This window comes from Lampris incognitus, chromosome 15 (assembly GCF_029633865.1).
Source record: "Lampris incognitus isolate fLamInc1 chromosome 15, fLamInc1.hap2, whole genome shotgun sequence".
Taxonomy (NCBI): Eukaryota; Metazoa; Chordata; class Actinopteri; order Lampriformes; family Lampridae; genus Lampris; species Lampris incognitus.
Window position 1 is genome coordinate 11060662 of NC_079225.1, and position 144179 is coordinate 11204840.

At 46.3% G+C, this 144179-nt stretch overlaps 5 protein-coding genes across 8 annotated transcripts; 1 reads left to right on the forward strand and 4 right to left on the reverse strand.

Annotated features, from left to right (window-relative positions):
* Positions 1-28449: 28449 nt before the first annotated feature.
* Positions 28450-87523, reverse strand: aven (apoptosis, caspase activation inhibitor). 3 transcript variants are annotated; one of them, XR_008811408.1, is made up of 7 exons: positions 87277-87523; positions 73632-73803; positions 34482-34552; positions 34036-34131; positions 30802-31081; positions 29375-29628; positions 28450-29219 (listed from the first exon to the last, which is right to left on the reverse strand). XR_008811408.1 is itself a non-coding variant. In XM_056294429.1 (6 exons), exons 1-6 carry the CDS (start codon positions 87472-87474, stop codon positions 29471-29473), a joined length of 972 nt encoding a protein of 323 aa, XP_056150404.1. In that variant the 5' UTR covers positions 87475-87523; the 3' UTR covers positions 28450-29470. The 3 variants fall into 3 exon arrangements, 2 of the variants coding, with proteins under 2 accessions (XP_056150404.1, XP_056150402.1); XM_056294429.1 differs by having other exon boundaries at positions 28450-29625; XM_056294427.1 differs by having other exon boundaries at positions 28450-29628.
* On the reverse strand, positions 82283-83646 carry LOC130125010 (uncharacterized). Its single transcript, XM_056294430.1, has 2 exons — positions 83164-83646; positions 82283-82997 (listed from the first exon to the last, which is right to left on the reverse strand). The coding sequence occupies exons 1-2, from the start codon at positions 83621-83623 to the stop codon at positions 82567-82569; spliced, it is 891 nt and encodes a 296-aa protein (XP_056150405.1). The 5' UTR covers positions 83624-83646; the 3' UTR covers positions 82283-82566.
* A 3295-nt stretch (positions 87524-90818) lies between the features above and the next one.
* chrm5b (cholinergic receptor, muscarinic 5b) lies at positions 90819-92336 on the forward strand. The gene has a single exon (XM_056294902.1). It carries the CDS (start codon positions 90948-90950, stop codon positions 92334-92336), a length of 1389 nt encoding a protein of 462 aa, XP_056150877.1. The 5' UTR covers positions 90819-90947.
* A 2767-nt stretch (positions 92337-95103) lies between these two features.
* emc7b (ER membrane protein complex subunit 7b) lies at positions 95104-109472 on the reverse strand. Its single transcript, XM_056294855.1, has 5 exons — positions 109106-109472; positions 99736-99855; positions 99467-99605; positions 98335-98415; positions 95104-95756 (listed from the first exon to the last, which is right to left on the reverse strand). The coding sequence occupies exons 1-5, from the start codon at positions 109336-109338 to the stop codon at positions 95607-95609; spliced, it is 723 nt and encodes a 240-aa protein (XP_056150830.1). The 5' UTR covers positions 109339-109472; the 3' UTR covers positions 95104-95606.
* A 512-nt stretch (positions 109473-109984) lies between these two features.
* Positions 109985-119354, reverse strand: katnbl1 (katanin p80 subunit B-like 1). Of its 2 annotated transcripts, XM_056294717.1 has the most exons (10): positions 119238-119354; positions 118395-118521; positions 118241-118278; positions 117759-118020; positions 117381-117496; positions 117223-117273; positions 113987-114076; positions 113794-113898; positions 110913-111006; positions 109985-110544 (listed from the first exon to the last, which is right to left on the reverse strand). In XM_056294717.1, the coding sequence occupies exons 2-10, from the start codon at positions 118401-118403 to the stop codon at positions 110512-110514; spliced, it is 798 nt and encodes a 265-aa protein (XP_056150692.1). In that variant the 5' UTR covers positions 118404-118521; positions 119238-119354; the 3' UTR covers positions 109985-110511. The 2 variants fall into 2 exon arrangements, with proteins under 2 accessions (XP_056150692.1, XP_056150693.1); XM_056294718.1 differs by lacking the exon at positions 119238-119354 and having other exon boundaries at positions 118395-119193.
* Positions 119355-144179: the final 24825 nt, after the last annotated feature.

The following is a 144179-nucleotide window of genomic DNA, read 5'->3' on the forward strand; positions in this document are numbered from 1 at the left end:
AACGCACTCACAGAGAGGAGGTGAGGTAACGGGGCAATGGAACACGAGGGAGTGTGTAATGGTACAAATGTAACAAAGGTTTCTCTGTGTTTGAAAGACACAGCCGAGAGAAAACAAATTTGACCAAAACAGTAACGTACCAATGCTGAGGTTTACGGTTCGAACCCCGGTGTTGCCTCTGTGTGTGCATGCTTTAGGAGAACAGGGAATTGGCCGAATTGGGCACACAAAGGGGAGAAATCAAGTAGAACAAAGAAAATCATTGAAGAAAATGTTGCTAGCTAGAAAAGCTTATTTCTATTTTTTCTCATTCCACAATGTGCCATGCATATTAGATTAGATGAGATGAAAATTTATTAACTGTACAATGTTAATGTGATGCAAAATTTAGAGTATTAAACTTAATGCAAATGACAGGTAGGAAACTCTTTATAATAACTATATAATTTGTAAATACTTAATACGTCATTTATATGAAGATATAAAACAAATGTGAAATATAAAAATCAAAAGTATGTCGTAATAAAATATGTAAAACAATTTTACCTGTCTTTGCTTTTTCTCAGTTACCTGGAAGAAGATCCTTTGTATATTGCATATGCTGACATGATGGCAAAGGTACTAAACTTTATTTTAATTGTTTAAAGTGTAACTAAACCCCAGACCATTTTAGTGTTTTTGCTGACCTCTACTGGTTAAAAACCATGGTTGCGTCCAAAATCACATACTGCTTACTACATATTTACTACATATTGTATGTGTTCTGTCTTCCAGCGTGCTTTAAGAGAAAAAAGTACAAGGGCTGTTCGGCCATACTACTTCATCATAGAGCACTTCCTTTCCGTCCTTTGCGAGTAAATTGATAACAGGCTGACTTCCAGTTATGGCGCGGCGTGAAGAGGTTGCGACTTTTCGGCTCTGCTGCTGGCATGTAATTGATCCTGCAATACTAACCAGAATGTTATTCAAAGACAAGCAACATGTATATGAGAGTACTGGGTATTAAAAATGTCGCGAAAAGGAGGCAAAAAAGACAAAAGGAAATCACGATACGAAAGCGAACATTTGGACGGTGAAGAAATAAACCACACAATATTTTGCAAACTATAAAAAAAATGATGACACTCTGCATACAAACTTCTACTGGTGTGGTGACCCACAGCTTTTTTTTTTAAAACTTAAAAATAAACTATGATGTTAACCACTACTTAGATTTAAACCGTTCGGTTTTGTGTAATGGCCTTATTTTTGGTCATTGTCGTGAAGTATTGCAGTGCATTGCGGGATATTCATGCCAGCATAGTGTCCAGTGTTAGCATACCCAAATATTTCTCTGCAGGTTGTATGACATCCTGGTATTTTTCGCATACTATATGATGTGTACTATGGTTTCGGACATACTAAAAATGGTTATATACTGTTTCGGAGTACTAAATAGTGTGCTAGCATGTGATTCCGGACCCAGCCCATGGAAAGGTTAAAAACACGTCAGGCTGGTCTTGGTACTCTGAGATGTTAGCATAGCAAGACTAACACAGCTGCAGCTAATGGTTGTGTCTGATTTAGGTGTGTCAGCTCACCCATCAGCACTGACAGACAGGCAGACAGAGCCAGCATTAATGACTGTTAATAGTATTGTCAGTGCTGGTACTTTGGCACACCTACATCCATGAGATTCATTATGCAGCTGTGTTTATCCTGCTATGCTTACATTACAGATTACCAAGACCAGCCTGCCATGTTTTTAACCATTAAATAATTCAAACTCTAGATGTTAGCAAAAAGAATTAAAATGGTCTAGGGGGGGTGCCCCGGTGGCTCCCCTGGTAGAGCGCGTACCGCACAAGTCAGAGTCCATACCACAGCGGCCTGGGTTCGAATCCGGCCCGGGTCCAGTGCTGCATGTCATCCCCCCTGCCTCTCCTGTCTCCCTCTACCATCACTATCCAATAAAGGTGGAAAATTCCTCACAAAAAAAAAAAGGTCTAGGGTTTGGTTACTCTTTAGAAATCTATTGAAAGATATCTACTTTTCTCTTAAACTAATGGAGGTGCAATATAAGTTCTGACCATAAGTCTTTATTTGTGTTGTCAGAGTTGTGCGGAGGACGAGGAGGAAGAAGAGGAGGAAGGAAAAGAGAAGACATTTGAGGTTTGCTCCTTTTCTTATGTGGCAACTGTGAATAATAGTGTGGTCAAAAATATCAATTTCAGTTTGTCAAGTCCTTTTGTTTGCTGTGTCATGATAAAGTCTATGTTGGAAGGTGTTTGTGAGAGGTGTCTATAAAAAAAACCAAAAAAAAACCAGTGATGGTTTTCTGTCCTATAAAGGATTCAGGATGACTGTTCTTGATGCTCAGAGCAGAGTCTAAGAAACTCCTCACCACGGATCTTTCTAGGAGGGGCAAGGGCATGTCGCTGTATTTGACGAAGGGGGGGGGGCATACAGTAGCTTGCAGGTCTATATAACAGTTGTGTAATAGCTACTGTCCTTGTGTTGTCTTGCTGCTCCTGACAGAGTGTACCTGCTGCTTAGTTGTCTTGGTGCTGATGAGGTGTCAGACCGGTGACTGATTGGGGAAAGAAATACTGTTGTCGTGCCAGTGACTGACAGAACCTGAGTTTTAGATAAATGGATCCGGTTACCATGTGGTTTATGTACATGGCTAGTCTGACCTTCCACTTTATGTGTGTTTAGGTCAATAAGTACAGCTGTATCAATGCCTGCATGTGTTCATATACAATTGTATATTCATGTTTGCACTGTTTGTGTGCGTGCTTACTTGTGCATGCGTTTGCCCCCTCAGGAAAAGGAGATGGAAAAGCAGAAGATTCTGTACCAGCAGGCCAGGTTGCATGCCCGTGGGGCAGCCGAGATGGTGCTGCAAATGATCAGCGCCAGTAAAGGTAATGAAAATGGTGCTGTTACCGTCCCGGCTGCAGTCTGCCAGAAACCGACACACATGCAAGGCTACACACTCACCCCATGATGTCCAACATTACCAATATTTACATGCGAGGCATTGAGTGGACACTTGTGAGTGAACAGTGACCTCGCCACTGCGGAACGGAAACATGTCTTTATTATGTTACTAGCTTCATTTACGAGACAGCGTGCCCCTCCTCTCTATAACTACAACATCTTGACCTGCAGCTTTTATCTCGCTCCTTTCCTTCCTGATCAGGTCGTCTCGGCCCGATGGTGACTTGTACCCTCAAACTGGGCATATCCATCCTGAACGGAGGCAATGTGCAAGTTCAGCAGGTCTGGTCTTTAGCTGCAAACTTAACCTAATCATACGATATAGGTCTACCCTTCATTTTTCCATCTTATTCGCTTTGAACGCAGTGTACACTTTATGTGATTTACAGAACCTCATGCACTCTTACTTTCTGTAGACTACTTTAACTGTTTTGAAAAGCAGATTTTGGGGCGTCCGGATAGCGTGGCGGTCTATTCCGTAGCCTACCAGAACGGGGATTGGTGGTTCGAATCCCCGTGTTACCTCCGGCTTGGTCGGGCGTCCCTACAGACACAATTGGCCGTGTCTGCGGGTGGGAAGCCGGATGTGGGTATGTGTCCTGGTCACCACACTAGCGCCTCCTCTGGTGGCTTGAGGCGCCTGTTGGGGGGAGGGGGGGTAGTGTGATCCTCCCATGCACTACGTCCCCCTGGTGGTGAAACTCCTCACTGTCAGGTGAAAAGAAGCAGCTGGCGACTCCACATGTATCGGAGGAGGCATGTGGTAGTCTGCAGCCCTCCCCGGGTCAGCAGAGGGGGTGGAGCAGAGACCAGGACGGCTCGGAAGAGTGGGGTAATTAGCCAGATACAATTGGGGAGAAAATGGGTGGGGGACAGATTTTGCATTCAGGCTCTTAACAGAGCATGCAATAATAACTATAACTATATCCTTAAAACAGTGTAAAAAATCTGCATACACTTCGTTGTCTGACATTGTAAAACAGCGGCCTCTTTTGACCGGAATGTGTATTAACACTTCGTTTTTTTTTTTTTTTTACTATATCACAGAAAATGCTTGATTACCTGAAAGAGAAACGAGACGGAGGCTTTTTCAAGAGTCTCTCAGGACTTATGCAGTCTTGCAGGTACAGTAGATTAACCACGCTGCTGTCAGAGAGGGAACCCAAGCCAAGTGGGGACCTCAAACATCGGAAAGGGCACCGAAGAGATTTGACTTTCAATTTCTGTGTGTTTACTGAATTCTCCCTCAGCGTCCTGGACTTGAATGCGTTCGAGAGGCAGAACAAAGCAGAGGGACTGGGGATGGTGACAGAGGAAGGATCAAGTAAGTGGAAACGCGACGAAACCGGCGCCTCTTTCGCCCTTTTGTTATTCTGTGCATTAGCCCGTCATCTTTTCTTGGCGCCTTCTGTTTGGGCTTACCTCCGCAATATGCTTGCAGGTATGTATCGGTGGGCAAACCCACTTACCGCAGCCTTAACTCGACCATCATTGTCTTATTGAAAGGACTCGTGAATGTTGGTGTCAAAAAAAATCTCACGAGGAACACAACCCTGATTGTAGTGCAAGCAGTAGTAGCCTTGCTGAGAAACACCTGAGATGTGTCCCGTAGCTTTATTTTGCAGCAAAAAACGTGTGATTGGTCTCGGTCAGCACAGACCGTGGAGCCACAGAGAACATGGTGTAGCATTACCAACAAGGCCCTCCGACACTCCTAACATGCCAAACACACACACACACACACACATACAGACACTACTTAAAGTCCAGTAGCACCTCCCATTTTAAACAATGTCCGTCAATTCATCTTTCCAGCCTCCGCTATACATTTCCACTGCGTTTTGTCTTTAACAATTCACTGTGACCTTCGTGTCTCTGTTGCTGTTTAAAGTGTCCCACCATGATTTAATCCACGTTTGGAACCATCACATGCTAGACCTAAGGGTTGTCCAATGATGTGCTCAACCTTCCCTCCCCAGATTAAAATTTTTTTTAACTGCATGATGTCTTTTTCTCACGTAGATGACGCCCTCATAGCTTTCTTCTTTCTCTTCTTTGTATTGTAATTCAATGTCCTCTCTTTTTTGCTTCTGTCTGTCTATGTCTACCGTTTTGTCTCCTTCCTGTCATTTATTAACCCATCGATGGCAGTCCACACTGAGCGGGGTAAATAGTGAATTTAGATTGTTCTCATATGGCTGTGCTACCACCCTGAATGTCCCTCCATATCTGTGGTCCATACCCTCTGCTTCATTTGATTTTTCCTTCCCTCCCCCCATGCCCAGATGCATTAACCAAGAGCGCTGGTCTGTAGGGACAACGTGATGCATGCAGACCTTTAGAGTGTACAGAAATAGTGGATCTGCACGATCCATTGCCTGTCTGTTGTGTGGTACCTGTTACCATTTCCCTCATGGTAGCATTAACTAATACAACTCCTATCAGTGATGCACCACGACATGGTTCTGAGGTGATTGACATCATCTCCCGAGTGTTTGACTGAAGGGTTGTGGATATGTCCACAACCTAAGCAAAGCTTTGTCTTGCTTTAGACTTGGGGCTTATTTCACAAAGCTGGTTTATATGCACGTCAAACTTTCACATGGGGTAATCTTGCTACCAGAATTTCTTACAGCTCATTTAAATGGAAACCTGGTTGACTGAAAGTGGGTTAAAGTAACCTCACCTGTCCTCTGCTCTTTTCTGAGGAGATAATCCTCACCATTTGCAAGGCCAACATTGTGCTACATGTGAAAGTTATCGGGCTATCCCCAGCTTGCTGAAATGTCCTGATAGTTCGCTCTTGTTAATGTTGAAGCATTTTTACAGTCAGAGCTTTGGATTCAGATTTTGACCTGCAATCTAAAGGATGGGCTTCAAAACTGTTGTGAACATGAAACTCCTATGCTATTTGCTCTGCCTGCCACAGACTGATGGCTTCTGGGGAGGGGGGGGTTCCGCATATTCTTAGATATCACATCGTGTTCTAATGATGGATTAAAATGCATTGTGTGGCGTTTTGAGCTATCTTCATGAACGTCTCGTTTTCATAGGTTCCAAGGTGCTGACAAATGATGAGTTTACAAAGGATCTCTTCCGGTTTTTACAACTTCTTTGTGAGGGGCACAACGGAGGTGAGAACATGTTCATGTCTGCTCTAAGGTTATTTATTTCAGTCATGAATATAAATATTGCCTTAATTTGGTATATAATGAGTTTTGCTTCGAACGCCTGCCCTTGTAACGATTTAACACTTGTCACACAACATTTTCCCTATGTGTGGAATTTTCCCCAAATTAGATTTCCAGAATTTCCTGAGAACCCAAACAGGAAACACAACTACAGTCAACATCATTATCAGCACCGTAGACTATCTTCTCCGCCTTCAGGTACGTGAAACAGCCATTACACACATTACCACCTCTGACATCATCATCATCATCATCATTATTGATGTTCATTGTAATTCATACAAGTACACTGGCCTTTAGGAATCTATCAGTGACTTCTACTGGTACTACTCTGGGAAAGACGTGATCGATGAGACTGGACGAGTCAATTTCTCCAAAGCTTTGGCTGTGGCCAAGCAGATCTTTAACTCACTGACTGAGTATATTCAGGTAAGACCTAAGACTGTACCCTCAAGCATCAACAATAAATCTACAGCAAGAAGATTGGATTAATACTGACAGTGAATCACAGAGTAATCTTTCCCATTATGTCAACTTCCTACTTGTCCCATAGGGCCCATGTATTGGGAACCAGCAGAGTCTAGCTCACAGCAGACTGTGGGATGCAGTTGTGGGTTTCCTGCATGTATTTGCCAACATGCAAATGAAACTGTCACAGGTAAATTACTGTTCGTACATTTTTTTGGGATTAAAACCTTTTATTCCAAATGAATTATGTTTCCTTGTCGAGTACGAAAATAGCTTGACATCTTGGTTGCAATTTAGCAGAATATTGATAGATGTCTTGTTAACTATTATACTACGCTAACATATCCCTACTTCATAGATGTATGTTTTAAGCGATCTACTGCAATTTTAATAAATGAAGTACAAATAGTATGAATAATTCATTGACTAAATTTGAGGTACTTCGTTAAATTGTGTTTAACTAAAACAAGCTTTAATATCTTAACGACTGTGATGGGGTTTTAAACCTGGGCAACATCTGGCCACCAGTGTTGAAATTAGAGTGAGTCAAGTCAAGTCAATTTTATTTGTGTAGCCCATTATCAGAAATTACAAATTTGCCTCAGTGGGCTTTACAGCAACACAATGTCCTGTCTGAGTGAGCACATTAGAAGAAAACAGTTCTTCCTTTCACGTGCAGATGTTTGAGCACGCAAAGCACATGTTTCATGATATACAGTGTATGCACCGTCCCTTGCATCTTTTGATATACTAATCACTCATTAGTTAAACCTGCAGTGCAGAAGGTTTGTCTTCCCCTTCTGGCAGCGAGAGTAATTACTTCTCTTCGTTCAGCCCTCTCCAAGGAGGAAAAGCTCCACTAAAGCTACATCCATGTTTGTCCTTGCCATCGATCGCTTTCTTTCTTTGTTCTTTTTTTTTTTTTACTTTAGTCCTTCCTCTGAACGCCAAGTTTGTTTTTACTCTGGAGCATCAGAAACTTTTCTTGGATGCGTCTTAGGTTTTTCCGCCATAGCTTCCCAAGCCCAGAAGCTTTCTGTCAGAAAGCCCTGAAGGCAAGCCAGTCAGAGGCAACTTCACACAGAAGTTCAGCTCTGGCAAAGCAGTCATTGCTGGTTGACATAAAACGCATCACCTCTGGTACGCCAGTGCAGGAATGTCGCCACAGACACCAGATTTAAAACTCGGGTATACTGGAAAATACAGTGAGATTTACCTGACAGTGATAGGCTTGATCATCATTAGCTGCGGTTACATGCACACTTCCCCCCCCCATTCTGATTGAAGATTTCGGGTCAATGGTTTACATGGGATGTGATCTAATATGGTCTGGTATTCACATGTGGCATCACATTTGATCAGAACAGCCGTGTGACATTGTTTTGTGGACTTGTTTGAATAGGTCGTTATTTCTTATTTTCCTACCGTCTAGGCATCCAACAATGTCCAGTTCTTTAACAGTCTTTCTGTTCACCTTCTGGAGCAGCTGGCAGTCTTCACAGGGCTTTGTATGTGGTTTTTATATTACGGATTGTGAGTCGTGACGGACCAGGACTGACACAGGCAAGAGAATTCCAGTCTTTTGAGAGATACGACTCGGTGAAAGTCTGTCTTGCAGCACTAGCTAGCTGCTTTGCCTAAAAAACAAGCCAGTGCTAGCTCGCAGCAGAGTCCGCCAGCGATACAAATGCAGGGATCGGCGATCATGAGCAAAGTCAGGAAAGCCCAGAGTGAGTGTTCGGTAGCCACAGTCGAGTGAAAGTACAACCCGCTCATGAATTAAACAATAATAGGGTGTATTTCCAGAACCTGGACAAAAAGCTCTGCGAGGAAGTAAACCCGCCAGTCACGGCCAAGGCTGAGGGTTGAGTCCACACGGGTCTCACCACATACAGTGGAACTGATCACACTTGAAGTCTCTGGCTAGGAGACAGAGACTTCAGTGTGATCAAGTCCATGCAACAATGGATGATCAGGTAAAATCCATAAAATCAATGAAAAGTTCTTAAAAGTTGAAAAGCAAGGAAGCAGTGCAAAAAGACAACTGATCAAACAAACTGTCAGCTGGCTTTCAGCTGACAGCTTGAAGTGACTCAGCAGGGCATGCGCAGAAAGAACGAAGCCAGAAAGTAATCGGGTTGCGCCGTTACCATGGTAGTTTTTTTTCTGATCGGTTTATGAAAAGGTTTAAACTGACCCTTTGCAACCGATTGAAATTTCAGTCGGTTTGGGTCTGTTTCTTCTGATTGAGGTGTTGGAGTATTTTATTCTATTTGGGCTTTTAAACCGGTTATAATCGGAATATTAGACTCCATGTAAACGTGGCGGATGTGAACTCGTTTGGCAAGGGTGCGAATGTCACGGACCACTCATTTATATTAGGGCCGTTGGAGTGAAATTAGGGAGTTGAACATAAATCGAATTGTAAAAAAAAAAAACTAATCGAATGCTGAAATTACTATTCGAATGTGTATTTTTTTAAAATTTATTGTCTATAAATTTGTTGGCTAACGTTGGTGAATCTCGCCCTCCTCGCTGCTCGTGTCTAGATGGTTACCCTAGATTTGCGAAACTCGCACACTCTCTCACACGTGTACTTGATTCAGCACCGTAGAGCTTCACAGGAGTTAGGTTCAAAGTCCCGCAAGAGTTTCGCAAATCTAGGGTTACATCCCTTCTCAGCTTGACCTACCCATATGTGAAAACCAAATGCTTTTGTCACGTCTGATGAACGATTAAGTCTTTTGAGTCTGAGTCTGAATCACAATCTCACATTCAATGTGCTAACGTTAGCTTCTAGCCTTACAATATCAGAATAGCAGAACGTGATGCACCCACGGAGATCACCACTCCTGACCATTTAAGAAGCGATCTGCAGAAAGTTTTTGGATTCCTGTAAACAAACGGAAAAATAACCAAGATTGGTAATGTTGGACTGCGCTCTGGTGGACAGAACATATAACAACCACATGCTGCATTGGCGATGCATAAACCTGGGTTTACAGTGTATAGGTGCATAGTAGATTATTAATAATAGGCTAAATTTGAGCATGACAAATTCGAATCTAATTCAAATATTAAAAATGATAAGGAATGAAATTCGAATGGGATTATAGAGGAAGATTGACAGCTGTAATTTATGTAAAAGTCCTGCACTCTACATTTAATATATCATGTTGTTTAATTCAGATGTTGATGACAAACTCACACTCGAGGCATATACTGTTCATGTATGACATTTTACATTGGAACATATGTAAGTCAGGTATAGAATATAAACTATATTTTGATAACGTTCACAATATTAAATATCCATCAGTTTCATGCGATGAGAAATTTATTAATTTAGTAGTTGAGGCTGCAACAGGACCCACTGATGTATTTTGGCAAAAATTTGTAATTGGTATAAATTTGCATCCTTACCAGGCAAATCCCATTAGCCTGGCTCTAAATGAGAGCTCTGATATCATTGCAGGACTCCAGTCAGATTGAGCTGCTGAAAGAGCTGATGGATTTGCAGAAGGACATGATTGTCATGATGCTGTCTTTGCTGGAGGGTAAGAGCCTGAAGATATCATTAAATAACGAATGACTAACTGAAGAGTTGGAATGGCTGTTACCAACTGACCTTCTTCTTTTTTTTAAATTAAAAAAACTGAATCTAAACTGAAATCCATATTTGTTGATTTAACTCCACAAATGGCAAACTTTGAAGACATGTGTGTGTCCCCTCCCAAGGTAATGTGGTAAATGGAACAATTGGAAAGCAGATGGTTGACACACTGGTGGAGTCCTCCAACAACGTTGAAATGATACTCAAGTTCTTTGACATGTTCCTCAAGCTTAAGGACCTGACAACCTCCGACAACTTCAGGGAGTATGACCCTGACTGCAAGGGTATCATCTCCAAGAAGGAGTTCCAGAAGTCGATGGAAAGTCAGAAACAGTACACTCAGTCAGAGATTGAATTCCTTCTTTCCTGCGTTGAGGCGGATGAGAATGACATGTTCAACTATGAGGAGTTTGTGGAGCGCTTCCACGAGCCAGCCAAAGACATTGGTTTTAATGTTGCTGTGCTACTAACCAACCTGTCAGAGCACATGCCCCATGACTCACGGCTGACCACCTTCTTGGACCTGGCGGAAAGTGTACTTAGCTACTTTGAACCGTATCTAGGTCGTATCGAAATTATGGGCAGTGCCAAGCGTATCGAGAGGGTGTACTTTGAAATTAGTGAGTCTAGCCGTGAACAGTGGGAGAAGCCACAAGTCAAGGAGTCTAAGCGGCAGTTCATCTTTGATGTGGTCAATGAAGGTGGTGAAAGTGAGAAAATGGAGATGTTTGTCAACTTTTGTGAGGACACCATCTTTGAGATGCAGCTGGCCTCCCAGATATCTGAGCCGGATGTGGTGGAACGACCTGAGGGAGAAGAAGAAGAGGAGGATGGACACAACATCCTGGAGGAGCTGGCTGGAGGTGAGGATGAAAGTGCCCTGGAATCTGCCTCAGCTTTCACCACTGCATGCCGCTCAGTCAAAAAGAAGATTTCCCACATCCGCCACAAGCTGTCCATCAGCAGCATTCGCAAGCAATTCAAGAAGATCAGGAAACTGAGCATCAAGGAGATGATCATGGGCTTCTTCTCTTTCTTCTGGATGCTCTTCATTGGCTTCTTCAAGGGAATCTATAGCCTGGTGTTTGGTTTCTTCCACCTCATTTGGTCCTCCATGTTCGGTGGTGGCCTTGTTGAGGGAGCCAAGAACATAAAAGTGACAGACATCTTGGGCAACATGCCTGACCCTACCCAATTTGGTATCCATGGTGATGCGATTGAGGGTGAAAAAATAGAGGCTGGTGAATTATCGGGCAGCTTAGATTTAGCCATGGCACCACCAGCTGACAAAGCAGAGGTCGACATGATGATGGAAATGCTGATTCCACCCCCCAAGAAGGAAGGAAAACATGGGCCAGAACCTGGCTTGGGTGAGGTCTCTGAAATGAGTGCAGAAACATCTGCTGCTGAGCAAAAGAAGGTACGCCAGCCACATTTCTTTATCAACGACTTTTGATTTTTATGTGATCCATGGTTAAATGCCTCTTTAGGTCACTCAGTTGAGTGATTCAACCTTCTTTGAATTCCATTAGACTCTTTCTTTATCTCCAAAATCAACTCATTGTCTCATTAACGCTATGCAGAAAGCTGCCGCTGCTAAAACTGCTGAGACTCCAGAGTCTGAACCGGAGAAAGCAGAGTAAGTCACATTGCATGAGAGGAAAACAATTTGCCATCACACAAAAAATGTGAAAAGTAAAACCAACTTCACTCATATAGCACAGAGAATAGGGAGAAGGAGGATAAGCCAAAGGCGGATGAGGTGCCTAAGGAGCCTGTGATAGAGGAGAAGCCCAAGTCCAGATCAGGTCATCCTAAGGAGCGGGCCCCTACCTTGATGTCCACTATCTTTGCTGTTTTGGAAGTCTATGTAACCAAGATGCTGGTAGGCACTGGCACTGTTTTAAGAAGCTCTCACATTTTATTCCTTAAAATGTACATTTGGTTTCAATTTTTAATTAAGTAAAAAAAAAAAATATTCTGGCCAATTTTGGCACTTGGATTGGTTGTGCGAGTACATCAGTTTCAACATGGGCTTTACCTACATTGTTTGGCACTAAAACATTTAAAGATAATTAAGAAGAACAATAGCCACATTTAGTGGATGGTTTGGTTATTAATCAAAATTCCTGCTTGCAGAACTACCTGGCACGTAACTTCTACAACCTCCGTTTCCTGGCTCTGTTTGTGTGTTTCGCCATCAACTTTATTCTACTGTTCTACAAGGTAACGAATCAAATTTAATTATGATTAGAAAAGCAGAAAAATGTAGGATTTTGTGAATGAAAGTGCTATGATGCGGTGCACGGTGGCACAGTGGTTAATGCGGTCGCCTCACAGCAAGAAGGTCTTGGGTTCGAGCCCCGGGGTAGTCCAACCTTGGTGGGTCATCCCAGGTCGTCTTCTGTGTGGAGTTTGCATGTTCTCCCTGTGTCTGTGTGGGTTTCCTCTGGGGGCTCCGGTTTCCTCCCACGGTCCAAAGACATGTAGGTCAGGTGACTTGGCCATACAAAATTGTCCCTAGGTATGAATGGGTGTGTGTCGGCCCTGTGATGGACTGGTGGCCTGTCCAGGGTGTCTCCCCGCCTGCCGCCCAATGACTGCTGGGATAGGCTCCAGCGACCCTGAGAGCAGGATAAGCGGTTAAGATAATGGATGGATGGAAGTGCTGTGATGGGTGCCCTCCATTCAAGTATCGGTTTCATCGACCAGTCAGGATTGACAAGAGTAGGTTGAATTGACACTTAAGACTCCAATCTTGACTTCTGGTTTGTTTCTGAGTGTTAGTTCTATCTGTTTATTTGTCTTCACCACATGAAAATGCATTGTTAGGGAAGAGTCCCTACATTATCCCTTTAGCGTTCCTCAAAATGGCTTGTTAGATTTCCTAATTGAAACCAGGGGGTACAGCTAGCGACATGCGTGCTAACAGCACTAACCAGCATCACAGACAAAGCGAGATTTAAAAAAAATGTAAAATTGTATTATGTTGTTTAGGTCACTGGTGAAGGTGAGGATGAAGAGGAGGATCCCTGGGGTAGCAGTGATGAGGAGGATGATGAAGATACATTTTTTGATATGGATGAGTTTGTCCTTCAGGAGAGCACTGGCTACATGGCTCCCACGCTACGCTTCCTGGCCATATTCCACACTGTCATTTCCTTCCTCTGTTTGGTGGGGTACTATTACCTGAAGGTGAGAGTTATTCCTCTCTCTCTCTCTCTCTCTCTCTCTCTCTCTCGCTCTCTAATCCATGTGTATGCAGATGCAATTTTTTTGTATTCTTAATCCGTTTTCATCTTTAAAATAATCTGCGGGTTTTCATTGAGCTTGTGGTGACGTGTCACAGACTAATGTTGGATTCATATAGTGATGTCTTGACTGCAAGTAGGTTTACGTTCAAACCAGTACCCTGATTACTAGGGATATTTTGACTAAATCATTTACAGTGGTGCATTTCAAGATGAGATTTCTTTAATACCTGGTATACTTACATGGATTCTTGGAATAATTGGTCTAACGTAATTAGCCTCTCCCGTGGACTGTGGAACGCATTTTGAATTGGTTGGGCCCATCAGCCCCCCCCCCACACACACAATAGATTATAGATAGAATAGATATAGAATTTAAAAAGAAACCTCAAACTGACCACCTCACCACTGCTCTTTAAATATTGCCAAAGAACTTTCTCGGCAGGACTTTGTCGTGCTGGATGAAGTCCCTGGATCCTCAAAATATCTACTGTTGCCAAAAAAAAATCCCTATGTGTGTGGGGGCACATCAAACTATTTAGTCTGTTTTGGGTCATCGCTGACCTCAGATATGTTTTTAAAGGATAGAGGGATGAGAAAGATCTCTAGCACTGGCAGTTGATGTAGGGATGTGTAGAACGGCTTTTTTAAAAAAATTTTTATATATATACTATATTAATCCCCATGGGGAAATTACACTCTGCATTAACCCATCCTAGCTGTGAAGCTAGGAGCAGTGGGCAGCCACAGTGCAGCACCCGGGGACCAACTCCAGTTTGTCTTGCCATGCCTCGGTCAGGGACACAGACAGGAGCATTAACCCTAACTTGCAAGGTTGGACAGCCTCAGGGTTCGAACCCAAGACCTTCTCGCAGTGAGGCGACAATGCTAACCACTGCGCCACCATACTGCCCAATACTGGCAATAGAGCTTTTGCCATGGGAAGATTCCTCAAAGGACTCATGCTTGACTCGAGTGACAGCAGTCCCCTTTCCAACTTTTCTTGGCATTGGCCTGAAAAAAATCTTATTTTTCGGCTTTTCATTGTTCAGTAAAAGCTAACTAGATAACCAAAGAATGAAGTGGTGGTTAACTGTATGAAGGGAGCAGTGTTTGTCTGTGAACGTCACATGACACAATTAGCCAATATATTTTTTAGATAACAGAATTTGTTGCTTTTTGATAGGCTGTGTGGGGACACACAGGGAAGCAGTTTATGATATATGTGGCTACCAATGGATTCAAATTTTTTTACATGGTTGATGGTCAAAAGTAGGTAGGGCCTGGTGCCCTAGCGGTTCCGCAGTTCATGGCCTGTCCGTTATTTCCCGCACCTGTTACTGCCCGATCATGGCAGTGAGAGTCCTCAAGTAAGCATTGATGGATCATTTTCTCCAACCCCAGACAAGATTTTGCCATCCTGGGTACCCTATGTGTAAAGATTCCTGAAATAAACTGTGAAACAGGCCATACATGGATGTGCTTTTACACACACTGTGACAACGTGTCAGAGTGCCCTTATATTCTCTAGTGCATTCTATATAAATGTCTCTTTAAACGCGCCTCCATTATTCATGCAGAGGTATCTGTCTTTTCTGCGCACTTATCTTCCATCCATTGTCGTGTCAACGTGCCAGGTTCCTCTGGTGGTGTTCAAGAGGGAAAAGGAGATTGCCAGGAAGTTGGAGTTCGACGGTCTGTACATCACAGAGCAGCCCTCTGATGATGATATTAAAGGACAGTGGGATAGACTTGTCATCAACACCCCGTGAGTGGCTGCATGTTCAGAGAACCGCCATAACACAATTAGCCAATATATATATATATATATATATATATATATATATATATATATATATATATATATATACTTTGAGTATATATACTTTGAGAATGACACGGAATGCAGATTTTTTTGGGGGGAAATCACTGAGTAAATTATCTTTATACATGCTCAATAATCCAGGTAAGAACATCAAAGAAGGTTGAATCAGTTCATCTGGACACAACGTTTACTGACATCTGTCAATAAATGTTGTATCCAAACGTTTTATCACTCATCTAAGTGACCACTTCAGTCTAGACTGAACTCTTTTAGACTGAAGAGGTCACTTAGATGAGTGATAAAATGTATCTGTCAGTAAACGTTGTATCCAGATGAACTGATTCAACCTTCTTTGAGTAAATGATAAGTCTCAAATGCTACACATGTATTTGGGTCAAACATGTTTCCTACAATTAATGACTCAAAGAATAATATTTTTTAAGGGCTTGTTGGGTTTCTGGGGTTTTTCTACTTATACCGAGTCAGACAAACATGAAGAAACCTGTTTTATGTCTGCACATGTGGTTGAACGGTGAGTTTGGCCTAGCTTAGCTCAGTTGCTTGGTGTGTACTGGGATCATTAACAGCTCCTTTCAAAAGAAGAAAAATACACCATCTCTGAAGCAGGTCGTGATTACATTTTACTTGTTAGCTGAGAATTATCTCTTTTTCTTAACTAGTGTTTTCACTAGTATTTGCAAATTCCTATAAATTAGTAGTAAAATAGTGACATAGTTTAGTGACACTAGTGACTGAATTACAACTTTTGGTCTTGTTGGACCAGTGTTTTTAGTTTGAAGGTTTATTTCCAAGCTAAGCTAGGCTAGGCTAAGATCACCATTCAGTGTGCCTTCAGACTGCAGGCACAGACATTAAGGTGTCCACAAGTTTATTTTACTCTGAGGACACAGTAAAAACTTCAGGCCCATCGAGATCCTTTATCCTTTTCTTGCAGGTCCTTCCCCAACAACTACTGGGACAAGTTTGTCAAGCGAAAGGTGGGTGTGGTGTCATGGCGGACATAGGGTAAACATCCACACAGTGCTGTAATGTTGACCTTTTTCATGCCTGGGTTTAGTATGTGTTATTAGTACAGAAATTGAGCTAATGTTGCTGTATAGTCTGTGGATAAGTGAGACTTGGTTTCTTCCTGGAAGGTATGATTTCACTGACCGAGTCTGTGCTGTCCCCCCTCTGTGTGTTAGGTGATCAACAAATATGGTGACCTATATGGGGCTGAAAGGATCGCTGAGCTGCTGGGACTGGATAAGAGTGCGCTGGACTTTGATCCCACAGCTGAAACTGTGGAAAAGGAGGGCTCACTGGTGTCCTGGTGAGAGACCAGCTCTCATTTCATACATAGTCTATCTAGGAGCCTGACTAGGGTCTGGAAGTTTGGACCTGGTCCAGGTATTTTGCTCAAAATCCGAACTTAGACTGTGGGCTGAACAGTTTTTGTGTTTCCGCACCGGGAAGGTCCTGCTGGGTAGGCAGTTTATTTCAAGAAGTTAAATGTAATACTCTCAAAATATTATCATCTTCATTTCACGATTTGTTAGCTTGAAATTGTTGATATTATTGGCTATATACACCTCTGACCCGGGAAATATAGACAAAGGACGACATGGCAAGCGGAAATAAACAACCTCATTTCTAGAGATTTCTAGAGATGGGGGCGGCACGGTGGCACAGTGGTTAGCACGGTTGCCTCACAGCAAGAAGGTCCTGGGTTCGAACCCCGGGGTTGTCCAACCTTGGGGGTCATCCCAGGTCATCCTCTGTGTGGAGTTTGCATGTTCTCCCCGTGTCTGTGTGGGTTTCCTCCCACAGTCTAAAGACATGTAGGTCAGGTGAATCAGCCATACTAAATTGTCCCTAGGTGTGAATGTGTGTGGGCCCTATGATGATCTGGCGGCCTGTCCAGGGTGTCTCCCCACCTGCTGCCCAGTGACTGCTGGGATAGGCTCCAGCATCCCTGCAACCCTAATTAGGATAATAGGCTTGGATAATGGATGGAACTGGGTGTTCAAGAAGAATACATTGCAGCAAATGACAGTGTGTTCAGTCAGTAACTCCAACGTGTTGTTTTCTTGTTGACAGGCTGAGCTCCATTGATACCAAGTACCACATCTGGAAAATGGGCGTGGTTTTGACTGACAATGTAAGAGAACGTTATGTGGAATATAAACAGTTCTGTCACTAATAGAGAACTGGAAGTGAACCTTCAGTGTTTAAAATTTTAATTATAAGATCCTAAATAAAGAAAACAGACAGGAGTTTCTTGACCTTCGGATCACTCTATCAGTATTTAATGTCTTAACTCTTTAATTATATTAAAGCCTTTTGAATGTATTGGGACAAGTCATTGATTTACATCTAGTATTTGAGTTCAAATTCATTTTGTGCACTTCATGCAAGATAATTTCCTTTGTCACAGAAATAATTTTGTAACATCATCAAAAAATTTATTAAAAGTAAATATTAAGTTCCAATCTCACAAAAAAAAATTAGCCTAAAGAATGATCAGCCCATTTGAGAGAGGTCAAATCTTGAATGCAGGACGACCTTAAACATGGTGCTGAGCCGTCTGTCTTTCCTCGCAGTCTTTCCTCTATCTGATCTGGTACACCAGCATGTCCATCTTCGGGCACTTCAACAACTTCTTCTTCGCTGCCCATCTGCTGGACATTGCCATGGGATTTAAGACCCTCCGCACCATCCTGTCCTCCGTCACTCACAACGGCAAACAGGCAAGTAGACCTCCATCAGGGGGAGACAAAGCCCGAGTTTAAAGGTTTGCGGGTAACCTGAAGTCACCACTAGGGAGAGGCTTGTATATTTAGTTTGTGGCAAAGTGCCTTAATCCCATTATCTGCCTTACCCTTTATGTGAAACGGGCGAAGGGGAAATGAGACGTGAGTCCCATAGTTCAAGGAGACAGAGTTATCTAGCTGTTTAAACTGAAATATGGGATTTAAAGAAAAATAAGAGAAAAATCTTCACTTTAAATTCTTCACTGAAATTTAAGATTAAAGCTATTTACCATACTCTGACTTTAAAACACCTTTACGTTTAGGACTGAACCACAGCTTTCTTAACTGGGTTGTGACTTAATAAGATGGATCTAGATGCTCGTGCTGAGGGAGGCTAATTTGCACATAATGAGACATAAAGAATGCCTTGCACGTTGAATGTGCAGTTCAGCTATATTGTGACAGCCTTTTCAGCTGACTGACTGTTCATTTGGACTTGATCATGATTAATTACATCCTCGCAGTTTTTATGGCCGTTTCGATAGTTTAAAATTTAAAAAAAAGCAGGTAACACTTTAGTTTAGGGGGTCGTAATTAGTAATAAGGTGGTAATTATCAGGTAATTTCTTAGAAATAAGGTTGAAATTTCCCAGTAATAAGGTGGTAGTTTTTACAGGTAATTTTACAGCTAACCCTAACCACAAGGTAATTTCAACCTTATTTCTAAGAAATTATGTGATAATTACCACCTTATTACTAGGTAATTTCTGACCCCCTAAAATAAAGTGTAACCAAAAAACAAATTTGCAAGCTGTGCCCAAGAATTACCCCTACACTTTGTCTTGATGCATGCTCAATAATCCAGGTAAGGAAGTCCCAGCAAGGTGAATCAGTTCATCTGGACACAATGTTTTAGTGGAAGAAATGTTTCGTCACTCATCTTAAGTGACCGCTTCAGTCTCAACTGATTGCAGGTATCCCCACCCTCATAAACAATACAGTGGCATATCGACCAGTTTCATGTACAAATTGCCGTGACCATTAACTAGTTATAATGGCCATGTGTACTATTCACAGAGGATTGAGAAATAGTTGCAATCACAGCATTATAAGGTGGTGACAGATGTACTCAAACAGATGCTGGCCAAGAGGATGGCACAACACAGAAGCGCTAACACATCAGGCCAGGACTCCACAGTCTACACCATCTACAGGCCAGTGGCCACTCTTTCAAGGATGAGGGTGTGCACATCCTTGATAGGGAGGAGCGATGGTTTGAACAGGAAGTCAAAGAGGGAACTGTGACGAGGGAACGACCATCCCTGAACCGAGGGGGGGGGGGCTAAGAGTACATCTGTCAATATCTTACAATGCTGTGATTGCAAACATTCCTGTGAATAGTACACATGGCCATTGTAACGCTAGTTAATAGTCATGGTAATTTGCATATAAAACCGATTGTTGGTTTCAGTCATTGTGTAACTGTATTGTTTATAAAGGTGGGATACCTGCAGTCAGTTCAGACTGAAGAGGTCACTTAGATGAGCGAGGAACCATATCTGTTAATAAACGTTGAACTGATTCAGCTTTCTGGGACTCCTACACTTTGCTCTATGTAGGTGTGAGTAGCTTATTCTCCACCTTTAGTGAATAGTTTCTTTTTATTTACTTGCCCTCAAGGCCATTGCTGTGACTACAGTGCTTCTCATCTTTCTCGATCCTGTAACCGTTCAAGTCCTTTCTCTCTCTACAGCTGGTGTTGACCGTGGGCTTACTGGCAGTAGTGGTTTATCTTTACACGGTGGTGGCCTTCAACTTCTTCAGGAAGTTCTACAACAAGAGCGAGGATGAAGACGAGCCCGATATGAAATGTGACGATATGATGACGGTAAGTCTGATCACTTCGTATATGTCTTAACAGAAAGTGAAGTTTGGCAATGGCGTCTATTCAGTTGTGAAAGAAAAAATATGAAAAATGAAGTCATAACAGTAACAAAGACATTGAACAAAATTGTGAAAGCCTTTGTTTTCATGTCTTATTGGAACATTTTAGCTCGTCTTCCTCAAGGTATACAGGGAGAATGTAACTATTGGGGTATGAGGTTCCTCTGACATCTTTTTCACTTTTACACCATCTTCCAGTCTCTAGCCTCTTTTAATGATAGATGACTCACCTTTTTACCTTTGAATCTCAGGCTGTTGCAAATTAAGTCCTCACTGCTACAAAAGAAATACAAAAACCACATTCATTGCATTACCACTCCCCCATATCCTTCTTATGGGACAACAAATCAAACCACTGCCATTCTGACATAGTTTACTCACCCTTGTGTTTATGTGAAATATGCTACCTTACGTAATTCAGACTGGTAGTGAGTCATTATGAGATGTTAAGCTCCTGCCCTCCTCTATCCTTCCAGTGCTATCTGTTCCACATGTACGTGGGTGTGAGAGCCGGAGGTGGTATCGGTGATGAGCTGGAGGACCCAGCCGGAGACCCCTACGAGCTCTACCGCATCCTCTTTGACATTACCTTCTTCTTCTTTGTCATCGTCATTCTGCTGGCCATCATTCAGGGTACATAATCCTTCTTTTATTGTGCACACGTTGCTTCCCAGTGGGCGAACAGCCTTCGTGGTGCACAACGTATGACCTTTGTCACACCGAGACAAGAGGATGGCTGTTTTATGTATCTTGTCTAATACGGCTAATTTCCTGATGCGACCACCTCAGGTTTGATCATCGACGCCTTCGGCGAGCTGAGAGACCAGCAGGAGCAGGTGAAAGAAGACATGGAGGTAAGACTAGTCATGACAGGATGCACTGCATGCCTGAAAGGGAATGTTCTGCTGTGTTTGGTCATACGCCTGCCTTGTGCCAGATCTGGAAATGGAAGTGGGGTGCAAAGCATGGTACCACTATGTAACTCTGGCATTGTGATCTCTTATTGTTTTGATCATGTGTTTTAAAATCAACGTCCCTTCCAAGAAGGCAATAGCATAAGCCATCTAAGGCCACTTTGATTGCTGTGAATTCTTTCTCTGTGTTAGAGTACCTGTTCTCCCAAGGTCAAGTCAAGTAATAGCCTTTGGTTCAGGTATACTAACCAGTCTTTCTTCTCCCTCATCTGCTTGCACGAGCACAACCCCAATCCCCTCATTGAGTGGCGATGAAGCTGGACTGCATAGAACAGCTGAGAAACACATCGCTCTCTTGAGGGCATCAAAGGATTGCTGAAATTAAACAAACCACTTGACAGGGTTAGTTAGTTTTCCGCTTTCCAAAACTGGGAGAGACAGGGGTAGCAAGGGTAGCAAACTGAGGTATAAATCTGCTATAAATCCGCGGTATACATCTGCTACCAGATCCGGGAAAGACTTCACCTGCTTTTGGATGAGTAAATTATTTGCATTGTGGATAGCTTCCACCTTGGCTGTAAGTGGCCAGATGTTCCCTTCCCCTAACTGAAAACCAAGATGGGATGCTTCACTCTTGGCTCACTCGCACGTCCGAGCACAAGTCTCATTTCTGCATTCTCACTACAACCCAGAACCTACCAGAGATGGTGAAGGTGACCTTCCCAGGAGTGGCTGGAGATCTCCACATTGTCTTGGCGGGCTGAGTTGGAAGTCCTCCTATATTCTTGAAGTGAGTTGTGAAGAAGAAACGGCTGTGACGTGGAACACACCTTGTGGTGTGTTGAAAACGGTGGAGTGCTTTGAGGCCTCTTTCAAGAAGATCTACCGGCAGCAGCCTTTGCAGTGGTCCAACGTTGTTAAATATTTCCCGGTGCCGGTGTGTTCCACAAGGTCATCTATCTAAGGCATGGGATATATGTCAACACAGGAGATGGCATTCAGCCCCCTGACATGCGGGGTCACAGGGAGCCATCTGTCCTGCTGTAATAACCATTGGTGCACTCACCAGTTTGGAAACACTGCAGCTCTGAAGGTCCTGTTGCTGTTGTATGATCATGTGTCCTTGGCTCAGAGCTTTTTTTTTTGGGTCAGTGGCTGCAGTCAGTTTCAGTTTGGTCATCCTCTTCCTCAGTGTGTCACAGTAGCATTTCTTTGGCCGGCGGGAGGGTTCTCACACTTCTTTCATGTTATCATTAGTTTCACATGGTAGATCCTTTCTGTTTTTAGTATTCGTGGTGCACTTGTTGATGTTAAAGTGCATCACTCTATCTGGGTGATGCACTGGCCCTAGTTTCCTCAGCATGTGGTATGGTCCCCATCATTTGGCCAGAAGCTTCATGGTGCTAGAGAAATGTATCCGGACAATTATCCTACTCTTCCGAGTCGTCCCAGTCGCTGCTCCACCCCCTCTGCTGATCCGGGGAGGGCTGCAGACTACCACATGCCTCCTCCCATACATGTGGAGTCGCCAGCCGCTTCTTTTCACCTGACAGTGAGTAGTTTCACCAGGGGGACGTAGCGTGTGGGAGGGTCACGCTTTTCCCCCAATTCCCCCTCCCCCCTGAACAGACACCCTGACCGACTAGAGGAGGCGCTAGTGCAGCGACCAGAACACATACCCACATCCGGCTTCCCAGCCGTAGACACGGCCAATTGTGTCTGTAGGGACGCCCGACCAAGCCCGAGGTAACATGGTGATTCGAACCGACGATCCCTTTCAAGGGATACTAATAATTATTAGTATCCCCTTGGGCGGTGGATGTAATGATGCATGTGCTGTTTTGGCATGTATGGTTATTTGGTGTTCATAGAATGTTATACAGAAATGTCTTCATCTCTGTATACTTTTGGCCAGTAAAACATTGCAAAAGCAACCTCAAATCTGTTTACTGTTGCCCCCAGTAACCTTCCCAAGGAATCATATGCATGGGGTAAAACTAAAGGCTGACAACTGCTTGGAACAACCAGCCATTTTCTGCCGCCCCTTCTACATACAGCATGGTATACTGGATCACGTTTCTCCGGTGGCGCAGTGGTTAGCACAGTCACCTCACAGCAAGCAGGTCCTGGGTTCAAGCCCTGGGGTAGTCCAGCCTTGGGGGTTGTCCCGGGTCGTCCTCTGTGTGGAGTTCCTCCCACAGTCCAAAGACATGTAGGTCAGGTGACTCAGCCGTACTAAATTGTCCCTAGTTGTGAACGTGTGTGTGTGTGTCGGCCCTGTGATGTCCTGGCAGCCTGTCCAGGGTGTCTCCCCGCCTGCCACCCAATGACTGCTGGGATAGGCTCCAGCATCCCCGCGACCCTGAGAGCAGGATTAAGCGGTTTGGATAATGGATGGATGGACATATTTCTCCCCACAACCTCCAACTACAGCTCACCACCCAGAGAGTAGACAGAGAAGGGTTCGACATTTGAAACTGACTGATGTCATTTGGTCTGATGTCATCTGGCACGTCACCCTTAAGAGAGCTTCAGGGATGGGTCCTACAATCTCTGTCTCCATGCGACGTCGTTGCTGGGGCTTCTTCAGGCCTGTGGAACCTCCCTCACACACATCATCCCGATCAGCGGGAGCTCCAGGCCAACCTTCACCTGAACAGTTGTTACCGTGTCACAAATGAGATGTAGCATTTAATCCCCCACCCCTTTTAAATCTAGCAATACTGGCTAATCCCTCCCCAGAACGCAGTAAACCCATATGTGCTGTAGCACCCCAACTGGTAACTAATGTGTCTCACAAGCTACACCATCTGTGATGTCAGAGGTGGAACATCCCTCTGTTGTTAGTACAAATAATAATTCCTGCCATCCTAAAACCAGGGCATAGCACTGAAAGCAGAAATACAAATTACAACTGTTTGAATTGCTGTATTTGAAAATGACTACCAAACTCTTCCCGTTTCAGACCAAATGCTTTATTTGTGGCATTGGAAATGACTACTTCGATCGAACGCCTCACGGGTTTGAGACCCATACCTTACAAGAGCACAACCTGGCTAACTACTTGTGAGTACCCAAATATGTACCAAACAAGCCAATACAAGACACAGAATAATTTCCCTGCAAAGCATTGTCCAACGTTTTGTCTGTTGTCTGTCCCGGTGCAGGTTCTTCCTGATGTACCTGATTAACAAGGATGAGACTGAGCACACTGGTCAGGTACAGTGACTTCCCCAACTCTTCATCCCGCACTGATGACACCTCATTTTAATGTGCTGCAGCCAGAAATGAAAATATAACTAAATGGATGTTTTCCAACTGTTCTAGAAGTTATTCATCATAATATCAAACATTTTAAAAAGGCGTTCAAACATCTTGAGAAAAAAATTACCCCTAAAAATTACTTCAGAGTATTCACCCCCTTTTGATTAACAAATTACATTGGGCAAGGCCCGTCCCGGTTGCTGCTCTGCCCCCTCTGCCAATCCGGGGAGGGCTGCAGACTACCACATGCCTCCTCCCATACCTGTGGAGTCACTAGCCGCTTCTTTTCACCTGACAGTGAGGAGTTTCACCAGGTGGACGTGGCGCGTGGGAGGCTCATGTTATTCCCCCACTCCCCCCCGAACAGGTGACCCGCTGACCAGAGGAGGCGCTAGTGCAGCAACCAGGACACATACCCACATCTGGCTTCCCTAGCCGCAGACACGGCCAATTGTGTCTGTAGGGATGACCAACCAAGCCGGAGGTAACACGGGGATTTGAACCGGCGATCCCTGTGTTGGTAGTCAAAGCTACGCTACCCAGACACGCCGTATTCAAATGTACCTGTGCAACAGCTATCACACTTTCTGTGGTCTCACAACTGAAACAGCAGCTCAGCTCAGTCCTGCTGTCATGACAACCAAGAGGCTGTCGATGGAACTTAGAGATGAATTCATTAAGATGCAAAATGCTGGAGGTTATAAAACATTGGGCAACGCTTTGAACCTTCTTAGGAGCTCCTAAACTCCACTGTAACAAAATGGACAAATATAAGAACAAGCAGCACAAACAAAACCCGACAGGGCCAGCACACCATGGATTGGGTGGGAGACAGTGTCCATGATGGCATGTAACTTCAGGCATCCCTACCAAACTGAGCAACCAAACAAAATGAGATGCAGTCAGACAAGTGACAGAGACCACTGAGTTGAGGAAGTTGTTGGCTGAAATGAGAGAAACTGTCCAGAGATCAGCTGTTTACAGATTCGGCGGTCACTTTGGGAGAGTGGCTAAAGGGAGGTAAATTCTGATCAAGTCCAACATTAAGTCATGCCTGGAGTTTGCTATAAGCCATGTGACAAAACCTGACATTTTCTGTAAGACTTGTGGTCTGGTGACTCTAAAGTTGAGCTCTTTAGCCTGAAAGCAAAGCGCTGTTTGGTGGGAACAAAAAACAACCACACCCCATGGCGGCATCATGCTACGGGGTTGCTTTTCAGCAAGAGGGGCTTTAAAGCTTGCTGCCTTGCCTATGGACAGAGCAAAACCGGTAAATCCTCGAACAGCCTGTTTCACTCAGCAAGAGGTCTGCGTTTAACGTCTCCTACAGACTGTGCGATCTCAGCAATCCTAGAAGTTTACTGCAAGCCACACTGTGCGATATGGATCTGATCAACTTGGGTACGACATCAAATTTGATGTATGTAGACTGTGCAGTAACACCTACTGAATCGCAGGCTACAACGCAAGTCCATAAAATGTCATCAGCGGCTGTAATCAATCTACGCCGCTGGTAGAGCAACATGACGCCAAGCAGGAATCGAGTCCTTTCAATAGTCGCCGCAGCTCGTTTTGTTGAATCCGTCGCATTTGAGTCACAGATGCTAACAGTCTGTTTGTGTTTAGCGCCAGCAAAGAATCTGCGTGGCGTTGATCAGTGCGTCATTCCATGCTGCATTTCTATTGGTTGGTCAGTAGACGTAGGTCATAGCAGCCGCCACACTGTGAGACGGTCATCCTACATTTCTGACACTGTCAGACTTTTGTCTCAGGTCATCTTCGGTCGCAAGACCGTAATATCGGCCGTCTCTGAACCTGTCTCACAGTGTGACATAGGACCACCGTTTTGGAGCCACTACTAAAGATATCACCACGTTTAGTCATCTTTCATCTGAGACGGCCCAAATCACACAGTCTGTAGGAGGCATAAAGTGAAGACTCATATTCCAACTAGACAACGATCCAGAACTCATCACAGCAACTCCTGGAGAATGGCTTCAAAAAGCAAGGTTGTTATTCTGGACTGGGCCAGCCGAAGCCCAAACTTAAAAATTTGTGGTACAACCTGGAAACTGCTGTTGATCTAATCTGGCCGAGTCGATAAAGGGACTAGGCAAAAATTACAAAAGAAATTGTGCAAATCTCATCCAGTCATACCTGGGAAGACTCACAACTGTAACTGCAGTCAAAGGCCTATTTACAACATATTGACTCCAGGGGTGAATACTTTTGAATTTGAATTTTTGAAATTTCGTTAAATAAAAAATTGTACTTCATAAACAATGTTATTGTTGGTGAAGAAAGAAAAAAAATATTTTCATGTAAAATTTGGAGTTATAACAGGAATAAACGTGAAAAAGTTCAAGGGGTAAATATTTTGACACACAAGTCTTCCATTAGCAGTATCTGACCATTCAGTTATTACTTTTTCTACCCGTTACTCGTGTGTACTTGTTATACACACTGTGCTCTGCAAGGTAATTTACATGTCAGCCTGTATTTTCTGTCTGTGATTAACTAATTTTAAAAAGCAAATGAGTCACAAGATCTGCAGTGACTGTTGCTGGAAGAGGAAGGACGTGTGTGTGTGGGCAGTCTGTTGTATTTGGCTTCAGGTTTTGCCATGCACCTTGGACGAGGCCCCAGTCCCCTCTTTAGGACATATCTGCACTGTTTTTGAGGTGGAAATTAAGAAGTGCATACCTCCTCACTGGTCTCCTCTCTGTCTCTCCCAAAGGAATCCTTTGTGTGGAAGATGTACCAGGAGAGATGTTGGGACTTCTTCCCTGCTGGAGACTGTTTCCGCAAGCAATACGAGGACCAGTTAGGCTAGAGACGGCAGCCCTTCCGGACACCCCAAGCACCCTCGCCTTCAACCTGAGACACACACTGAACCGACTTAGTCCTGTAAAGGAACCTGAATATTAGCTGGAGTTGCTCTGCTGCTGCCGTGGTGTTGAATAGCATAAAGTAAAGTTACTCGTTTTGAATTCTGAAATGGCCGCACAGGGAGTATCATATAAGGCAAAGAATTACAGAAACTTACGAAGACTAATGATGAGCGGTTAAATGCTGTGACTAGAATAGTCACCGTTTTCCACGACACCTCTTATGCAAAATTGTTGTTTTGATTCTATGACACATCGACGCCTCCCTTGCTTGACCCAGACCTATTGCACAATTTGGTGTGTAGACATATGATGCGTTTGAAGGGTTACAGCATGATACGCGAATATGCACAAAGATAAACGCCATCAGACAACTGTAACTGATTTACCAAACCGGTGTGTTGATGGTAGAGACCTGTACTGCAGATTAAAACTGGTCTAAATCTGGATTAAATGGGGGAGTTGCTGAACATTGTTCTTCCAGGACCAGAAAGGACTCACTTAGATGTTTATTAAGTGCCAATGTGCCTTATGAGAAACCAAGAAACTATGCAACACCACTTTGTCCCTCCTAACACACTGTAGTCTACTTCTCTATATTAGTTAACATGCAGATTAAGCTGAAATACGTTTTGTGGCTTTTAAAATTACAGAGAGTACATTTGTTGTATAAAATCTAGATGATCCTTGTATAAATGTGGCTTAGTTTTGGTTTTGATTCCAATTTGTGATGTTCCACCAGCCTTTACCTCTTTCCACAGTGAAAAAAAAAAGAAACCCACAAGCTGAGGAAAAGAACATAGAAATTTGGTTTGAGGATTTATTGAACTCTTGACACAAAAGTTCAACCGCTATAGCATTTGTATGTATGTAGTAGCTTTGGTAAACTGCATTTCTTTTGAACAGGAGGAAATGAATAAAGTAGCTAACGCAATAAACCCCAATGTGTTTGTTCTCATGGCCTCGTACGGTACAAGTGTCACCTTTAACTCAATAACGGACATTTCTCACGAAAGCAAAACTCCCATGGTATCTATACTTGTACAATCTTTGTTTTGACGTTGAGGTCTGTCTAATGTCTAAAAATTTACATTTTTTTTTGCAAAAAAAAACAGTTTCAAGGGATTCAGTCTAACTGACCTCTTCTTAGATGATGATGATGATGAAACGGGTACCTGTCAGTAAACGCCGTATCCAGATGAACTGATTCAGCCTTCTCTGAAACTCAACGCTGGATCAGTTCGCCTGGACACAACGCTTGACACGCCGGGGCGTCGGTGAGCGTCTGCGGCCTTAGTTTCTGCGGTGTCCCGCAACCGTTGGCACTACTCAGACCCCCCCCCCCCACCCCCCGTCCACGTGTTGAATCAGCGGCGCAGCCCGTCGGTGAGAGATCACCGATTGGCTGTTCAGCGTGGCGAACCAGTGCACGAGACGAGAAACGGAAGTTACGAAAGCAAGCGAACGACGAAGTCACGAGGCCACAAAACAACACCGCCACAGCTCTCGAGGCAGGTTCGGGAAAGCCCCCCCCCCCCCCCCCCCGAGCGTGATTTCACCCATTTAGTGCGATTTCTCATGTTCCGCCGCCGCCGCCTTTAGCTTTATTACGACCCCGTCTGTAGTGAGCGAGAGCTGAGCGAAGACGGTACGCGAACGCTGCTTTTGTTTACGGTTTGTATAGCCGCAGTCCTGGGCCTTCCGGTTTCAAATTTTGAATGACCAATAACTACCTACACCGCCACCTGCTGGTATGGAGAGTCATGTCCTCACGCAGGCGCAGAACGTACGTTGGCCGTAGCGGTTGCGGTGTTCAAACGCTACTTTCTGGTCCAGACGCAGGGGATGTGAGGCGGCGCAACAGTCGGCCTTCGTCGCCGCTAGTTCTCCGCTGTCAGTTTGGTGTGGCTGGGCCCTAAAGGGACTGCAGGTGTCCCCACCCTCATAAACAATACAGCTGCATAACGACCGAAACCGACGATCAGTTTCATACGCAAATATGGGCGAGGCCATTAACCAGCGCGTCAATGGCCACGTGTACTACTCACAGAGGACGTGGGAATGGCTGCAGTCACCGCAGTTTCGTCTGCACAACTCCCCAGAGATTCTGTCCCTCATTCAGCTGCCTAGAAGGAAAATAACTTTCCCTTATTGATCAATTACCAGAGGCCAACATAGACAGGAAAAAAAAAAAAGATTACAGTCAAAACACATTTGCATGTCAGTCAAAACACATTTGCATGTCAGTCAAATGCATAATTGGGTGTCAGTCTGAACGCACTCTTGACAGCCAGCAGTGCGGTTCATGTGAACATCAGTAAGAAGCTGAGCTTGCTGGGCACACTGGGGGCAGTGTCAGCATATGGGCACAAGGGGTTCATGAGATCATGCTGTCAAGCCAGTCTTCCAAGTCCTCCTCTGTCACTTCCTGTTTGACGGGAACAGCCTTGGGAGGTGGGGACACCTTGTCCTTTGCCTCCTGCAGCTTCTCCTCCATCACCTCTGGAACCGCCTCCTTTACGTTCTCAGGTTCTGCTGACACGGAGACACGGTGTAATTAGATAAACACTGCTGTTGTTGAGTCCAAACAAGTACAGACTTTGTGAAGTTACACGAGACTTACATAATGTCCCCCAGAGACCGGTAAAAAACTTTTTTTTTTTTACTGTATTATTGTACTGTTTTCAAAGGAAATTCCATGTTGACTGCTCGCCACCTGATTTAAGTACCTGATATCTTGTAAGATCCTAGGGCCATGAGTGCGCCACCTCTTTCCAAAACCGAAAATAATTCCACTTTTGCTGAAGCACATAGCTCATTAATGTTACTTCTAGCTCAACAAACCAATGTGGAACTAGCGGAAATGACATCACTGGTTGACGATCCGCTTAATTGCTAGTGGGTTTTCCCACAGACATGACGAGGACGCATATTATAAAAACCAAGTAGTAATGATTCTCAAAACCGCCTGGTAGCACCCTCCGTTATACCAGCTAACATAACATGTACCCATTTGTTGTACTTATGAGGGTAAATACGGAGGTACCACACTGTAGTACTTTCAGTGCAGTAAACCAGGACCGGACCAAGCAGGTGTGCTTTTTATCACTTTCCAAAGGATGAAAAGGAGAGGGAAAATGGATCCGTTTGATAAGGTACTGTCATGACAACAAAACAAAAAAAAAAAAAATAATAATACAACTGGCTCACCAGAAAACAATTCTTTCAAAATCTGGCAGATGATGAATGTATTGTTTTGTGGCAAATTGGACCCCAACTATTTTGTAAGCTATGTGTTTTTGTTTTTTTACTGCCCAAAGCGAATCCTTTAAGTTTATTTTACAACCGTAAAGAATGTCCATTCCTCTGAATCTATAATCAGTCTATCCCTCAGATTTGCCACAAATGCATGTGCGCTCTAGTAGAGAGAGTATTCAACAGCACATTCAAAGAGAGACAAGATTGAGATGGCTTGGACATGGGTGTATTGGGAAAAGGATGCTGAATACGGAGCTGCCAGAGAAGAGGAGAAGAGGAGGGCCAATTAGGTGGTTTATGGATGTGGTGAGGGAGGACATGCAGGTGGCTGGTGTGACAGAGGAAGATGCAGAGGACAGGAAGAGATGCAAACGGATGATCCGCTGTGGCGCCCCCTAACGGGAGCAGCCGAAAGTAGTAGTAGTAGATTCAAAGTAAACTAATTTTTACCTGGAATGATGACCTCTTCATCTGTCATGCTGACGGAGTGGTTTCCTGAAGTATCTGAGACTGGCTTCTGTAAAGTGAGCAGCTGGTCCAGCTCTTCATCAACATCATCCACCAGGGGCTTGGTAGCACCAGTAGAAACCTGAGGAGCAGGACTGCACTCTGGTCTTGCAACCAAGGAAATCCCAAAGCTTGTCTTGAGGCCTTTTAAATCCGAGGCAGTCTTTGTGATATTCTGTTTGGGTGCTACAGTGATCGCAGGCAGCTCCACTGGTGTTGAGACCTGAAACAGTAAAATTTTGTAGCTCAATGTAATAGTCACCCTGTATAAACCAAAATCCACAGCCCATGTGCAGTATTGTGCATTCTGCAACAAATAAGATACATCGTTGGAATATTCTTGAGCAAGAAGGGTTGTATACTCATTTTACTCTGACTTTTGGATCCTACGTGTCCCTTCATGTTCTATACCAGGGTACCCCAATTAAGTTTTCCCCAAGGGCCAAATCACATCATGCATATCCAGCGTCTTTTTTCTGTTGCGCCAGCAAAAGTTGTTTTATGTGCAGATGTTGTTGCTGCTATTATTATTATTATTATTAATTATCGGTGGTCACTCGGGGTCGAGTATGACCGTCCTCCCTCTGGGTCTTCAAGGTGGGTGTAGAGGCTGATCCTGGAGCCACATAACCGGAGGACACCTGCGCATGACAGCTTTTTACGTGGAGTGGCTGATGTGCCTGCAGCCACCACACGGTCCTTGGCAGGGGGTGGCCAGAGTCCAATGGCATGGAGAACCGAGATGATTGGGGACCACCCTCTGTTGCAGCCTTCATCCACTTTCACTGCCATTTTGACCTGGAGACATCTTCCACCAGTTCCGCCGTTGGATCGCACTTCGTCTGGAACCTCCCCCTTGACCTGTCCACCTTGGGTGACCCTACCAGGAGCCAAGCTCCGGACAGCAGTTATTGGGATCATTGGTACACACAAGCTTCTCCGCCATGGCAAGGTGGTGACCCAGGAGACATTACTATTATTATCATTATCATCAGTAGTAGTAGTAGTGGTGATGGTGGTAGTAATAATTTAGGCCTGGGATTCTTAAAGCCTTGTGTTGAGGGTCACAAAAAAAAAGCACTCTTGAAACAAATTAGTCCAAAACCAACCATTTATGGACAAATGGACAAAAATAAATGGATGTTCATTCACCAATCAGTGAGAGAAGTGAGAGCGACGGGATGGGGCAGTCCTTCTGATATTGTGGCAAGCCTGAGGCACTGGCCAAGATGTGCATTGGAGAGTCTGTTTCTTTCCTGGTTCTTGATTGAGTTCATTGAAGAAAACGATGACTCGTGTGTACGTGGAGGGGAAAATTGTGAGTAGGAGCATTGCAATAGCTCTCATGTTTTTGAATCGAGCTTGGGGAACCACGCTGATCCAAAAGTCACTCAAGGTTGTGCTTTGAGCAAATCAGATGTTCCCATCTCCAAGACCTCCATCTGAAGAGTTGCCTCATCTATGGAGGGTACCAGCTTTTTGGCCTCTGCAGTCCACTGGCCGTCAGCCAAAACAGAGAACGGCTGTCTCAGGGAGAGGAGGACGTCCCCTGAGAGTTTAGGGGAGCTTTCAAGTCGTTCCTTGAAGTTTTCTGCCAGGCTCATCACAAAATCCTTCATCGCTGGATACTCCCGCATTTCATTCTTCTCACAATGCACCCAGACGTGGAAAGTGTAACTTTCTCCTGTGAATGGCTCTCTCAAAAAGGTCCAGCTTTGACCAGAAAGCTTCAACCGCCTCATACATGTCTGTAACAATGTGGTTCTTGCCTTGTAATTGGAGATTAAGGTGATTTAGATGAGACATGATGTCACACAAAAACATAACATATGCCATCACCTTATTGTGACTTAAAAACCTCTAAAATTCTTGGGCTTTTTGGCTCCGCAGTCCACATAAAAATGACACAAGCTCATCGCGCAGGTCGCACACCCTCTCCAACACACGGCGTTTGCTCAGCCAGTGAACATCATTATACAGCAAAAGATCCTTGTGGTCCACTGACATTTCTTCCAGCAATGCTCTGAAAAGGTGATGTTGCAGACTCAAACTCTCGCGAACGAAATGTACCAGTCTTGTCACGGTATCCATCACCTCTTGCATTTCCCCACACAGTTAGTGCACAACACTGATTTAAGAATAATGCAATGAAATGCTAAGAGCGCTGGGTTAACAGTGGCAAGCCTGCTTACCAAGCCCTTGTGTTATCCCACCATTGATGGAGCCCCATCGGTGACAACGGACACAATTTTGCTCACATCCAACCCGTTCTTCTCAAAGAACTGTGTTAATTTATTAAAGATGATTTCCCAGTTGTGCGCCCAGGCAGAGGAAGCAAGCAAAATAGCTCTTCCCAAAAGGTCTTCCCTTCAAAAAATCTTGCAAACACAGATAGCTGTTCCATATCGGTTCAGTCACCGGACGAGTCTATGGCTAGTGATATGGCTTCTGCTTTCTTCAAACCAGTGAGTAGACTGGAAAAACATCCATCCATTATCCAAACTGCTTATCCTGCTCAGGGTCGCGGGGATGCTGGAGCCTATCCCAGCAGTCATTGGGCGGCAGGCGGGGAGACACCCTGGACAGACCGCCAGTCCATCACAGCCTATATATCATATCGATCTCATATATACTTATGAGAATGAGATACTAATTTTTCTGTCTAAAATGTATGTAATTAGTTAACATTTATGTAATGCTCCACACACACGGACAACTTAGTACGGTCGATTCACCTGACCTACATTTCTTTGGACTGTGGGAGGAAACGGGAGCACCCGGAGGAAACCCACGCAGACACAGGGAGAACATGCAAACTCCACACAGAGGAGACCCCCAAGGTTGGACTACCCCGGGGCTCGAACCCAGGACCTTCTTGCTGTGAGGCAACCATGCTAACCACTGTGCCACCATGCCGCACATGCGACTCCACATGTATTGGAGGAGACATGTGATATTCTGCGGCCTTCCATGTCCAGTTGGGGAGAAAACAGGGGGGAAATTCCAAAAATAAAATAAAATAAAGCAGAGAAGCATGCACTTTATTTCACATGTTATGACAGGTGCGTTAGTTGCCAATGGGTCGGTGCGGGCCAGACATCTGGCTCCCACGGGCCGCTTATTGGGGTTCAGGGTTCCACACCAATTGATGGAAACAATTAAAATTGGTTTGCCCACCTGTACTAGCTCAGCCTCCAGGTTGAGTCTCTGGTGGAGGGGCACTTCTTGGAGAGACTGGGCCAGCGCTGGAAGATCCAAAAATACTGCAGACATCTGAAGAAGGAGTTGAATAATGGCTTAAAAGAGGGTGGGGGGGGGAAAGCACGTGGTAGCTGGGCTTAGTATCCTGATGTTTTTTTTTTCCGGATTTGATGGAAATGAACAGGCAATTGAAATTGCATTTTTAACACTAAACATCTTAACAAAGCTAATGTTTATCTTCACAAGTACATCAGTCATTCAGCTACTTCCATATTTCTGTATTTGACCTGACAACTCCCTGAAACTCGTCTCCCATAACATTCCCTGCTGAGGAGTGGCTATGACAGAGTGAGAGAAATGTGCGAAACACGGGGAAACGGCAGAGGATCTTACATGTTGAGCAAATAACTGTATAGATGTACCTGGCTGGTTGTCAGTGAGTCCATCTCCCAGTCTTTTTCCTCAGAAAAACGAAATTGCGTGAAAGAATCCCCTGCGAAAGAGACGAGAGAGATGCCGGTTGCAACATCATGACCCAAAGTAATGTTAGGGATTACCGACTCCTTTTGTCAGTTAGGTCAACAAAATATACCTACACCCTTGACTCCTGTTCTTTTAACACAGAGAAGACACAATAAGCAATCGATTGGCCTAAAGGTCCGAAGCGGCGAACCCGTTTCTCCAGCAGCAGTGCCGCAAAGCAGCCATGCTGTTTGCATATGACGTCACGACCTCCAGATGGAGGGCAGGAAGTGATTTTCCACATAGGAAGCACTATCATAAAACTTTCGAAATGCCTGTGTTTGGCGTCATTAACTGAGAAGCCACAAGGAGTTTTCATTGAGTACCAAAAGTTGTCGTTCATGAGGGGAAAAATGCAAGAAATTGACTGAAAACGCCAGAAAAAATGGCTCGCGAACCGTCACCCGCGGTCGGGAGGAGCGGAGGCGGATAACGCGCGTGTGTGCAGTGACCACTTCCTAAAAAAAAAATCCCTCTTCATAACATCAAGATCATGTCCAACATGTCTTTCTTCCTGTTTACACCTTTCTGACATAATATCGTCTAAACTAGCACAGTTCGGGCTACACTAGCTCCATCTCCTCCATTCCGCTTTTCACTTCCTGCCCTCCATCTGAATCTCGCGCGTCATCAGAATCACGTGACTGCAAACGCGCTTATTATAGGTGTGTGTTCGCTGATAATCGCACATAATCAATACAAAAGCGGAAGCCCCACTGCAGCGGTAATGTGTTGTCACATCACAACTACACCAGAGCGTTGTAGACCCAAGAAGGTAGCGGTTATATCACCTGAGCTCGCTTTTAAAAGGAAGTATGTGCATGTTGTTATGCAGGTTGTGCATTTTGCACTGGTGTAAATATAGGCGGTGCAGCCGGTGCAGTGGCACCAGGGCCCGTCACTAGGGGGGGGGGCCGTCAATATTGCATTGTCCTAGTCCAATGTTACGTGTCTGTTTTGAGCATGTGATGATAGCTTGTTTAGCGCGCGCAATATCATTTACCTATCTAGCCTACCTAAGTAAGGTTAGAAACATAAAATCAAGCAAGCAAGCAGGAGTTACACACATAACAGTGGATGTACAAAGAGGAAGGAGAGCAAGGAAAGAAAGGAAAGCTGCAACGTGTGCAGCGTGCGTGCCAAACCATGCAATCTAGCAGGTTTTGAGTCTGATGTGTGCTCCCCTGTTACTGTTGAATGACAAGGCTATTAGCTAGATTACAGCCTAGTTGCTTTGTGGACTTGTTTCATTGCCTTGTCGACTGGTTTGATTTAGAGACCGTCTGTTTAGGTTTCCCAACTCTGTCCGTGGTGCGTCCGCTCTCCGTGGTTCTGAAGTGTAGCCGATCTTTGACCTTTACAATAACTCATCTGTGTAAACTGTGTCTGTTACTTTGCTATTTCTATTTTATTTGTTATATTTTATGCTGTGAAGCACTTTGTGATTGTATATCTGTGAAAGGTGCTATACAAATAAATTACTTACTAAACCCACCTATGGTGGTGGTGGTGGTGGTGTGTGTGTGAGCGAGTGAGAGAGAGACGGGGGGGGGGGGGGGGGTCTACGAGGGTTGCTTGCACCAGGGCCCATAATAAATATGTTACGCCAGTGGCATTTTGTTTAAACAGAACTCCGAACATCATGCCCGCTGACGCGTTTTAATACTGCTGCTTGTTAAAGAATCAGGAACAACATGAATTCACGCCGCCATCTTCCCACAGCGATACTGGGTGAGGCCGCTGCAAACATGAATTCATGCCGCCATCTTCCCACAGCGATACTGGGTGAGGCCGCCATCTTCCCAAAGCGATACTGGGTGAGGCCGCCATCTTCCCACAGCGATACTGGGTGAGGCCGCTGCAAACATGAATTCACGCCGCCATCTTTACAAAGATGGCTGTAAATCTGAAGAAATAGACCACAACAACTACAAAAAATGTGTTACTATGATTGGTTTAGGTTAAAGCCCACTGATCTTTACATGTACACCGCTGAGGTAACTCCGGTGTATGACTGGCCCAGGATACGTCTCCTTACGCACTGATGCTGCGAAGGGAGTGTAGGTGTCATAGTCAGAGAGCACAGCAGACAAAAGCGTAACCCCACTGGCCAGCCTGCCACACACAGATGGGCCAGTCTGCGGGAGGCAGAATGGAGATGCTGGGAGTCAGTCACAGCCTCTTGCTTTGTTGCCCAGCATTCTGTACATAATTACCACACACACAAACACACACATACACACACACACACACACACAAGCCTTTCAGCGGCGCCAACTGCAGTTGCTCTTGATTGCTTTGCTCCGCTGGAGCAGGAGGGGCTCAAAAGAGGAGACCTCAGGGGGGCTTTCGTCCGGATCCCTGCTGTCAATTGGTCTCAGAGAAAATGATTTATGGATAAAAGCAGAACTGTGGTAACAATGGCTGGGAGGTAGATAGATGAGGGGTGGGATGGGGCAGTCAAACTTGTGTGATGGGTGTTAGGGGGTGACTGCTTTTATACTGCGCTACTGAACAGCCCAAGGGTGTCACTGGTAGGTTCACCTGGGAAACAGCTGTACCGGACTGACCTGGACTGCACCGACTGACATTTTCATAATAAAAAATGATAAATTTAAAAAAAAATCCACCTTAAAATCGCATTTACATTAATGCTACAATCCTAAAAAGGCCAATCAGCGTTTCAGAACGTATTCTCAACAACTCTGACCCCGTTTACACTTGGTTTTAAAATGCGTTCTGGGCGATCGGCTCACAAGTGGACAGCGAGACACATCACCGTTTACACCAGTGTCTGTCATGCGTCTCCAAATGCGTCCTGCTGACCACTTGTGATCAGATTCCGTTACTCCGACGAGGAAGAAGATTTCCTGTTACGTCCTTGTCGGGGACGCATCAGGACTCAGTAGCGTTTACACTACAAAAGATATGTGGTCAAATGCGTCCCAGACCACTGGCGTAACATATTTATTATGGGCCCTGGTGCAAGCAACCCTCGTAGACCCCCCCCCCCCCCGTCTCTCTCTCACTCGCTCACACACACACCACCACCACCACCATAGGTGGGTTTAGTAAGTAATTTATTTGTATAGCACCTTTCACAGATATACAATCACAAAGTGCTTCACAGCATAAAATATAACAAATAAAATAGAAATATCAAAGTAACAGACACAGTTTACACAGATGAGTTATTGTAAAGGTCAAAGATCGGCTACACTTCAGAACCACGGAGAGCGGACGCACCACGGACAGAGTTGGGAAACCTAAACAGACGGTCTCTAAAGCCAATCAGTCGACAAGGCAATGAAACAAGTCCACAAAGCAACTAGGCTGTAATATAGCTAATAACTCCTGCTTGCTTGCTTGATTTTATGTTTCTAACCTTACTTAGGTAGGCTAGATAGGTAAATGATATTGCGCGTGCTAAACAAGCTATCATCACGTGCTCAAAACAGACACGTAACATTGGACTAGGACAATGCATGCAGAAATATTGACGGGCCCCCCCCTTGCGACGGGCCCTGGTGCCACTGCACCGGCTGCACCGCCTATATTTACGCCAGTGGTCCCAGACCACTGGCCCAGACCACTGACTTGTGCCCCTTAAATGTGTCATGATGGTACACAAGTGAGAATGGCTGCTACACCTTGTTTGTAGTCCAAGAAAATCAGTGTCGACAGGTGTGCTTCTGTCTGCCCCCTACAGCCACTGTACGGGAACCCTGTTCTGCTGTAATGCTGACCGACTGTCCAGCAGAAGCATCACACTGTCAACGTTTCCAATGGAAACAAAAAGCCAGAAAAGTTGTGCAATGCACCAGCTGCTTCTTCTCACCTGACAGTGAGGAGTTTCGCCAGGGGGACGTAGCACATGGGAGGATCGACCAGAGGAGGCGCTATTGCAGTGACCAGGACACACACCCACATCCAGCTTCCTAACCCGCAGACGCAGTCAACTGTGTCTGTAGGGACGTCCGACCAAGCTGGAGGTAACACGGGGATTCGAACTGGCGATCCCCGTGTTGACCGCTACGCTACCCGGGCACCCCCTAAAAACGACTATATCTGATGAACATCTCTACCGATTAAGAGCATCCCTCATCTGGACCCCCGTCAGTTGCGATTTTAAAACAACTTTCAGAAGATTTGTACTAGGCATGGATACAAATCCAGGGTGTAATTGTATATTGTTTTTCTCTGCCGTCTATATGGAATTTGTTCCACAACATAATGATAAGAATAGAGACACACGTAATGACGACAACGCCAAATGAAGCCAAAACTATGAAGAGAATCTCAGGAAATATAAATGGCTCCCGTAACCCAATGAAAAGGGATGAACGTCCGAAAGATGAAACTGATAAACTGACAACAATTTAGAGACTGACAGTGTTGAGTAGACTCTGCAGACATTACACTGGTCAACACATTTTTTCTTGCATGGGGCTTTTCAACGGATTCTAGCTAACTTGTGGGTGCTGAATCCAAATCTGGCATTAGTTTTTGCCTATCACATCAGGTTTTTGAACTATGAAAAATCATTATTTTTGAGAAAACAGCAATTTTACACTCGAAGTTAAAAAAAAAAACACTGTTGCATTAGAAGATCGATAGATGCAAAAAGGATTACAATGAATAAATCAACACTCGGCCTAGCATGAAATGACTTAGGAAATGAATAGGGGTCATTTTTATCCCCACCAAGATTGCCAGACTAGATGGTCAACTTTTATAAAATCCTGAATAAGGAGCATACAGATAGCACAACAACTTGATGTGATAGAGCAAATCTGAGCCCAGATTTGGATTCAGCAGCCCAAAATTAGCCAAAAACAGTTTCCAAAGTCCATGCAAGAAAAAAAAAAACTATATTTTTGTAGACCAGTGTTATGAAAGTAACACCATGCTGCCACCAGTGAAACTCCAGAAAATGTCCAAACCCATTCCAAACCACCGTCTTTGCTTGAACTGTCAATAAAGTTCATCTCTTGCCCGACCTAACAGAGCAGCTCCAGCACAACATTGAGAGCTTTCAAACCGGTGTAAATAAGTCATTGTTTTCACACCCAAACTTAAATGTTTGAGAACAAGGGAATGCAGAAAATCTGTATGAGGGTGGGGTTATCCTCTAGTAGTGGCTAAAGGCCATCAGCCTATGCTCTGCTAGTCTCTCATCCGTCCCCTTATTTGCCCTGGCTCCCGTTCGTCGCTTTGTTTAGTTTCTACCTGGATCCTAATCAACGTCTTCCTCCATCTACCCCGGTCCGACTCAAACACACTCAACAGTGTAGAACCGCTGACACCGTTGAACTTCCTCCCTCCTACACTGGGGAGCCCAGTGTCAAGCTCATCTGCGTCCATGGAAATGCTATTCAGGTAGCTCTGAGGTGCTGACGCAACCATGGCAACTGCTGCCAGGAGGGATGAGAAAAAACTGTCAAACCTCAACGGGAAAAAGAGGAGGGCTGGAAGAGAGAAGTGTTTAAAGGTGAGAGAAACGTGAACAAGACTGCGAAGAAGAAGAAGAAGACGACTTTATTTTGTCATTGTAGGTTACAACGAAATTGTAGATTACAATGAATGTGTTCTCTGCATGTAACCCATCCTATTGTATAGGAGCAGCAGGCAGCTGCAGCATCCAGGGACCAACTCCAGTTCTTCTTTCCATTGCCTTGCTCAGGGGCACAGGCAGGAGTATCAACCCTAACATGCATGTCTTTTTCATGGTGGGAGGAAACCCACGCAGACATGGGAAGAACATGCAAACTCCACACAGAAAGGACCTGGGGCAGCCTGGGGTTCGAACCCAGGACCTTCTTGCTGTGAGGTAACAGTGATTACCACTGGGCCACCATGCCACCCAAGAAAAGAAGAGAAAGATGTCAGGGATGGAGAGAGAAAGAGATCGAGGAAGAAATATGAATGAAGTTTGTTTCCTTTTACCTGCTCAATCAAGCAGGTTTATGACTTTAAAGCCAGTTCCCTTTTGGAGCATCCCTTGTACATTTATATGCACGAGCTCAGTATTTCCCCAAACCTTTTCTCTAGGGACCCACTTTTTAAAAATGACAAACCATCACAACCCAATTCACAACAGACCTTATCTATAAATCATGACAAGAGCGGATTCGTGCATAAATGAACGTTCCTGACTATTTTTACTGCCACTTCCACATCACCTTATATTATTCTGAATAAGTAAATCAGCAATTTTGAAGAAATATATGTTTGATAAATAATAATAAACCAGGGGCCACTCTACCAGGTGAGCCACCTGTTAGAGTGGTACCACATAAGGCTGAGTCCTTACCGCAGCAGCCTGGGTTCGATTCCGGCCTGGGCCCTTTGCTGCATGTCATCCCCTCTCTCCCCTGCCTTTCCTGTCTCTCTCTACTATCACTATCCAATAAAAGTGAAAAATGCCCCCCCCCAAAAATATATATAAATAATAAACTATTTATATCGCACCTTTCTAAACAACATTACACAACAGGATAAAATAATGCACATAGTCAAGATAAAACAACAAAATACATTAAAAATATAGGACATAATGTCAGATCCACCAGATCCACACCACAGAATAAGGTAAAACACGGTCAGGATAAAATCACAAGAGCATAACAATTAAAACGTAAAGAATTCGAGCCAATTAAACAAGGATCATAGTAAAAGCAAAATAAGGTAAGGAAAGAAAAAATATAAAAATATAAAGAATTGAAAATATAAAATTATAAGATATAAACAATATGAAAATAAAAAAAATTGGGCAACAACAGATTTACTATGAAAAAGGCCTTCCTGTAAAAGCAAGTTTTAAAAAGTGATTTAAAAGAAGGCAGTGAGGTTGCTATCCTAATTTCCTCAGGTGGGGAGTTTCACAGCTGTGGGGCTCTTACAGAAAACACCCCGTCGCGTTTAGTAATGAGGCTGGCTGAGGGAAGAGTTAAAAAGGACCTGCCTGAGGAGCGCAGGTAGCAGCCAGGCCCATGGGGTGCGAGTAAATCAGTGATCTATGTAGGAGCGAGGCCGTGTACGGTTTTAAAAGTAACTAGCAAAAGTTCAGAATTAATCCTATACCTAACAGGTAGCCAGTGAAGCATTGCAAGAATGGGATTGATGTGGTCATGTCTCTTGGAATTTGTTAACAGTCTGGCAGCTGAGTTTTGGATGAGCTGGAGGTGGGAAATTAACTTTTGCCTGAGCCCTGAATATAGGGAGTTACAATAATTCAGACGTGATGACATGAACGCATGGATGACTTTTTCAAGTCATACATTTGAGATAGACATTTTCAACTTTTGCGATGTTCCTAATTTGGAGAAAGCAAGACTGTACTGCCTTGGTGATTTGTGTGTCAAAATGGAGCTCGGAACAAAGACACCCAAATTGCAGGCAGAGTGCTTAACATTGGAGGACAGGTTCCCTAGACTCTTTTCCAGCTTGCCAGTTAGGTTAGGGTGGCCGAATAAATGGACCTCATATTTGGACTCACTGAGCCGGAGGAAGTTTTGTTACATCCAGCACTTAACATTGAAGACACAAGCCATAACATGAGAAAGATTGTGTGTGTCATTACCAGTAAGCGGGACATAAAGCTGGGTGTCGTCCGCATAACTGTGAAAATTAATATTATGATGACAGATGATCTGACCCAGGGGACGCATGTAAATGGAAAATAATAATGGACCAAGAATTGACCCTTGGGGGCCAGCACATGCGAGGGGGGCTGGGGATGAGAATTCTCCTATTACAACAGAGAAAGTTCTGTCAGATCGGTAACATTGGAACCAGGCAAGAGCAGTATCCTTTAATGCCAACATAGTTTTCCGGGCGATTTAAAAGAATGTCGTGGTCGACTGTATCAAAAGCGGAACTCAAGTCAAGCAGCGTTAAAATTGAGCAAGCACCAGAGTCAGCGGTGTGCAGTCAGTCATTGGTAACTTTACTGACAGCTGTTTCTGTGCTATGGGGCGGAATCCTGATTGAAATTGTTCGAAAATACAACTATTCATGTGTGTGATTAGTTGAAGAGCAACAGACTTTTCCAAGATTTTAGATTAAAAAAAAAGGTAAATTGGAAATTGGTCTAAAATTGCTTAAAACAAGAGGGTTGAGAGTAGGCTTCTTCAGGACAGGTCGGACTATTATGTGTTTAAAACTAGATGGGAACAAACCAGTAGATGGTGAGCAGTCGATAATGGGGAGGATTTGTCGGCCAACAGTGTGAAATACCTCTTTCAGAAATCTAGTGGGGATGGTGTCCAGTTGACAGGTGGAAGAGTTCAAGTGGGAGATTAACTTTTCTAAGTCTAACAGAGAAATTTGCTTAAAGCAAATTAGACTGGCGGAGGGTTCAATCCAAATGGAGAGATTGCTCATCACTGGTATAATGTGGAGCCTAATGTCATCCAATTTCTTAATAAAGTGGTGAAGAAACTGCTCGCATTTTTCAGTGGATGCATCCAAATCCAAAGGTTGGCTGGGGGTGGGGGCTAACCACTGAATTCATAGCCTGGAATAAAACCTTGGGGCTGTGGCCGCTACCAGCAATTAAATTAGAAAAGTATGAAGCCAGCATCAAACTTCTGAGTCTATCAAGAGATGCCTTCAGTTTGTCCTTCTTCCATTTTTTCTCAGCTTTCCTGCACTGTCTCTTTAAATCCCTTGTGTGGTCATTAAGCCAGGGGAGGGCATATGTTAGACACGTTTAACTTTGATAGGGGCAATGCCATCGAGGATCATCCTACAGGTATTAAAATTATCCAATAAATTATTTACAGAGAGAGCCTTCTGGTTGAGGGTATCTAGCTGACTTGGAATTAAAAGACCGAGAGTGGATACGGGTAGATGGCTTGTGAGCAGGAGCAAGAGCTGGGTGAGAAAAATCACAGCTTTGCGATCAGAGACATTACAATCTAGCAGTTCAATATTTTTTGTTTTTGGATTTTTTCTCCCTCTTTCCACCCCAATTGTATCCAGCCAATTACCCCACTTTTCCGAGCCGTCCCGGTTGTTGCTCCACCCCCTCTGCCGATCCGGGAGAGGGCTGCAGACTACCACGTCTCCTCCGATACATGTGGAGTTGCCAGCCACTTCTTTTCACCTGACAGGAGTTTTGCCAGGGGACATAGCATGTGGGAGGATCACGCTATTCCCCTCAGTTCCCCCTCCACCCTGAACAGGATGACTGACCAGAGGGGGCGCTAGTGCAGCGGCCAGGACACATACTCACATCCGGCTTTCCACCCGCAGACACAGCAAATTGTGCATGTAGGGACGCCTGACCAAGCTGGAGGTGACACCGGGATTCGAACTGGCGATCCCTGTGTTGACAGGCAACGGAACAGACCGCCACGCTACCCGGATGCCCATCAGTTCAATATTATTAAGAGAAACATTATAAGACAACACCAGATCAAGAGTATGCCCCTTATTATGAGTTGGCTCCTTAACAGACTGTTCAAGATTAAAAAAGTCAAACCAGTGATAAAGCAAGACCAGGCAATCACGTATATTGAAATCACCAAGGATAAGAACTCTGTAGTGTCACTCTGTATTTTAATCTATAGACCACCCAGGACTATCAGATGGTGGCCATTTAAAAGAAAACACAGAGATTCGAAAGAAGAAAAAGTATTGGGAGTGACAGGAGAGCATTTGTAATCATTATTAAAAACGACAGCTACCCCACCTCCACGGCCGGACAGCCTGGGTTGATACAAACAGGAGTAATTAGGGGGACATGCCTCGGTTAGCGGGTTAGAGTATCCAGGGCTTAACCAGTGCTCAATAAAAGATCAATATTATTGGCCGTGATAAAATCTGGGCATAAAAAAGACTTGTTAGCAGGGGAGCTCGCGTCCAGTAAACAACACATAGCAGCCATGGTTTCAGCAGTAGATGCAGTCTGCCGTTGAGTAGAAGATAGACCTGGTTTTGTTGTTGGAGTGGGTGGAATGGAAACCAAGTTTGTTCTTATTGTAGAGTTACACAACTTCATTTTATGCGTGTGTTATTGAAAACATATACACATGTTAAATATTTTCTAAATGAGACCAAATGAATGCATTTAGGGGAGTTAACGGGCTCTCGCTTGTTTCCCCTCATCAGGAAAACAGAATGTATGCGTGCCTCCATATTAGATTCAGTGTTATAAGTATAATTATCAGGACAATACCACCATTCAGTACTACCAAAAACATGATGCTGTTGAAAGTCTCTCTCTTTTTTTTTAATGTTCATGCCTATTATCAGAACAAGTAGGCTCGTGTAAGCTTCTTTTTTTCCGGGGGGGGGGGGGGGTTCTCCTCAATTGTACCCAGCCAATTACCCCACTCTCCCGAGCCATCCCGGTCTCTGCTCCACCCCCTCTGCCGATCCGGGGAGGGCTGCAGACTACCGCATGCCCCCTCCAATACATGTGGAGTCACCAGCCGCTTCTTTTCACCTGACAATGAGGAGTTTCAGCAGGGGGACGTAGTGCGTGGAAGGATCACACTATTCCCCCCAGTTCTCCCTCCCCACCGAACAGGCGCCCCGACCAACCAGAGGAGGCGCTAGTGCAGCGACCAGGACACAGCCATATCCAGCTTCCCACCCGCAAAAACGGCTAATTGTGTCTGTAGGGATGCCCGACCAAGCTGGAGGTAACATGGGGATTCGAACCAGCGATCCTTGTGTTGGTAGGCAATGGAATAGACCGCTACGCTACCTGGACTCTCCGTAAGATTTTTTTTTTTTTTAATCAAACGGTCAGCCACTCAATTTGCTAACCGCATCAGGTCTAGTCCATGTCAAATCTCACTAGGCCCACAATCTGCTATGTACTTATCCTGATTATTATATTTTTACACCTACTCCAAATATCCAGTTGTGCATATTAATTTTACTTACACATTGCTAATGTGATAGGTGGACCTGCTTGCTTTTCAGTATTGCATTCTAGTCAGGTGTGCAAGAGAAGAGCGCAGCATGCACATTATAATGGCAGAACCCGTGAGTGGAGTAGAAATACTAACGAGCTATCTCATGTGGCTCAAAGCAGTACTTCAGATATAAATCTTAAAAAAAAGACGGGAAGAAATTCTGCAAATTCATTTGGCGACCCAAATAAAATCTCTGGGAATGATGACACTCGAGATTTGTCATTTGCCCTCATAGCCAATTCTTCTGGAAACCATTTATGGACTGGTTGAGTAGAAAAACCAGAACAATGCATATCATAGATCATAATGGTGTTGTTTTTGGTGTTTTATTAGATAATAACCGATTGGACCTGGTGATCAACGTTCTACTTATTTTAGCTAATTTTTTTTATTCATAAGGCTGAATTTATTAAGACTCCACCCATCTTCATGTGCTACTCTAATGAAACTCAACTCTGTAATAAGTCCCTGAAACTGATGAAATCAAAATGTGCCAAAGATCTCTATGGATTACTAGAAAATTATCTGAACAACATATCTTAAAAAAATAGCAAGCTTTTAATCAGTCCTTATTTACGATTTTGTTATTTTATTGTTATTTTATTTTTTCTTTGTAATCTGCTTAATTGATTTATTTTATGGTTATTTTACATTTTATTCTGCTTTATTGATTTATTTTATGGTTATTTTACATTTTAACCTGCTAAATTTATTTATTTTATGGATATTTTACATTTTGATCTGCTTAATTGGTTTATTTTACGTTTTAATCCGCTTACTTTATTTATTTTATGGTTATTTTACGTTTTGTTTCTGCTTAATTGATTTATTTTATGGTCATTTTACGTTTTATTCTGCTTAATTGATTTATTTTATGGTTATTCTACATTTCAATCTGCTTAATTGATTTATTTTATGGTTATTTTTTGTTTTATTCTGCTTAATTGATTTATTTTATGGTTATTTTACGTTTTATTCTGCTTAATTGATTTATTTTATGGGTTTTTTTTTTGGCATGGTTTGTGTACATGTTTTATATCTCTTGTGGTGTCTGCTCATTGTTTTCATTCTAGAGGATGACAAGTTTCCAACTGTAATTTTTTGCCTTATTGTAAATTTATCATTTGAATAAGAAAGAAAAAAAAGATTTGTCATTTGTGACTTTATTTTATGCAAGTTGACGAGGTGGAACTACTACGTTACTTAGTGCTCTGTTTGTATTAAAACACTGACGTGAAAAACGGAAATACAATATAAGCTGCAAGCAAAGCAACCTCAATGCTAACACCTGATTTATGAGTGTGAAAAATTATGGGCAATAAAACACTATGTCTTTTGAACTGCGCCTAAGAATATCAGGCGTCAGCGGAAAAGTCTGGCTCTTATACCGCTACAAGTTATTTTACAAGCCATAAACACCGCATTAGTCATGCCGAGGGCTAAGTGGCTAAGTTGGCATTGTGTAACTCCTGTACATTGTGCTGTCCCGTCTCTTGACATTTTGCTGGCCGACTCCCACGTTAACAGATGTGGCATTACTCGCACCCCGGCCGAGCTGAGCTATCCGCGGCCGACAACGCGGAGCTCCGCTCTCCAGTGTTTTATATCTGGATCTGTTCTCCTCTCTCGTCGTCTCACTCTGTGCCTTTCTGTTGTGCACTGCTCTTTTTCTGCACCACTCAAAAGTACTCCATTCTCACCCCATCACTGTCTATCTGCAGGCCTCCCTCCCTCCCTCTCGTTCTCTCCCTCTCTCCTGTTCCCTCCCTCGCTCCCGTTTCTGCTCCGAGGCCGTCTAGCACTGGCGCACGGGCAGGAAAAAGAAAAGCCGCGCTGGCTCCGCGTCAGTCCGCTATCTGGTCTTCAATGAGCCCCGTTGTATGGAAACACATATGACCCGCAACACGATTACAGTAATCTGGTTAGGAAAAGGGACGACAAATTCAATGTGCTACGAAATGTTCTCTAAAAGGGAAAGAGGCAGTTAAAATTGACGTCATTGTTTGAAACGCTGGCCCTGATATTCCCTTATGGTCCCGTTAAGTATTTTATAGGCCGAATCGTCTCCTTCCAAAGATGGCAGACAGACAGCCATTCATAAAAGGGGGGCAGTTAAATCTCAGAATTTCAAACCATTATTACATGATGTCATCACAGAGTTAATTGTAATCAGGATAGATTAGATACTGTTCTTTTTAAATGGGTGGGATACTAAGTTATTTCATATAAATGTAATGATTATTATTATTATTATTATCCATCCATCCATTATCCAAGCCGCTTATCCTAATTAGGGTCGCGGGATGCTGGAGCCTATCCCAGCAGTCATTGGGCGGCAGGCGGGGAGACACCCTGGACAGGCCGCCAGGCCATCACAGGGCCGACACACATTCACACCTAGGGACGATTTCACCTGACCTGCATGTCTTGGGACTGTGGGAGGAAACCCACGCGGACCCGGGGAGAACATGCAAACTCCACACAGACGACGACCCCCAAGGTTGGACTACCCAGGGGTTGGAACCCAGGACCTTCAGAAGATTACTATTAATTTTAATAATTAACCAGTAATTAATTAATTAATAGAGTAATTGAATTAATAATTAATAAAGAAATAATCATTAACACGTGTAATAATAATCAATAAATAAATAAAATAAACAATAAGTACAAAATAATTGAATCTTAATAATTACAATTTTTTTTTTTTTTTGTTATCCAACGGCGTTCTGCATTTTTTTTTCAGGCTGCTGCGCATACAGACCTGCACAGACACACACACGCCGCCACTGTAAACATCCCACATGAACAGCTCTGTGGACTTGACCACACCTTATGTGCACAGCTTGCCGCAGAGAGGGACACGCGGACAATACCGAGCCTCCCTGGCTGGCCCTTTGCCAGCTGTGGCCTACAAGCTCTGCGAGAAACAGGCCGCGGTCGGCTATTAACTGCGGTCGACCCGCTTCCTCGTGGCGCTGACTGGCTGAACGAGAGGACGGAGGTAGAGAAAACTGTTTGACAACACAACTCGGCGGTAACAGCCCTGGACGATGACAGGAAGAGACGCGAGGAGCAAAGTTTCCCATACATTTCCTGGATATTGAACCGCTGCTCAATCTCTGGTCACACTTCCTGTGAAATGTTAACATTTCATCGGACCAGAACAGGACAAAACGCATCCTCCCTTTTTTCCTTTTTTTCCTTTTCCCCTCGTCTTGCCTTGCCGGGGGAGTAATGGTGTTTCATAAGGGAAGTTGGTGACTGACACTGCCATGAACTTTGAGAGAGAAATGACCAACAGGAAACGGAGCAAGTATAAAGTGCGAGTCGATAAGAAAGACAGAAAAAACTGGCTGAGGTGGAGGTGAGGAGAAATGAAGGAAGGTGGGAATGAAGGAAGGAAGGAACTAGGAGTGCTACCCACAGCCAAAGTCGACATTTTCCCCGAGCGTTTCTGCAGGGAGAGCTTTCCTGCGATGCTTACTGTGTCTCTGCAGGCAGAGACTCTGCAGGCAGAGACTCTGAGACTCTGCAGGCAGAGAGGCTGCCCTCCTGCAAGCCACCGCCAACATGCTCTCCTGTCATGCTTTTTAACCAAGCCAATTAACCTAACGCGAGACGAGTCCGCAAACCACCGCACTGTCAATAAATCACCGTCTGCGCTAATTGCAATTAAAATCCAGAGCAAACCAGGCGAGACAATAAAGGGAAGCCAAGCTATTTACTGTAAGTCTTCACGGAGATAAGTGGGGGCTGTGTCAAGAGGAATATCTCAAGAGTTCGAATCCGCTCGAGGATTCGCTCCCGCTGGGCTGGCGCTTCCTTGGTGTGGAGATTGCCTGCCAATACGACGCCTCTGTTCACAGTGCCTATCTGTTTTCTATCAGATCATATCGTTTCAGTTTCATTTAGCTCTAAACGAAATGCAATTAGGTTAATCTAGCTATAGGCTTGGTCTTGTGTGACATTTTAGCGGACCAGAACATTAAAGGATCAGACTGAGAGCGGCATACGATTTTGTCTTTACAGAAGGTTTGCACAGACTGGGTCAGCGGCTCACTCAGGTTGGCGTAGTATAGACAGACAGTGGTCTATCTGTATTCATGGGACAATGCCAAGAACTATTCACAATGAGAGTCATAATGAGCTGAAAAGGTAAAACCTTCTTTAGGCGTCTGGGTGGCGTGGCGGTCTATTCTGTTGCCTACCAACACGGGGATCGCTGGTTAGAATCCCCGTGTTACATTCTGCTTGGTCGGGCGTCCCTACAGACACAACTGGTCGTGTCTGCGGGTGGGAAGCCGGATGTGGGTATGTGTCCTGGTCGCTGCACTAGCGCCTCCTCTGGTCAGTCGGGGTGCCTGTTCGGGGGGGAGGGGGAACTGGGGGGGGGAATAGCGTGATCCCCCCATGCGCTACGTCCCCCTGGTGAAACTCCCCACTGTCAGGTGAAAAGAAGCGGCTGGCGACTCCACATGTATGGGAGGAGGCATGTGGTAGTCCGCAGCCCTCCCCGGATCGGCAGAGGGGGTGGAGCAGTGACCAGGATGGCTCGGAAGAGTGGGGTAATTGGCCAAGCACAATTGGGGAGAAAAATCCCCCCCCCCAAAAAAGTGGTCAACATACTTGGCACGGGAACGTCAAGCATGGTACTCATCTTTACTGCAATCACAGTGTCTTGTCTTTAATCTATGCAGACTAAAATAAGCCTTGTTTCCTTCAGGGCAGGTGCTGCAGCTTACTACTGTACAGAGGGGCTAACATAGACCTCATGGGAAGCTAACAGGAGGCTAATCAGGAGAGAATGATGGTGTGCTTTCAGCCCAGCTGCAGTCTCTGTGCAAAGGTCCCTGTCGTTAAGATTGACCATCAGTCAGACAACACAAAAAGCACATCTAAACACTTCATTAGAAAACACCAAGAAGCCCCGGCTAACAGCTGATAGCCCTGTAAACACTCCAACAATGATCAATACTGGTCTTAATAGAAGTTAATAATAGGAAGCAGGTAGTCTACATTAAACTGATATGCCAAGTTCACAGAAAGTTGAATCAGATGTTTATTGAGATATACGTACGTTTCATCACTCATCCAGGTGACCTCTTCAGCCTCAACTGACTGCAGGCATCTCCCACCCTTATAATGACTGAAACCAACCAATGAGGCCATGTGTACTATTCACAGAGGATTGGGGAATAGCTGCAATCACAGCATCGTAAGATGGCAACAGATGTACTCTTAACCCCCCAGCATCCCCTGTTCAGGGATGGTCGTTCCCCACTTCACACAGATAGCTGTGCCGTTTAAGGTTTGGGATACCTGCAGTCAGTTTAGACTGAAGAGGTCACTTTGGATGAGTGATGAAACGTTTCTCTCAGTAAACGTTGTGTCCAGATGAACCGATTCAACTTTCTGTGATTTCCTTACCTGGATTATTGAGAATGCATAAAGATGTACGCCAATTTGTTGCCTCTTGCGTATCACTTGGGCAGAATGCCAAATGGGATTTGGCTAGCAACTAATTCAAGGTGGCAACGAGCCTACCCAAAAATAGTATCTGACGTTAGAAAGAGAAGTCAGTTAGAGGTCCGTTCGGGCCATCACACCTGTTCATAACTGTGAGCAGCAATACTTCACAACATGCTGTACTCCCGGATAGTACCAGCTTGTAAACTTGATTGATGGCGATTTCATGGGTGCTACACATTTAAAGACTGACAGATTTATAGAAAAGGCATGAATTGGTTAGCTCAGCCCTGTGACGGACTGGTGGCCTGTCCAGGGTGTCTCCCCACCTGCTGCAAAATGACTGCTGGGATAGGCTCTAGCACCCCACGACCCCAATTCGGATAAGCGGTTTGGATAATGGATGAATGAATGAATGAATTGGTTAGCTTACTAGCTACCCAGTTACGATACCTCTTTCACCTGCCAACATGAACAGGGTAAGAGCACGTTTTAGCAAAAGAATTCAGGACGAACAGGGAGGAAGGTGATGTGTAGCCATTCTAGGATGGCTTCTTAGCATATTCTGAGATGTTAATGGTATAAAAGGTAACATCACAATAAGGCTGTGAATTGTCCCATAAAATCAAATTTGAATCCAGACCTATTAGAATAATCAAAATTCAAATAGACTTGAGTCTTAATCATTATTTTGGTCTTTAATAAATTCAATATAGACCAGGTGCAGCATGGTGCAAATGGCTCTGCTTCGACACTAGTAGTCTCGTCACATAACGGTACAATCTGCACATGTTGATCCAAATAGAGACAAAATTAAAAGATTGCATAATCAATTTTTTTCCAATCGGTGTTGTAGAATAATCACCCATTTCTAAAGTTTCAAGACATGGCATGTTAACAATCACCTCTCCCCTAACTCAGCCAAGGAAAACCATAGCAGCTGCCATCATGGACAGCATAGCCTACACACCATGTGCACGCATTACTTTTCAGTTAATTAGCTGAGGCATTACCTCTTGCAAAACATTAAATAAGTACACACAAATTTAAAAAAACAAACAAACATAATTCTGTGCAAAGCATATTAGAGTAGGTCTGACATACATGGCACTATAAATGTTTAATTGGCCAACATCTCTAACAACTTAACCAGAAGTAAGACAATTAATTGGTCCAAGGCTGTCTCCCCCCCCCACCCCCCCCATATTGCATATCACACAGATTAACATTCTGGCAAAAGGGTTAACTTAAAATATATGCAAAATCTCCCAAGACATCAACAAAGCATCAACAGCAATTTTCAGTGTCGATGCTCAGTCGTACAACGTTCAAGATATCAAAGGCAACAGTAAAGGCGGAGGAGACGGTCAGCATCTATGTCAAAAACCTTGGATTGACCTGAATATGCCCGAAACTGCCAGGGGGTAGTGTCTCTACCCATTCAAGACTTCAATGGCTGAAATATGACAACCTTCACAGTACTTGAGCCAAACTGATATCCAGTCATCCCAACATTTTGCTAGCTCTAGAAAACCCAAGTTCCTTGGTTTTAATGTATGATTTATCACAAGACACAATAATGAGTCCGAGTGACCCGTGATCTGCCTGTTTGCCATTTTTGGGAGTGGGTCCATGCCCCATGTTACGGGGCATCCATGTCCATGGCAAAATTTGCTATTAGGTCCCAAAATTTTGAATAGATCCGCTGTGTTCCAGTGAAGAAGAAGAAAGACGCTTTGTCATTGTAAGCAGGCACACAACGAAATGTCTTTATGCATGCTCAATAATCCAGGTAATCTCAGACTCTGTGGCAGAGACCCTCATCCATGCCTTCATCACCTCCCGTCTGGATTATTGCAATGGAGTCCTGTCTGGGATACCTAGCAAAGCCCTAGAGAGAATTCAGTATGTGCAGAATTCAGCTGCCAGAGTGCTCACCCGCACCAAGCCCTGGCAACACATCACTCCCACCCTTGTCCACCTGCACTGGCCCCTGTTCAAATCCAGCATTTCTTATAAAATCCTCCTCCTCACCTATAAGTCCCCCATGCCCTGACCCCCCCCCAGTACCAATCAGACCTCCTCAACCCCTATATTCCATCCCGGAACCTGCGGTCCGCAGGCATGGGCCTGCTTTCCATCCCCCACACCAGCCTGCAGACTTCTGGGGATAGAGCCTTTAGTGTGGCAGCCCCCACCCTTTGGAACTGTATTCCAGCAGAGCTCCGCGACGCTGCTTCTTTGGACAATTTTAAAAGACTACTGAAAACCTACATTTTTACGAAGGCCTATGGTCTGTAGGCTTTTGATCTTTGTTTTTTTTTTGTTTTTTCTCAACTAGTCTTAAGTGTCCCTGGGTTCCTTGAAAGGTGCTATACAAAATAAGTTGTCGTTGTAAGAAAATCACAGAAAGTTGAGTCAGTGTCCAGATGAACTGATTCAACTTTCTGTGATACAACGAAATTCATTCTGTATTTAATCCATCCTATTGTGTAGGGGCAGTGAGCAGCTGCAGCGCTCGGGGACCAACTCCAGTTCTTCTTTCCATTGCATTGGAGTAGTAACCCTAACATGCATGTCTTTTTGATGGTGCAAGGAAACAGAAGCACTCAGAGGAAACCCACGCAGACACAGTGTGCCCCCCCCCCCCAGGCCGACCTAGGAGGAATTTTAGCTGCTATTTAACAATCGACTGCAGCAGACAACACATTACAGTGACGTCAACACTGGATCTTTCAATGTAAAGGTGGAATCCAACTAATTAAGAAAAACAACATGGGCATTACATTCGGGACAAAACTTCAGTCCGTGCACAAATTAATCTAATAATAAATGCAGCAGATAACTGGCAAGAAAACATTAAAAGAATTTAGTGCCTTGCAGCAACGTTGCTGCTGAATAATTTTTTCCATTGACCAGTTCTGATCCCTCAGGCCCTACACTGCATGACAACAAAGCTTTAATGAGGGAGAAATTCTGGCTCGTCAAAACACTTCTGGGAGTAGACCCTGAACTACTCATGTTTAACATGCAGAGAGATTTTGCCACAGAAATCAACAACTTCAGTTCAAAAACCAGACACAGTGCTGCTACACCAGTATGGTAGTGCCATCTCATTTCCTAATTATCTTACTAAAGCTGCTTGATGGACTAATCCTGGACTCTTTATAGACTAAACCGCTAGAACAGATCAAATAATGGCCAACTGAATATTGAATGGAGATAAACAAGTTTAATTTTATTTATTTTGACTCAAAGTGGCACATGAATAAAAATCATTAGCACTATTGACCATTTAGGCAAGACATCCAAACAGTAAAAAACAATGTGTATTTAGTGACCCGTAAATCTTGCAATAAAAGTTGTTTTGCTTGCTTGAGGTGTTACAGTTAGCATGTCAATAGTGATTATCAAAGTAGGCCGAGATGAAACATTAATTTTTGAATTTTGCCAACCAGGAGCTCATGTCATCCCTTTAATAACTTTGATGTCTTTGCACCGACTGTTTTAATCCCATAAAGCCAGCTAATGAAAACATACGCCTAATAACCACTTTATCTATTTTTGAGTGTATTCTCTCAATAGCTGCACAGAAACATGGCTGTTTCCCTTGTTCAGATTAACCGCTTGCAATGTGGTGTAGGATAATCCTATTTAGAGGATAAATGCCAGGCACTCAAAGAAAAGCACCCCGCAACCGAATAAATCTGACAGACTATTGTTTTCCATTAGAAAAACTTTTTAGCAAGGCTTTGCCAGTCTTATATTGAGAAGTCAAGCACAAATGTCCTGCGTTCAACTTTCATACATGACTCTTAACCCTCATCCATCTTTGTTCTACAACTACAATTTGCGCAGAAGCGGAAATTGTAGTTGTAAATTGTAGCTGTTGACGCGGAAGAGGGGCAGGCTAAGCTAACTGCTAGTCCATGCAGACCGGCAGTTCCCATAACACCGAGGGCGGTCTGACAGGATGCAGAAGCAGGGGCAGGCTAAGCTAACTGCTAGTCCATGCAGACCGGCAGTTCCGATAATACCGAGGGTGGTCTGATGGGATGCGGAAGCAAGGGCAGGCTAGGCTAACTGCTAGTCCATGCAGACCGGCAGTTCCCATAACACCGAGGGCGGTCTGACAGGATAAGGAAGCGGGGGCAGGCTAAGCTAACTACAAACCCATGCAGACCGGCAGTTGCCATAACACCGAGGGTGGTCTGACAGGATGTGGAAGCGGGGGCAGGCTAAGCTAACTGCCAGCCCATGCAGACCGGCAGTTCCCATAACACCGAGGGTGGCCTGACAGGATGCGGAAGCGGGGGCAGGCTAAGCTAACTGCCAGCCCATGCAGACCGGCAGTTCTGATAACACCGAGGGCGGTCTGACAGGATGCGGAAGCGGGGGCAGGCTAAGCTAACTGGTGGCCCATGCAGACCGGCAGTTCCGACAGTCATTCTGGCTGGCGTTTGTTCTCTGGACAGTGTTGTGTTGTTAACCGTTTTTGTTTTTGTTTGCTTTGTTCTCTCCGTTTTTGGTGGTGTCGTTTTTGGGAAATTTGGGATGTGCATTTTTGTCTTTTGTGTCGCACTGCTGTGGGCTGGGGGAAACTGAATTTTTTTTTTCTTTTGTGGACACAAGTACATGAAAGAAATGACAATAAACTGTTCCTGGTTGACCTTCCTCTTTACCAGCTAGGCTCCTGAGGAATTTGGAGAGGTGAGAGACACCTCAAACCTGAATAATCAGGCCATCTTAAGGAGACACTGTTAGCCAGACTTGCAAAAGGCCTATTGATCTGTGATCACGAAGTGCAAGAGTAAACTGGACAACGAGCCACATCAGTTGGCCTCACTTGAAAGTGAGCAGTTGACTGGTATGTAAAGCAAAGTCATTTTGATTTGCTAATATTTACAATGCTTTTTTTTTATAGAGCCTTGGAGTATGTTCCTAAAATTAGCCAGATAATTAGTGGGGAAAAAGAAGAAGAAAGAAACACGTTACATATGGGTGGCCACAGCTAATGAGCAGCTTGAATTGACTGCGATGGCAACATGCTCAGGCTGGAGGTAGACAACTGAACTGATGATACTCAGAGGCTGCTAGGAGTCACGCATCTGCTGGAGAGCTTAATGGATCATTATTTCCAGCACAACTATTGTTATTTACCACATGACAAGCAATATCGTGTGGGAGGTTTGAAGTGTGTAGCCCAATTATCTTTAATTGAACCATACCATAAAATTACTTTTTTTTTTGTTTTGAAATTTTTTTTGTAAAGCTTTATATTTTAGTATAATTGGCTTTGCTTTTCATAATTCGTGGTTACTTAACGATTGAGTTCTGGCAAAATTGTGCATCTTCTGGAACGAACGAAAAAAAATCAATAAAACATACAGTACATTTTTTGATACTACTGAAGAGTGCACAGATAGAACAGAGCAAGTTATGTCATTTTATTTTAAAATACAGATAGCAGTGTTTTGATTCAGACTTATTCAAACAGTTATAAGAGGAACAGAATACAATGTTGAACTGGTTAAAGAACAACTGCAGACTACTTGATTTTACTGAACAACATTGGTTTGGGTAAGATTTTGTTTACATATAGAGGATAATTTATCAAAAAGAAAAGATTCAGGAAAATTCAAAATATATGGCCTCGACTAGGTGGGGCTGGGTTTTAATAAAGAGCCCCACCAAATGAAAATACAATACAAAATTAAGATTAATATTTAAAGTCCATTTTCAGCTTTCCCCATAAAATCCAAACTAGAAGTGATTTTATGCAGACTATTTTCACTTGGTATAAGTGAGTGAGGCCCCGGCTGCTGAAGGTGACGGCACCCGGGCTGGGGTCCAAAGCCCTCATACCCAGACCAGAAAACACTGGGGGAAAGTCTCGCTGTAGGTGTCTCCCTGTTAACTGACAATTAATCAAAACCAACTATTCTAACTTTCACAAGAGCTCAAACTCCAAACGCCACTCGTTTCTACTAAGACATTTCCATTCAAAATGGAATCCAAACACAAAAAGATGAGAGATTTTCAACTGAACTCAATCTCCCTGACTGAACAGTCATTCATAAAATCAAAATGACAAGTTTCCGTTGCAAAAAAAAGAAAAAGAAAAAAAGACATCCTTTCTGTATTTATATTTTTCCTCTCTCATTACAATAGAGATGGCTAATGGTAGCTTTGTGGGGATGTACAATATCATGCCATCAATCTCTAAAGGTCCTGTTAGTTCAAATCACAATTACAGTGATGGTTAATAGCACCGTGATAATGGTCTGGTGTCAGAAAGGCCAAGTGTGTGGGTGGTGGCCTGCGATACACCCGTCCTACGGAAATCGAGCGGTCGCCACCGTCATATATCTGCATGCCTCATTACGTAAACTCCCATAGGGGTGAATAATCCGTGCCTCATATCCTCTGCATTGCATTCTCCTGATAATCAATAGAGAGCCGGAGGCCCAGTGGGTCCATGGGAAACATGCCTGGTGGTTAGCCTGCCTCCATGTCTTGTCATCATCAGAGAGATCTAGGTACATGAAAGAGAGTTTCAAAAAGACATGCCCGGCAACGGCCTTCTCAATCAATTCAATCAGAAGGGCCGAAGATGAAACAGCTGTGGTCCTTTTGTGATGCTGAGACAAGTCATCGTTCCTAAAAGAGCCAGTTAAATGCTGGCGCATCAGCGGGTGCTGACAGCTGCTGATATGGGCATATCAGCTGAAATAATTAATTTATCCATTTTATAGGTTGTAAGCACGGGTGCAACTGTGAGGGCTAAAGCTTTGCTCCACTACAAACACTGGGGTACTACTCCAATCACATGGCAGTTTTCACAATGTCCCAAGCAGTCATCTGACATTGATCTGTAGAAACATAGTATTCCAAATGAATGCAAATTTTTGGGTTGTTGGGCATCCAGGTAGCATAGCGGTCTATTCCATTGCCTACCAACATGGGGATGCTGGTTTGAATCCCTGTGTTACCTCTGGCTTGGTTGGGTGTCCCTACAGACACAGTTGGCTGTGTCTGCAGGTGGGAAGCCCGATGTGGGTACGTGTCCTGGTCGCTGCACTAGCACCTCATCTGGTCGGTCGGGGCGCCTGTTCGGGGGGGAGGGGAAAATGGGGGAATAGCATGATCCTCTCATGCGCCACATCCCCCTGGTGAAACTCCTCACTGTCAGGTGAAAAGAAACGGCTGGTGACTCCACATGTATCGGAGGAAACATGTGGTAGCCTGCAGCCCTCCCCGGATCGGCAGAGGGGGTGGAGCAGCGACCAGGACAGCTTGGAAGAGTGGGGTAATTGGCCAGGTATAATTGGGGAGAATAAAAATCCCCGAAAGGGTTGTCCATTTCCACCATGCTCTTTTTGAAGTATAGAAGAGGTCTTACTCTTGTCCTGGAGATAACTTGTGGGTAGGTTATGCTAAAAACCCCATTCCAGTGAAGTTTGGCTCATTCCAAAATTGTGGAAAAAAAACAAACCTGGATGTGTGTGTAAAAATGAGAAACACTTTACCTGTTTTTCACTGAATATATCAATTTATGCGCCAACAATTTTGCCACACTTGAGTGTGGGCATGTTGCGTTTTTTTACCACAGGTCTTTGATTGACAAGTTGACAGCAAGTCGAAGAACACTTTTTAAAAGTACATTTAAAGAATACTTTAAATTAAGCACAAAAAGTAAAAGTATACTTGTACTAACTTTAGTATACATAGATTATATTTCTAATACACTAAAGTATACTACTTTTTGACCTGGGAAGTCGTTTTGCTCTGATACACATTACACAATACGATGCAGTTAATACACTGTAGTCCTTTTGTGTTGTTAGGATGTGACTGCACACCTTTCATGGTCATCACAGTAATGTTTTGACCCCAGCGTGGTTTACTACCTAATTCAGGAAAACAACTTCCTGCCAAAAATATAACATCTGGAACCCCTGTTGTTGATTACATTTACACAAAAAAATAAATTAAACAAAGACTTACAGGCATGAGTGGAAGTGTTTAGAATTCACTGGGAAAGTTAAGGAGCTATTATATTTCACTCCCCTCTTTCCAATAATAGATTGGTCTCTCTAGTTATTGATCTGTGATGCTTATCTTCATATTGATAATACACACAAGTCTTAGTCCTGTGACATTGATTTGAAGGGGGAAAACACGGTTCCCCTATTCTGCCTATCCAATATGTGGATGACATTCAAATTGTGCGGAACCAACAGACAGCGGTATGGACCGAGTGTAAGCAGGCAGGTCCAGAAAAGTGGTGTTAAAGGCGAAGCCAGCCACAACAGGCAAACCTATGCTGCAGGACGAGATGAGCACGCTGACACAGGTCATGCATTCTGCGTCATAAACTACATGGCTCTACACAATCACAACTGCCAAGTAAAACCAATGTGTACATAATGCAACCGAGTTTGCCTATTTTTCTATTAAAAATGGCCATAAATGAGTAGCCTTTTTGTTTTTACCTGGATCTTGAGCTAAAAAAGTATGAAAAAATGTCTTATATAACGGGTTTTAATTTCAGACTGTGACGCAAGATTTAAAAAAAAAGGTGTGCATTGTTTCAATGCCTCCTGCGCTGGCCCTTGCTGACGGCAGCTGAGATTGCCTGGGTAACCCTGTTCAAACACAGCATCACGGCACACCAAGTGTCAGAGGCAGAAGGCGTTAATGAACTGATCATGAAGTGGCTAGTTTGAAGACCGGTTACACAGTATGTGTGACATTTATAAGCCGCACGTCTCTTACAGAAAAGGCAAATGAACCGTTTTACAATTTACAGTTTCTATCACTGTCAACCATTTTCCACCACTGACCTGACGCTGACACCTACACCGCCTCCTCCACCAACAGCTCCGCCTCCTCCACTTATTCCAAGTACTCCTTATTAAAACAAACACAAGAAAAACACCTCTTTCCCTCTATCCTCTCTCTCTCTGCGCCTCTCTCTCTCTCTCCCATCCTCTTACATGTTGCTCAGCGCCCTGATACATGACGAGCCTTCAGGCCCTGTGGAATCTCTCATCACAGCCGCTCGCAGCTCCGTCTGTGTTCCGCTGAGCACAGCGTCAAGCGTGCTCAGCGTGTTAACCGAGCCGCGAGCCCACCTCTCCAGAAGCCAGCTCAGACGCACAGCGGGGCCGAGCAGCGCATCCTCGGGGAACCTGAACGCGCAGCTCCCCTTTCCCCTCCTGCAGCATGTGAACTTGGCTCGAACTTTGCAGAGGAGAGAATGAAGAACCTACCCAGACCAGGGGCTGAAGAAGTGACCTTCAGCGGTTCCTTTTTTCTTCAGAAGAAGGGAGTGATATAACGACTGTTCAAATTCATCTCTTGGAAAGAGAGAGAGAGAGAAAAAAAAAGAACACTTGAGGGGCGTTTGCTCTTTGTTGGTCACTGCGACTCAAGAGCGGTACAGGACCTGGGATCTACGTGCACTCTTTCTAATGGACACTTGTGAAGTTTAACAGCTGGTCGAAAGAGAGACTGGCTCATTTGTTTGTGGTTCGAACAGACTCAGGGTTTGAAAAAAAATAACAGTCTTATATACAAAGCCTAATACTGAGCACAGGGCGATGGTGAGAGATGGCAGGATGACCTACCTGTAGCTGACAAGTGGGCTTTTCAGCCATCCTTGTTTAAGAGTGGGGGGGTGGATAAAAAAAAAAGTCAGTGAGGGGGAACAAGGGAGGGGAAGAGAGCAAGCACACGAAGGTGTGAAGCAGATGCCGGGAGAAAGAGAGTCAGAGGAGGCACGGGGAGAGAAGACGAGCAGGAGGAGAGAGAAACTGATGGCCCCGTGCATCACAGAGGAAGGGCTTAAGGAGAAGCGGTGTACAAAATGAGCTCCTTGACGCCGGCTGATAACATGGTGTTGAGGTCATCAGAGCTATAAGGGGTGAGCATATATTCTTTTAAATACAGCTGTTGTTTCGTCAGTTCACAGGGGCAGCAGCTAAATGATCCTTTTTACCCTTTACTAAAAATATAAAACCTGGATTAGCATGATTAAGAACTGTTAATACCTAAATAAAAAATATTTTCTTATTGTAAAGCAGACTGATCCTCAGCTTTAGCTCAGTAATCGTACTAATTTCATCAATAAAGCAAATGCAGGCTCAGAAAATCTGAAGGAGCATGCACTGTAGAAAGGGAGTTACAGATTTAGGCTCGGTACAAGTTGTCACTATTGATTTTGTCACTATTGATTTCAGAGACTATAGCTGTGCTGTCAAGTTGGTACATTTCTGAATGCTTGTATAGTTTACAGTTGAACCAAAATTAGGGTTTTGATGTAATAGAAGCTTGCTGTGCTGAACAACGGGTAATAATAGCGCATGTGTGTGTGTGTGTGTGTGGCTGCATTATTCAAAGTATCGTTAAAAACCATGGGGATGTCTACTCACATTATTGGCAGCCACATCCTTGTTCCATCTTCTACTACAAAGCCTGAAACACGGAGAGCAGACGGCCAACCCTGAAAACTCAAAAACAACCACCTAAACGCTCCAACATGTTCTCAGCATCCAGACTCTGGCACGAATCCGGAAACAGAAAGTGGACAGAATGCAGCACAATCAGACCGATGTTTCCCTGATTTACTTGGTTCTTAATGCAGCCTAACGTCCTCCTTCAAATGCTCAAATCCCTGACCTGACACCGACTCCAATTATTTAATCAAACCCTAAGCAACACATGCTGTTTCTTTTCTTTTTTCATAACTCATTCAATAGATCATCCGCCTCATTCCTCTGTTTTGACGCCAACCCCCCCCCCCATCCCTGATGGCAAATCAAGTATCCACGACGACACAGGAACATATACATTAATGCCATGATTGAGACCATTCATCTTTGTTAGGGAAAACCTCCTTGTGTCTGTCAATCTAGTTAGCTGAATCACCGAATTCCTAATGCGATTTCCTTTTGTCTCATTATGATTGAGCCCTGATAGGTGCCCATTAGTGGCCTCGGTAAACTACGGCTGCGGGGGAGGAGGATTGATCCTCGTGTTAATGTGCACAGATAGATGGTGGTGTTGTTGTCTAAATAAGTGCCCAATAATACCCCCCCCACAGTCAGGCGAACACACAGGCATGCAGGGGCGGGACGACTCGCAAATCTCGCGGTTCGATACCCCCTCACGATTTCGACTCAATACGATGCGGTGGATGCCTTGGTAAGCAGGAGGCAAAACACCGTTGCAGTTCTTATTTTTCATTTCTTTTAAGAATCGGGGCCCAACAAAGGCATATATTCAAACGTAACGCAGCTGCGAAAGTGCGAACAACATTTTGTGCCCTCCTTCCTTGTTGTGCAACACAATTGCTAAACTTTAAAAACTACTAGAACGACCAAGGCGGTCATTTGACCGTTACGTTTAATAACTTTGTGGGGGGAAAAAAACATACAGACCTGCCGCTTCCCTGAATGCTCCTAAAATGGCATATATTTGCATTAAAATGAGTTTTAGGATCAATTGCGCACAAAAAAGGGTACGATCAGATCTACCTAAAACGACAATGGGGGGTCAAAGTGACCGCGCGTAATTTGCGCGTCATCGTTCGCCGCATGCCACTATTTATGACGTGTATTGGTTGCGTCACTTCCTTCACGACGTTGAGTTCTTTTCTTCTTTTTTTGTACATTTCGCGTTTTATATGCCTTGTTGCGTTCGTTAGATTAGCAGTATGTGTTTTCCGTTCTGTTTTTCGGGTATTATGTCCAACATGTCTGGGTACAGCCGCCGTTCTCAGGCGCGCCATGACTACCGCCGAGGCGCCGCAGTATTTACAGGTAGAGGCTAATTCCCGCCGATGCAGAGAACGGAAATGGAGTAGAGCGGTCAACTGAGCATGCGCGAAATGCCTCAAACACGCCTCCACACGCCCTGCATAGCGTCCAGGCGCTGGGATTCTAGGAAGACCCGCCCCTACTCTGCGTCTGATTGGCTAACGTTAACCCTAACCCCGCCCTACCCAAACAACAGAGGCAACGAGTACTTGCGCATGCTCAGTTGACCGTTCTCTGCATCGATGGGAACTAGCCTCTACCGTATTTACAGGCGTTGGACCGCGGCCATTTTAAATTGTTTGACAAATAGCGTGGTAACGATCACGGCTGTGTCGACTCGCTAGCCCGTCGGCTATCCTGTAGTCCACTGGTTAGCGCAGTCGCCCCGGCTTCGCATCCCGGCTGTGGCGGTTTCCCGGCTGCCCCCTGAATGCGTTACAGTATTAAAGTTGAAATGCTAATTTTGGTGTCAGTCGTTTCCTAACAGACATACGCAATGCATTAATATCTCAATTGGGCATTTATCTTGACAGAATATAGATGTAAACTACCAATGAGACACGTTAGCCCCTAGCTAACGGGTCTGACCCTTTAGCCGAGCGGTTAGTGATGTCGCCTTGTGGTGCGGTACACTCCGTATCGAATCCAGCACCGGGCAAGAAAATAACCGGTTACATAAGAGTTTAAAAACCAGCGGTCATTTGGACCGCCCATAGTCGTTCGAACGATTCGGAACTCGATCCAGTATCGTCCCACCCCCACAAACGTGTGCATTAACCTTAGCAACAGCACAACTGACCCCCCCCCCTCCACTCCGTCTGTCCCGGACGACAGCCAAACTAAGACCACACCTAATGTAAACTACTAATAAGACCCACTGGCCGATCGACTAGGGGGTCTGACCCCTTAGTCGAGCGGTTAGTGACGTCGCCTTGTGCTGCAGTACACCTCGTATCGAATCCCGCACCGGGCAAGAAAATAACCGTTTACACTAACAATATAAAGGTGCCGTCAGGCTGCCGCCGGGTCAGCAGCATCGCGTTGCCGAGGCCCGATAAAGACGGATGCGTTTCAAGGCGATCAATACATCTGTGGTTCATCAAAATTCCACCGCGTCCCACGACGAATGAGAAAGTTCTCTCAAGGCTGGGGCACAACAACTTTCTACGCAGGGAATTTTAAAGCGGTAAAGGCTCATCAAATATCGCTGGTGTCAAAGCGCCAAGGTTTCATCCTTGACAAATACTTTCTGTCCAACACAAGAAGCAGGGGGAGGAGGAGGGGGGGAGCACTCGCCGCCCTCTGTGTTGATACCATTCCTCTATCATTCAGTGTTACAAAAGCTGCACTGAGAACAAATGCAGGTATGAATGCAAAAAGCACTTTGAGCAATGTGCAAGGCCTATACAGCAGCCATTCATGTGCATTTAAGACTGTTGCAATGACAAAGAATAAGAGTACCAAAAAAACAAAAAAACCTATTAATTCAGATTAAATAGCCTGTGGGTCTGCACTACGTCATAGTCAGAGGTCTAATTTGTTCATCTATGATGGTACAACACACACAAATAGGAGAGCCGATGGACAGCAGGGCTTTCTGGAACACATCTTGCAGATATATACACTGCTGATAAACACAGTATCAGTATTTGATTTCAATTTACTTTTGGCTGATTGGTTTTTTTTTTCTTCCTAGTTGACTTCTACACCGGGTAAGCAAAATCTTTAGGCTTACTGACTTCTCTATTCATGGAATAGACAGATGGGGTGAATTCATTCCTAAATCACAGTTATTGGTTTTAATCATTAAGTTCAATTAAGCAAAGTCAGGTGTTACTCCACACACACAGGGGTACCAAACAAAGAGGAAAAACCATCCATCCATCCATTATCCAAGCCGCTTATCCCAAGCGGGGTCGTGGGGATGCTGGAGCCTATTCCAGCAGTCATTGGGCGGCAGGCAGGCAGGGACATAATGTATATATGTATTACACACACACACACACACACACACACACACACACACCACACACAAAGAATCTTGTTTAAAATCAAGATTTTGTTAAAGCATTATCCATATCACATGATGCACCCTCACATCATCTACATTGTCCTTTAGAAATCTTAGTGTTGCAGCTGAGTTAAGACTTAGTGAGGGCTGGTAATAGTCTAAGCTTTGCATGACAAAGTGATGCTCACAAATCACAATAGGCTTGTGTTTTTTTCCCCTTTTTTACGTGGCAGTGAATTCCCATTTATACTGTAAACCCTTTGGGGATTTTGGCCTCCAAAGTGTTTCCATGTTAATTGTTCTTTTCTAATATCTCTTATGTGCTAAAATGGAAAAAAAAAGCCTTAATGAGGTGAATAAAAAAGGTGAAATCAACAGGAAGTCTTGCTTTGACCTGCTGTTGACAGGTGAAAACATTGAATTAGTTTATGTTATTAATATTTTCCTGTAAATCAGGAAGCCAGACCAAAATAAACGAGGAGCACGATATCAGGAGTGTGTTTGTAGACATACACCCCAGTGAGTATGTGAGTGACTGCATGCAGAGGCAGTGCACCACCAGGGACCTAAGACACAGTTTTACTGCGGGGCGATCATGTGTTGATCGCCTTAAAGCTGAATTCTGTGATTTCCATAATATTTCCCTCCCTCTGCCAGCGACAACCACAAACAAGCTGCAGTAGCCGTCCTGGTGGCGTAGCGGTCTATTCTGTTGCCTACCAACACGGAGATCGCCGGTTCGAATCCCCGAGTTACATCCGGCTTGGTCGGGCGTCCCTACAGACACAATTGGCGGTGCCTGCGGGTGGGATGCCTGATGTGGGTATGTATCCTGGTCGCTGCACTAGCGCCTCCTCTGGTCAGTCGGGGCGCCTGTTTGTGGGGGGGGGGGGACTGGGGGAATAGCGTGATCTTCCCATGCACCAAGCCCCCCTGGTGAAACTCCTCACTTTCAGGTAAAAAGAAGCGGCTGGCGACTCCACATCTATGGGAGGAGGCATGTGGTAGTCTGCAGCCCTCCCCGGATCGGTAGAGGGGGCGGAGCAGCGACTCGGAAGAGTGGGGTAATTGGCCGGATATAATTGGGGAGAAAAAAGGGTGAAAATTCCACACAAAAAAAATTTGAATTATCGGAGCAACGCTAACAGACAGTCTAATGTATTATCAACATACTACATCAAACTATATGGGAACACTGTTGAAGTGTAATATCAACTGCAGAATTGGTAGACGACCCCTTAAACAGAAGCATCACCACGTCATCGTCACCAAATTTCTTGTTCCTGTGTGAGTAGCAACCTATTCCCAGCAGTGTTTATCCTACCTAGTCAAAAATGTCAACAGCAGTATCTCTCCCACCATGGTAAAGATGCCAGCTAGTATCATGTAACCCGGCTTCATGGTTCTCCTCACCCCACCTCACCTATCCCGTAACCTCTCGAGAGGTCGATGGGGCGCTGCTGTTGAATCTGCAGGTTGCGGTTTTCATCATTAGTGTGTCTTGGGCACAAAGAGTTTGGCGGGGCCCAATTCTCTCCCAACTGTTGACCACAGCGGGACTCCTCATCCCGAGGCACGCCTTGGTCCCCAACACTCGGCCGTTGACCCTAAAGAGTTCTTCCACCCTAACCGGTGACTTCTGAGAGAAGCCTATCGCTTAGCGATGCAGTGTTGACACCACCCCCTCGCGTCATTTAGCCGGCCAGCTGAAGCCGTTGCCTGGGGTGTGGCACTAGGAGCCAGACGTGAGAGTTAGGAGGTGGATGAGGACCAGTGCGCCTGTTATCCTGCAGAGCAGGATCAGCTGGTTTACATGGATAAAATAACTATTTGTTAAGAGAAAACTTAGGGATTTGATGCTTTATCAACATTTTAAGTAAAATCAAGGATGGCAGTACAGCAATTTCCAGTTCTGAAACGTATCCTGCCGTTTCTTCCCCACTTGACCACGGTAAGAAGACAGTCAAAGTTGGATCTTATTGCTAAGCCTTCCTAGTCTTCTTCTAAGCTGCACGTCATGCGAACCCCGTCTGTGATGGGAGGTGCACATTTCATATTCATCATGACCTGCCCACTCCAGAAAGGTTTTAACCTGTGGCATACAAAACCCATCATATCAGTACTGTGCAGTGTAACCGTTTACAGGTTGGGTCAACGGTGAATGCAGCTGATGTGACACAAGTAGACCGACCCATAATTACAGCGCCACCTCCTGCTCTGCAGCAGGCCAAATTAGCTTGACAAGAAACCCGCCGGGACAAACGCCCTTGTCGTGTCAGTGTCACCAGAGACAGGGACTTATATATTCAGTAACATCCCCATTCATTGCTAATCAACGCACATTGCATAAGAGAAAACTGGAGGCTCACATTTGACTGGTGAATTTTTGTGAATGCCTGCTACGATGATATTAATTCCCACCATTTTACAGTATACGTGGCAAAAAGAAACACTTCATAAAGCCAAAAGAACCCAGCTCTTGAGAGTTACTTCACTGACAAATTTAAAATATGTGGCTAAAATGGATTCCCTGTTATGGCCTGTGATGGCCTGGCGGCCTGTCCAGGGTGTCTCCCCACCTGCCACCCAATGACTGCTGGGATAGGCTCCGGCATCCCCGCGACCCTGAGAGCAGGAAAAGCGGTTTGGATAATGGATGGATGGCTAAAATGGGAAGCAAGGAATGAGTGGGAAAAGATGCCGATATGTTTTTTGGTTTCATTTTCCAATCGCCGTTTGTGCATATCTGTCTGACGAGTATCTAACGGTTTCACTCAGTCTTTTATCGCTTCAAGACTGCACCTTCAGCCAGCCTAGCATTAAAGAGGGGCAGGAGCTAGCTATATTCTGAAAACATACTGTAAACCAGTCCACCCACCCCCCTCACTTCTGCTTAAGAGCCTTGTGTACGCTCAAACTCATTAACATAAGTAGGGACCAATGGAGACGCCGGCTTGCAAAGAACTCTCCTGATTGACTGATAAGGGGCAGGTACTGGGGGCGTCCGGGTAGCGCAGTGGTCTATTCCGTTGCCTACCAACACGGGGATCGCCGGTTCGAATCCCCATGTTACCTCCGACGTGGTCAGGCGTCCCTACAGAGACAATTGGCCGTGTCTGCGGGTGGGAAGCCGGATGAGGGTATGTGTCCTGGTCGCTGCACTAGCGCCTCCTCTGGTCGGTTGGGGCGCCTGATCCTCTCATGCGCTACGTCCCCCTGGTGAAACTCCTCGCTGTCAGGTGAAAAGAAGCGGCTGGCGACTCCACATGTATCGGAGGAGGCGTGTGGTAGTCTGCAGCCTTCCCCGGATCGGCAGAGGGGGTGGAGCAGCGACTGGGATGGCTCGCAAGTGTGGGGTAAGTGGCCAGATACAACTGGGGAGAAAAGGGGGGGGAGCAAAAGTAAAGGGAAAAAAAAGGAGTGGGTACTGAGAAAATTTCTGTCTGTTTACAGCACCGGCGGCGGCCACAGAGACCAGAATATTTCTCAGCACATCTATTTACTGATGGCTGTCGGGATGTAAAGAGTCTGACCAAGTGTTCTAAACTAAAATCACTAATAGCCCCTTACAAACATGAGGACTGGAGGGTCTTATCAGCTCAGGAGTCGGGCAGGATCTTAGCCAGTGGTTCTCACACGGTGTAGCGTGACGTATTGGTCCGTGCCATTAAACAGAAATGTCCAAATGTGCTTCATTCAAAACTGGTGAAATCAGCCTCGATTCAATCCTCACATCTCCCGCCTCCGCTGCCGCGTGGGCTGCCCTGTGGCACGGACCTCTCCAAAGGAACGCGTACCCTGGGATCTCGTTGTCAACAAAGAATTGTGAAACAAAGCAGAAGAGTGCCGCTGCATTACAAAAGGTTGAAAAACACTGCCCTGGGCTGCAGCTTTCCTGAAATACACTCAGCATAATCAAAAAACAAAGTTGGAGGAAACTAAAGCAAACTCTGACCTCTTCAATCTTCTCCATCTTGCCAAAAACAAACAAGACCTACCTCACGCCTCCGACACCTTGGATATAGTTTGAAAACTTGTAGGAAACGGTGATATATGCACCATCAAGTGTAGCATCGTGCAATAACTTCTGCATAGAGGAACAGAGGGTGGGGGGCTTCATTGATAATAACTTCTGTATAGAGGAACAGAGGGTGGGGGGGCTTCATGGACCATAACTTCTGCATAGAGGAACGGAGGGTGGGGGGGCTTCATGGACCATAACTTCTGTATAGAGGAACAGAGGGTGGGGGGGCTTCATGGACCATAACTTCTGCATAGAGGAACGGAGGGTGGGGGGCTTCATTGATAATAACTTCTGTATAGAGGAACAGAGGTTGGGGGGCTTCGTGGATAATAACTTCTGCATAGAGGAACAGAGGGTGGGGGGCTTCGTGAACAATAACTTCTGCATAGAGCAACAGAGGGTGGGGGGCTTCGTGGACAATAACTTCTGTATAGAGGAACAGAGGGTGGGGGGCTTCATTGATAATAACTTCTGTATAGAGGAACAGAGGGTGGGGGGGCTTCATGGACCATAACTTCTGCATAAAGGAACGGAGGGTGGGGGGGCTTCATGGACCATAACTTCTGTATAGAGGAACAGAGGGTGGGGGGGCTTCATGGACCATAACTTCTGCATAGAGGAACGGAGGGTGGGGGGCTTCATTGATAATAACTTCTGTATAGAGGAACAGAGGTTGGGGGGCTTCGTGGATAATAACTTCTGCATAGAGGAACAGAGGGTGGGGGGCTTCGTGAACAATAACTTCTGCATAGAGCAACAGAGGGTGGGGGGCTTCGTGGACAATAACTTCTGTATAGAGGAACAGAGGGGGAGGGGGCGTCATGGATAATAACTTCTGCTTAGAGCAACAGAGGGTGGGGGGCTTCGTGGATAATTCCTGATTGTAGGCTACCTTAATTGGCCAGAAAAACAACTCTTGAAAACATTTCCTCCCACATACAATTAAGTAACCCCGAGAGAGGGGCCGCCTCGTGCTGTATTGGCATGACTAATCTGACCGTGTGCGCAAAGCACTGAGACGAGGGACAGGAGTCAACAGCTCACAGCAGCTTATTTAGCTTCCGTGCTAAAAGAGAAGGGAAGAGGAAATCACAAAACACTCCAGCGGCAGAAGTAATAGAAGAAAAAAAACCAAATCTTACATAACCAGTCATACGCCACATCACCTGTCCAGATTGATATCACAGATTGTTCTAGAAACACCAGCTGTCTCCGTCTTGCACCGTCTGGCAGATAAAAAGCCAGAATATGTCCACTAAGTGCGATCGAACTTGGTGGATTTGTAAAATAGCCTCGACCTTAACGCAGGTTTCGCTCTGTAGGTGTAAATGTTTGCAGGGTTTTTTTTACTGAGTAGCTCAGTTTGAGTCGTTTATTAATATTACATGGATTCAATCATAATACGCCTGAGTTTAAAATATAGTCTGCTTTATCCACATTATTTTCACTTACTTCAAGCACAAAGTAGTATTTTTACGTTATCTTATGAATCGTGCAGCCTTTTATTCATTTATTTAATTATTACTTTATTAATCCCCGTGGGGCAATTCTTCCTCTGTATTCAACCTATCCTAGCTGTGTAGAGCAGTGGGCAGCCGCCGCACACCACCCGGGGAATTACAAAATCCTATTATTATTTAACAATAATAATAATAATATTATACATTATTTATATAATATAATATATAAGAACTTTGTTAAATTAAACACTCAACAGTAGGGAAACTGCTCAACAAATAAATAAAATTTTACTTTAATAAGCAAACAAATAAATAAATAAAATGGAGACCAAATAAATACATTTTACTTGGAAAGTGCTCGTCAAACAAATAAATAAATTTACTTGAATCACTGGATTAATATATATAATAATAATAATAATGATAATAATAATATTAGAATTAATAATAATCCTTACATAATTCTAATGGCCCAAGTACAGGATTACATACAGGAAAGCACGTGTATAATAATAATAATAATAATAATAAGCCTTTACATGGCTGAATGTAGGGAGTTTGCATTAGAACTTGCAGATAAGCGGTTTCATACAGAATCTATTCATCTGCACTCATGCAAAAGGAGACGTATGACAAGAGAAAGGAGACGTACGACGTGTGTGTGAGTGAAGTGCAGAGGACAGCCCGCCACTTCTGACTGGCAAAACCACCAGGGTGTAGGACATCATCACAGTGATGCCATGTACGTGACAAAAACAATGCTACCGAGGACAGAGTTCCTGAAAATGAAAGGAAAATTCCATCGAACCCAGGAGAGCACCAGGCAACTATACACACCACACTCAGCTATTGAGGGTCAAAACGTATTAAAGTATTCTTGGGTCTTCGTTTAGAGTATACCCTCTCTCTCCTTGTTGGGTTGTTCCTTCTCTTTACCGAGTGCCGAAAAAAGGAAATGTTCTGTTTGTTTTTGATCAGCTTATTTCCCCTCCACCCAAAACACAAGGTTTAATATTTCATGTGGTGCTCTGCCTGCTGGCATCATGGGAGGAGGCTAAAGTGAGACGAGAGGCTCCTTACTCTTCAAGGCAGAGGTCCTGCTTCTATTTCACATCGGCAACCACTGGCACTAATAACTTGCAAAAATCCTGTACTGGTAGATGCATAATATGACAAAAATAATTAACAATTAGGCAAAGCCAGACAGCAGCTCGCTCCTCAAAGTCGTACACTGAAGAACACTAACGCCGCCGGGTAAATGCTGGTGCATCTGTAATCACGATGTGCAGCTTCTGCAAGTAGACGCACATCCAATTCCTCTGACAGACACGTGGCGCGTTAGTGTCATCTTTCTGTAAAATCTGCAGCCGTGTAAGCAACCTCGACCTTCCACCTTATCTAGCCCAGTCTGAGGCATGGGCATCGTTCTTCCAAGGCGGTGGTATTGAACAAATGGATAAACCCTGAATCAAAACAGCGTCATCTGTTCCAATTAGCTGCATGAAGCCACCTTGCACCTTGTTACCGTGCGCCAAGAGATGTGAACAAACACACAGATGAGAACAGGACAGCCCTGAGACGCCATGTGAGTAGACACATGGACAAGCAATTATTTCTGTTGCTCGTATCAGAAAGCAGAGGTTATATGGGACATTGCACCCTATGCCCTGCACCCTATGCATTGCCTTTGTGCACTGCCTGTTGACACCTATGTCCTATCGGACTTGAACCTAGTTTTTTTGGCACTTACTTGCGTTATTGTCTCCTGACTAGATCCTTGCTTGTGTTGTATTAACTCTCAGATTTACGGGCATCCGGGTAGTGTAGCAGTCTATTCCGTTGCCTACCAACGTGGGGATCGCCGGTTCGAATCCCCGTGTTACCTCCGGCTTGGTCGGGCGTCCCTACAGACACAATTGGCTGTGTCTGTGGGTGGGAAGCCGGGTGTGGGTATGTGTCCTGGTCGCTGCACTAGCGCCTCCTCTGGTCAGTCGGGGCACCTGTTCGGGGGGGGGGGGGGGATAGCACGATCCTCCCACGCGCTACATCCCCTTGGTGAAACTCCTCACTGTCAGGTGAAAAGAAGCGGCTAGCAACTCCACATGTATCGGAGGAGGCATGTGGTAGTCTGCAGCACCTCCCCGGATCGGCAGAGGGCGTGGAGCAGCGACCGGGATGGCTTGGAAGAGTGGAGTAATTGGCCGGATACAATTGGGGAGAAAAAAGGGGGGGGTGGAGTGGAACTTTTATTTTAAGCACAGAATACCTTATGCAAGCCAGCCTTTGACCTGCTGTGGCTACGAATACGATATACTTTATAGTATAACAAAACTTGTTACTGTATTCTGTAGGATTGCCAAATAATGGGTATTCCGGGCTTAAAAACATCATATTGTAGGTCCTATGAGCCTATTGGTTCCTAAGGTAACGGCTGCTTGGTTTCACAGAATACAGTTTAGTTGGACTTCACTAGACCTTTTGTTTTTCGGGGTCCACACCACCCCCCATCCATCCACCCATCCCACTGTCACCAGCTACACTCACATGATTTATAACAACCCAATGCTCAGAGTCAGTGCAATTTCGCTAGTTTGATCTTGTGACCCTAATAAGTTTAGAGTAAAGCAGAGTTCAACACTCTTCCCACCATCAAGTTCAACCAATAGTGGTTAAAATAACCATCTCTCTGTGAAAATCCCCAATAACCAAGATTATTATGCAAACTGAAGCTTTAGCTCTGTCGAGCTACTCATATTAAGTGATCCTTACCTTGAAGGTTCCCAAAGTGCTCACGTAAGCCTTTTAAACGAAATTCGTGCATTTCCTTTGGCGCTACATGCGAGTCCAAAAGCTCAGTGCTGCTCATTGTTTATGGCACAGCATCCTTTTTTTTAAGGCGAGTGGGCAGTCCCCTCAGCTTTAGCATTTCTATTAAATTTAGAAAGTAGGAAGGCTAAGAGGGAGAGAGAGTGGGGAGACACAGGGGAGAGTCTGAGCACGATTTCGTCGTTGGCCAGCAGGGAGACACGTAGGCCTCTAGAAAGCGGCAGACATGACCCGTGACTTTACATGACTGTTAAGCTTTAGTCTGCTCTACTTGACAGTTTAACAGACTAGTCTCAATTCTACTGTGTCTAACTTTGTGAAAGGACTTGTTTGATTGCACAGATTTAAACAAACCAAAAAAGTGGGAATCATTCTATTTGAGACTGGTTCCAGTTAGTGATTTGTTATGCCTCTCTATATGTTGGACATACCAGGTCCTGGCTGGAAACTTGTTTGACCTGAAAAAAGAAAAAGAAAACACCTGTAATGCTCCAGGCCAGACATTACCTGCTGATTCCAGTAGGACATGATAATCTGTTCCTCTCTGGGTGGGCATGTCATCATCGGGCTCCACCTTTTCGGACTCCTTATAGCGGTCCCAGTTTGACTCCAGCTTCCTCCTGGAGAACGTCTCCACCCCTTCATCCTCCGGCTGTGGGTTGTTCCCTTCATCTTGATCCTAATGGAACATAGAGCATGAGTGTTATTGAGGGAGTTTTAAATTCCTATGAGCTCTCCCAATGTCTTTGTTATTGTATTCTTACTGCAAGCTCATATTTAACCTATCTGCACACTATCAGTTAGCCTAGGTGGGGTGGACAGCCGCAGTGTGTATCAAGGATGGACTGTACCTTTAAGAGGCCTATTTGGCTTGAATTTATAATAATAATAATAACAATCATTACATTTATATATCACTTTTCTAGATACCCAAAGCGCTTCACATCGAAGTGGGTAACTCACTTCAACCACCACCAATCCCACTGGCCAAAAAAGCCCGCAAAAAACCCACTAATATCTGCCTTTGGTCAATCTAAAAAGGTGGATGTTAGTGGGTTTTTTGGCCAGTGGGAAAAGGGTAAATGTGTAGCACCCACCTGGGTGATGCATGGCTGCCATTTTGCACCAGAACGCTCACCACACATTAGCTTGAGGTGGAGGAGGAATCACTGAGCCAATTACATGGGGGGGGGGGTGATCAGGTGGCCAGATGGAGAGAGCCAGGTTGGAAATTTTGCCAGGATACCGGGGAACCCCCTACACTTTGCGATAAGTGCTATGGTGAGGGAGTGCAGTAATGAGCAGACGGAGAGATCGAGTCGAGTCAATTCCGTTTACTCGCCACACAAAACAACACCAATACAGCACAATCTCTCGTGGCAACCAGCTGTTAGGCTGCTGCAAACATGGCTCCACTTCCACTTCCTGGAAAACTCTAAGCAGTGCCTACGTCAGCACTCTGAACGTCTGCCTTAAAGGTGCAGCAGCCCCTGGTGAATCTATCGTCAATTGTGTATCACCACAATGGGATCTTTAATGACCAAGGTGAGTCAGGACCTCAGTTTAATGTCTCATCCAAAGGACGGCATCTCCTACAGCACAGTGACCCCGTCACTGCACTGAGGCATTGGCCTTAGATCTACTACTACTTTCAGCTGCTCCCGTTAGGGGTCGCCACAGCGTATCATCCGCCTCCACTTCTTCCCGTCTTCTGCATCTTCCTCTGTCACATCAGCCAACTGCATGTCACACCACGGCCATAAACCTCCTCTTTGGCCTTCCTCTTTTCCTCTTCCCTGGCAGCACCATATTCAGCATTCTTCTCCCAATATACCCAGCATATCTCCTCCACACATGTCCAAGCCATCTCAATCTTGCCTCTCTTGCTTTGTCTCCAAACCGTCCAACTTGAGCGGTCCCTCTAATATAATCGTTCCTAATCCTGTCCTTCTTCATCACTCCCAGTGAAAATCTTAGCATCTTCAACTCTGCCACCTCCAGCTCTGCCTCCTGTCTTTTCGTCAGTGCCACTGTCTCCAAACCATATAACATAGCTGGCCTCACAACCATCTTGTAAACCTTCCCTTTAATATCGGCATTTGATATTTGCTGTTTTTATTGGGACCAGAAGGAAGACTACCCCCTAGTAGCCCACCAACACCACTTCTGACAGCAACTCATTTTCCCGAGAGGTCTCCCATCCTAGTACTAGCCAAGCCCACACCTGCTTAGCTTCCATCATGTGGCAGAGCCAGGGTACATGTTGGTATAGGTGCCAGCATTTAATGGGCATTTGGGAAAAGTAGAGTAGAGCAAGACCATGTAATGCCGTATAGACAAGTAATAAAATCCTAAAATCTATCATAGCTCATACAGGAGGCCAATACTACGATTTAAGAACTGCTTTCAGTTTTTCATATGCGAGTACGGACTCCAGCAACGACATTATTGCACCTGCTTCCATCACCTACGAGCATACACGTCTCCTGGTGGTAAAGATGGTAAGGTTTTCAACAGCAACAGGTGGTTGGGTGTCAATGCTTCCAGATTGTTAGGATCCATGGATGCTTTGGTAATTGGTCGGCTATTGATGATAGATTCTACTTCTCAAAGAACTGTGTGAAGGCCCTCTTCCTCTAGGTTTTGAACATTCAAAGCGGAATTGAGGACTTTCCGCACAGATCTGATTAACCTCTCCCAAGGTCCTCCATGATGTGAGCCAGCTGGAGGGTTAAAAGTCAATTTCATTCCTTTCTGGAGAAGTACATCATTAATCCATGACTGATTCCACTGCTTGATGGCTGCTCTCAACTCACACTCCGCTCCTATGAAGTTTGTTCCATTATAAGAGCGCAGTTCCAGGACTTGACCACGTCTTGCTATAAAGTGTCTGAGTGCATTTATGAACGAGTCAGTATCCAGTGAAGGTGCCACTTCAATGTAAATTGCACGTATGGCCAGGCAGGTAAAAATTACACCGTAACTCTTCACTACACTCCTTCTGCTCTTCACTTGAAACGGTCCAAAATAGTCTACTCTGACACGAGTAAATGGCAGTTCATCTGAAGTAACTCTTTCAGCAGGCAAGTCTGCCATCTGTTGGGACACTGGCTGAGCATTCAGTCTTCGACAGATGACACATTTAGACATAACTCTCCTTATGGCTGTATTAGCACCAGTAATCCAGAACCTCTCCCGCAGTTTGGATAACATGTGGTTATGACCACCATGTCCCACTTCACGATGAATATGCCTTAGAAGAATGTCTGAAATATGAACGTCATAGCCAGTATTATGGGGTGTTTAGCCTCTGCAGGCATAGACGACCTACTCAGCCGACCACTAACTCTTAGAACGCCATCTCTGACCTGTGGACAGAGTTTATAAATGTGGCTACAACCCTTCACACTTTTGCCATTTTGTAGCCTGGAGAATTCCTCTGGAAATCTCTTCCTTTGGCAAAACCAAATGATTTCCATTTCAGCCTTCTCAAGCTCCTCGACTGACAGACAACTTGGAACTGTCTCCCCTTTGAAAATGTCCACATCCCTCTCCAGTGAACATCTTCGTTGTTTCACATCCACGTCAGACTGTGCAAGATCCATGCTCAACTGTCTCCTCTTCTGGCAGCAAGCCAACAACCAGCTCTTAAATCTCAAAACCCAAGCAACAGGCTTTTTTCAGACCAGTCCAAGAGGAGAAATAATTGATCATGCGAGTCACTGCATCAACCTCTTCTCCGGCCTGTACGGCGTTCACTGCAACCGCTTGACCTCAGGGTCATCTGATGGAAGTTGATGAACATCCTCAGGGTTAACAGGCCAAACACTCTCACGTTGAGCGAGAAAAGGCAGACCTGACAGCCATGTCGCATGTTTGAGGAATGCATCCACCTTCAAACTTCGAGGCCACATCAGCTGGGTTGCTTGCAGTGTCTACATACCTCCACTGAGAGGACTGTGAAGCCTTGAGAATTTCTGAGACTCGGTTAGCAACAAAGATTTTGAACCTGGAACTCTCATTCCTTAGGTATTTGAGTACAGATGCACTGTCTGTCCAAAACACAGAATCCCAAAGATCCATTTGTAACTCTCTCCTCCACAAGACATTAATGCGACTTGCCATAGTGGCAGTGATGAGCTCCATTTGAGGGATGGAAACAGACTTTAGTGGAGCCACCCTAGCCTTCCCCATGACAAAGGCACTGTGTACATTATGCGACAGCAGGTAAATCACTACTCCATAGCCATCTTCGCTTGCGTCGCAAAAACAGTGCAGCTCTGCCATGGTTGTTTTTCCAAAATCCAGTGGTTTAAGACATCTCATGACGTTAAAGTCCTCCAAATAGCACAGTTCCTGCAGCCAACCCATCCACTCCTTAGTAACTGATTCAGGTATGCCATCCCAGCTGAGTGCGCTCCTGCACTGATCCCTTAAGATTTTTTTAGCAGACAACACAACAGGGCTCAGGATTCCAAGAGGATCATAGACGGAGCTAACAGGTGAGAGGATTCCTCTCCTGGTGAGTGGTCTGTCCTTGATCACGATTTTAAACTTAAGGTATCAGACTGAATGCACCATTCCACAGGTAGCTGATCCTGACCTAGGTCCAACCCTTTGTGTTTGGCTCTGTGGCTTTGGGGCATTGCGGCCATAACATCACGTCTGTTCCTTATCCATTTTGTAAGCTGGAAACCACCTTTTGCACAGATAGAGATGAGGTCATGATAGAGAGATACTGCTTCCTCCTCCGAGGCCACCAACACCAGACAATCATCAACATAGAAGCAATTCCACCACTTCTTGGCTGAACTGTCCTTTATTGTCTTCTGCACATTTCCTGAGAGAGAAATTGGCGCAGCTGGGAGACGAAGTTGCCCCGAAGAGATGCACCATCATCCTGAAGTCAGTGAGGTCTTGATTTAAATCACCATCGGGCCACCAGAGAAACCTCAACAAATCAGCGTCTTCAGCTGGGACCCTTACCTGGTGAAACATGGATTCGACATATGCCATGACCACCACTGATTCTTTCCTGAATCTGGTCACCACTCCAATCAATGAACTGGTCAGATCCGGTCCTTGTAAGAGCTGAGCATTAAGAGATGTTCCTTGGAAACTCGCTGCACAGTCAAAGACAACTCTGATCTTCATTTTTGTCAGATGGTATACACCGTGGTGAGGGATGTACCAGACCTTGCCATCATTGTATTACAACTCCTCTTCAGGCGCCCTTTCAGCATACGCTTTGGCGTCCAGATCATTCATGAAGACAGTGTAGTCTGCATGGAATGATGAATCCTCCTGAAGCCTCTTCAAGTACAAAGCACGTTGCTCAACAATTTTCCTGTCATTTGGCATGTTGAGTTCCCCATCCCTTAATGGTAAGCTGATCTGGTAATGACCATTCACTTGCTTTGCTGGGTTTGTGACCAATTCCATAAACTTTTGATCTTCTCTTGACATTCCAGGTTGCTCATCCACACTGCATTCAGGGAAATCTGTCCTGAACTGCCGCTGCCAAAGTTCTTCCAAATTCACAACTGACACCCTGTTTACTGATAACTCTGGCTGCTCACAATCCATTGCTTCTTCACTTCCTCCTTTTAGAGGTCCATTCACAGTCCAGCGTTGTCCTGATTGCATAGGGTCCACCATTTACACTGTAAATGACTTGCAATGGTTCCAAGGCCTTAGGAACATTTATCCTGATCAGCAGCTCAATCTCTGCATCTATCTCAGGCAGATGGACATATTTCAAATGAGGCCATCCCTGAAGATCCCCTTGTCTTGGAATGTTCCCCCTATGGACAGGCATACACTCCCGTGTAAAAGTCTTGGGCAGTTCACAGAAGTTGTCACATTTTACGCCAGCGACCTCTAGCCCTGAGACAATATGGCTGTTCACAACTTTCTCTTGGCCCATGGTCCGCAAGAGAATATGTGCCTTCTTTCCTGTGAGGCCTAGCTTGTGCATCAATGCCTCTGTACAAAATATTGCTGTACTTCCTTGGTCCAAGAAAGCATAGATGGTAATGATCTTGCTGCCCTTCTTCGACTTAACTTGCACAGGAACTATGGGAAGTTTGCAATCATGATCGCCAGCCCTGGTGAGCCTACTCGATACCAGGGTGCTATCCACTGCTACCTCTGACTTCCTTTCTGCATGGTCAGGGTCCTTTTCCTTTCCCTTTGGAGGGATGTGAAGTATATTTGGATGTTGGAGACCACATTTTGCACAGGAAATCCGTTTTCTGAAATCTTTGCTGATGTGTCCAATACATGAACAGCCAAAACAGATACCCTTTTCCCTTAAGAAGCCTATATTCTCTTTGTGGGTCTTTTTCTCCAGCTGGGGGGACACGTATCCAATGCGTGTTCTCCTCTACAGCAAAGATATCCTCCTTGAAGTTAGAATCTGTTCCTTCCCTTTGGCTCCAGGTTGAGTTTTGTTCTCCACAGGAGCTACAGTGGTGGCAAAGCTAGTTCCTTTCATTCCAGTTCAAGACTGTGGTTTGAGTTTGTTTACACCTTTATTTATTGTCACCGGGGGAGCATCCTGTATATTATCAAACACTGGGTCAGTCAAGATTTCCACTTGTCTCAATAAAATTGGTGATGTCACTTAATGTAGCTCTCTGGCTGCCCCGCTCCTGCAGCTCACAGGCTACAGTTCTCCACTTGTCTCTGAATTTATAAGGCAACATCCTTATGATGGTAAGCATATTGGCAGGCAGATCTAGCTCATGCAAATATTCCACCCCTTCCATGGAGTTTGAGCAGCCTCTGAGGAAAAGGCTGTAGTCTTGAAGAGATTTTACATCTTCTGTTTTGATGGGAAGCCATGAAAGAGCCCGTTCCATATATGCAGAGGCAACTTTCTGCTCATTTCCAAAATGTTCCCGTAATAAAGCTTTAGCCTTAATATAGCCCCTTTCTGGGTTAAAGTGCTGGCAGCTTCTAACCAGTTCCTTAGGGTGGCCCCTGGTGTACTGCTCCAGGAAATAGAGTCTGCCACTGCGGCTCTCAGTGTTTCTCTCCACACCGTTCTTAAAGGCTTTTAGAAATGCATATTTTAATGGCTCTCCATCAAAAATTGGGATCTCTCTCCTCGGCAACAATGAGAGGCATTGCTGTTGTATTAAGAGTGTATTCATTTCATTTTGCTTTCTCATAATTGCCAGCATATTGTTTTGATCCTCGTTTTTTGACCCAAATCCTGCATTCATATTGAGTTTGTGTGTTCTCATTAGCACTGCGATTCACTGAATGCTGTTTGGGTTCATGAGCCGAGGTGACACAGGCTCAGAATGAATGAACTGAGGTGCAGTTTTCTCTTTAGGCCTTGTTCCTGGATCGAAGTAGTCATGTTTAGTTTCCTTTTGTTTTGCTGACATTTGTGGAATAAATGAATTTGCATTGAGAGCCTTGAGTTTTGATTTTCCTTTTTCTAAATAAGAATTCATTCTATCGGAATACTTTGGTATGGATTTTTTTTCCACTTAGGAGACTCTGGGATCATAACACATTTAATTTAGCCATGTGTGCTGCAATGTCTTCATCCAATTTAAGCTGCTCCTTCTTTCTCCTCAGCCATTCCTCCTGTTCTTCCAGTTCGTTTGTCCTTTAATAGTTTCTGTCTTGCCATTAATGTTGCCAAGTCAGCCTCCGCTTTTAGACGCGCAGAAGAAGCAGTCGAAACAGCAGACTTTCCTCCAGTAGCAGAGTTTTTACTTCTCACATTTGACACACTGTCGCTCGGTTTTGTCATCTTGCGTATCCTCTGTACTGATTATTGATGCAGTCTGAGTTGGTACTTGAGGTTCATCCTTTGTTGGACAGTGAAGCACTCCATTTATTGCAGCAGGGTCCGATTGACCAAGGCTGTTATTTTGTTGCAATTCCTCAGATTCACTCAGACACCTTTTAACAGCCTCTTTAAATGTGTTGCCATATTCCACGATGCTGGCAAACCATTTTGTTTATTTTGTTCATCCTCCGGGAGTAAAGGAATCAACACATTAGGTGCTGGGGAGCCAATCAAGGTAATGGGGCACAGGTGAGCAGGGCGGGGCCAGAACGCCAATCAGGGAAATGGGGAACATCCCCGCCCATATCCATGTGACCCGCTATCTCTCCAATCAATGACCACACAATGATATCATAAACAAAAAACACCAAAACATTAACCATCATGCACCGTCGCCTTATTACTACAAAAATTATACCTCCCAATTCATTTATGGCTCCCACAGACATTTTTGATGAGCTGGAGCTGATTTAAAGTCTTTTTGGGTAGATCACATTAAAAGGTATTACAATATTCTAGTATGCTAGTGATGAAGGGTATGAACAAGGTTTTTTTGAGTCTGTAAGTGTTTAAAAAAACTCACCTTTGGAATGCTCTTCAGCTGGTAGAAGGCTGTTTTACACTGCTAATATGATTTTTGAAATTCAGATCTGAATCTAGAGGTAGCTCAATTTTCATGTAGTCACTGTTTTTAACAGGGTTGGTCTAATGTTAACCCAAGTTTAATTGGGTAGTCGTTTTGAATCGCGACGTATTACTAAATACAGACACACACATACACCTACATACTGGTGAGTGATGTTTGTACAATATTACCTTGCTTTGACAGTTTTTCGTGGCATTTGTATTGGCAGCGGGTTTGCATTTGAAGGCAGTATTCCATATTTCCTCATAAGAGGGTAGGCAGGTGTAATTCAGTAAGAACTGCCATCATATAAAAATCCACTTGGGTAGTTAAACTTGACAAGTTAAGCGCAGGCGCGCCGGAATCGTTTCAGAAGTGGGGGGGGGGGCAACAATGATATATGTGCAGGGGTGTACTGTATAGTGCTATAAGCAGTGTTGTAGTCGAGTCACTAAACCTCGAGTCCGAGTCGAGTCTCGAGTCCCCAGTGTTCGAGTCCAAGTCCGAGTCCGAGTCACCAAAGAAAAGTCGAGTCCGAGTCGAGTCCCCATTACCTGAGTCCGAGTCGAGTCCCTATTACCCTAGTCCGAGTCCGAGTCATCAAGGTTGAGTCTGAGTCTTGTTCCAAGATGGCTCCAGTCAAAGATCTGACATACAAATAAAAAAGGTCTACATTAAACAAAAATGACACAGCTGTCACCATTTCAAAGGGAGTTTATTTACTTTGTGACACGATAGCCAAACAAATGCACACCCACACACTCGCACACATGCACGCGCAAGCATGTGCGCACACACACATTTTTAGAACAGTCTGAATTTCTTTGACATTCTGAACATTGGATGTGCTTCAAAACACATTGATAGCTGTGAATAGCATGATATTAGCAAATGGTGGAAACAGTATACAGAAGTAAGTTCCACAGCATACAATACATTCATAAAAACTAGTCAAAAGACATTGTCTCTCAGGAATAGTTAGGAACAAAAGGCTGGTGGCACTAGTTTTAAGCATACATGTTGCATTTCAAAAACATAAGATCTGACAGCATGGAACTACTCAACCTTGCACGGTGAGGCCTCATCAAAATGCCTCCATGACTAAATACCCTTTCAATGGGCGCACTGGAGGTAGGGATAGAGAATACCTGTGTGGCAATCTGATAGAGGGTAGGGAATTTGGATTTGTTTTGCTGCCAAAACCTGAGGCACGGGACTGAGTCAGAGTCCTGCTCAGCGATCAAGTCGAGGTATGCAGTCAACTGAGCCTGGCCAGACGGCTTCTTCTGGGTGGAGGAGGGAGTCCTCCTATAGTGGGAGAACATTCTCAACTGCTTCTCAGGAGGAGACTCTGAAAGTTCACCTTCCCCTGGTCCTGTTGCTTCCGCTGCATCTGCTGTTGATACCGCTTGCTTGTCACCCTCTGCCTTTATATACTCTGAAATGAGAGGGGGCATGGGGGACTCATTACAAATATGTTATTGACTAGGCCTACATGACAAATGACACGCCTATGTGCTTTATTGTAACACCTTCAATGATATAAACATCACAACAATCAAATAGTTAATCACTTAACTAACGTTAATAAAAAGATTTCTCACCTTTGATCTCAGTCTTCAGCACATCTTTGATGTCACTGTCCAGCTGCACATCATGTTCTAGCCACTGGAAGCCAAATGCTGGGTCCAACATAGATGCTATGAAGTAGGCATTGGTGAAAGGAAATTTGGTGGGGCCTCTTCCTTCAGCTGGCTCACATCCTGGTATCTTGACTGCACTGAAAACCTCTGCAAACCTTGTTTTCAAGGAGCTCTCCAGAGCTCTCACCAGAGGCCCACAGTATCTGGCTTTTCCTCTTATTTCCTGCAGGCGACAGTGCAGAGTGAGGACACAGGGCACAATCACACTGACGGTGACAGTAGTCTCACCCTGAGTTAGGTTGGTTGCCTCTAAGAACGGATCAAGAACTTCGATCAGTTCTTTAAGCTGAGCATACTCTCGCGGGGATAAGATAAGGCTTTTGTGCCCCTCTGATTCCAACACACTGGACAGCTTTTGCATGTCTAAATGCACATAAGCCTTCACCTGCTTCAGAGTGGAATTCCATCGTGTGGCATTCGCTGTTGGAATTGTTGCATCACCAGAACACGCTTCAAAGCAGTCTTTAAACGAGGTGCCACTGTGGAGGAGGTTGGCTGCACGGGATAGCTTTGCTAGGGTGCTTGACAGCCCACTGGTTTCTTTCAGACCATCTTTTATGACCAACTGCAGTGAATGTGTGAAGCATGATAGTCTCTGCATCTTACAGTTCTCAGCCAAAGTGTCATTGACTGTCTGTTGATCTTCTGGCATCAGGTCTTGCAATATTTCATCCTCCTCCTCCTCAAATGTGCTAGGATCATGAGCTTCAGCATCACAAGGATCCTCTAGGGGAAAGCTGGCCTGGAAAGCTTTTCTCATGTTGGATGCATTGTCAGTTATGACAAAGTTGATCTTGTCCTTAATCAGGTATTCTTCAGCACAGCATTCAAACATCATTGCAATCTTCTCTCCTGAGTGTTTCCCATGCACTCTTTTGCAGGAAAGAAGATGTGACTGAAGGCTGAGTTCCTGTTTTTTTTTATCCATTGCCACTGTGTGTGCTGTCACTCCAAGGAATGACCGCATCTTTCGATCACTCCAAATGTCTGTGGTAACAGCAACACTCAATGCTTCTGCCAGCTGGCTCTTTATCTGTTCTTTCTTGACTTCCACCATTCCTGGAATGGTCACAGAGGAAATTGTGGATCTTGCTATGGGCCGGTACTGAGGGTCCAGGACATGCAGGAAGTGCTTGAAGTCCTCGTTGTCAACGATGGAGAGTGGCAAGCAGCACTTAATGATTAGATCTTTTACAAGGGCATCACTTATAGCCTTCTGACGTGGATGTTTGAGGTCGTACATCCTTTGCTGTCCATCATTTAAAAATGATGCGATAGTCTTCTGACCTGAAGCAGCTGGCATCACATCTGAAGCAGTGGAGGCACGGTATTCTTGGAACCTAGGGGAAGATAGGATACACACTTTAGCTTGCTGATGCCAAACTGTTTCAAGTAATCTTTCTCACAGCAAAAAATGTGTAACGTTATAGCTATAACAATATGCAATAACAATACAAATGTTACACATTATACACATAGTTGTTTGAACCACAACCAGTTAAGTTACATATTTAGTTATCTATATAACTAACATTACCATATTAGTAGATTAACTAATGTAAGCTAGCTGGATAAATGAAAAGTAGGGGAAAAGATACATAATTTATGAGACTAACAGGACAGGGATTAATTAGCAAAACCCAGTCATTTAATTATTGATTTAAGTATGTTATATGCTACCTAGCTGAGCTTTAACTCTCTATCCTCCGTGAGTCTGTATGTTTATTCTGTATGGGTCAGGGAGGGTGTGATTTTGTTAGAAGACAGAGCCAGTTCATAGTACTGTTCAAAAGCTACGTCGCGCGTGTCTATTTTTAGAATTTGGCACACCCAATGCTGCACATATGCAAAGAAAAATATCCCCATATTTACAGTAGCCTATGCGGTGTCACCAATCACCATACGGTTCGGTAGCTTTCGGTACATCGGGGGGGGGGGGGGGGGGGAATGCCACATCCGTCAAATCTCGTACCGCCTCCAGCTCTCAAGAAAACCAGTGGCGGCATCCACATTAGCTTTCTCCAATTAGTCCATTTGGCGAGTAATAGCCTACAATTATTTTTATTTGCATTGTAAAGTTGTGCACATTTTATCAACATTATTTGTGGATGCATATAGGCTAGACTTCTTCCTTCTCCGCACTTGGAGAAAATTCATGGCGGAGACCTGCAATGTGCGGATTTGTTATTGCTAGTTAAGATGAATGCTAACACGGTAGTTCAGAGTGGTGCTACTTGGTAATTAGCTAAATGATAAATAGGAAAAATCAGTTTTAATCTCCCTATAACACGAAGACGCTGCGTGTTACTTACCAGTTCATTAGTGAGATGGATGGCACGCTCGTACCGAAAGCGAACCGTACTGTGACTTTTCTGTGCAATGCTGCATTAGCATGCTAACAGTAACCTTACTTAACTTACCTATACAATCTCACTTGGTTCTAGTGATATGATATACCCGCCACACCACCTGACCCAACATCTTGGACCAGTGGTTGAGTTACTTCAGAGGCCATTGTTACCGTAGCTAGCTAGCTAGCTAGCTAACGTTAACTGATCACCAACCATATCATCAACTTGACTGCATATCACTTACTTTTCTGGGTGCATCCTTGACAGGTGTCTGTTGAAGTTTGAGGTTGTCCCGGTCTTCTCCTCAATAGTTCGTTTACATATCGAACATCTAGCACTGATCTTGCTGGAATTTGTTGTAAAATCTGTGTAAGCAAAGAGCACAATTCGGGGCGTCTCTTTAGGCATCTTCGCGCTACTGAACATGACGGTATGCACGCCACGTGCCTCCGCACGTAGGTGGAACACACGTGCCTGCCCTCGCACGAAATTGAATAATGTTACAGTATTAATATAGCTATCAATATATTTTAATAGGGCCTATTATTTAAAAAAAAATCTAACAAAAACAGTCTATCAATTAAAAAGTCAGAGTCCGGGTCTCCAACTTCCGAGTCCGAATGCAGCAAATTCGCGAGTCCAAGTCCGAGTCATCAGTGCTCAAGTCCAAGTCGAGTCACGAGTCATGAAAATCAGGACTCGAGTCGGACTCGAGTCCGAGTCGTGGACTCGAGTACTACAACGAGCGCCTGTATTTGCGGTTTTAATACAATAAAGCGCGTCACTGAAGACACGCGTCCGCCCCATCTTGTTACTTTGTTGCAGTTCGGCATCTCAACGTAGCGTTCTGTGCCGAGCGTGAGCGCTTAAGTGATACATTGTATTCAGTTTTGAAATCCCGCTCTTTCTGCTGCGTGGTTCAGTTCGCCTAAACTACGAGTCTGCAAGACAGGAACCCTGTAGCAGCAAGCAAGCAAGAGCAACGGTGATGTTGCCACGTGTTCAGCAGCGCACATCTACCCCAAAGCCATGATTAAAAAGACAAATCACGAAAACAGCTCACTGCTTCATCGTCGCATTCCTCACCAAAATGATTTAGCCACTGGTAAATTACATTACAACTGCTGTTGGGAAAACACCATCCATAGTAGTGATGTGACGTTCGCGAACGATCCGGTTCTTTTGAACGGCTCTGGTACGAACGAAGGGAACCGGGTCGTACTTGGAGGGGATCGTTCTTTTTCTCAAAAATGTGGAAAGGGAGTAAAAATGTGTCTGGAGGGGGTTAATGCCCCCTGCCCCCCACCCCATTCCGGCGCCCCTGGTTATGTCACTTTGACATATGGTCTGAATGTATAGTAACGCTTTCTTCTGACGCGCAAAAACACTGTGGTCAGCACTTGAAATAAAACATCTCCAGAATCCCTGCGGGAAGGTCCTGGCCATCAAACCACGTCCTTAATATAAATGCAGGACTTTTAGGAACTCTCAGAGGAAGGTGCTAGAGCAAAACCTCCTCTAACGCCTACAACCAACACACGGGTGGAGGTCTATATGATCAAATCTACTTAATTTATAGATGCGTCCCCAACGCTGGACGGGTCCTCCATGGGGACCTCATAACTAACTAGCGCTTGACGCAGAAGTTCCGACAGCCTCTCACCGGTCGCTCAAAAGCCGCAGGCGGGCCTCCCCCGCGTCCGCGCCCGCGGTGATGCTCCCTCTTCCCCCTGCCGCGGTTGTGTCCTCCTCTCCCTCTTCCCCGGTGTGCAGCAGCAGCGGCGGAGCCGTCACCGTCCTGTCCGCCGCCTCGTCCCCAGCCGCCTCCTCTGCCTCTCCCTCTGCTCGCTCTCCACTCCATAGCCGCACGCGCGCCGGCGGCGGACCGTTCACGCCGTGACGCTATGATGGGGAACGAGTGTTTCACCAAACGGCGTCCCCCTGCAAACAAGGGCTTTTTATTTTGTTCCTCCGAACCAGGGGTCTCCAACTTCCGGCCCGGCTCCGCGGGGGCAGTTTAGTGCGGCCCAACGCTATGTTTAGGTTCATGAAGAGACATTATGCATACTACCTTCATGTTTAAAAAAAAAAACAAAACAAACGTTTTTTTTATGTTTGTAGCTCAAAGTACTCAGCTGATTGATTGATTCCCCCCCACTGTCTTTTCATTGAAGAAATATTACAACAACAAACGCTGAGACAAAAACAAAACACAGCGTAACCAGTTATTTTCTTGCCCGGTGCGGGATTCGATACGAGGTGTACTGCACCACAAGGCGACGTCACTAACCGCTCGGCTAAATGGTCAGACCCGTTAGCTAGGGTGCTAACGTGTGTTATTAGTAGTTTACAATATTAAGGCCTCAAAAGCGCATATAAAATGCAACTTGATTGATTGATCCTTATAAAGAAAGGATGATGTAACAGAGTATGACTCTATTTCCATTCTCAGTACCACGTTACAATCAATAAGTTGTCAAGACATAGGGTAAATGTAACGTAATGTAACGTGCATGGATAAGAAGACACGCTGGCCGCTGGCTGGCGGATCTGACCCTTTAGTCGAGCGGTTAGCGATGTCTCCTGCAGTGAGGGCGATACGGTTTCGCTTCCCGGCCGCGGCACTTCCTGCGGTTGCGTTGTCCCCCGAATTCGCTACAATAACAAAATTAAAAAGACAATAAAAATGATCGAACAGAGGTAGCCATGAAATTCAACTTTCTTCAAAATAATTCTTTTATCATACTAACCGTATGGACACGTTTCGTATTATTTATAAGTTGGATAGACTCGAAATGCGTTCTGAGTTCAGTCCTTAAAGGCTCAGATGATGAGCGAGACCCGCAGAACTTCGCCGTATGGATATTGCAGCGAATTCAGGGGGACAGCCCGGGAACCGCCGCCACAGCCGGGACGCGAACCCGTATCTCCCGCATCGCGGGCGACAACGTTAACCAGTCGACTAAAGGGTCCGACCCGTTAGCCAAGGGCTACCGAGCTTACTCATTCGTGTGTACGTTACAATATGGTATTTCCCCACTAGAATCAATTAATTAATTGTGTTCATAATATAGTACTACATCCTTCCAGCTTAATTGAATAATTGATTTGAGCAACAAAACAATCCTCAGTTGTTCCCCCTCCCCCAGAATCCTGCTGTGTGCTGACATACATGAAATAGACGTTTAATAGTTTCTTCCGCATTTTTACAGAATACACAGTTGATATCGATATCCACGAATCTCGAGGCTGTTTTGTTGGTGGGGTTGATTAGTTGTGTGGCCAGTTGCAGATGACGTAGCCTGTGTCTGTTTTGCAGCGCTCCCTCTCTCTCCCCCTCTCTCTCTCCCCCCCTCTCTCCCCTCTCTCCCTGACTAGACCAAGCTACTAGCTTGGTCTAGTCAGAAAGGCACGAACTGAGGAAGCCTCTTGGATGAGAGGCGAAACGTCTTCACGGATATATACCAAGTCCAGTTGCACTCGATTCAGTTCCTTTGGATAGACATTCCCCAGCAGGCACGCTGCAGCAAATGCTTGAAATTTGACAGTGACTCATGACTGCTGTGGTGAAATGCATTAATGACATCAGATCAAGGGGTTTTACAACACCGTCAGCTCTGTGTGTTTCTGGAGGAAATACATGCAACACGTGGAGATGTGTTGTACTTCACAGATGTGTGCTGGCTGAGCAGGGGCAGTGCCCTGAAAAGGTTCTTTGAATTGAGGGAGGCGATCAGAGAATTCATGAAAGAAGGCAGGCTACGTGTTCCTGACATCCCAAATGGCTCATGGACTTAGCTTTGATATCACACAGGCACTTAACACTCTTAAACGGCAGGGGCCAGACCAACTTGTCACTTGTAGCATTAGATAGTGTGAAAGCCTTCTTTGCGAAACTCAAGATTATGCAAGCACAGCTCACAGAGAAAAGATTTGTCCCCTTCCCAACATGCCAGTCAGTTATGGTGCCAGAGTCAATGCTGATGAGCATGTGACTGCCATTGACAATCTGCAGCAGGAGTCTGAGCATTGCTTTTCTGACTTTAAGACTCACAGCACCACTTTCCAGTTCTTTGCAGACCCCTTCTCCTTTCACGTGGACAGTTCTCCAAAGCACATTTCACATGGAGCTCATAGACTTGCAGTGCAACACTGAGCTCAAAGCAAAGTTCAGGGAGGCACAAGGAGAGGAGATGCTTGGACAGTTTCTCAGAGAGCTTCCCAAAACATTCCCACAGTTGTCCAAACGGTTCAGGCGGGTCATGTGTCTGTTCGGCAGTACTTATCTGTGAGAGAAACTGTTCTCAACTATGAACTTTAATAAATCCAAGCATATGACCAGACTGACCAATGAACATCTCCAGGCTGTCCTCAGGGTGTCCACTACCTGAAAGCAAATGTCCCTTACCTGTGTCAGCAGAAGAAGTGCCAGGTTTCTGGCAAGAAGTAGGTTCAACATGTACACTACCGTTCAAAAGTTTGGGATCACATTGAAATGTCCATATTTTTGAAGGAAAAGCACTGTACTGTTCAATGAAGATAACTTTAAACTAGTCTTAACTTTAAAGAAATACACTCTATACATTGCTAATGTGGTAAATGACTATTCTAGCTGCAAATGTCTGGTTTTTGGTGCAATATCTACACTACCGTTCAAAAGTTTGGGATCACCCAAACAATTTTGTGTTTGTGTTTGGGTGATCCCAAACTTTTGAACGGTAGTGTAGGCCTAGGCCAGGCTACACTATGTACATAGTTACCTAGTCATGTGAAAACTGAAAAAATGGGAAATAACAATAAAAAAACAATGTGAAGATTAGAAGTTTTTTTTAGATTAGAAGTTTTTTCTTCATCCCTATTGCACCGGCCCCCCTCCACAAGACCACCTGTAAAGTGGCCCCCAGGTAATTTGAGTTTGAGACCCCTGCTCTAAACATTTGGATACGTCCATCATCGATGACAATGCAAATAAATATGCCAAAGATATAACGCCAGTATTGTATCAAAAATCTCTATAAGCCCGCTTACGTTGGGCAATATTGAAGCTTTTACGAATTGCAATCATATATTTCATTGGGTTTTTTTCCTTCTTTTTATTCCAGAAAAATCCACGAAAATTCTTGATGGAGTCAGAGGAACACGTTTAACTTACCCACTTGCTGTAATATAAGCAAATAATAAAGCATCATGAACGCAAAGGATCTATCAAACATCACCTTCGATGGCAACCTGTCCAATGCCCAGCCTTCTGTCCACACCCTGTGGGAGGTCATAACCATAGCTACAGTGTCAGCCATCGTCAGCTTGATAACGATTACTGGCAATGTGCTCGTCATGCTGTCCTTCAAGGTCAACAGCCAACTGAAGACTGTCAACAACTACTACCTTCTAAGTTTGGCCTTTGCGGACCTCATCATAGGGATGCTGTCTATGAACCTGTACACCATGTATATATTAATGGGATACTGGTCCTTGGGAAACCTTGCATGTGATCTCTGGCTGGCACTGGATTATGTTGCAAGTAACGCTTCCGTTATGAACTTGCTTGTCATCAGCTTTGATAGGTATTTCTCAATCACAAGGCCGTTAACCTACAGGGCTAAGAGGACTCCAAAGCGAGCAGCCATCATGATCGGCATGGCGTGGTTAGTGTCTTTCGTCCTATGGGCACCACCCATCCTTTGCTGGCAGTACATTGTGGGCAAAAGAACAGTGCCTCCAAACCAGTGCCAGATCCAGTTTTTCTCTGAGCCTGTGATCACGTTTGGCACCGCCATTGCTGCTTTCTACATCCCCGTCTCCATTATGACCATCCTTTATTGTAGGATCTACAAGGAGACAGAGAGACGGACAAAGGACTTGATGGAGCTTCAGGGTCTGGCATCCTCTGAGAGTTCAGAGGGGGCTAAACTACAGAAAACTATCATTCAGTCTTGCTTTCGCTTTACAAATGATAGGAGAGACAGGAGCCAAGCCTCGTGGTCATCCTCTAACCAGAGTAACGTCACCAGGACCACAACGAGGTCAGAGGAGGCATGGGCTAAAGCAGACCAGGCCACCTCCTTCAACAGCTATTCCTCATCGGAGGAGGAAGAGCATCATATTTCAATGGAAACCCCGCAGGGGTCATTCAAAGATCAGGATTCTGAGAAGAGTAGTAAGAATGGCCAGGTGACCGATTACGAGGAAAATAGGTGCTTCTCTAGCCCCCCAAAGAAGAGCAATAGCAAGAAAGGCATCTCTTATAAGTTTAAACCTATCTTAAAGGACAAAAATGACAAAAGTATCACTGAGTCTCCATGCCCCCCCATAAAAGAGCAGACTACCAAGAACTCCTCCCCCTCCTCATCCAGCACCTCCAAACCCATGGACCCTGTCCTGAAGAACCAGATTACCAAGCGGAAGAGGAATGTGTTGATAAAGGAGAAAAAGGCAGCTCAGACCCTAAGCGCTATCCTCCTAGCCTTCATCCTAACATGGACACCTTACAATATCATGGTTCTCATCTCCACCTTCTGTTCAGACTGCATCCCCCTATCCCTCTGGCACCTAGGCTACTGGCTGTGTTATGTCAACAGCACCATTAACCCCATGTGCTACGCTCTGTGCAACAAGACCTTCCAGAAGACCTTCCGGCTCCTGCTGCTCTGTCAGTGGAGGAGAAAGAGAGGGGAAGACAAGCTGCACTGGGGTGGACAAAATGTCAACAACAAAATGACTTGACATGGGGGACTCGACAGAACAAACTTACCGGTTACGCTTTTAAGTGGATTCCTTTCACGGGGATTCACGGTCAGTGCATCTTTAGCATGACATGTTGTGTGCGATTCTTGTGCAAAAGTAAATTCCGGTAGTGCTCAAAAGTCGGCAAAGCCGGTTTTGGAGTACTCGAGTGTTAATGAAAGAACTGTACAAAAAAAAAAAAAAAAAAAAATTGCCTGAAGACAAACTACTCACGGAAATGATTAAAGTCTGAACCTCATGAAAACATTTAATTCTATTGCTCGCGTGCATTGTATATATCATGTTGTAGGCATACACATTTTAAGATGTGTTACGATGTAACCGCAAGGGAGGGAAGACTAGCGATGTGATTTTAACTACGGACTTTACACTTTAGTCAGACTCGTTGTAAGTGTTCAAATCTGCCTTGCTTATGTCAGTGGTTTTGTGAATGTATTGCTTATGTCGGCGATAATCCCATTTTGAACACACGCCGTCTTAACCGACGTTTGTTCTTGAGTTTAAGGGCTGCTCTGTACAACGTTTACAGCTGCGTCGGTACTGAAGCGAAAATGGGACAATACGATTGTTCGCCGATTACACACACACACACCACTGTTACAGCCAGTATTCATACACCTACTACTACTTAGTAGTAGTAGGTGTATGTAGTAGTAGTAGTATTAAGTAATAGTGATTAATGAATAATTAAAATTACATTAATAAATGATAATGGACAATAATAAATATTAATAAAGTAATTATTAATAAATATTGATTCATTTAAATAATAAGTTAGTGTTAGTTAGTAGTAGTAGTAGTATTCACACACCTGTATAAAAACCAACCAGTAAGTAAATTCGGGGAATGTCGATAATTTCCGTGTGCGCAGTATCTGAGGTGACAGTGGGAGTTTGCCAGCTAGCCTTTTGTGCCGGTGGGCGAGCGATGTGGTGGATTACCGCACTGTCCTCCAAACCTGGTCGAACTGTTTCCTCGTTAACTCTGTGCCTTCGTCGTGCTCCAAGTGGCGAGACGCGCTCCTCCATCTCCAGCGCCGCGCGAGGGCGAGTCTGGGCACCCTGATAAAACAAGTGAAATCCAGAACACCGTTGGAATGCTGTCAGCATAGTTACACAACTAAGACACTCTTTGTGTGATTTTGTTCTGTACTTGTAAAATTAAAATCTTTAGAAAAAAAATTTGAAAAAAAGGCAAATTGTTTTTTGACTCAACACATCACAAACTCAAAACGTGCCGGCGTGGTGCGTGAACATCACAAACCTCTGCTCAGGAACAGAAGGAATCATGGGAGGGGGGGGGGGGGGGGCTCCGCTAGCAAGCTGCTTCGTCTCACCGGTCCCTCGGTCCACGCCAGAGCGGCCGGCCTGCGTTATGTCAACACCGTCTGACCGGTGCTTCGCAGCTCTTGTATTAATAGAGCCATTCATCACTGGAATTGTTCTCGCAGTATCTCGGTGATTCATCATGTCGGAGGTCATTTACCACAGCAAGTATTTCCAATATTACCTTGACTGGGCGCCCAGCTAAAAAGCAGAGCAACACACGCTCTCCAGGATCAAACGCAAAGGGTGCAGCTCTTCCACACTCCCAAACCTGCAGGGATTACCTTTTATGTACAAATTCATCATAGACTTGTGCCATACCTAAAAACACACACACACACACAAAATAAGTAAAACTACAAAATGGAACATATCCTGTGTGAGGTGCTTGTAACTTCAGGCCGGGTAGTGCAGCGGTCTATTCCGTTGCACTACCAACGCAGGGATCACCGGTTCAAATCCCCGCGTTACCCCCGGCTTGCTCGGGTGCCCCTACAGACACAATTGGCCGTGTCTGTGGGTGGGAAGCCGGATGTGGGTATGTGTCCTAGTCGCTGCACTAGCGCCTCTTCTGGTTGGTCGGGGTGCCTGTTAGGGGGGGAAGGGGAACTGGGGGGGGGGGATAGCGTGAACCTCCCACGCGCTACGTCCCCCTGGTGAAACTCCTCACTGTCAGGTGAAAAGAAGCGGCCGGCGACTCCACATGTATTGACCTTTCGCAAAGTCCCGCCCCCCCTTAGTTACTGTTGCTATGCCCGTCAAGCATTTCAGAACTGTCCAGGAAGTAGCCGGAAAACACCAAAACAAGGAGGAAGAAATCAGCGCATCGTGTGGGTGAAAGTTACAGTAATAATACGTTAGCTGTATTAGCTATCAATACTAGCTAGCAGCTAGCTTAGCTTGGAGCAGACAGGTATTTTTGTTGATTTTGGATGGATTAAGCTGGCCTGGGGGCCTGCTATACTGCCAAATCTATTGCCCACATTGCGCTTCTTGCGTTCTGGGTTTCGGGAAGGGAAAGAAAATGACACCCCCTCCGAACTTTTCAGATATCTAGTATCCCATTTGCAGATCCCATAGGCACACCGTTTCAGCATTTTGCTGTGTGTTTGAAAGCTTGACGGACCTCCCTCACATAGAAACCGTCGCTAAGGTAGGATTGGACAAGCACCGTTCTGGGGCGGTACTTTGCCAAAGGTCAATTGGAGGAGGCATGTGGGTAGTCTGCAGCCCTCCCCGGATTGACAGAGGAGGTGGGGCAGCGACTGGGACAGCTCGGAAAAATAGGGTAATTGGCGCTTGTATTTTCAGGCCAACCCCCCCCCCCCCACCCCCACCACCACCGGTACTCCAGATAACCATGTAAAATACTTTTTAAAACGCTTCGAAACACAAGGAAATAAAGAAACATGTTGAGTCCGTTGTACCATCTCACTTTATTTATGGAGCATTTTAAATAAGTCTGTTTTATATCATCATTAAAATTCAATTCATTGTCATTCACAGTCGTACTAGCTCAAAATTAAAAATCTCTGGATATTGATATAAGTTCTGTTTCAGGTAGCAGAGTTCGATCTTACGCTGAGATTCTGAGAGGCAGCAGCAGTGAAGAATGCGGCCAGAAAGTTACAAGATAAATGTTAGACCGGCAGAACAGTCACAGCTACAATGGATCCGTCACACACACAGCGTCTCTGTCTTAGATGAGGGGATTAAGGGAGATTTTACAGTGCAGTGCAAAAAAAAAACAAAAACAAAACAAAAAACTTCAATTTCATTAGACGTAGGTTTACTCAGAAAGAAAAATAACCCTCTTAGAAAAGAAACTGTACAACAGACTCATGAAAAAAAAAAAAATCTAAAACTTTCCTTGCGTGGCATCACCCTTGCTTCTCTGAGCAGAACCGGGGCATGTGTTATGGTACTACCTCCGCTTGACCGCTGGCCTGGTCCCTTTGCTGCTGCCGCCCGGCTTACTGGAGCCCTTGGAGCCTGAGAAGAGCTTGGTCATGAACTCCGACACGTCTGGCAGCTCCGGGTTGGGATTCAGCATGTTCATGGACTGCTCCATTTCCTGTTAGGATGGCAGCACACAGAAACGGCGGTGAGGCTGCTGGCATTTTCAGTTTCCTCAAGACCGCGTCACTAAAAATGCGTGAACACATCCTGCATTACAAATGAAAACCACCGTAACGGTAACTGCACACGCACACACACAGATTTGCTACAAAATGACAACTCCCGGGCATCTGGGTGGCATGGCGGTCTATTCTGTTGCCTACCAACACGGGGATCGCCGGTTCGAATCCCCGTGTTACCTTCGGCTTGGTTGGGCGTCCCTACAGACACAATTGGCCGTGCCTGCAGGTGGGAAGCCGGATGTGGGTATGTGTCCTAGTCGCTGCACTAGCGCCTCCTCTGGTCGGTCAGGGCGCAGGTTCAGGGGGGAGGGGGAACTGTCCCCGCGCTATATCCCCCTGGTGAAACTCCTCACTGTCAGGTGAAAAGAAGCGGCTGGTGACGCCACACGTATCGGAGGAGACGTGTGGTAGTCTGCAGCCCTCCCCGGATCAGCAGAGGGGGTGGGGCAGCGACCAGGACGGCTCAGAAGAGCTGGGTACAATTTGAGTGCCAGGTACAATTGGGGAGAAAAAGGGGGAACCCCCCCCCCCAAAAAAAGAGAACTCCCTTATTTTTGTGATATGCCAACAAAATGACTGACCCACAAAAATCAGACAAATGAAGGTACTTTAGGAAGGACTGCACATTGCTGAATATGGAGCTGCCAGGGAAGAGGAGAAGAGGAAGGCCAAAGAGGAGGTGTACGGATGTGGCGAGGGAGGACATGCAGGTGGCTGGTGGTGACAGAGGAAGATGCAGAGGACAGGAAGAGATGGAAACGGATGATCCGCTGTGGCGACCCCTAACGGGAGCAGCCGAAAGTAGTAGTAGTAGTAGTAGTAATAATAATAATATTAATAATAATAAATCAATACTATAAAGTGGCTTTACAATAGGGTGAAACAAGACGACAGATGAACATAACACAGACATACAGGGGTGGATGGGAAGGGGGGCTACGAGAGGGAGAAGCGGCAGCCACACACGACGCCAGCAGTACTCTCCCACTTAAACACATACAAAAGGGAAAGAAAAACAAACATCATAAATCACAGATGAAGTAGTAGTAGTAGTAGTGGTAGTAGGAAGTACTGCATATAACATATCTATTATGACATAACAGCCATTATGACATAACAGATATGTCATAATATGTCTTTATGGCTATTATGACATATCTGTCAAAAGTGACATAATGGCTATTTTGAGAACCTGTGTGATGCACTTCAGGTAATGTTTTTTTTTTTTTTTTTTAAATTTGACAGGTTCTTAGCAAGAGAAATTTATACAGGACCCCCCACTTAACCGAATTTCATCTAACACTGACCAAATTTCAGGTCCCAAAATATTTCCGACAGTGTTAAAAAACTCGATAAAAGGAAATCCCTCAACCCCAGTCACAAATTACACTTTCACAGCTTTTAATCCAAACAGATCAACGCAAAACCCACCACAACGGACCCTTCTTTCTACCTGCCTACAGGCTACATGCGTCCCCCCTGCCCTCTACTGACACTGTCCTGCCCGTCAAGGTTTCTGTCTGTGGTACCACATGTTTTACACACAACGTTGTCGTACCAGTGCTCAATAAAATGGATTTGCTCATGAAATCATGAATTTTTGTTAACCTTTACAATTTCTGACTGAGAAAACATGATGAATAAAGAGTGTAACTGACTAACTGTGTTAAAATTTGAACAATGTGAATGATGATGAAATACAAAGTGGAAAATGCAACTGCAAAACTGTTCATTCATTTTCTGTGCACTGGTACAGTGTAGGAAATTTTTTTTCTCCCTTTCTCTCCCCAGTTGTAACTGGCTAATTACCCCACTCTTCCCGAGCCACCCCGGTCTCTGCTCCGCCCCCTCAGCTGATCCGGGGAGGGCTGCAGACTACCACATACCTCCTCCCATACATGTGGAGTTGCCAGCCACTTCTTTTCACCTGGCAGGGAGGAGTTTCACCAGGGGGACGTAGCGCGTGGGAGGATCACGCTATTCCCCCCAGTTCGCCCTCCCCCCCCGAACAGGTGCCCCGACCAATCAGAGGAGGCACTAGTGCAGCGACCAGGACGCATACCCACATCCGGCTTACCACCCACAGACACGGCCAATTGTGTCTGTAGGGATGCCCGACCAAGCCGGAGGTAACACGGGGATTCGATACGGCGATCCCCGTGTTGGTAGGCAGCGGAAAAGACCGCCACGCCAGCCGGACACCCCAGGAACTGCTTTTAAATATTTTTAGAGGCACAAATTGGCAAATTGAATACTGATGGAATGATGATGGAAAACGGGAAAACAAGCTGTAAGTGAATAGATGGAAAAGGACAACAGTGAGGATTTAACATGTGTCAGAATGTCCAGTCCAACGGAATTTGAAACATCTGTCCTTGCATGCACATCTAGACATCAGTCCTGAGACCGTTAGGTTTAGAGGGGTTGTATTGTAGATATTTAACCACGTCCCAGAACATAACCTTATAGCTACCGGCAGTTAAGAGATAGCAAACTAACAGGGCTCCTTACCTTCCTCATCTCTGGGTCATTGGTGTTGACAACCTTGGGCAACAGGACGATGATCAGCAGTGGAAGAACCATCATCATAACCTGGAGGGGCAATTCAGACAAGAAATTAAAGGGTCAGTCGGGAACGCATGCCTCATCATTTGCACGTGCACTTCATGGATGGGTATGGCCTCACAAGTATACTGACAACTGTAGGAAATGTTTCCAGTAACGAACATAACGGGAAAGCCGGCACAGGTAAATCAGTTTATACATCTGCGGCTACTGAATCTATTTAAAATTTTGTGTTTAGAAGGAATTCAAAGAGTTGCTGCTGTCCATGAAGCTCTTGTACTAAAGTCCATCCATCCATTATCCGAACCGCTTATCCCGTCTCAGGGTCGTGGGAATGCTGGAGCCTATCCCAGCAGTCACTGGGCGGCGGGTGGGGAGACACCCAGAACAGGCCCCCAGTCCATCACACAGGGCTGGCACACACACACACACACACACACACACACACACACACACACACACATTCATACCTAGGGGCAATTTAATAGGGCCGAGTCACCTGACCTACATGTCTTTGGACTGTGGGAGGAAACCGGAGCATCCGGAGGAAATCCCCGCAGACACGGGGAGAACATGCAAACTCCACACAGAGGATGACCCGGGACGACCCCCAAGGTTGGACTACCCCGGGGCTCGAACCCAGGACCTTCTTGCTGTGAGGGGACCGCGCTAACCACTGCGCCACCGTGCCGCCCTCACACTAAAGTGATCGTGATTAACTGCACCTCTGCTACTGGTGGGGGTGCTAACAGGAACTGAATGGAGAGGTGTGAACCATAAATAATCTAAAAGTGTAACCCAATGTCCTTTGGCCATGTGTCATAACTGCTTCAGAAAATTTGCACCAATCAGATTTCAGTTTAATAATCACAGACAGCTCCAGGAAGAGCCGAGCTAATGAGGGAGAAACTTGACTTTTGTTAAGGACTGAGGAACAAGAGAGATAACAGAAGGCAACAGAGGATTGTTAAAACAAGTCCACTGAACCACGAGACACTGCTCTCACCACCCTGACCGAAGATCACAACACATGACAAACAAGTTGAGACAGTGTAATAGAATTCAACAGCATCTTCACCATGGGATTCATCAGGAAGTCCGTCCAGCCCCAGGTCTCCCTCTTCATGAAGTAGGTGTGCGGTCCGGTTGAGCGAACCTGGAGCGGGTACGGCTGTCGAATCACCTCAGAAGTCTTGATGTAATTCACAAGACGTGCCCTGTGAAACGCCATGGAGTTTATTGATAAGCTGCTACCGAGCCGTGTTCATGCACATGATGACACCTCAGGCAACATGCGACAACGTTTGTGTGTCTGTCTGTGCGATTCCTGTAATACTTGAGCCTCACCTCATTTTCCCTTTGGATGTGATATCAACACGTACTGGTTCAAATTTATATGCAGGTGTTACGATTTCCACAACGTAAGATCCTGGAGGAACATCATTCACAGCAAAACCCCCATCAGTTCTGTGAAAAAAAACAAAACAAAACAGACTGGGATGTGAAAAAACATGTCTAGTATACTGCCTCTCCTCCATGGAGGGTACGCCGTGGCTTGTACTCTTAATCTTGTACCCAAGCACCTCCAGGATTAGTGGCCTATACGAACTCGATGGTTTCTGTGATGTTGGTAGTGGAGATAGTCAGCAGAGCCGTGCTAAAACCTGCTAGCGTCTCTTCTGACGGGACTTTGTCAGTGAGCCGTGGGAGTTGGGTGCAATGCAACACAATTTAAAAAAAAAAGCATTTTATTCACACTTGAACATATTTTACTCCATCGTGTCAAGATTAGAAATGCCAGCATTTCCGGTGTGCTGCTGAGAACCGTGTCCTGGGCTAGCTCTGTTTAAGTCCTAATATAGTGTCCTACTATACACCTATCAGCCAAAACATTCAAACCAATGGCAGGTAAGTCAATAAGATCGATTATCCCGTTAACAATGGCCCCCGTCAAGGGGTGGGGTATATTAGGCAGCAAGTGAACAGTCAGTTCTTGGAAGTTCATGTGTTGAAGGCAGGAAAAATGGGCCAGCATGAGGATCTGAGCAATGTTGACGAGGGACAAATTGTGATGGCTAGACGACTGGGTCAGTGCATCTCTGAAACGGCAGGTCTTGTGGGGTGTTCCCGGTATGCAGTGGTCAGTACCTACCAAGGTGCTGACCACTTTAGTTTCGAGGGGTGGCACTAAGATTTGCCAGTTTCACGCTGGCTTACACATAAGGGACTTCCAGGCGTGCATAAATTGAAAATAATCTTTTATTTCTCTTTCTGGCAATACAGAGACACAAGCACATCAACTAATGTGGCTGCACTCCCGGTGTGAGTACTTGATCTACCTGCCCTACCGGATGTGGTCAGGGTCCTGTGACTACAGATGACATCACTACTTCACGCATTAAGATTGGGTAGGGGCTAGATCAGTTTAAGAACAGCGGGAAACAGTAGATTGATGTTAGACGCAGCTCACTCGTCCTTCGGGGGTGGGGGGGGTCTTGAGCCTGTGGCCTCGCTCCTTAGATGCAGCTCGGGCCTTCGGCCCTCGCACCTTTACTAACCAACTCTATGTCAACGTGGATTGTAAAAAACACACAGCTAAATAACTATAAAGTTACTGTTAAACAACGCTAACTAGCATCATAATCCATGACGTCATATGTAGTCGAAGGACCCCGAGTCGATATTGTACCCGAGCAGAAATGCAGCCCATACTGGATATCTTTATCTACTCTTTTGGAAACGCCCTCCTGCGCCTTCCCCAAAGGACCCCTAAGCTGCCCAAAGTGCCTGTGTCAGCTTTACTCATTGTAACCATAATTTAAGCTAAAATATTACAGATATTATTGCAAATGAATATTTCTCATATTATGAACAAAAATACTACATGCGAATGGGGGCAGTCCAGTGTCCATTGCCTAACATGTCCAGTGTCCAATATGCTCAACATTACTGTGTTGCTGTAAAGCTCGAGACAAATTTGTAATTTGTGATATTGGGCTATACAAATAAAATTGACTTGACCAGCAATCTTACAAAGCATTTGAAGACGCATCACGCGAAAGAGCACAATGAGTTCAACAAGGGCAAAGGGGGGAAAAAAAAGCATGAAGTGTAGCAGCAAACGCTGGACACCGCATTCCAGCAACGCGGTAACTTCCACAAAGACAGCCCAAAAGCAACAAAGATAACCGACAAGCTTGTCAAATTCACTGTTCTGGATGACCAACCCGTCGGTCATCGAAAATGTGGGATTTCGCCGCTTAATGGATCATTTGGAGCCAAGGTACAGTTTGCCAAGTCACAAATACATCTCTGAAACTGCCCTCCCTAAACTATACGAGACAGTTGAGGGAACACATTTCATATAGGCTAAAAGACGTGCAGGCAATTAGCTTTATAACTGACGTATGCCCAATGTCTTTGCCCAGTTTAACTGCACATAGGAGGGACACAGCTTTGACATTTGCTCTTCAAAGTGCGGTGCTGCAAGCAAACAAATTCCGTGGGTCACATACTGGCACGTCAATTGCCAAAACAGTAACTTCAGGTTACTTCTGTAACCCCGGTTCGCTAAGTAGCATGAGTGAGATGTCTCACTATGGGATATGCCCCCTCCCGTATTCACAGAAGCACTTGTAGCATTACGCCAGCCCTGATTGGCTGGCAGTCATGACGTCTGTGTCAGGGCCCTGCGCCATATATATGACTGACACAGCGTCACTCATCATTCAAAACAAGCACAACTCTTCTCGCTTCACCTCAGCAGCAACAAGGGCGGTCTGGTGAGGCATCTCACTCATGCTACTCAGAGAACCGGGTTTATGGAAGTAACCTCAAGTTTTCTTTCACAGCATTCGTTTCGATGTTTCACTATGAGATATGGAGACTCCTGTTATTGCCAGACAAGCTTATCTCAATGACTGACCACCAGACTCCCCTCACGAAGAAGTGTATGGATGAGACAGGTCCACTGAGGAACCCATGGTCAGGACAGCATGAGCAAGGTTTGACGATATAACATCCAACTTATAAAACCTTGCACTTGTGAGGGGCGATGACCAGCTAGCTGCAGCATAGATATCCTGGATAGAGACCCCCCTAAACAGGGCCCAAGAGGTCACAAGACCCCTAGTAGAGTGTGCCCACAACCCAGCTGGAATCTGAAGGCCTGAGCTGGAGTAACCCAGTGTGATAGCATCCACCATCCGGTGAAATAGTCTTTGTTTGGTGATGGGCTTGCCCCTGTGGGGATTAGCCCAGGGCACAAACAACTGATCCCCTTTCCTGAAGGCCCTTGTTCTTTCCACATAAGTATGTAAAGCGTGAACTGGGCACAACATATGCAGCCGCTGCTGCTCCGCAGAGCTGTGAGGAGGCAGCTGAAAAGCTGTCAGTTCCACTGGCAAGCATGGATTGACCACTTTAGGGATGAAAGCAGGATTAGGCTTCAAGGTCATCCCAAGGTTCCCAGGGGTGAACTGCATACAAGCAGAATGCCCAGACAGAGCGTGAATATCACTCACATGGTTAGTTGTGGCCAAAGCCAACAACAAAGCCACCTTAAGAGACAACATTTTCATGTCTGTGTTTCAGTGGCTCAAAGGAATGACTGGGGGGGGGGGGACTCTAGAACTACAGTCAAATCCCAGGAGGATGACATAGGCTTAGAGCTGGGTAACAGTATCCGTGCACCCTTCATAAACCGAGAAACAAGGGGATGCTGGCCTGCCGGCTTACCATCAAAACCGACATGGCAAACGGAAATAGCAGCCCTTGACGGTAGAAAATGCCTTCTTCTTATCAGGTCCTGTAGAGAGGACAAAATTGCACCAACCATACATTGAAAGGGTATTTCTTGTGCAATAGCACACCATTCCTAAAACACTCTCCACTTAGTCTTAAAGGGACCTGGTGGATGACGCTCTGGCATTCTGAACCATATTAATGACACTCTGTGATAGTCCAGTATGTCTTAAATTAAACCACTTATGGGCCAGGCCCACAGAAGGTCTCTGCGCAGCGGGAGGTGCCATGGGCGACCGCAGAGGAGCTGCTTCACTTCCGCCAGCCAATGCATGGACGGGCCAGTGAGGAGCGATCAAAATCAGGGAAAGACGATTCTCCCGCACCCTGAACAATGTCGGGGGAATCAAGGCCAGTGGGGGAAATGCATATAGTGGAACTCGCAGCCACTCGTGCACGAACGCATCCACTCCCAGCGGTGCGTTCTGGTCGTGCAGGGAGAAAAACAGTGGGCACTGTGGGTTCTCCCCCAATGCAAACAGGTCCACTGCTGCGTGGCCAAACAGTGTCCAAATCTGATCCACTACGGCCGGGTGCAGTTTCCATTCTGCGAAAAGGCGAGTCCCCCTGGACAAGAGGTCTGCACCAAAATTCAGAATCCCGGGGAAGTGTGTCACTTTCACAGAGAGAAGATGCGCATCGCTCCACAATATCAATTCGTGTGCCAATATGTGCAGTTGTTGGGGGCGCAGACCTCCCTGGCAGTTGATATAGGCTACCGTGGTTGTATTGTCCGGTCCTCACCAGCACACGATGCCCCCGGAGAAATGGCAGAAAATGTTTTAGCATTTGAAACACTGCTAGAAGTTCCAAGTAGTTTATATGGGAGTGATGGAGACGTGTGCTCCAGACCCCATTTACTGCCCTGCCTTCGAAAACACCGCCCCAGCCCGATAGGCTGGCATCCATTGTCACTACTTTTTTGGCCGATATCGTGCATACACACACCCTCTGTCAGGAGAGACAGCCGTTTCCAAGGGCGAAGCGCAAGAGCGCCACAGACCTCAGGCACGGGGTCTAGTCTGACAGAAGCCACATGCTGGAAATCTCTTGTACAGCCTGCCCAGCCTCACCACTAAGAGCGCTGACGCCTTCAGCCCCAACAACCTGAGACACAGACCGTATGTGACCTGTTTCGTTTTGACAAAATGCGCCAGAGTGGACCTGAATGTGTCCACTCTCTTGGCTGACAGGCGGGCCGTGTGGGTGAGAGTAATCACCTGAGACCCAGAAAAGCTATGTCCTGTCTTGGTGTTAACACACTTTTTTCCATGCTCACCACAAATCCCAGATCGGCCAGGTGTGCCAACACAATGCTCGTGTGTGTAACAACCTCCTGCTCCGAGTGTGCCAGCATCAGCCAGTCGTCCAGATAGGTGGCTAAGCAGATGCCTCGCTCCCTGAGGGGAGCTATAACCACCTCAACACATTTCACAAACACCCTCGAGCTCAGTGACAAGCCAAATGGGAGTACTAGTTACTCATACACCGTGTACTGAAATGCGAACCTTAAATATTTCCTGTGCAAATGGGGATGTGAAAATACGCGTCCTTCAGGTCGATCGATGTGAACCAATTGCCCGGGCGCACCAAGCATATCAGGGCTGTGTGTGTGATCATGAGAAACTTGTATCTCCTGAGATACTCATTTAAAGCACGTAGGTCCAGAATGGGACGATGCCGTTCCCCCCCTTCTTTGGAACCAGGAAATACCTCCACAGAAACCCTCTAGCCTCTGCTTGTGTGGCATTATTCGTACGGCGTTTTTGTTTAACAAGGCAGATACTTCTTCCTGTAACACCTGGGCTGACTCTCCCTGAGCACGGGAAGCAACGCAACCATTGAAATGAGGAGGCGCTGTGGCGAACTGAAGTCTGTAGCCCCTGGCTAGTGTCTTCAACACCCATTTTGACACCATAGATAGAGATAGAGGAGACAGAGAAGCGTGAAGCACTTGTCTGAGCTACACGATCTCTGGGAACCTCTTTTAACTGTATTACGCTGCCCCTTAGCGGCTGACAGTGGTCGGTATACCCGGGTGCTCCTGCGCATGCGCGAACCGAGACTTAGGACAGCTGCCCTGGACTGTTTCATCCCGGGGGGGGGGCATTGGCCCCCTCTGGTGGTGCTATAGGGGGAAACACTATGTTCTGCAACTTTATGTTTCTCTCCATTTAAAAAAAAATGTAATACTGTGCCCTCGGCTGTCTGCCCGGATACATCGGTGAATGAACATTTATTTTCACAGTGTGTGTGAGTGCTTATGAGACTTGAATGTGGCTTTGAACAATCCCACCTTTGAACTGAGTCTCGTCTCTTCTTGGCTGTGATGCACAAACTGAGCTCTGGGCCTGCATGCTGCTGAGAGAGAAGGTTGGCACTAGGGGATTCCTCCCCGTTCACACTGGAACGCTGGACTGCCTGGGAACAGGGGACGGCTGGCACGTCTGCTAGCAATGGGGTAGACTGCTAAGACGCCTTCTTCCTCCACCTGGCCTGCTGAGTAGGAGCCGGGGCCGGCTGACCAGTCTGGGTGGTGGTGGGGGGGTTGAAGGGCTTCTTAGGCCAAATAGTTTTGGCGTCGGGGGGTCCGAAACAGGTTGGCGAGGCTTGGGTCATTTAGGGATGTGGAAAGCGAGGGGGCCTTCTGCAGGCCACCTGGGCGCACATCTGCTAACAAGAGCTGTAAAGGCTTCGTCTTTCCTTTTTCTTTGCCTTCCATGTCTTTTGCATGGAAGCGCGAGTGGAGCCAAATATGCCATGAGGAACAACCGGGATGTCCAAGATGTCCTCCTTCTCTTTATCCGACAAGTTTGTCAGATTGAGCCATCTTTCCCTCCCCTGCAGCACCAACATCGACTTGGTAGACAGACAACATGGAGGTAAGGTTGAGCGCTCTCACTGTCAGGGCTGCCACCTTGTAAACTCACTCAGTCATGGTGGACTGGAAGCAGTTGGCTTTGGTAGGGAGGGTGGGTGGTCTGGATGATGTAGCCGACAACTGTGGGTGGAGGTGGGCTTCCACCAGCGGCTCCATGGGCGGCATGCGAGCCATGGCATGCTTATCCAATCCTTAGAAATCCAGGGAAGACGCCCCTTGAATGGGGGGTCTTGCTGGGGTATGGATTTTCTTTCCATGAGATGGTGACTTCTTCCAGGAGCTCGGAGAGCACTGGGAGAAGCTGTCTCGCAGTCCGCTTGGCCGGGGGCAATTTCTTCCCTTCGTAGTGGGACCGGGGAGCCTCCGCAACGACAGTGGGCCATCGGATTCCCAGTCTCTCTGCGGCGCGTTTACACACATCGTGCATGTCAGCCCTAGGCGGAGGCTGTGCAGCCTCACTCTCGCCTTTAGCAGCGGACAGGCATGGAGAGCTGGGAGTCTGTGCCGGGGTAACGAAGGAAGAATTATCCTCGTCGTCCTCCCCCGACACCAGAAAATCTTCGCCCTCTGATTCTCCACCCTCCTCAACAACACCGAGCTGGGGTTCCTCGGGGGTGGGACCGGTGAGAATAGGGTCCTTATCCGAGAGGCTAGCCTGGCGGGCTGGTCTTTGGCGGAGGCTCTAAGCCGTGAAGCAAGCGTAGTGAGCACACCAGTCGGGGTTGTTGACAACGGCTTGGGCGTGTTCCAGCCCGACACACGCGGAGTAGACCTGGTGTGTGTCTTTGCTTGACATTTTGTTTCTGCAGGTGCACAGGCGGGCGGAATCACCTTGCTCCAAGGTGGGAAGCAGTTGGCAGCTGTATCCGTTTAGCTGGCGTGCTAAAGGGAAATAATTATCTGGAGAGATAATCACGTTAGCTAGCTCCAACAGTGGGCAAGCAGTGAGGTGACCATGGGTTCCCATTAGCTTGCTCGAAGTAGCCAAGTTAACGTGTTAGCTAGCTTGTAAAAGCAGAAATACTCCACTGTTTTCGGACAGGCCAGAGTAAAAAAAACTACCTAATGGTGAAGGCAGTCATATCGGTATCTTAGCAGCTAGTGCCTGGCAGTGGAGGTGTCCGCTCTGGTCTGAGGACAGTTTAGCTAGTCAGCTTAGATACGGGTGAGAGAGGAGCGTGCTTCTGACGTGAGAAGAGGTAACGCGGTATCACGCCAAAGCGTGTATTACACCCACCGGTCCAACGTGTCAGTGTCACGGTTGACCTCCTCAGGCATGAAAAGTACATGAGTATATGAAGGTGCAGTGCCAGCAGGGGGCGATGATTAAGAGGTGAAGGCAGGTTAGGGTTAGGGGGGGGGATTTTGGAAAATTCTGTATGCTTCTTTTCCTCTGTGGGGAGTTGCTGGCATTGAGTTAATCATCGCCCCCTGCTGGCACTGCACCTTCATACACACGTGTACTTTTCACACCTGAGCGAGGCAAACCGTGACACTGACACATTGGACCAGCGGGTGTATTACACGCCTTGGCTTGATACTGGGCTGGAAGAGGTGATTTAATGACAAGTGACGCTGCATCAGTCGACATTCAATTCATTCAAGTTGTCATTCATAAGGTGCAAGGCCCTGATGCAGACGTCATGACTGCCAGCCAATCAGGGCTGGCGTAACGGCGCAAGTGCTTCTGTGAATACGCAAGGGGGCGTATCCCATAGTGAGACGTCGAAACGAATGCGATGAAAGAGAATACAACCCTTTTCTCAACTATCCAAAGGATTCCGTTTTCGGTTTGTAACCCGGAGTCCAACTAGACAATAAACAACATAATTAGCAACTGCCAAAGCCTTCACGATAAGTATATGTGTGGATCAGCTATAGCTTGTCATAGCTTATTCAGGGGTGGGCAATCTTATCCGGAAAGGGCCAGTGTGGGTGAAGGTTTTTGTTCCAACCAAGCAATTACACATCTGTAATCTAATCAAGTTCCTCAGCTAAGACTCTACTGGTTGATTATTGGAATCGGGTGTGTATTTGCTTTGTTTGGAATAAAAACCTTCACCCTCACTGGCCCTTTCTGGATAAGACTGCCCACCCGTTAGGTCATTTGTTTACGTGTGAATCTTCAGAATTGTAAGGCAGGGATAGGCAACATGGTTCAGAAAGGTCCGGTGTCGGTGCAGGTCTTTGTTCCAACCAAGGAGTTACACACCTGAGTCTACAATCAACCTTGATTTGTAGACTCAGGGTCTTTGCTAATTGAATCAGGTTGACTAACATAATCAGGTGTGTAACTGCTTGGTCGGAACAAAGACCTGCAGCTACACCGGACCTTGTTGCAAGGTATCCATTAAAGTCCATCCATCCATTATCCTAAACGCTTATCCTGCTCTCAGGGTCGCGGGGGATGCTGGATCATATCCCAGCAGTCATTGGGCGGCGAGTGGGGGAGACACGCTGGACAGGCCGCCAGGCCATCACAGAGCCGACACACACACACACACCTAGGGGCGATTTAATACGGCCGATTCACCTGACCTGCCTGTCTTTGGACTGTGGGAGGAAACCCACGCAGACACGGGGAGAACAAGCAAACTCCACACAAGGGGTTTTTGGACTACCCTGGGGCTCGAACCCACAACCTTCTTGCTGCGAGGCGAGTGCGCTAACCGCTGCGCCACCGCGCCGCATCCGTTAAAGTCGGTAACTTTACTTAATCCGGAAGCGAATTCCTCGCCACAGGGGCCAAAACGCAGGGGACGGGAAAACAAAGGACAAATGAAACATAACGGCAACAAACAGGTCAGCCATTCAGTAACCCAAAATGGCAGGAGTTCGCCCCATCGCCCCACCGAGAAGGGTGGTGGAAATGTGCCGTCCGTGTGTGCAGTTGTAACCCGTAAACAGAACGTCACCACCCGTACGGCCGCCACAAACGCAGTAGCCGAGCTCACGTTAGCTTAGCCAGCTAGTCGGCCGGGGGGCGGCCGGGGGGGGCGGGAGAGGAGAGGTAAGACTCTTAACGTTCCTCACCTTAAAAAGCCCACGTATTCTTCACCTTCCACGAGGACTCTTGCGGTCCAGACCCAGTCTTGCGTCTTGACGCCTGGGACTATCGCCCTCCCCTCGATTTTAAACCGATCCCCGTTCGTCTGTGTCGACAAGCCCGCGCTAGGCCCCGTGTCCGTGTCGCTGAAGCAGAACGCCACGGCTAGCATAGCTTGCACGACGAACCACGCCGACGCTGCTCTCTCCCGGTGCGACATGATCCCCCGTCTTCGTTGCAGCAATGCGAGAGAGTAACCCCGCGTTCTGCACGTACCCTCGGAATCGACGAGGCTGATTCCGACCACGGCGCCCACGGTCAGCTGTCCGCGGAGAAATGACGTCACTTCCCGGACCGCACGGCCCTACCGGAAGGGAATGAAAGACCAACACGGAAGCACTACCCCTAAAGCGAAACGCTAGGATTTTTTGTTTGTTTGGGTTTTTTTTTGGGGGGGTGGGGGGGGGGGGGTTAAAAGCCAAAACGATGTACATAGAAAGCACTGACGATCATTACAAGTCAACACTTCAGAAATTATGGATCATATAATTTACCATAAAAAACATTTTGTAACAACAAAATGGACCTGACGTGGTCCAAGTCAATTTTATTTGTACAGCCCAATATCACAAATTTGCCTCAAGGGGCTTTACAGCAACACAACATCCTGTCCTTAGACCCTCTCCTCGGATAAGGAGCAACTCCCTAAAAAAACCCAAAACCAACCTTTTAACAGGGAGAAACCATACAGAGGAGGGATCTCTCTCCCAAGGCGGACAACGTGCAGAGGATGTTGTCCCTACATGGTCCCTATAATTTGTTGTGGTGGCCAAAAGAGAAGAGAGACAAGATTGAATTTTTACCAATTTTATTTTAAAGTTGGTTAAAACAACCACGATTTTGTGATTATACAGTCAAATGTCATATGAAGAGGCAAAATGAAAACAAAAAAAAACAGCACTAATAACTTAAGACTGCTGCAGTTTCAAGTTCTTGATCCAGAAGAACCCAGGTGCATGATTTAGAACAGGGGCATCCTTTCCATCCACAAGCGCATTCACACATCATGTCAAATAGTGTTCAAAGAGGGCTTGGCACTTAAAGTGACTTAGAGCCAGTTTCGCGAAGGTCTGTCGAATACCCCGTCAAAAGACGATCCACTTCAATGTGAAGCAGTCATTTCTTGTTTCTTGTATAAAAGCTTTTCTTGCCCTCCTTAATAGTCTCAAGCTCTGAATGAGGGAGTTGCCTGCATTGCCAACTTGGTCAGTCCCACTGATAAAAGGTTTCAGTGGCAGAGTTATGAGGTCCTTTTCTCTGGCACCTTTACCAAGTCAATACACAGCCATGTTCCGGCAGTAGTGGTCACATCCTCAGTGCTACATACACATTGTCAGGGCAGTTGTGACAAATAAGACTCGATGGCCTGAAACAAGAGAGTAAAATGATGCGTTAAAATATAATTCGCCAACATAAATCTGCATTACATTACCAAACATGTAGATGGATGGAACTATATCTTGTGCTTTATTAGGTGGGAAATTTGTAATTTGGGCCATTACTGCTTTAGAATAGTATCCAAGACTCACCAGCATCCAAGCCTGACATTAAACGTTTGACAAATTAGAAGAAAAATCACAATTTTTTTTCCATTACACATCCAAAACCTGCTTTTTTTCTTTTCTTTTCATATTTGATGAACATTTTTAACATTCCATTGCTTTTTCTGGTTTTCAATCGCCACAGAAACCACGAAGAATTTTCGAATTGAACTTGGTGTGGTATCACTCTCACCTTTGCCACTTCACCTGTAGTTCCCGGAACTAAACATAACTGGGTTCCTTCCTTCCACAAATCCTTTAACCGCTGTTTCATGATTTCAATATTTCTGCAAACATACAGCCAATCATGCTTTTATTATGACAATGTAATTTACAGTACATGCTTAAAGCTGCATTAAACGGTTTCTGACCACGAGACGTCAGACGGTAGGGCTACAGAGATCCCGAAACACACACTCATAGCCAGGCCGCTCGTCATCCCTCCAGTCGCGTGTCTAAGATGGCCGAAGAGTAACAAACAACATGCTCCCTATTAGGGTTGTGCCGAGAGACACGTATACTGGGAATCGGGTGAGGAGGCTAAATCCACAACTAGCGGATTTTTTTGGGGGGCCAATTTAAAAGCCTTTATTTTGGTTATTTAAATTTCTGCATCCTTGAGAATTCAAGGTGCCAAGTGTGAGTCAAAGAAGCTGCAGTAGAACATGCAGCTTGGACTTCATTCAGGACATATAGCCTACATCAGACAACACAAACCCCCGCTTACTAATCAACGCATGGCCATCGCCACACAGGTGGTAGCTTAAACTGGACACTTCGATAGCCTAGCAGGTTAGCCGTCATCCCCGCTTATTTCTTCATCACTTCCTTCTTCATTGTTAACCGAACTATGGTGCGTTTGAAATAGCACACATTGTATCTTGTCTGCTGTCTTGTGTATGTGCACCTATGCTAATGTTATTCTGAGGACATTTCTGGTGACATGCAGTTTAGTCTTGAGTGCAGCAAAGCCATAAGGGCCATTTCTATGGTTCATTAAAGCACAGTTCAGTGCAGCATATGCAGGACAACAAAGACGAAACTGCACAATTCAGAGGATACGTTTTTTTTCTCTCCCCCCTTTTCTCCCCAATTGTATCCGGCCAACTACCCCACTCTTTCGAGGTTGAGGCTAGATAGGATACAGCTACCAACGGAAGTGACGCAAATTCTCAAGCTGGATTTCGTTGCTATGGCGATAGGTGAAGGCGTCTGTGGTAGTAGACATGACGGCAGAAGAAGTCACCAGCTTTTTTCAAAGTTTCCCTGCATATCGATCATTTGAGGGAAATTTAAAAAAAACTGGAGGAAACACACAAAATCTGTCGTTGGGGTTAGGGTTGACGCATAATGTCAAGCCCAGAAACGAATTCTCCGCTTTGCCATCTTTTGTTGACATCCAGCCGGTGAGAATTTGCGTCACTTCCGTTGGTAGCTGTATCCTATCTAGCCACAACCCTCTTTCCAAGCCGTCCCGGTCGCTGCTCCACCACCTCTGCCGATCCGGGGAGGGCTGCAGACTACCACGTCTCCTCCGATACATGTGGCATCGCCAGCTGCTTCTTTTCACCTGACAGGAGTTTCGCCAGAGGGACGTAGCGCGTGGGAGGATCGGTCCCCCCCGCCCCGAACAAGCGCCCCGACCGACCAGAGGAGGCGCTAGCGCAGCGACCAGGACACATACCCACATACAGCTTCCCACCCACAGACACAGCCAATTGTGTCTGTAGGGACGCCCGACCAAGCCGGAGGTAACACGGGGATTCGAACCGGCGATCCCCGTGTTGGCAGTCAACGGAATAGACCGCTGCGCCACCCGGACGTCCCTATTCAGAGGATAAGTTAAACACAGATTTACTTCGAAAACAGAATAAATGTTTGTTTGGTCAATTATTTTAAAAAAAAAAAATCACATACAGCCTATCATGTAATTAAAAAAAACCGTTTGACTATCTGGTGTATTTAAGTAGTCATATCTCAAAAAAACAAAAACAAAAAACAAACAACATTTCTTCAGCACTCGTTAGCCCTGCCTCCCAAATACATCAGCAATCACCGAGTGAAGGGGTGGCAGTGCCCAATCAGAAATGTTGACACTTTGCCCAACCCTGCCGGCAATCCGTATGTTCAGCCGGATAGTGCTTGCAGAGGACTCAAAAGTGACCCCAATACTGGATTTCTTCTGGGTGTCCAAGTCCACAGGTTTTTGCTAACACGTTAGCTCACCAACTTACTAACAGCCTACATATTTCTATGTTACCATGCTTGCTTCCTTTCCTCTCTGCGAGTGTCGGACTGCGTTCTGAGCCACGAGTTGTAAGTGACAAACTTTATATGGTGGTGGGGGGCATTTCATGACCAGCAAAACCAAACAATGAGCCAAAAGTTAAGTGAAAACTAATCTGGGGTATTGACTCTCACACGAGCGATCCTTTCACATTACATCTGATTCACTGTTAATATCAAAAATACTGCTGAACACGGCTTTGAAATATTGAAGCATGTAGTGAGTTCAAGTCCCCCTCTTGCCATGTTGCGTGTCAAAACCACATGGAGTGACTCAGGATATAACAGAATGGAGAGGTGACAGCTGTCTGCCTGATTTTACTATTGTGTGCAGGACTAATATCCACACCCACCTCATCTTTAAAATCAGCCTAACACCACCTGCTCCGGTGCTATAAAAACTTTACACCGCCACTTCCAAACACCAATTCTGAGAGCGGGCGTTCCAGCTGTACTTCTTATACTGAAGCCATGCCATTAAAATTAAATTAACAACTGGTATGACCACTAATATTTAGTACTGGCTATTTCCATGTGTATTCTTACAAGTATGATTTGCATGTCTTCCTTGGAGCATTCTTAAACCATAGCAGAGGGATATTTATGCCACTGCTTCGAATTATTTAAAGTGTATACAAATATTTTTAAGGCATCAAGCCAAGTATAAAACATCCTGTAGTTGATACCTCTACTGCATTCTGAAAAGGGATAAAATGTTGTTTTTTAATATGTTATAGCTTATTTTGCTATACTTAAGCACCTACCTGTGCCTCTATTCATATGCCTACCTGTCTTCTGAACAAGTGTCTTGCAAGCTCTTGCCATTTGTAGAAAGTTCTGGCCACCATTTCCTGATGACGGACCGAACCCAATGTAAACCCACAATTATGTGTCTGGAAAAGGAAGAGAAAGCAATGGGTCCAAATATAATCTCAACGAGGGGAAGTCGCCATACACAGATAGTCTACATGGCACACTCACTCTTCATATTTACTGGCAAGAACCACTTTCAGTTGTGGTAGAAGGTCAACGCAGCAGCCAAGTGATACACACGGTGCTTCATCTTGAAGGCTAATAACAGGGGGGAGAAAAAAACCCATTCAACAAAGACTTCCAGTTGGCTAGTCATTTTCCAAAAAGTTGGAGAAAAACAAGATAAAACATTCATTAAAGCCGCTATAACGTTTTTCACTGATGATCAGTCTCAATTTCATTTTGATGCTTCTATACGGATGACATAAGTAAATGAGACCATCAGCAGTGAAAAAATGATAGATATTGCTACATAATGTTCCAGATGCTTATCTTCACACTGGACTCTCCACGAAATCTGAAACAATGTTTGCACATAAATGGAATACATCGCCTCAATTAGAGATACAAACACTCTTTTTTTGGGGGGAGGGGTTTCCCCCTTTTCTCCCCAATTGTACTTGGCCAATCATCCCGCTCTCTGAGGCGTCCTGGCCGCAGCTCCACCCCCCTCTGCCGATCCGGGGAGGGCTGCGGACTACCACATGCCTCCTCCGATACATGTGGAGTCACCAGCCGCTTCTTTTCACCTGACAGTGAGGAGTTTCACCAGGGGGACGTAGCGCATGGGAGGATCACGCTATTCCCCCCCCCCAAACAGGCACCGTGACCGACCAGAGGAGGCGCTAGTGCAGCGACCAGGACACCCAACCACATCCGGCTTCCCACCCACAGGCATGGCCAATTGTGTCTGTAGGGATGCCCGACCAAGCCGGAGGTAACATGGGATTCGAACCAGCGATCCCCGTGTTGGTAGGCAACGGAATAGACCGCTATGCTACCCGGATGCCCACAAACACTCCTTTTCCCCCCAAAATACCACACCTCTTCTCATGTGTCGTAGGCATCTATCTCTTCACAACAAATGCACATGCCACATGACAGAGAATGTAGATGTTTGTAATCAGATATTCTTTCCTGGATTATCGAGCCTGCACGAAGACACTAATGCATTTGTGGAACAATTTTTCCTACAACAAATTAAATTCTCAAAGTCGGCACTTGTAGAGTGAAAAGTTCAGATAACTTTAATCTTGCAATCGCAGGCGAGGGAGACCAGTGGCATACAGTCATTCTGATGGACTGGCTCCTCATATGAAAAGGAGCAATTTTTTTTCTATGGTGAATAGCAATGTACACAGGATGTGATTTAAATTCACAGGGTTGTATCACCATGGCATGACAGACTTACTGGCTCCAACAACAAAGTGGAAAAAAAATGTAAATGAAATGACATTAAATACCATCGGGTTTAGCCTGGGACATAGACTGGTGTTCTTTGCATCAAGAGTACTTGATGTGGACAACCACATCAAGTTCACCAGGGAGGATGTGAAAAATTACAGGTTAGCCTCCTTAGACTGTGAAATTGCAATTGGTGATGGGGGACATTTGATTGTTGATGTTTACCGTAAACCAACATATACTGATCAGTACTTAAGATTTGACTCTCATCATCCACTGCAGCACAAACTAGGAGTCATCAGGACGCTATACCACCGAGCTGAGAACATCTCCACCGACACAGCGACCGAGGAAGGGGAGGACTCCTACATTAAACAGGCCCTGGTTAAGTGTGGTTATCCTAACTGGGAGTTTGTCAAAGCCAGGAAGACGCCCAAACAGTGCACCAGCCAATCGAAGAGAGGAGAAGGACAACAGCTGTCTAAACATAAACCAGTGGTGATTCTGTATGTGGCGGGAGTGTCGGAAAAGTTGAGATGCGCAGTTCCAAACACCGCGTCTCAGTTGCTTTCAAAGCCCAAAACAAGCTGTGCCAGAAGTTGGTCCACCCCAAGGATCAGGTCCCCCAGCACAAACAGAGCAATATAGTATACACTGTTAAGTGCCAGGAGGACTGCCATGACTTGAACATTGGGGAAACTAAACAGACGCTGGCCAAGAGGATGACACAACACAGGAGAACTAACACGACAGGCCAGGACTCCAGTCTACACCATCTTCAGACCAGTGGCCACTCTTTCAAGGATGAGGATGTGCACATCCTTGATAGGGAGGAGCGCTGGCTTGAACGGGGAGTCAAAGAGGCTATCTATGTGAAGATGACCATCCCTGAACCAAGGCGGGGGAGGGCCTAAGAGTACATCTGTCACCATCTTACAATGTGGTGACTGCAAATATTCCCAATTCCCCTGTGAATAGTACACATGGCCACTGAAACTCCAGTTAGTGGCCACGCCTACGTTTGCATATGCCACTGATCGTTGGTTTCGGTCGTTATGCCACTGTATTGTTTATATAGGTGAGGATACCTGCAGTCAATTTAGACTGAAGAGGTCACTTAGACAAGTAATGAAACGTATCTGTCAATAAACGTGTATGCAGATGAACTGATTCAACTTTCTTTAATCAACAAGAGTAGTTAGCATATAGAAAGAGTGATCATCTCACAAGATAAGAGAATGATCTTCCAGGGAGTAATTATCAAGTGACATATACCTCAATAAGGCTCAAATTAAGTAAGCACCTATGTAGAAAGGTAATCAGAACTTGATGCATTCCTATCTGAAGGAAAGCCCTTGATTCTAACAAGTGTGAAAAACTATACTTCCACACTTTTGTTAACAGGGACATGCAAAGTCAAACAAAATCCAAAAGTCCTTGCAGAAGCTTTAACAGTTGAACATTTAGCATCACATCTGCAAAGGAAGAACCACTGGCCAAACTAGCATGCCCATAGATGTTATGTTGTACAGCCTGCAAATTTTATGTTTGGTGTGGTTTTCACTCTTTAGTGAAATTGCATTTTTTGGAAAAGTTTTTTTGTTGAACAATATCCCTCTCTATCCTAAAGTAAGGCTCAAACTGCTATTTAAAAAAAAACTTACTAACCTGACACTTTGCAGTGAATAGCAATTTAAATAAAGGCAAGAGGAGATACCAGAGCATTAAGCATTTCTGCTCTTGGCAACTGTGTTTTTGTGTCGCTCTTTTTATGTGGCCTTCATGGAACTACTGCGAAAGGCAGGTACAAATTTAGATTCAGAAAAACTCTATTTACTTTATATAAGCCTTTCACTTGAAACCACATACGCAAATCAAGATCATGACGATAAGTACAGATAGTATACAGTATTTCACATATGCAGTCTAGTTATTGAAGAGTAAATTAGAGTGGATTAAAGATGCTCCCTTCAAAAGAAAAGTAAATAGCTGAGACTTACTTTTTTGTTAAGACAGGTAGGCAGTCAAGCAGCACACCTTTATCTTCAATTCTGACAGAACCCAAGAAAAGGAAGCAGAAACAATTGAAGATGTAAGTGTCATGTATTAAAAAAGTGACCAAGGATGCTGAGAATAAATCTTTGTTTCAATTTTTTACCTTATTAGGTAGGCCACTAATTCACTGGCATTTCGTCGCCATAATGTCAAAGCTACATTTAACCGGAGATTCCTTCCAAAAAGTACATGAGTCATTGCTTCATGATCTTTTGATAGCTGGAAAAAAAACGTACAGTGGGTCTTAAATGATTATTAGAATAGTCAAAACTCCCAGGAAGTTGAATCAGTTCATCTGGACACAACATTTACGATGAAATGATTCAACGTTCTCGGATTTCTGTACCTGGATTATTCTGCATGCATCAAGACAATGGTCAAAATTCATCCAAACAGATGAAATTAAACATGCACATGACAAATCCACACTGCCCATTTCTCCAAAGAGAGTGTCAAGGTAATCTCTGTCAAGGTCTCTCACCTCAGTAAAGTGATCACTATACTTGGAGCCAACCCCTGTCATCTTGGAGGCCTCAACAGAGTTCACAGGGAGCCCACAGTTGTCATTGTAGTAAACACTGCGTAGATCCTCAGAGCATGTCAACTCATTTTCTTTGTTGGCCATACCGGTGTCACAGGCCCAGCCTACACGTGACGACTGGCAGCAGACCTTTAAGCTTGACGCTTCCACTTGATGCCTCTTCCTTGTGTACAAAGACACTTGTTTCGCTGTGCCCAGATACCTGCCACGAGGAGAGATGAGAGTGACTGAATTTAAAGATGATGTTAACATAAAGCAACACGTTAGGGGGTTCATAGTCATTGTTATGGTGCTCGTGATCATGGAAAAGTGCCTTGACGGTCCAGTAACTGACAGTGTGATCTGTGGGGATGCAGAGAGTGAATATATTTAGTCAAGATGAGATGATCCTCACACACACACACGAATCAATCAAGACTCACCTGTCTTTAGCTAACTCTTCCTTATTTAAAAAATCCACCTAAAACAAGAGATAAGGAATAAAGCCACCAGTGCAAATCTCAATGCCACTCTTTTGTCACCAGTAAACCTGAGTGTTATTTACCCAACAGTCATTTTCAGTTCGCATACACCCACCTGCTTCATGTTCTGTTCAGCAGCGAGGTGCAGGCAGGGTTGCAGAAAGCCACGAGTTTCCCCCAGCTGGATTTAAGAGATCCCCTTTGCAGGCCATCATCACGTTCAGCGGCCATAGCAAGGGACACTTTGTGGGACAACACAATCACACGTTAATAAAGCCCACCCAGGGCACTTGGTGGGACGAAACAATCACAAGTTATGAGCACATCTGTCAACGTTAATACTTTAAGTCACAGGCCATAGCTTCACCCAGGATGAGTATCATGGCAGCAAACACCGGGACACACCAAGAGTGTCCCTGCCATGTCAAACCTGTGAGACGGAGCCAACACCGTCCCCAGCTTTTGTTGTAAACAACCCAGCAGCGACGAAGGCGTTGGCTAATAACGCTAGCTGACGTCAGAGCTGGGGGGGCTAACGCTAGCGAGCTACAGCAAATGCTTAATGTCGTGTAAGATGCGGCTCATCAGCCAACTTAGCAAGTTCCATGAAAACTAAGTTCGGCACCCACGTAACGCCGGCTAACTACGACCCAGTCCCCCCCCCCCGCCCCCGGGCCGAACATTTGGGAAGCCGAGCGGTTAGCCTAGCTCGCTTTAAACATCCGAGGGTACCTGGAAGGACCTGTTTGGTTAAGCAGGTCTTTAGCCGGGCCGCTAGCGAGACCAAGCTAGCTTAGCTAGCTAGGCTATACGCCATATGTTTCCCCGAGTTGGACGGCAAGCTAGCTAGCTTAGCTAGCCGTCCAACTCGGGGAAACATATGGCGTGCGAAGCTTCTGTTTCTTTTTTTTTTGTCAACGTTCAAAGTTTGAAAATCTGGCGCTGATTCGTTACAAACCGCTTCATTGTGACAGGCGCCCTGTACTCCTCTCGGGTGTAACGTTTCCAGAAAGTGGGGGGAAAAACGTCTCTGAACTCTTAGCGCTACTGTGCGCCGGCTGTCTTTTCAGAGGTCTCACCATTCAAATAAATACAGCAGCGGGCGTGCGGGAATTGTGGGATTGACGTCAGAAAGATGAATACAGTTTTGGCGACCTCTGGCGGCCGAATAGGGTCACAGCGCCCAGCATTAAAATTAAACATTCCCCCACAGCAATTCTCAGAATCACTTTTAGCCTTAATTCTTAACGTAGGTTATTTAGATGGAGATTTAAAGGGAATTGATAGATAGGCGCCATATAGAGCCTAAAACCAAACTAGGACCCCCCCCTTTTTCTTTTTTCTAAAGTGCCCTTTTACATCAAAGACAACGCATTGACTTACACAGTTCAATACATTTCATGCAACCAGCCTAACCAAATAACTGCATTACCCAAAAAGATTTTTTTTTTAAAAAATATTTCAATTAATCATTCAATAATTAAAAACTGACTTCAAAACAACACCTGAACGCTGTCACACTTTGGACTATGTGCATCTTGCCCGCCCCAGCTTGCAGCCTGCACGACAGCATAACCCAATAACCGGTGGCAACATCCATCCGTCCATTATCCAAGCTGCTTATCCCAGCAGCCATTGTGCGGCAGGTGGGGAGACACCCTGGACAGGCCGCCAGTCCACCACAGGGCCTAGGCACAATTGAGCACGGCCGATTCACCTGACCTGCATGTCTCTGGACTGTGGGAGGAAACCCACGCAGACACGGGGAGAACATGCAGACTCCACACAGAGGACGGAGCCAGGATGACCCCCAAGGTCGGACAACCCCGAGGTTCGCACCTAGCCCCTTCTTCCTGTGAGGGCCAACACTAACCACTGTGCCACACCGTGCGCCTGTGGCAACACACAAAAGCAAATCTTGCAAAGAGGGATTTGTAATACAGCAGTCCCTCCCTCTCTGCACGACTCATGATACCAGGACACGCACTTCTCGCCCTTAATCCAATCTTCTCCAGGTTATGGGTAATCCTTGAAATCATACATCAATTGGGGACATCCTGTGTATTTACCATCCCCTTTCCCCCCCACCATACAATTTTCTTTTTTATTGCCCTTTGCACATATTGGAAGTGTTCCCCACTTCTTCTTTGGGCCTCTCTTGCACCCAGGGGTGGATATCAGATGGGCGGGCAGATGAGTTGAGTCCCGATGCGCCTTCGGCGAAGGAGGAGCATGCCCTGGGGGAGGTGCGAATAGCGGGGGACAGTTAACCTCAGGTTGTATAAATTCAATTCAGAGTTGGGCAACTCTGCAACCTAGAAGGCCATGTGCCCCTGTGCCTTTGAAGCCTATGCACCCAGCACCACCAACCACAAGGAAAAAGGAGAAAAGCTTAAAACCTTTTGCCTGCTCCCTACTCCCTGACCCCAAATACAAGTTCAAGTAACCTTTGAGTCAAACACTCTGAAATGACTGGAAATAATGTTTATGATAAGGTAAGGACTTTTTTAAGAAATAAAAATGAATGAATAAACAAATAAATGGGCATCTCCAAGGTGAAATTAAACATCAAATAGCCTCACACTGTACCATCCACCCGTCCTTACCCGAACCGCTTATCCTGTTCTCAGGGTCGTGGGGATGCTGGAGCCTATCCCAGCAGGCATTGGGCCGCAGGTGGGGGGGACACCCTGGATAGGCCGCCAGGCCATCACACAGGGCTGACATACACCCACCCACACACATACCTAGGTACAATTTAGTACGGCTGATTCACCTGACCTACATGTCTTTGGACTGTGGGAGGAAACCGGAGCACCCGGAGGAAACCCACGCAGACATGGGGAGAACATGCAAACTCCACACAGAGGACGACCCGGGACGGCCCCCGAGTTTGGACTACCCCGGGGCTCGAACCCAGGACCTTCTTGCTGTGAGGTGACCGTGCTAACCACTGTGTCATTGTGCCGCCCTCACACTGTACCGTCATAATAAAATGCCTGCTAGAGTGAGTCAGAATTTAGGACCCTTTTTTCAGTGCTGTGTAACATTCAATTCAATTCAATTCAATTCAATTCAATTCAGTTTATTGTCATTAAAAACCATGTGCAGGCACCTGTTAAAAATGAAATGAGGGCTGTGGCTTCACCAATCAGTGCAAGACAGACACAGACAAACACAGCAAACACAGTATAAGATATACACACATGAAGACCAAAAGCTAAAACAAGTTAAAAAAAGAGCTGGAGTACAAAATATTTAAAAATATCCACAGACATTCAGTGGGTGGCCAGGTTCAGGTGGGCAACACCTTGGGGAAAGAAGCTGTTTTTGAGCCTGGTAGTGCGGGCTCTGAGGCTCCTGTAGCGCCTCCCAGAGGGCAGGGGGGAGAACAGTCCATGGTTGGGGTGGGTGGGATCTCTGCTGATGCTCAGACCCCTTCGAAAGGAGGCGTTTGTGATAAATGTCTTTTATGGCTGGGAGCTGGGTACCGGTGATAAGCTGGGCCGCCTTGACGATCCGCTGCAGAGCTTTCTGGTCTGCTGAGGTGCAGTTGCCGTACTGCACTGAGATGCAGCTGGTCAGGATGCTCTCTATGGTGCAGTGGTAGAAGTTGGTGAGAATTTTGAGGGGTAGATGGGCGCTCCTCAGCCTCCTCAGGAAATGCAGGCGTTTTTCACAAGGGCCTGGGCGTTTGGTGTCCAGGAGAGGTCCTCGTTGATGTGGACTCCAAGGAATTTAAAGCTGGAAACACGCTCCACCTCCACCCCATTGATGTGTATGGACTGTTTCATATGCAAATATGGGCCTGACCATGGTGGCCGTGATCATGGTCAGGCCCATATTTGCATAAGAAACTTTGTTTTTGGTCATTATGCCACTGTGTTGTTCATGAGGGTGGGGATACCTGCAGTCAGCTGAGACTGAAGTGGTCAATTAGCGCCAGAACGACCGGGATTTCACTCCTACACAAAACGACCGTGGCCGGTCAAAACGACCGCCGGTTTTTTAAACTCTATATTCTGTCAAGATAAATACCCAATTGAGAGAATAATTAAATGCATTAAAATGCATAAAACATGATCAGGCAGAAGGACAGAGACGGGGAGGGAGAGAAGAACGCCTTAAGAAGGGACAAGGTCCGTCACGCCTGACTGAATGATTCGTTGCTCTAAAGAAACCGTTTCAATTGGCCTTTAAAATGACCCAAACTGTGCTCAGCTTTTAGCTGTGTGGTTCAGGAAGTCCGTATTTTAACCCCCTGGCATTGGATTGTGTGTGTGTGTGTCTTCTGAGATGTTGGGATCATTATGCTGAGCACCTAGAGCGCACTTAGAGAAGGAGCCTGGGCTACAGAATCCCTTCACTGCGCTGGGTGTCACGGTCCCCATGGCTTCCAGCTATGGCATCTGCTCTGATGCAACTTCACCGATAACCGTGTACCACTTTCCATTCGCCCAATAAAGCCCCGCAGCGTCATCCATGCGGCATCATCCACCGTGTAAGTCCTGTTCCCCGTCTGCCCAACAACACCAAACTCGGCCATCACCTCCATTTACACCGTCTTTATGATCACAGTGCAACCACTACAACTACCACGTGTTTGTGGTAAGGGTCTGCAGTTCATCCATTTAAATCTTTTTCGTCTGAACAAAGGAGACGTGTCCCACAAGGGGACTAGCCCGAAGACGCCAGCACAGAATCAAACGTGCAAAGGAAGACACAATGACCAACAGTAGAGTCCATTTAAAACCACGTTAAGACCAAAGCGAAAGCGTCCAGAAGACATCGCTTTGATACGTGGATCTGACCACACGCCATCAGTTTCACCGAACAAGTTTACACGACCGGACATGCGTCTAATCCAACAAGTCCTTGAGACACATGACAGGGAGTTAAGTCCAGAAGGAGGCAGTTAACTTCACAATGGGATGACGTTCCAGGGAGAGGAAACCCCCCGGCATTAATTCTGAGGTTGCCGCTTTAACAGAAGCCAGGCTAGGCTACAAGCCCGTAAACCTGTCAGTACTACCGCAGGACGATGCACCTCCACATAACCACCTGGTTTACATATGGAATATAGTACACTAGTATTTCGGTTCTTCCGTCACTATAGATGGCTGCTGCGATGGCTTTGACACTTTGTGCGCCTTCGCTTCCCTTCGTCTTATGTCCCACAGCGTCTCTCTGCTCATAAAAGCGAGGCGTGTGGGCGTACTGGCGTTCAGCGTGGTTGTACCCCGGCGTGGTTCAACACCATCCAAATCCCCTTATTTATTTATTTATTTGGCATTTTCCGCCTTTACTAGATAGTGATAGTAGAGAGAGACAGGAAAGGCGGGGGAAAGGGACATGCGGCAAAGGGCCCGGGCCGGATTCTAACCCAGGCTGCTGTGGTAAGGACTCGGTCTTACGTGGTGAGGTGGTGAGGCACCAGGGTGCCCCCCATCAAATCCCTTCAAATCAAGATTGATACAAAAAAGATGTTCTGAAGCTCTTCTGAGAAAGCTCATACTGCAGTCATCGTTGTCCTGAGAGCAGTGGACTGTCTGAGATCACAACCCGCTCGTCTGCAGGGTTAAACTGGTCACCACAGGACTCCATCAGAACGGAAAGTAGCATCAGTTGGATGCTGCGGCTGTCCTCCTCATCACATATCAAATGAACTGAGCATCACACTGCCGCCGCCAGCTTGTCTTCTTCCCATAGTGCATCCTGGTGCCATCACTTCCCCATGTAAGAAGACACGATTTATCAGACTGGGCCACCTTCTTCCCTTGCTCCATGGTCCAGTTCTGAGACTTGCTTGCCCATTGTAGGTGCTTTCGATGGTGGGCAGGTGGTCATCACGGACACTCTGACCCGTCTGTGGCTACGCAGCTCCATATGCAGCGAGCTGTGATGCACGGTGTGTTCTGACACCCGTCTATCAAAACCAGCTTTCACTTTTTCAGCAATTGGAGCTACAGTAGCTCTTCTGTGGGATCGGACCAGATGAGCTAGCCTTTGCTTCCCACGCGCAATCGATGAGCCTTGGGCGCCCATGACCCTGTCGCCGGTTCACCGGTTGTCCTTCCTTGGACCACTTTTGGTAGATACTGACCACTGCATACCGGGAACCCCCCCCCCCACAAGACCCGCTGTTTTGGAGATGCTCTGACCCAGTCGTCTAGCCATCACAATTTAGCCCTTGTCAGCTCGCTCGGATCCTTACGCTGGCCCATTTTTCCTGCTTCCAACTCATCAACTTCGAGAACTGACTGTTCACTTGCTGCCTAATACATCCCACCCCTTGACAGGTGCCACTGTAATGATGTAATCAATTTTAGTCACTGACCTGTCAGTGGTTTTAATGTTTTGGCTGATTGGTGTATAAAAAAAACACAAAACTATCTATCTATCTGACTAAATCTCTCTCTCTATATATATATACTATATAGTATATATCCATCCATCCATTATCTGAACCGCTTATCCTGCTCTCAGGGTGGTGGGGATGCTGGAGCCTATCCCAGCAGTCATTGGGTGGCAGGCGGGGAGACACCCTAGACAGGCCGCCAGGCCATCACAGGGCCCACACACACACACACATACCTAGGGACATTTTAGTACCGCCGATTCACCTGAGCTACATGTCTTTGGACTGTGGGAGGAAACCGGAGCCTCCGGAGAAAACCCACCCAGACACGGGGAGAACATGCAAACTCCACACAGAGGACGACCCGGGACGACCCACCAAAGTCGGACTACCCCAGGGCTCGAACCCAGGACCTTCTTGCTGTGAGGCGACTGCGCTAACCACTGCACCACCGTGCAGCCCATATCTATCTATCTATCTATCTATCTATCTATCTATCTATCTATCTATCTATCTATCTATCTGTCTATCTGTCTATCTGTCTATCCGTCTATCCGTCCATCCATCCATCCATCCATCCATCCATCCATCCATCCATCCATCCATCCATCCGTGTGTGTGTGTGAGTGTGTGTGCAGCTATATGTATTCAAAGAAAAAGCTTTGAATAATTTATCCATTACTACATGTCTTTAAAGTTCATTTTCAAGAATTTATGAGCTATTGAAATTCATTATTCATCAAATTTCTCTTCGAGGAGGGACGAAGGAAGATATCGTGCCCTTCTAACCGCTTTCGGTCCTTTTTGTAAGCATCTTTTCCTCTAAAGAAGTAGAAACAAAAATGACCTTTTCCATCAAGTTCCCTGCCGACAAAAGCGGCCACTCAGAAAGCTGGTAGGAGTGTCAGGCGATCTGCATGAACAAAGACGGATTTCTATGACAAGGTTTCATCCAGACACAAGCAGAGGGATTACGAGAGGCCGTGGGTTTTGAGTATTGAGGCAGATTTTTTTTCCTGCAGTGCAGGAAAATTCTCTTCATATTTAGGCAAGGCTTAGACCCTGTAAGCAGGATGTGCTTACTGCTAAGCCGCCCAGTAAAGCTCGCAATAGAATCTGTCAAACCAAGCTTCATTTAGTTGAAAAGTAGGCAATAACAGCACTGTATAATACTGCTGTAGTATTGAATTTCCCCCGGGACGGGCAGGTCGTGGGTGGGTCGGCATGGGTGGGTGGGTCGGAGGGCCTCCCACCCCTGCCCGGGTGGATGGCTCTGTCCTCGGCGCTGTCCTGCCTGCAGGACTGCAGTAAGAGTGAGCACTACCCGGGGCCTTCCGGGGCCCCTGAGTGGCAGCCTGTCATCGTGCATGTAGGCTGAGGGGGGGGGGGTGTCAGACTTGCTCCCGCTGCGTGGCTTTTCTGTGACGGGTGCAGGGGGCGGTGGGTGGCCCGCATGTCTGGCTGTCCACGGGCGCTGTCTGGTCCCAGGGTAGGTTGCTGTCGGGTGGCCTGGTTCGGGTGTATTCAGCTATGTGGGTGTATGCTTGGTGCGTGCGGCTGGACAGGGCGTCTAGTTGGTGGTGCTATAGTGGGCCTCGACCCTACATTGGTTGTGGATGGGTATGAGGCCTCCCCTGCCTGTAGTCCCAGTGGTGCAGCTGTCTGTTGGTCATGGGACCTGGCTCTGTGCCTCTGGTCTGTGCTTGCCGTCTGCAGCTTGGGTCCCATGACTGCGAGTGTGCCTTGTTCCTGTGTCTGGGGGTTGGCGGTGTGCCTCGGGGGGATGCGGGACCGGCTTGTGTTTTTGGGGACTGGCTTGTGCTCCTCAGGGGTGTGTGGGGCTGTTGCTCTGCGGGCTCTTGGCCCCCCTGTTGGCTCGGTGTTCCTCTGGGGGTGCGTTACTTTGGGCTCCAGCCGTTCTCTTGGTCGTGGGGTGTGGGCCCCGTGGGTTGCTGCAGAGCCTGTCTGCCACCCGGGGAACACCACCATAAATCATGGCTCCCAGACACCAGAGTTTATTGGGCTTGAACCTGTGCACTCACAGGTGGACACCTTACATGCACGTCCGAAAGATGGGCAGCGACTCCGCCGTCCCGACATCGGTGGGGAGTTCATCCCACCCCCGTGGGGCCGGGCCAGAACAGAGCCGGGACCGGGTCGATGCACCTGGCTACAGCCGCTATACTGACGATGAGCAAATACCACCAACTTGCTCGCATGGCAATACAGTTTCTTCATCACTTCCACACAACATCTAGGCCTATTTAATTATAGCAGCCACTACGAGTTTATATTATAACTTGATGTCTTACCAGATTTGCAGGGTGAGTAACTAATTTGAGAGTTTTATTTCTACATGATATTTTGTTGTTACTGCCAGCTGTCTCCAGCTTCCGCCTTCGTGAGCGGCGGCCTCGTGAGATCGACAACTTTTATTTTCCCGCCATCTCTTCTCTATATTCTGCCCTAACCTCTACATGTTGTTCTGATTTAGCTATTGTCTGTGCTTAGTTCACTTATCGCTAGTTTTCTTTCTTATACGACTCTTGTGTCTAATAGGCAGCTTCTCATTCCTAGTTTGTTACTAGCTTTGAGCTTAGCCTAGCTTAGCAGTTAGCTGTATCACATTCGCAGTCAAACCAGCCTCGTTAAAACGATGGTTTGTGGTGACTGCTCCCTAGTTACAGATAGGTCGTCTCTACTAGAGATGTGCCCGTGAGTTAGAGCAGCTGCTTTTGGCTAGGATTACGTTACATTACTCTGTCATGGGGGCGTCCGCGCGACGTAGCGGTCTATTCCGTTGCCTACCAACATGGGGATCGCCGGTTTGAATCCCCGCGTTACCTCCGGCTGGGTTGGGCATCCCTACAGACACAATTGTCCATGTCTGTGGGTGGGAAGCCGGTTGTGGGTATGTGTCCTGGTCGCTGCACTAGCGCCTCCTCTGGTCGGTCGGGGCGCCTGTTCAGGGGGGAGGGGGAACTGGGGAAGAATAGTGTGATCTTCCCACGCGCTACATCCCCCTGGTGAAACTCCTCACTGTCAGGCGAAAAGAAGCGGCTGGTGACTCCACATGTATCGGAGGAGGCATGTGGTAGTCTGCAGCCCTCCCCGGATCGGCAGAGTGGGTGGAGAAGCAGCGACCGGGACAGCTCGGAAGAGTGCCCAGATAGCATCCGGATGTGGGCCACTTCAGGCAACGATGCGGCACTGATGGCCTTCTTCTGGTCCTGACAAAACGGATGTGAGCCTGAAGTGGCCCACATGTATAATAGCAAATATGGCCCAAATATGCCAAATCAAATGTGGGCCTTTATTTGGCAAAGATGCGGTGCTCTGGGCAACATGTGATCTGGATGTGACCCTGAAGTGGCCCGTGTGGTAAATGGGGAATATGGCCCAAATATCACAAAACAAATATGGGCCACCTCTGGCAAATATGTGGCACATGCGGCATTGCTATGGCTCGGTTCTGGCCCAGATCTGGCAAACAGAAGTGGACCACCCAAGTGCCATCATTCTACACAGTATGTGGGCCGGATGAAAGTGTCGGTGTGGGACTGGTCCCGGCCACAGCAACTTTGCTGTCTGGTTGGGGTAATTGGCCGGATACAATAGGGGAGAAAAAGAGAGAGAGAAAAAAATTCTGTTATTGTGGAATTTGTTCACAGCAAACTGATAATGTTGCATCACTTGCCCAATAAGTGTCCGTATCAGTGTACTCACCAAACCCAGTCCAGCATACAGCCTGAGACCCACACATGGTCTGCTTTTTCAAACTGTGTGTTGGCACAACTCATGGCCTCTAAATTAGATCCAACTCGGTGTAACTGGTCATCTTAAAACTTTTATATGTTCAGTGTGTGAAGAATATCCACCATAAAACTGGAATGAAGAGACAAGAATTTGAATAATGCACACTGCCTTCCATTGGTGCAGAACACCTAGTTCCTGGTCCTCTCAGCCAGAGTTCAAGTTCAAGTTCAAGTTTATTGTCAAGTGCGTCAGAATACAATAAAATTCTTGTGCTTGTGCATGCCCGGCTGCCAAATTTCATCACCAACATCAGTCATTAGAAGAGGGGTTTTGTGTTTTAATTCATTAGCATGAGTTCCCTGCAGTCACAATGGGGTTCAAGCCTTTCTGGCCCGATCCGTGGCAAACTGAAATCAGTAATGAAGCACTCAGCAAGCTTGAAAGAGCAGAAGCCATTAACACATTAAAGCAGAGAGCTTATACCTCAGGGAGGCCGCAAACAAACCGCAAACGAACTAATCTGAAAGCCCTTTATTACCAAGGGAAACTGTTGGACAGAGGGCAGTCAACTTCACCCCTTAATCCTTCTTTTCCTGCACCCCCCCTCCTCCCCCCCAACTCACCAAAAGCCCATTGCAAGCCTAAGACAGGAATGAAAAGCAGTAGTCTGTTGCCCTTGGCCCTACTTCCAACCGTCAGAGTTTAATATTGGTAATTGTGTTTACATTACGTAACGTTGTTTTGAGAGGTGCTTGACACACACGCATCTCTGTTCTCGGATCAACTCCCTCCGCCACGACCGCGGAGGAATTGCAGAACCTCGTCTCCAGCCCCGGTAACCCGGTGCAATCAAAGGGATGGCAGGGATTTCAGAGGGTGGCAGAGAATCCTGCATTCCCGTCACATGAGTCAGGATGAATGCCCGGGACGGATTCGCCGCAGCTTCTCTTCCGCCGCCGGGCAGCGCTCTGACAGGAGCGAGGTTCCCTTGGGAATGGCCCGACACCATTCGCTTCAACAAATCTCGCTCTGTGTGGACCCTCTGACGCAAAGGTCACGTTACATCGTCTTCTTCGGGTCTCTTTCGTGATCAACGTCTGCTGGTGCAGCGTTGCAGAGCAATGCTGTGCAGGACCCATCAGTCCTATGCTTGACTGTGGGAAGGTTTCTAAGCGTTCTCAAATGATCAGAGTCCTCAGCAGTCACCACTAGAGCTGCTCATAATTGGACCCTTTTAGATTCTATCTGACACCAGTGAACCAGCAGAGGATTTTTTTTTTCTTTCTTGAATTACTGCATTGCATGGGTTTGTTTTCTAATGGCAAGGGGGAGAAATTGCCTGGGAAAAGGAAAGAAGGCTGGCACGAAGCACTTCGCAATGTCCTAAAGCTTGTGTACAATTAGAGCCCTGCCTTTGATTTGTTAATGGAAATTGTCATATGAATGAAACATGGATTACGCAACACAAACAAACAGCGTTTGTTCAGCCGACAGATTTATATGATCATTTCTCTCCCCGCAAACACTGGGTCACAAATATTTCAAGAGACCAAAGGCAAAAGCATGCGCAGCCTAACCCGGCTCTAAAGCATCTGCAAAAGGCCACACTGTGCAGGATGCATGTTCCTTTGTTGGTTTTTTTTTTGTTGTTCTGAGTGTCACATTTCATTCAGCCTGCCTGGTTCTGTCTCCTGACAAGTTTATTTACAACAGCAAGACGAAGCACTGATTTATTTCAGAATCACGTTCACAACGGGGGGGGGGGGGGGCACATGTGGATGTGTGCAGATCCCTTTTGTTAGGACACAGCTTTCCGTGTAGGTGGCCCTTTATAGCAAACAGATGCTTCAACTATTGTCTCCCCAAGTTCATTATTTTACTCCACTAGATGGCCCTGTACATCTATGACTTCTTTGCAGTCCAACTGGTGCCTGGGCCCCGAGTCAGGGTTCACCCCAGCCCTGATGTCTAAGAGCCACAGACTGTCCAGTTTCTAACCCAGAGGGAGTACAGCTTCGGTTTAGAGAAAGGCAGCGCAAATGGAAAAACCTTTTTACTTCACAGGACAAACTGTAAAAGGTATCTATCTAGCCAGCTTTTGTGGTGTAAGACTGTATCATTTATATTCATTGTGCATTTATACCTCATACTATGCATGTTTTGGACCAAGTACATTTGAATTACAACTTAGATGAGGGCTGTACTGCTCATTTGCTTATCTTTTTAAGCGTAACCAAACCACAAGACAATTTTAGTAAGAGTGCCAACATCTACGGGTTAAAAACCATGTAAAGGTTAAAAACATGGCAGGCTGGGCTTGGCACTTACTGTGTGACGTAAGCATAGCAGGGTACACATAGCTGAAGCTGTAGATAGATGCAACTGTAGGTGTGCAGCACTGACAGTATGATTGACAGTTGTGGGGGCTGGCTCTGTCTGTCTGTCCACGTTGATAGGTGTACCGACTCACCTAAATCAAAAAGACATTATTGATTTTATTAACATCACAGGGTACCAAGACCATCCTGCTGTATTTTCAAAGTCGAGATGAAATGAAAAAATGCCTTTTCTACCATTTTATCACACACCCGGTGATCATATTGTGCACCTGTTCAACAATATAGATCAAAATCCAACAAAACACGAGGCACGCTTACGTAGGCTTGAAGCATCCAATTTCACTAATCGACCTTCAACTTTTAGCGGCAGAGAGCTACGAGTCATTTGTTAGCTAGCTAGCAACACGCCCACCTTTCGGTATGTCCCGCCTGTATATCCTGTTTCACCCGGAAATACGTCACGACACGGAAACGGACGCTCCTGGAATGCCGTTTCAACGTGACTTTAACCAATTTCACTAATCGACCTTCAACTTTTAGCGGCAGAGAGCTACGAGTCATTTGTTAGCTAGCTAGCAACACGCCCACCTTTCGGTATGTCCCGCCTGTATATCCTGTTTCACCCGGAAATACGTCACGACACGGAAACGGACGCTCCTGGAATGCCGTTTCAACGTGACTTTAACCAATTTCACTAATCGACCTTCAACTTTTAGCGGCAGAGAGCTACGAGTCATTTGTTAGCTAGCTAGCAACACGCCCACCTTTCGGTATGTCCCGCCTGTATATCCTGTTTCGCCCGGAAATACGTCACGACACGGAAACGGACGCTCCTGGAATGCCGTTTCAACGTGACTTTAACCAATTTCACTAATCGACCTTCAACTTTTAGCGGCAGAGAGCTACGAGTCATTTGTTAGCTAGCTAGCAACACGCCCACCTTTCGATATGTCCCGCCTGTGTATCCTGTTTCACCCGGAAATACGTCACGATACGGAAACGGACGCTCCTGGAACGCCGTTTCAACGTGACTTTAACCATTAAATGTTTATTATTACCCACCCATCTGTTATCTACACGCGCTTATCCAATTCAGGGTCGCAGGGGGTACTGGAGCCTATCCCAGCATGCATTGCGCGCAAGGCAGGGGCTGGGGATTTATTATTACAAAAAGTTGCGGCGAATTCGGGGAGACAACGCAACCACAGGAAGTGCCGCGGCCGGGAAGCGAACCCGTATCGCCCGCACCGCAGGAGACATCGCTAACCGCTTGACTGGAGGGATCAGACCCGCCTGCCAGCGGCCAGCGTGTCCACTTATCCATGCACGTTCCAGTATAAAATGAAAAAAAGTTTATTATTGTTATTATTAATAACAACAGTGAACTTTAGTATTCATTTATTTTATTTGAACTTTATTACTTACACCTGTCATACAAGACATGCAACCCTAGTTGCTTCACAATAAAACCTGCTTTACAGGGTTTCGGCCTGTAGATGTCAGCAAACTCACTAAAATGATCTAGAGTTAAGTCGCTCTTCTTCAAGGGGACAACTGTGTATGTAAACGCCATGCTGTCGGATGCTGACGCCACTCGTCGCTACCGAGACAAGGGCAAAGGTCATCCAGTTAGGCTGCAGCACAGCATCAAAACAAGACACCAGCGGCCCTCAGGACAGGTGACAGCTCAAGGCCTGACCTCCGTCCAACCATCACCACCGCGCCGGCTCTTGCACGGTAACCCTGAACTTAAGTTGCCCCCTTCACATTTGCCCTTTGACTTGGGACTGTCATTCAGGCCTTTTCAGTTGTCGGATGCTGACGCCACTCGTCGCTACCGAGACAAGGGCAAAGGTCATCCAGTTAGGCTGCAGCACAGCATCAAAACAAGACACCAGCGGCCCTCAGGACAGGTGACAGCTCAAGGCCTGACCTCCGTCCAACCATCACCACCGCGCCGGCTCTTGCACGGTAACCCTGAACTTAAGTTGCCCCCTTCACATTTGCCCTTTGACTTGGGACTGTCATTCAGGCCTTTTCAGTTGTCGGATGCTGACGCCACTCGTCGCTACCGAGACAAGGGCAAAGGTCATCCAGTTAGGCTGCAGCACAGCATCAAAACAAGACACCAGCGGCCCTCAGGACAGGTGACAGCTCAAGGCCTGACCTCCGTCCAACCATCACCACCGCGCCGGCTCTTGCACGGTAACCCTGAACTTAAGTTGCCCCCTTCACATTTGCCCTTTGACTTGGGACTGTCATTCAGCCTTTTCAGTTGTCGGATGCTGACGCCACTCGTCGCTACCGAGACAAGGGCAAAGGTCATCCAGTTAGGCTGCAGCACAGCATCAAAACAAGACACCAGCGGCCCTCAGGACAGGTGACAGCTCAAGGCCTGACCTCCGTCCAGCCATCACCACCGCGCCGGCTCTTGCACGGTAACCCTGAACTTAAGTCGCCCCCTTCACATTTGCCCTTTGCCTTGGGACTGTCATTCAGGCCTTTTCAGTTTAACGAGTTGCATGTTTTTAGGGGCGCCCATGCTACTGGTCCTCTGCTGTTGCTTGTTTTCTTTTTATTAGTATATGGTACACATTGTATAGTATATTTATTCATCTGACTATGTCTTCAGCGCTGCTTAGGGGGTAACATGATCAGGGGGCTGAGACAGAAGCTTTTAACACTCGTCACAATTACCTTCTAAAACCAGGATGTAAATATAGGCCTGGTCCAATAAAAACACACTTGTTTACCTTGCTCACAGTAGGAGCGCGGACCGCATAATGAAATAGGAGTCTCATACCATGCAGCCTTCAAGCCACAATCGATGGAACACACGGCTGACTTCAGTTTCTCTTTTTAATTCAGCTCAATATACTTCGCTGTATTTCTTGGCCACGGCTCTTTGCAAATGTACTTTGGTTGCTCGTAATAACTCGGGGCTTGCTAGTTGACAGGAAATAGCTATTTGGTGTGCCTCACCTCTCTTCCTGTCTAGCGAGGGCAGGGTGTCCTCCATCATTTGGACATTTTCTTTGGACAAGTCCGAGAGCCGAGCGTGGTAAGTGCTTGCAGTGTGCATGGCAGCCACGCGAGCAGATGGACCCCGCATCAGGCCGTCCGAGCCCCATAAGCCCCGAGTACGGAAACACCCAGACTTCGACTCAAACATTTGTCCTTCCCGTCACTGCTGTGTCTTTATGAGACGTGTCACGACATCAAACCACTTACGCCTTTTTTGAAGCCTCGAAAACTGAATTCAGAATGGACGCCTGGAAGGGGTTGTGCTGACACGTAGGTGCGGCTGGGGCTGGCAAGGATTCAACATGATCGATTATCATCTTTCGGCGGTATTGTGTCGGGAGGAGACTCAGATATCGTCATATTGTGATGCACAATTTTGTTGTATAAACCCTCTGGTAATGAGAAGCCGTTACCTACAGTCTCTTACAGAACGAGGTAGTAAAGTTTGACAAGTGGTTTTGATTTGACGTTACACTGCCAACCAGTTCAACGTGATGAACCTCAGCCGGATTCTTAAACATGGTGTTTTTTGCAACAGAATATGTAATTATGTAATATGTGAAATAACTATGGAAGCCGATATTACCACACACACACATATGTATATATATTGTGTAACATTTTGCATGATCATATTTTCCAGCACTAGGTGCGGGGTTTGTTACATGACGTACACTGGGCTCAGCCTGGCCTATAGGCATCGTGGAAAAACGTGATCATTGAAAGAAGAAATGTGGGCATTGGGCGGACGGCGTGAACGCCAGCATGCATGGGCCCAGTTCAAGTCACACAGGCTCTCGCAGCCTCGACCTCTGCAGTGACCGGTCTCTTCACACACGTGGGCCACACTTCAGGAGGCCCAAACCACCGGACTGAGACCAAATAACACGGGCGCGGGGGGTGGGGGTGGGGGGTATCCTGGTATCCTGCTTCGCATACACACCACTTAGAGTGGGTAATCTGTCAGTGGTGAATCCGGCCGGTCTCGCAAAGGAATGTCCTCTGATACACATACACAAGACTCACGGAGTTTGAACCAGTTGCTTTATTCTCCTTCAAGAGAGAAAATGGGGGGGGAGGGGGGGGGGGCGCCCTGGTAGCATAGCGGTCTATTCCGTTGCCTACCAACACGGGGATCGCCGGTTCGAATCCCCGCGTTTACCTCCGGCTTCGGCTCTGTGCATAACTGTAAGTCCACTGACTTCCGGTTTCTACTGCAGCGGTCATACCAGTTTCCTGTTTGTTGGCGCGTGAGATTCACCATGGATAAATGTCAGCCGCATGCACAGAAGTGTCGACAGACTTTCACCCGCAGCTGCCAGCAAACGGGTGAAAAGTTTCAAGTCGTACATATCAAGCACACTTCTGTGCAGGTTGACATTTATCCATGGTGAATCTCACGCGCCAACAAACAGGAAACTGGTATGACCGCTGCAGCAGAAACCGGAAGTCAGTGGACTGCCGCTATGCACAGAGTCGACTGGCCGTGTCTGTGGCTGGGAAGCTGGATGTGGGTATGTGTCCTGGTCGCCGCACTAGCGCCCCCTCTGATCGGTAGGGGCCCCTGTTCAGGGGGGAGGGGGAACTGGGGGGGGGGATAGCGTGATCCTCCCACGCGCTACGTCCCCCTGGTGAAACTCCTCACCGTCAGGTGAAAAGAAGCGGCTGGCGACTCCACATGTATGGGAGGAGGCATGTGGTAGTCTGCAGCCCTCCCCGGATCGGGAGAGGGGGTGGAGCAGCGGCCGGGACAGCTCGGAAGAGTGGGGTGATTGGCCAAGTACAATTGGGAGAGAAAGGGGAAACCCCCCCCCCCCCAAAAAAGACAGAAAATGGGACGAGTGTACCTCCCCTCTCCACCCCTTCCTACTTGTCCCCCTCTCCGCTGTACTCTACCCCGGGGGTATTTGTCAACCCTAGAATCTGAATAGCGCCCCCTGTGGGCCAAGAGGAGCCATGCAAGCGTGGCCCCGTGCAGGAGGCTAGTTGTCCTGTTGCCAGCAGCCAACGGATGAGGTCGATATAAAGCCATATCCAACCTACCCTACCCATATTACTGCCTTTTCTGAATGATTTGCACCGGTGGTCCCAGAAGGGCTCTACTGCGTGCTTCTGAAATGAAGTAAGAGACGGTCGGGCGTGGGACACGGCTGCTTATCATCATGATCTGTCCTGCCAGTGAGGATTTCCTGTTAAATGTCACTTACGGAGGGAGTAACAGAGAACCTCAGATGACACCCCCTTGTTCTAATGAGCTAGTGCTCTGTAGTACTGCGTAGTACCCTGTACCCAAACCAACCACCACGCGCACGGCAGCAGTGGCGCCCCCAGAAATTTTTCATAGGGGTGGGGCCAAATGGGGCCACTGAAAATCTTGGGGTGGCACACCAAAACCAAAAGCCACGACTGAATTTCGGGAATTCTATGATGCTGTTGCAGTATACCGTATAGGCTGGTGGAAAACTGTCAATATGAGAGTTAAGAAAAATAGACATTATTGATTTAAATGAACAGCAGCTAATGTAAGATATCAGATAGAAGCATATTATGCATAATCAGAAGCATATTCTGCATACGCGACTCGTGGCTGGGGGGGGGCAGCGGGGGGGGGCAGGGATAGTATCAGGGTGGCCGTGGCCACCCCTTGGGGGCGCCACTGCACGGCAGGCCGAGGTTCAACAGTGGTTGCGTGGGACTCTTTCAGCTCGTTTTCAATACGTGTGAAGCAGCGAAGGCGTGGGTGTGACTGTATCGGCAAGGTGCATAAGGAGTCCCAGAAAGTTACATTAAAAAGTCCTCCGCAACACGTCCCGACGACGCTGCTGGTAAGGAAATCACCCAGGGTCGACTCGGTTCATCTTGGACGCGAGCTTTATAGCGCGAGGAGGCAATAAAGCTCGTGTCCAGACGAACCGCTTCACCTCTCCGTGACTCCCGAGCGCGTTCTCGTTGTTGTTCCCCGTGCCGGCCGCGGAGGACACTCCGCTTGTGCTCGTGTCGCTCGCTGCACAGGGACAACACGAAACGCGTCACTGAAAAGAGGTCGCCCAGAACAGTGTTTCTCAACCGGGGGTCCGCGGACCACCGGTTGAGAAACACTTGGCCCAGAAGACTGCGGACACTTGGAAGGGTTTCCAACGTCTCTCCGCCGCGGCTAAGGCTGTGTCAAAATGTCACATCTGGAACGACGTCCCGAAACAGTGTTGAGACGCGGCCGGTCCAGCATCTAATCACGGCCCGGGTCGACGCACAACCGGTTTGAGTCAGCGAAGTCTGGAATATTGTGTCTCGATATGATTCCTCCACGATGCGGTCACTTTCCTAATTGAGTGCTGTCTGTGCGGAGGTGCACTTGCACGTGTGTGTGTGGGTTTTTGTGTGTATGTGCGTGTATTTCTTCTTTCAGCTGTGTGACCTGCAGGGTGACCGAGTCCCCTTCTGCATCTGCCATAGTGTTATAACAGGGGGGGGGGGGGTGTCTCAGAGCTCAGTGTAAATATCACCACCTCGAAATGCCGACTTTCTGCCCACGCGGTGCGGGTTTGTGCACGTGCACGTGTGGTTGTGCACGTATGCATGTGCACGTTTGTTTGTGCGCGTTTGCGCGTGCAGGCGCGATTGTGCACGTGTGCACGCTCCCCTTTCCACGCTGCGAGCTATGCAGAAAGAGAGGCGAGAATTGAGCCGCCCGGGTAGCACAGCGGTCTACTCCGTTGCTTACCAACACGCAGATCGCCGGTTCGAATCCCTGTGTTACCTCCGGCTTAGTCGGGCGTCCCTACAGACACAATTGGCCGTGTCCGCGGGGTGGGCACTAGACCCTCAGGTCTGCTCTAGTTGCTCGGCATGACAGGGAACCCCGCATGAAGACCTCCCTGTAAATTGAGGTAATCTTATAATGTCACGACTTTCCAGATGCAGGGCACCTTATGAACCTGGCTTCAAACTACTATTTCTGCTCACAACAACAGTTGTGCTTCACAACTACGACAGCGTCCTTGTTATGTTGACACGCAAAACAGACAAGGTGTCTAAAATGTGCACACATCTATGCACATATGTCATCACAAATGTGATCATCTAACCTCTATTAGTGTTACCGGCAGTTCCTCACTCGGATACTTTAAACTATTGCCCATTGCAGTACTTCAGTGTGGAGGGCCTCCGCCCTCGTGGGTAAACACTCCGCTCCACCTTTAAACCTGTTTTCCAGGCTCTGTTTGACACAACAGTGCACCAAGACACACATCTGACTCTTGGAACTGTAACAGGGGTCCGTCTTTAAGCGCCCGACACTTAAGGAGGGAGGCAGACCACCTAGGTGAGGGTATAGCCACACCAGTTAGCGGACACACAGAATCCCCCATCCAGACGTAGCAAAACAACCCCCACCCCCATCCCCAGTTAGTGGACACACAGAGTCCCCCATCCAGATGTAGCAAAACAACCCCCACCTCCATGCCGACCCCCATGCCTACCCCATTCCCCATGCCCATCCCCATGCACATCTCCAGCCCCACCCCCATCCCCATCTCCACCCCCACCCCATGCCCACCCCCACCCCTACTGTCCAGAGCTAAGATTGTCTGTCCATTGCACTGCACTGCTGAGCAAGCCTGCGTCCTGCCGTTTTAACTCGGGGTGCGCTCGGCACCACCGAAGGAGAGCAAGTTACATGGAGAACATCTGAACCGTGGTGTCGACAGAGGACACTGTTTTCTAACAGTGCACAATCATCAGCGTACACGGAGACCAAACCCGTGAGATAAGTGTTAACATATCAAACGCCACGTGGAACCCATTACATCAGCTGTTCCCAGCAGAACACGTCATTCAAAGTAGTGCTCACGCGATCTCATGGTCCCCTATGTCCAACATGTCATCCATCTCTCCAGCTTCCGCCGAAACAGTTTGAGTATCGGTTTCTATATCAGAGCAGGACAGACTGTTGTTTTCTCTCCGTACTCACACTGTAGCCGCCTTTGTTATTACTACTGTGAAGAATCTCCGCTCACAGCACATTCCTGCCCTCTGCAGCCGTGTCCTCCTCTTAGCTCCTGTCCATTAATACGGCGACTCGCCAAGTCATCCCAAGCACGAGAGGAATGGCCTTCCAGACCGGGGCCTGTTGAGAGACTGGTGATGCTGCTCTGCTGTGATGAACATGCTAAGGATGATTAGCTGCAGCTTTTGGATGACTCTCGGGATTCTTCGTGGTCTGCCTGAATGGCCTGCTGTGGTCAGATTACTACCATCCCTCACAGAAAGCGCCTGTTCCTTGACAGACTGGGTCTCCAAACAACAGCCCACTGTTTGGCCGTGGCATTCCTAATCCAAGGCGGCGTAGACTGGATACAACAGCACTTTAAAGAGCCGCTTGAGTGTGATGAAAAGTCACATTCAACAGTATATATTCATGACCCATATCAGCCAGGAGCCACGCTGTGAGTCAACACAACGCACCTCTCACTATGGATGCACACTCTTGACATCCTGCAAGAGGGACCTGCACACCAGAGGAGAGCGTTGCCAGGAGCGCGGGAAGATGTTTCAAGTAGGGGGGGGGGCCGCCAACTAAAACGAGGAGTATTGCGGCGAGCCGGCGTGGAAGAAGGAGTCGAGAGGCAGCCCCCGCGCCCCGTTCACCGCACGACCCCGGCCAGAACGGACCAGAACTGACAACAACGTTATACGAGCCCCCCACCCCCCCGCACCCCCCCCTTCCCAAGTAGCCACGTCAGTCCCAGCCACGGTCCTGCAGTCAGTAAACAGCCTCCTACGTAGTCTGAGTCGAACCCCCTGAAACATCAACACGAGAATAACCACAACACGAGCACCACATCATTAAAACACAGTCGAACACGAGCACTCCCATCAGCCATTGCGCAGAACCGCCGACGGTTTACAGCGACCGGGGGGGGGGTATGACGTCATTGTTTTGCTTGCAAGGCGCGTGTGCGGCAGATTAGGAAGTGTTGCGTGGTCCAGTTAAAGCTCGAGGCGTTGTTCAGCTTTGAAATCGCAGTAGTTGTTAACGGCGCCCGGGCCTCTTGAGGACGAGACCCCACATCCCCCCCAGGCTGGACTACCGCAACGCACTCCTCCTCATCGGGATCCCCAGCTTCTGTCTTCAGAGGCTCCAGCACATCCGGAAGTGCGCTGCTGGGATCCCGATGAGGGCGCGCAAGTATGAGCACATCACTCCCGCCCTCAAGTCACGTCACTGGCTCCCCATATCGTTCAGAGTTGAGTACAAGATCTCCCTCCTCACCCCCCCCCCAATGCACGTATGGAGGAGCTCCTTTACCTCAAAGACCTGCGCACGTACCCTTCGCTCCTCTGATGCCACCTTCCTCCACGAAGCAAAGTGGCAAAGTTAAGATGTCCGTGTCCTGCTGTCAGACGGGGTTTTCATCAGGACGCCGTCAGTGACATAAACGTGGGCGACGCACTGAACACACCTCGGCCAGCATCAGTCTTGCACTTCCTCCCCAAACTTGGCATCTGTCCTCCCGTGTCTATCCCTTACCCGGGAGCCTTACCTCAGCCTGCAACAATGGACCCACTCATACATGCGCATAGAACAGCACGTGCACCTGTCACACACTCACATCATTCATAGGGAGTCAAGCTGGCAGGCTGGCAGGGTGCACGGTAACACCACCGGGCAGGGGGATTACCGGTGACCCGGCATTACGGAGGAAAATACGACGCTTTCAGCTGATAAAACCCAGACAAATACACAACCCGGCAGGTATATCCACCGCCATCAGCGCGGCAGATCTCGGGTTACCGCCCAGCGCGGCTCCGGAGCGAAAATACACAACTTAATCAGGGATCGGGGGCCCTTTCGGAGCGGAGGGGGTCACATTACCCGGGCGGGGCCCACAGGAATGCGGCGTATACGCGTCATCGACTCGCCTCCGGCGACCTGTGCGGCGACTAAACGTGACGCAATTGGCCACGAAGAACGCTTACAGGCCGCGCTGGAAGCGAGCGCGGTAAACCCGCGAAGTTTTTCGGGAACAACAAGATTCGGCGAAAATGATGCGAGCCGAAAACACAACTTCTCTACCTTCTCTGGAAATGTACCTTCTGGAGAACTCCTCCCAGGGGCCAGATTACCAGAAACCGTGAACACTGTTGACGTGTAGACTGCGAAAACCGAGCTTTTGGCTTATCGGTGGCGTTTTTTTCTTCTTCTTTCAGGCTTCTGATTGGCCGACATGACGTTAGGGTTAGGGTCATATCGCCACCTGCTGGCGTGGCGTGCGCTTGACAGCGCATTCGCTGTGTTTTTGCGTTTTCATTTAGAGAGATATTTTTTTGTTAAACAGTGGACGGGATTTTTTTTTAAGAGCAAAGGAGGAAATTGCATAATTTCAAAAGTACCGCGTATGGATGCGTGGACCAGGCATTATACTGCAGCCTTTTGTCATTGTTAGGCTGTTGAGCTCTGAATTGTGGCCCTTAAACCTCGCCCTACAAACCACATAAACCCATGCAAGACAAATGGTCCAGGATAAAAAAAGAAAGGGGGCAGTTTCGTGAGATCAGGGGAAGTAGAGGAGATCTGTGGATGCTGTGCAAGGTCATCTATATAAACCAAAAAGTTTAATCTTAGATTAAATTGAATTCAGATTAACTTGCTCTTAGCGCCTGAACTAGTTTTTTAAGCTAATGAAGTCAAGTCAAGTGGGTTTTATTGTACGTATTGTATTATTTTATTGTAAGTAGTGTAACCGGTTATTTTCTTGCCCGGTGCGGGATTCGATACGAGGTGTACTACACCACAAGGCGACGCCACTAACCGCTCGGCTAAAGGGTCAGAACCGTTAGCTAAGGGCTAACGTGTCTTATTAGTAGTTTACAGTCGTCACCCTCTCCGGAAGCGCGCCCTCGCGCTTTGTCATCCCGCGCTCCGAAGAGACTTCTGAGGATCTGCACACTTCCGGATCCCACCGCTGCCACCAGTGTAACCGGTTATTTTCTTGCCCGGTGCGGGATTCGATACGGGGTGTACTGCACCACAAGGCGACATCACTAACCGCGCGGCTAAAGGGTCAGACCCGTTAGCTAGGGACTAACGGGTCTTATTAGTAGTTTACACTATTTTATAGGAGCAGCGGGCAGCTGCAGCACCCGGGGACCAACTCCAGCTCCTCTTTCCATTGCCTTGCTCAGGGGCACAGGCAGGAGTATTAACCCTAACATGCATGTCTTTTTGATGGTGGGGGAAACCGGAGCACCCGGAGCAAACCCGGGGAGAACTCCGCACGGCAAAGACCCGGGGTGGTCTGGGGTTCGAACCCAGGACCTTGTTGCTGCGAGGCGACAGCGCTAACCACTGGGAGCTTCATGTCTGAGACGTCCTCAGGAATTTGTCCAGCTCTCACACCAACCAGTGCTAAACAGAACTCAGTATGCACCATAACGAGAATCATATTTTGAATCTTCTTTTCCTCAGGACACATACCCACATCCGGCTTCCCACCCGCAGACACGGCCAGTTGTGTCTGTAGAGACGCCCGACCAAGCCGGAGGCAACACGGGGATTCGAACACTGGATTGCAGTGTTTTTCCCCCACCGAATTTAAGAGTGAAAGGCGCACGATTCTTACAGTAAACATTCTTATCATCACGACTTCAGACTTGTATGGAGCCTAAGCACACCTGCTTCTTTCTGTCAGCACTCTACTTTCCATTAGAGTTGTGCGACTGCAGTCACTGGCGGTGCTTTTAGGTAAAGTGCTTTGCTCAAGGGCTCCTTGCCAGTATGTCGATGAGACCGCACCATGCCGAGGTTTCCCCCCCTGACGTCAAAGAATCTGGAATCAGCTGACCTGTTGGATGCAGGAAAAATGAAATTAATTACAGTTGTTTTTTCATTGTTATTATTTTAATTTTCCCAATCCAATTGTTAATGAACTTACCCTGGAACCTGTAGCCTGGTTAGCATGATGGGTGGAGACAGATGTCATATGTTTTCAAAATCGTGTCTTAACAAAAGCTATTCTAAAAATGTTTAGCAACATCTTGCTTTCAAAAACGACAATGCTGTAAGTTCATTCATTCATTCATTCATCCATTCATCCATCCATTCATTCATTCATTCATTCATTCATTCATTCATTCATTCATTCGTTCATCAGCCGCTTCTCCGGGGTGGGGTCACGGAGGCAGCAAGCTAAGTAGGGCCCTCCAGACGTCCCTCTCCCCTGCAACGCCCTCCAGCTCCTCCTGGGGGGGATCCCAAGGCATTCCCAGGCCAGACTGGACATGTAGTCCCTCCAGCGAGTTCTGGGTCTACCCCGGGGTCTCCTCCCAGTTGGATGTGCCCGGTAAACCTCCAAAGGAAGGTGCCCAGGAGGCCTCCTGATCAGATGCCCGAACCACCTCAACTGGTTCCTTTCGACGCGAAGGAGCAGCGACTCTACTCCGAGCTCCCTCCGGACGTCCGAGCTCCTCACCCTATCTCTAAGGCTGAGCCTGGACACCCTACGGAGGAAACTCGTCACGCTGTAAGTGACGAGAGGATTTCTTGGAAGGCATCCGTTGAATGACAAGATGTAGGATTGAAAAAACTGAAGCAGTGTTTGATTCCTGTGAGCAATGCGGGGAACGTCCATCCTTCCTGTGCGAGGAGGGACTCATGCATAGCAATTTGATGTCTGATGTTTTCTAGAGAAGGCGAGGCGATGCTGATGGCTCTGGGGCGAGTACACCTACTGTATGTGGCAGGGTTTCAGCAACGCTCGGATGAGGGGATTTAGAAGCGCCGTGAGCCTTCCTCAAACAAGGGCATGTCTTTTTTCCCCCCCACAAAAGCAACAAGGAATACGTTGCAAAAGTTAAAATGAGTCGAAGGGGAGCACTTATTTAAATGAGAAGATGATCATTGTTAGAAAGTAATGACAACAACCACAACAACAACAACAACTTAGTTTTGTATAGCGCATTTCAACGGACCCAAAGATGCTTTACACTAGATAAGAAAAAAAAAGGATTTAAACAAAGCTCAAAAGCCTACAGACCATAGGCCTTAGTAAAAACGTAGGTTTTCAGGAGTCTTTTAAAATTGTCCAAAGAAGCAGCGTTGCGAAGCTCTGCTGGAATACAGTTCCAAAGGGTGGGGGCTGCCACACTACAAGCTCTATCCCCAGAAGTGTGCAGGCTGGTGTGGGGGATGGAAAGCAGGCCCATGTCTGTGGACCGCAGATTCCGGGACAGAATATAGGGTTTGAGGAGGTCTGATAGGTACTTAGGGGTAGGGGCATGGAGGGATTTATAGGTGAGGAGGAGGACTTTATAAGAAATATGGGATTTGACCGGGAGCCAGTGAAGGCGGTCAAGGGTGGGAGTGATGTGTTGCCAGGGCTTGGTGTGGGTGAGCACCATGGCAGCTGAATTCTGCACACACTGA

Bases quoted from the DNA above. Each gene is read 5' to 3' on its own strand.
- chrm5b (XM_056294902.1), top strand. From the start codon at position 90,948: ATGCTGTCCTTCAAGGTCAACAGCCAACTGAAGACTGTCAACAACTAC.
- aven (XM_056294427.1), bottom strand. From the start codon at position 87,474: ATGGAGTGGAGAGCGAGCAGAGGGAGAGGCAGAGGAGGCGGCTGGGGA. The intron at 34,132-34,481 runs GTACATCTATAC...CTCCTTCTTCAG, and splicing joins ACTCACTGACAACCAGCCAG to ATGTCTGCAGTATTTTTGGA. The intron at 29,629-30,801 runs GTAAAAATTAGT...TCTCCGTGTCAG, and splicing joins TGAAGAGGTCATCATTCCAG to CAGAACCTGAGAACGTAAAG.
- emc7b (XM_056294855.1), bottom strand. From the start codon at position 109,338: ATGTCGCACCGGGAGAGAGCAGCGTCGGCGTGGTTCGTCGTGCAAGCT. The intron at 99,606-99,735 runs GTGAGGCTCAAG...GGCGTTTCACAG, and splicing joins ACATCCAAAGGGAAAATGAG to GGCACGTCTTGTGAATTACA. The intron at 98,416-99,466 runs GTGAAGATGCTG...TTGCCCCTCCAG, and splicing joins ACTTCCTGATGAATCCCATG to GTTATGATGATGGTTCTTCC.
- katnbl1 (XM_056294717.1), bottom strand. The intron at 113,899-113,986 runs GTGAGTGTGCCA...TTCCTTTTCCAG, and splicing joins CTTGCCAGTAAATATGAAGA to ACACATAATTGTGGGTTTAC. The intron at 110,545-110,912 runs GTGAGAGTGATA...CTCTTGTTTCAG, and splicing joins CTACAGGTGAAGTGGCAAAG to GCCATCGAGTCTTATTTGTC.
- LOC130125010 (XM_056294430.1), bottom strand. From the start codon at position 83,623: ATGCAAAAGCTGTCCAGTGTGTTGGAATCAGAGGGGCACAAAAGCCTT. The intron at 82,998-83,163 runs GTGAGAAATCTT...CTCTCATTTCAG, and splicing joins GCTGAAGACTGAGATCAAAG to AGTATATAAAGGCAGAGGGT.